At 39.5% G+C, this 144,179-nt stretch overlaps 2 protein-coding genes, 1 long non-coding RNA gene and 1 pseudogene across 6 annotated transcripts; 2 read left to right on the top strand and 2 right to left on the bottom strand.

The window, feature by feature from the left end:
- The first annotated feature begins 9,431 nt into the window (after positions 1-9,431).
- Positions 9,432-89,129, top strand: PPP2R2A (protein phosphatase 2 regulatory subunit Balpha). Of its 3 annotated transcripts, none has more exons than XM_009243640.3 (10): positions 9,432-9,787; positions 11,629-11,703; positions 57,575-57,672; positions 72,576-72,741; positions 78,289-78,401; positions 79,093-79,270; positions 80,648-80,812; positions 81,681-81,850; positions 84,256-84,347; positions 88,125-89,129. In XM_009243640.3, the coding sequence occupies exons 1-10, from the start codon at positions 9,781-9,783 to the stop codon at positions 88,402-88,404; spliced, it is 1,344 nt and encodes a 447-aa protein (XP_009241915.1). In that variant the 5' UTR covers positions 9,432-9,780; the 3' UTR covers positions 88,405-89,129. The 3 variants fall into 3 exon arrangements, with proteins under 3 accessions (XP_009241915.1, XP_024106686.1, XP_054417340.1); XM_024250918.3 differs by having other exon boundaries at positions 57,578-57,672; XM_054561365.1 differs by lacking the exons at positions 9,432-9,787; positions 11,629-11,703; positions 57,575-57,672 and adding an exon at positions 58,564-58,636.
- Positions 89,130-97,257: 8,128 nt separating this feature from the next.
- Positions 97,258-100,451, bottom strand: LOC100445716 (protein SDA1 homolog; annotated as a pseudogene).
- A 193-nt stretch (positions 100,452-100,644) lies between these two features.
- On the top strand, positions 100,645-125,056 carry BNIP3L (BCL2 interacting protein 3 like). Of its 2 annotated transcripts, none has more exons than XM_002818927.6 (6): positions 100,645-101,215; positions 109,183-109,366; positions 113,171-113,243; positions 119,944-120,047; positions 120,171-120,320; positions 122,292-125,056. In XM_002818927.6, the coding sequence occupies exons 1-6, from the start codon at positions 101,116-101,118 to the stop codon at positions 122,338-122,340; spliced, it is 660 nt and encodes a 219-aa protein (XP_002818973.1). In that variant the 5' UTR covers positions 100,645-101,115; the 3' UTR covers positions 122,341-125,056. The 2 variants fall into 2 exon arrangements, with proteins under 2 accessions (XP_002818973.1, XP_054417342.1); XM_054561367.2 differs by lacking the exon at positions 100,645-101,215 and adding an exon at positions 108,085-108,459.
- Positions 107,632-108,205, bottom strand: LOC129060932 (uncharacterized). The gene is made up of 2 exons (XR_008527833.2): positions 108,067-108,205; positions 107,632-107,953 (listed from the first exon to the last, which is right to left on the bottom strand). It is a non-coding gene; the product is annotated as an uncharacterized LOC129060932 (long non-coding RNA).
- Positions 125,057-144,179: the final 19,123 nt, after the last annotated feature.

Consider the following 144,179-nt stretch of genomic DNA (forward strand, 5'->3'; position numbering starts at 1 on the left):
GTCCCAGCTACTCGGGAGGCTGAGGTGGGAGGAGAGGTTGAGCCTGGGAGGCAGAGGTGGCAGTGAGCTGATATCGCAGCACTGCACTCCAGCCTGGGTGACAGAGTGAGATTCTGTCTCAAAAAGAAAAAAAAAGAGAGCGAGAAAGGAATAGCTGTGAACTATTTTGTTGCTTACGAGGAAAAAATAGAGAAAGGTGGGTTTAGATTATTCTTCATATAAGTTAATGCATAACTGTAGAATGATTTTACTTAAATAATGCTCATTAATGATCAATGTCTTTTGTCCCACAGGCATGGGAAATGCTTCATATTATAGCTTATCTGCTGCAGATTTACCATATACATTAAAAAATCATATAACGAAGAATCTTTTATGCATAGTGTTGCCCAACTTTTTTGACCTTTTATTCCCCACAGCATACTTAATATCTCATGGCAGATCAGTCAAGAAACTGCTCAGTAGGTTGGTTGTAAGTATCCTGTCCTTCAACCTTCGTGATTAATGACTTCAGACAAGTTATATTGTGTTGATCAAATCTTTCGTACCACAGGAGATAGGCTAAGTCAGTGATTCTCAAATGTGACCACATATCAGATTCCTCTGGAGGCTTCTTAAAAGACCTAATGAATCAGAATCTTCGGAGTTGGGGCCCAAGAAGATCTCTCTTTAAAAAGTTCTTCCCATTATTCAGCTGTGAATATAAAATAAAATATTTAAAAAAAAATTCTTCCCATCAGACAAGGGTACTACTACCCATAACATTTTTGGCAATACTTTTTTCTAGTAATTTGTCAGTGTGCTCTGAAATACTGCAAATTGATTGATTGATGGATTGAGAGAGTTTTTCTCTGTAATCCAGGCTGGAGTGCAGTAATGCAATCACAGCTTACTACAGCCTTTACCTCCCTGGCTCAAACTATCCTCCCATCCCAGCTTCCCAAGTAGCTGGGACTACAGGCACATGCCACCATACTCATTTTTAAAAATTTTTGTAGAGATAAGGTCTCCCTATATTGTCCTGGTCGGTCTTGAATTCCTGGGCTCAAGAGATCCTCCTGCATCTGTTTCCTAAATTGCTGAGATTACAGGCATGTGCCACTGCACCTGACTGAGTGTAGTTTTGAGCATGTAGTGTGACTGATATTAAATTGTGAATTCAGGAGACTTTAAATATAACAACTTATCAATATTTTAAGATTATATATTTGAAATCCTCTTTTTTTAAATAATAATATTTTTTTTTTTTTTTGAGACGGAGTCTTGCTCTGTCGCCCAGGCTGGAGTGCAGTGGGGTGATCTCAGCTCACTGCAAGCTCTGCCTCCCGAGTTCATGTCATTCTCCTGCCTCAGCCTCTCCAGTAGTTGGGACTACAGGCGCCCGCCACCACGCCTGGCTAATTTTTTGTATTTTTAGTAGAGATGGGGTTTCACCATGTTGGCCAGGACGGTCTCGATCTCCTAACCTTGTGATCCACCCGCCTCGGCCTCCCAAAGTGCTGGGATTACAGCTGTGAGCCACCGCACCCAGCCTTAAATAATAATTTTTAAAATTTTATCATAAAGACAGGGGTCTCACTATGTTGTCCAAACTGGTCTTGAACTCCTGGGCTCAAGTGATCCTCCTTCCTCGGCCTCCTAAAGTGCTACAATTACAGGCATGGGCCACCATGCCCGGCCAGAAATCCTCTCTCAAAAAACATTTTGGCACTAAATTTTAAACTGAAGTCGTTAATTCTCTAGAAAGAATTACAACTACATGGCTTTTTAGATATTCTGTACAAATTGTTTATATTGAATAATAATAAAATCTCAATGATGAAGGAAATAATACAGAATAACATAAAACTTTATATGTGTTTGTTCAAATATTTACCAAGTTCCTACTATGTTCTAGGGACTATGTATCAATAAAAAAAAAACGACCTATTGGGAAAAAGATCAGAGAGATGTGTGTTAACAGCTGTGCATGGGAAAAGGCTCGATCACAATATAAGGAGGTGCAGTCTGTGTGATTGTCAAATCCAAGGAAGTCTGGCTTGTAGAAAAGAACAGGTAACAGTTTCACTCAGGTGTATAATCGTCAGGCCTGAATTATTATATTTAGTTCTGGGCATCACTATTTGAGGCATTTGGAACAAGTACACTATATGTAGAGGGTACGCCCAAGATGAGATGCAGAGATTAAAGACAGGCAGATGAAGAAGCTTGGAAGAAGCGCGTTGATTATTGTAGAGAAGAGAAAACTTGGGAGATGTAGTTATATTCCAAGATCTAAATGACTTTCACGTTTACATTGAAGAGGGCTCAGATGGGACAGCCAGGGTCTGCTGTTTAAAGTTGCAATGCACATTCATACTATGATATTCAAGGTATTCATTTCTATACAACGTACAATGTAAGGCCGATTTACTTCGAGATCATAGCGCTCTAAAAGCAGAATGCGTCTTAGTTCTCAGCTACTTGCAAATTTTAAGCCAAGGCTGAATGAGCGCTGAAGGACATGTTATATAAGGAATTGAAGTATCCGTTATGAGAACTGGGTTAGTTAATGCCTGAACTTCCTCCCAACCTTAAGCCTGTGTGTTTCTGTTATACATGCATAAAACACACACTTGTGTCATGGCTAATAACCTCAAATGCCACCTAAAAAATCTGCAGCATGGGTCTGGTGTGGTGGCTCATGTCTGTAATTCCAGCACTTTGGGATCCTGGTGGATTGCATAAGCTCAGGAGTTTGAGTCCAGTCTGGGCAACATGGCAAAACCCAACATTTATGAAAAATACAAAAATTAGCTGGGTGTGGTAGTGCACACCTTTGGTCCCAGCTACTTGGGAGGCTCAGCAGAAGGATCTCCTGAGCCTGGAAGGTCAAGGCTGTAGTGAGCCATGATTGTGTCACTGCACTCCAGCCTGGGGAACACAGTGAGATCCTATCTCAACAACAACAAAAAATCTGCAGCATGGACATACATTCATTCTTCAAACAAATAGGCTATTTGGATAATAGTTTACATTGTAGGACATTTATGATCAATAAGCAACACTGAAAATACATTTTAGAGATAATGTTTAATTTCACAAAGTTTGCATTTTATATCAGATATTCAGGTTATGTGCTTACAGGATGTACCTGCCACAAAAGTATAATACAACATTTTTGGTTGCAGTTTACAAACAGAAGGTAATTGCATGAACTTACTAATGTTTCCTTCATTAAATGACACTGTTGCAATGTACATTACAATGTAATCATGAAGTAATTCTGCCTTACATTGTACGTTGCACAGAAATGAATACCTTGAATATCATAGTATGAATGTTCATTGCAACACCGAACACTGTCAAAAGACAAAGACAAAATGTTTCTCTGTTTTACACTAAAACCATGGATTAAGTCACATCTGTGCATACAGTTAAAATGGACTACAACTTTCACTTTAAGGTAGAAAATAGGTAGCATAGATGTTATCAAGCTCTAATACCAGCATTAGGGTGAATTTTCATAATTAAGTTTATTCTTTCCCTTTAATATATGTTAATTATAGAATATTTAGAGAAATGCAAGTGTCAAAGGAGAAAAAATTACCCATTGTTTCACTGTCCAGAGACATTACTGAGAACACCTTGGTGCATTTCCTTCCTGTCTCTTTCAGCTGTTCATATTTTGTGTTCGTTTGTTGTACATACTTGTGTTCATATTGTATCTCTATTTTGCATCCTGCTTCTAAGTCACAAGCAATGTCCTCTGTTTTTACAAACGTTTGACTACATAGTAATCCACCTGGTAGATTCACTATCATTTTTGGGTTTATCCTTCTAGTGTAAGATATCTTAGTTATTTTATAGTCAGTTCTATACCTTGAATATCATGGTATGAATTGTCTTTATTGTCTAGACTCTGCAGAGTTTTGGGAAACTGACTTCCAGGCCAAATGTGTAGCTATTTAAAAAGTAGGCCGAGAACGGTGGCTCGTGCCTGTAGTTCCAGCACTTTGGGAGGCTGAGGCTGGTGGATCACTTGAGGCCAGAAGTTCGAGACCAGCCTGGCCAACATGGCGAAATCCATCTCTACTAAAAATACAAAAATTAGCCAGGTGTGGTGGCACATGCCTGTAACCCCAGCTACTCAGGAGGCTGAGGCAGGAGAATCGCTTGAACCCCGGAGATAGAGGTTGCAGTGAGCCAAGATTGTGCCACTGCACTGGGCAACAAAGCGAAACTCCATCTCAAAAAAAAAAAAAAAGTATATAAAAAACTGACAAGTGCTTATAACTTTCCCTGTAAAGCCCTTGCAATTGCTTCAGGTCAGAAGGCATAGCTATGGTGGGTTTGTCAAAATTCTAAACTGTAACCATTTTTAATCAGGGACCTCTCCTCTTACTCTTGAATTCATGGACTTTCCTGGATACCCCTCAGTCTAACCACCTAGAGGAGAAAAGCAGCTGAAAAGTGCCACTTCTCATGTAGTGTGTCTGGGGGTGGGGTGGGGGTGTGGGTTGTGTTCCTCTCAACTCCAAACATGCTTCATCCAGGAAAAGAGTAACTTTCAAATGTTTCTTCTTTGGTCATTTAGTATACTTTAAAAAGCCGTCTTGCAGTAACCCATGGCTAAGTCCTGTTGGCTCCATCCTGCTGGTGAGATTGTGAGTGTCTTTAGTACCTTTCAGCTCAGACCCAAAGCAGAACACTTCCAAGACAAACAGGCTGTCTAGAACCTCACCAGGAAACTCCAGAGGGAGTTTTCCCCCTGTTTGTGCCTAAGCTGAACTCAGTTCTGCAGGAAACTATGAGTTTGTGCATCTTATATGTGGCCAGGTGTTGAAGTTCTAGCTAAAGGCTCACATTAAAGAAAACTTAGATGATAGCATGTGGATGAGGGAATAGTGTCCTATGGGATCCTCTTGGATAATACGTATTCAGGAGACAAAGGACCAGGTGGAAGTAGCTGGGATGAATCTATCTATAAGCAACTTACATATTTAAACAACTGTTGCCTGACAAATGTAGAGCAGAATGACTGAGATCATTGTAAAACATCTTTCTTCCAGAGTTAAGGGTGAGTGACAACATTTATGATATGGCAAGCATTGAGGAGTCAACATTTCAGTGGTTTTCTTTAAGCCAGAGAGATTTATTCATTCATGCATTAATCCCACAAATTATGTGGCTGATGATATGGCAATGAATGGCATACTTCCTACCCTCAAAGAACTCAGTGTAGTAACAGACAAATATTTAGATAATTTGAGTGTGGTCTAGAAAGACAGAAGTGCATTGGATTTTACGAGAATATTGAGTAAGGGTGCCCAGCCCAGCTTAAGGTGGGTAGGAAATGGGGAACAATGTCAGAGAAGCCTTCCTGGAGGAAGTTAACATGGGAATTGTTTTTTAAAGAACTGTAGTTTTACTGGCTGAGGAGGAAGAAGGACGGCTGCTGGGAGTGTTGGGGCGGGGGTGGTGGGGTGTGTGGGAGTGTTGGGGCAGGGGTGGCGGGGTGCGTGGGAGTGTTGGGGCGGGGGTGGCGGGGTGTGTGCGAGTGCTGGGGTGGGGGTGGCGGGGTGAGTGGATGGTGGTGCTCAGGAAAGGGACAGCATAAACCATAGTATGGAGGGGATGTGGAATCAAGACTTGTGCCTGGCAGCACTATGTTTGACACGCTAAATGGGCATCTAGAAATGTCACATAGGCATGCAGAGGTGTGTGTCTACGGTTCCAGGGTGAGGGCATAGCTGGAGATCTAAATTTAGCAGTCCCTGGTATATACATGGTATTACATGATATTTACCTAAGACTAAATGAGGTTGCTCGAAGAATGCGTAGTTACACAAGGCACCCCAGTATAGAGGCTGGGGAGACAGATCACCCTGATATTTATTTATTTATTTATTTAGAGACAGGATCTTGTTCTGCCACCCAGGCTGGAGTGCAGTGATGCGATGATGGCTCACTGCAGCCTCGACCTCCTGGGCTCAGGTAACCCAGGTAGCTGGGACTACAATCACGTGCTACCACACCTGACTAATTTTTTTGTATTTTTTTGTAGAGACAAGGTCTCCTTTTGTTGCCCTGGCTAGTCTCAAAATCCTGGGCTCAAGTGATCCTCCCAACTCAGATTCCCAAAATGTTGGGATTACAGGTGTGAGCTATTACTCCTGGCCACCACTCTAATATTTAGAGGGTAGTCTAGGAGTAGGAGCCAGCAAAAGAAACTACAAAGAATGGCTAGACAGGTGGATAGGTTGGGTGTGGGGGGTGACAAATAAAGTGTCAAGGGGAAAAAAAGAGTCTCAAGAAGGAGGGACTGATGGATGGTTTCAAATGCTGCTGGGAAATACAGAAAAATTAAAACAGAGAAGTGACTATTGTAGTAACAGAGATCATTAATGACCTCGACAGAGGCTATTTAAGTGCAGTGGTAAGGGCAGAGGACAGAGTGGAAGGTAGAGCCACGTGTGGAGGCACATGCCTATAGTCCCAGCTACTAGGGAGACAGAGGCAGGAGGATCACTTGAGCCCAGGAGTTTGAGGCTGCAGTGAGATATGATCATGCCACTGCACTCCAGCCTGGGTGACAGAGCTAGACTCTGTCTTTAAAAGCAAAAAAAAAGTTTTGTTTTTTTTTATTTTTGAGAGGGAGTTTTGTTTTTTGTTGCCCAGGCTGGAGTGCAATGGCTTGATATCGGCTCACCACAATCTCCACCTCCCTGGTTCAAGCGATTCTCCTGCCTCAGCCTCCCGAGTAGCTGGGATTACAGGCATGCACCACCACACAAGGCTAAATTTTTTGTATTTGTAGTAGAGATGGGGTTTCTCCATGTTGGTCAGGCTGGTCTTGAACTCCCAACCTCAGGTGATCCACCTGCCTTGGCCTCCCAAAGTATTGGGATTACAGGCGTGAGCCACCGCGCCCGGCAAAGATGTTTTTTTAAGTGGAAGATAGATAAGGAAGTGAGATGGACAAGAGCAACCCTTGACTCTGGGCTAGCGGGTGTTCTGGCCTCTCCTCCTAAGGGCCATTCTGATGAAAGGGAGGTGGCTTATGGTCCTCTGAAAGGGCTGACCAGGGCCCAAAAAGAGCCAGGTTGCTTACACCAGGGTGCCAGGGTGCCCTGGCCCTTGATTATCAGACCCATGTCAGCCCATTCCGCAGGCATGCAGTACCCCCGAGGCTCCAAATAATGTTCTTAAAACAGCACCTGGCACATAGTCGGTGCTATATAAATTTTTGTTATAATTATCCCAGTTTCTAGGCAAGCTTTATTGGCTTCTAAGAACAAATCATTTATGTAAACCAAATCATTTTCAGGGTATGTAAAGTCTATATTCTCTTTTTCTGTCTTCCTTTCTCTCTCTCTCCTTCCTTCTGGGTTCTGGTTAAGATGGAGAGCTCTCCCTGGAGAGTCTGGGATTGAACCACCAAAGAAGGGCAGAGCAAGTGAAAAGGAAAATAAATGAAGGCATATCCAGAGAAATACATTTATGAAACACACCAACATTGAAGAAAATACAGCATGCAATGCATTCAAGTTTTGTACCTGTTGTACAGGTAGCCAAAAGATGACAGATAGAAGGGGGATTTTTAGTTTTGATTAATTCATTGGTAACGTGGGAAATAGTCATTCAGAAATGTAGGAACGATCATGCAGTGGTGCAGTTGTTCCTTTGAAGGAATTTTGAACGTTGCATTACAGTTCAACTGTCCTAGAAATCAAAAATATGGTAGAAAGTGGAGATGGTGGGGAGGACGTGTAAATATCTTTAACTCCCCCTTCTTGGTCTCCAAACACCTTTATTTATCACTCCATTCAGCCTTAGGCCAAATTCTGGATGCTTTGACAGGTGTTTTTCATGTGTAAAACGTGCATATCTATCTCCTAGGAGTATCATGGAGATGGAATGAGATATGTAAAGTGTGCTGTATATAGCAACTGCATCATTAGAGCATCTTTCAACAGAAGTGCACATCCCCTCATAGCTGATGACTGGCATTTCCTGTTCATTTTTTTCCTTCTACCTCTTAACCTTACTGACCATGCTTTCAATACAAATCTAATAACAACGGCAGCTAACATTTATCATGTGCTCAAATTAAGTCATTTCATCTCCCCAACAATCCTATCAGGTAGGACTGTCATCTTCATCTCCTGAGCCTTGGAATCACACTAGGCAGCCTGGCTTCAGAGTCCAGCACTTTTTGTGTTTTTGTTTTTGTTTTGACAGGATGGCATTCTGTCTCCCAGGCTGGAGTGCAGTGATGCGATCACATAGCTCACTGCAGCCTTGACCTACTGGGCTCAAGCAGTCCTCCTACTGCAGCCTTCTAGCAGCTGGGACTATACGCACGCCATCATACCTGGCTAATTAAAAAAAAAAACATTTTTTTGGTAGAGATGGGTCTCCCTATGTTCTCCAGGCTGAACTTGGAACTCCTGGCCTCAAGCGATCCTCCCACCTCGGCTTCCCAAAGTGCTGGGACCACAGGCGTGAGCCACCGCACCCGGCCCTGAGCCCAGCTCTTAAGCACGCAGTCCAACACGTTTAGCTGGAGAGACGCCGGGCCACTTCTTGGGCCATACCCTTCTCATCACAAACTCAAGTTTCTCTTAGAAACCACTCTTAGTGTCCGCAGTGCCCAGGACTCCTGCCTTGGATCCTGGGGCCCACGAGAAGGTAATTTAATTCACCCAGATAGAACCAGCCCAATCGTGTCCCTCTGAGCCCCGTGAACTTTCAACCCGGCTGAGCAGTAAGTCTGCACCGCTGTCGCTTTCTTTGTGGTGTCAGGGCTAACCCAAAGTGACAATTTCCTAAGAAGCAGTACGGGTTTTTTTTTTTTTTTTTTTTTTGAGACGGAGTCTTGCTCTGTCACACAGGCTGGAGTGCAGTGGCGCGATCTCGGCTCACTGCAACCTCCGCCTCCCGGGTTCAAGCAATTCTCACACCTCAGCCTCCCAAGTAGCTGGGATTACAGGCGCACACCACCACGCCTGGCTAATTTTTGTATTTTTTTAAGTAGAGACGGGGTTTCACCATGTTGGCCAGGCTGGTCTCGAACTCCTGACCTTGTGATCCGCCCGCCTCAGCCTCCCAAAGTGCTGGGATTACAGGCCTGAGCCACCGTGCCCGGCCCGGGTATTCCTAAAAGACATAGGACCCCAAGAATCCCTGCAGGCGAGCACGTAAACTGGACTGCCGAGCCCGCCCCAGAGCCCCGGCGCTAGTGCACGAGGCTGGGACACTGCTAGGTGCACACAGCCGCGGCCTGGCGCAGGCGATGCGGACAGAGGGGATGCCATGGCCAGACGCTGGCGCGGCGCAGGCCCTGCCGGCCGGGACGCGGAGGGCGGGGCACAGGCGCAGCAGGAAGGGGGCGTGGCCAAGAGCCCGCCCGGCCGCTCCCCCGCCCCTCCCCCTCCGCTCTCCGCCCCAGCCCAGCGGCTCCGCCCCCTTGGTGACGTCACTGGCCAGGCCAGCCGGCGCCATTTTGAAAGTGGAGTCGCCTGCCCCTGCCGCTGCCGCCGCCGCCGTCGCTGTCGTAGCCGCCGCCGCTGCTGCCGGAGAAAGAGCACGAGCGGGGAAGCCCCAGAGTGAAATCTAGCATCCTGCCGGCTGGTCTGCCCGCCCCTCCTTCCTTTTCCCCCGGCCCCCGTCCCCTCCCCCCGCAGGTGCCATCCGCCGCCATCCGCCCTCTCTACCCCCCCATCCCCAGGTGAGGGGGGTGAGTTCAGGAAGCGGAGACCCCGAGGAACCCAGCAGGGTCACCATTTGCAGCGCAACATGGCAGGTAAAGGAGAAATCCCCCTCGCCCCCTGACAAGGCACCGCTTCCTTCTTCCTCCCTCCATCACCCCCTAGCGACCGCCCGCGCCTCGCGCGGAGCCACAGGGCGCCCCTCGGGTTTGAGGGAGTAGGGTCCAGAGGGGTGGGGTGGGGGCAGGGAGGGCTCCCGGGAGGCAAGTGGTCACGGTGAGAGTCACTGGGCTTAGAGAACGGGGCTGGCGCCGTGGCGGGGGTGGGGGTGGGGTGTGCCGGCGAGCTTGGGGTGAGGCGTGGGTGGGGCGGGGTGGGGGCGCGTGCAGATTTGTCTCTCCCGCTCGGGAGCCCGGTGGATCCTCTCCCACCTCCCCACCTCGCCCCCCGCCTTTATTTTTTTTTCCTGCAGGTCTTCATTTAATTTGTTTTTCCCCCTGCTGCAAGCCTTCTTGGGTGTATATACACATTTATTTTGCACCGAGAAGGAAGAGCGCTTTATAAGTTAAAATACAGTGGGGGCATATGTGTATTTTTTTCCCCACTGTGGATGCCAATATTTTTGAGACTGGAAGCCTAAATTTTTTGTTGGAAACCATTTCGTTTCCGTTTCTTGCCTCTTACCGCCGAAGAGTGCAAGGCCTTTCATGTACAGCAAGTTGCATGAAAATAATTTAAACTTTCCGTTTAGCATGTTAGCTTTTTTGCAGATGTCCTTTTCCCAAAAGGGTTTGGTAGAGTTAGTTAAAATAGTTGCGGAGTTCAGAGATATAAATAGCAAGGAGGAGAGAGATTTAGGTAGAAGCTTTGAAGGGGAGGGGAAAGGATGTAGAGAGAAAACCAGTTTGGAAATAAATTTAGCAAGGAATAGGGGTGATGGGGGAGAGAGAAGTAATGTAATTGCTTTGAGAATTCTTTTTGTACATGTTGGTATTGCTAAATCTTTTCCTTCATGTAGTAGAATCAGTTCCAGATTTAGATTCAGTTTCTTTCTCCCTAGAGCCCCAGGACATTTTCACCATTTCGACCTCAGTACTTGCACGTGAAATAGAAACATTCCGAGATGAGACCAGTTTTCCATGCTGTATTCATTATTTAGATAATTAAACCTTTTGAAAAAGTTAACATGTCGGATTGACTTACGGTTTGCTATAAACAAGTTGCTTGTTGGCCTTGTTGAAAAATGAAATGAGATTAAAATTGTTTTGCACGAGATGACATATTAGCAAAATGAATTCTTTGCCAGGTCCTTTGGAGTCGAGGGATGAGGTGAAGGGAGGCAGAACAAGCTTCCTTTGACAGTCTCTTTAGCAGCATTCATTTCGGTTTCTTTTCCTGTCTGGAGCCAGTGATTTGCTGGTAATGAATGCAAAGAAATGGGTGTAGTGTTTGCTGTGTGTGCACTTTGGTGATAGGGTTCATGTGAATCATTACTCCTTACCCAGGCAGTAATGTTCCCGAAGTTTTCTCTTCGTTCTATGTTTCATGGTAGTTTAACCTTATTAACTCTTCTGCAGGCTTTTTGTACACTTAAAAAGAAAACTCTTTAACTCTTGGTATTTACTTTTTTCTGGTAGGTCTTGCCTGAATATAAGGTTTTTACTGTATTTAAGAGGAAGTTTGTGAACAGATGTTTAATGACCACAGAACATGTGCCTTTAAATATTTCATACCTGGAATCTTTGTTTTTTTTCTTTTTAATACAGTACCAAGTATTGGGGACTAACCTCTTTCCAAACTGGTGCTCTTGGTGGTAGTTGTATGTGTGGGCAGAACTAGGCTGTTAGTATCATGCCAACCATGGATACCATCTCTGTGTTTACGAGAGTCAACATAAGCAGAACTCGGTTTTAATTGGTATGTTTTCTTTTTCCAGGAGCTGGAGGAGGGAATGATATTCAGTGGTGTTTTTCTCAGGTGAAAGGAGCAGTAGATGATGATGTAGCAGAAGGTAAGAAAGCGTTTAATAATGCAAAATTTGGATATGTAATTTTTTCAGAGATGTTTCCTACTGGGGGATTTCCTTGAAGCCGAGACTGCTATAAATTCAAGATGATTTTGTGTTTATTGTCCAAGAAATGTAAGAACAGTTTTAAAAGATACCTTTCTGAAAAACAGCCTTAAGTTTCATTTGTTATTTGCGCCTTGTTTTTATTATTTTTTCCTCTGAATTTACATGGGAGGAGCAGTAGATGATGAGACATATAAAATCCTCACATGAAAGCTCTGAGCTCCATATAAGGGTTTCTTTGTTATGTAAATTCCACATACAAATAAATGGTGATGCATTTTTATGTTTGTACATTGTTTTTAGATAAGTAAATTGAAATAGGTGCCATCAACATTTGGCTCAGAAACATTCTTAACAGCATCTTTGATTTTTATGGGAAGGTTTTTTAACTACTTTTGAATTTGTCCACTTTGGGAGCGTGATGCTGCTTGGCATATTCTGTGAAGACATGATAGCTTAGATTATTCATTTTGTTGTCTTTCTGGTATTTAGGTGGATAAGACAGTAACAATGCTATGCATATATCGCTTGTCTTTTAGGAATCGTATATTCTTGTGCAGATAGAAACTGTGTTTGATCAACTGAAGTACTTACGTCTAATTTTCTCCCCAAATTTGTTTTCTAACGTGTTTCAGAAGTTTAAGTTTTGAAACTTCAAGGTTTTGCATTCATTTGAGATGGTCTTAGGCAGCGGAGGCATTTCCCACAAAGTTGTTGCATTGTTTCATTCCTCAGAAATGTTAAAGTTTGAGTTTTAATGGTATTGTGTGTCTTGAATTACAGTAGGAATTTTCCAAACAAAACTCAGGTAAATTTAAACATGTAGTTGTGAGTTTTAAAAATTTGGTGACAATTCATAAACCTTTTTTCCCTAGATTGTGTTGTCCTCATATTTCTGACCTGTCTGTAGGGTACTGTTTGTTTTGGAGATTTTTTTTCAGGTGGTGGATGGTAGTCGAACCCTTTTATTTGCTTGTGTCAGTGTCATTCTTAATTGTCTGTTTTAGAGTGTGGTGAATTCTATGGGAAGCCAACTGGCGTAGGTTATACTTGTCATATTTTGCAGAGCTCTGTCACGCTCCTTTTCTGTTGGATCCTCATCTGTTTCTTAGATGAGAAACCAGAAACAAAAGAGACTGACTGATGGTCATGCACATAGTGTAAATCAAGATTTTCTGATGAAGTCAGTGGTGGTTGACTTGTTCAGAGAAGTAAGTCCTAACTTCAAGGGAGGAGTTGTGTATTACTCATGTTGTAACTACATTACCTGTTGAATAGTAGACACTCCATTATTGGATCATTAGTTCTGTGCAGTTGTGTAATACCAAGTTATGAAAGTGCTGTATACTTGGAAAATATTCTTTAGTTGAATTCCATTTATTCCCTTAGGAAAGTTCCCCTAAATGCTGAGCACTGAGGGTACTTGGTGTCTGGAACATAAACTCTGCCCAGAAGGAGCTCATATTTTGCTTGTTAAACATTACGCAGAAAGATCACATGGCTTTTATTTAATCAGAAGAAATTGATAGTTCAAACTGAATATCATTTACCTACCTGAACCAAATAACTTGTGATATACATTAAGTCCTCCCTTAATGTATAGGTTCTGTCAATAATGTAATGTCAATAGGTTCTGTGACTTTAAGCAAAGAAAGCAACTTATAACAAAACCATTTTTTTTTTATCAGTACCATAACAAAAGATGCTGAGCAGAAAACAAAGTCAAAGTTTTCAAGAACCTATTGACGTGAAGTTAGGAGATAAATCAGTTATAGTTCCCCTTTGCTGATACTTAGTAGCTGCACTTTTCTACTGATTCATTAAATAATTTTCTTTAGAGGTTGTTAAATATTTTAACGTAAGCATATTCTTAGCATCCTAAAATGCTGATGCTTGGTATATACATTTTAGTAAAATAACATATATCTTAGTAAAAATATGACTTGTTCTAATAGGTATTGCTGTACAAATGTATTAAGTATAAAAATAATCCAATTTTCAAATGACACTGCTTTAATTTGGGTATTTCTGTATACTAGAGTTTGCATATTATAGTCTTGTTTATTTGACTAAGGGGAGATTTGCTTTTCTGAAGTAAAATAAGATTATTAACACATTCCCCACCCCCCTACCTTTAGACTGATCTCTTAAACAGGTTACATGTAGCTCAACTTTTACTTGCCTGTTTTCTGTTAATGATACATTTTGACTGTCTGCATATTGCCTGCCTTTCTCCCGTCTACATGCAGTCAGCTGCCAGGGCATACCATTTTTACTCTGTAATGCCTTAATCTTCTTTGCATACCTGCTTTCACCTCTATTCAGGTTTGCACTCTCCCTCAGCCGGATTGCAGTAAGTTCCTAAATTATTCCCTGCTTCTTCATCCTATGTTTTGCTTCAAAGTTAATCTTAAATGCAGTCCCGGTTTTGTCGTTTTCCTCATAAGTCTGCAGTGGATCACTGTATCCACTGGATTAGGAATTAAGTTCAAACATCTCAGTCTAGAATGTATGACCTTTGCCCAATATGGCCTCTCCTTCTCTCAGTTTATTTGCTGCTATGGCTATTGACCCAGCTAAATAGATACTGTTCTTAAAAAGCGTTCTATGCTCTCTCACTTTAGGGTCTTTGTTTTTGCTGCTTCCACCTTGGAATGCCTGACAGTCGTCCCACAGTTCTCTTACCAGGATCCTGCTCATCCCTCAAGTCATGCCTTTAACCTTTTTGCTAATTTCCTCTTTTGGAAATACCTATTTTTAAAATCTTCCTTTATAGCATTTTGTTACGTAGATATCATATACTACCCCACATCTCTACTGTTACATACTACAGAGTTTAGTGCAGTACTGATTTATCTTCGTACCTTATGCAGGCATGAAGCTGCTCTGTCTAGAACAGTGCCTGGCACACAGTAGTTGAATATTTGTTTGAATGAAGGAACATAAATGTTATTGTTCTTAGGTTTTGAAAGGAGAAGAGAAATAGTAAAAGGCAGGATGATTGAGATGTACTTCTAGCAGTCATGGATTTATTTACTTGGTAGGCTTTTTAAATAAAAATTTAAAACACTTCCTGCAGAATCATTGGTAGGCTTTTTATAACCAGATTGATGATATACAACTGTATAATGCAAAGAAATCAGGAGACCTTGGGTTTTTACCCTAGCTCCAGCACAAACTAGTGTATGTCACTGGGGATAAGTACTCCCCTGGGTTCCTGTGTGTTTAGCAATGGAATAACAAGAGTGGATTAGGTGATTTCTGCTCTTCCTTGTACTTTAATCTTGTTAATTTCCAAAGGCATCTAAAAACAGCCCAAATTCTTTTTTTTTTTTTTTTTTTTTTTTTGAGACAGAGTCTCACTCTGTTAGGCAGGAGTGCAGTGGCGCGATCTCGACTCACTGCATCCTCAGCCTCCCGGGTTCAAGTGATTTTCCTGCCTCAGCCTCTTGAGAAGCTGGGACTACAGGCGCACACCGCCATGTCTGGCTCATTTTTCTATTTTTATTAGAGATGGTTTTGCCATGTTGGCGAGGCTTGTTTTGAACTCCTGACCTCAAGTGATCCACCTGCTTCGGCCTCCCAAAGTGCTGAGATTACAGGTGTGAGCCACTGGCCACAAAATTATTACTACCGGTAATTAATACTACTGGTAAGCTAAATTGTTTGAGATACCGTACTCGCTAGAGGCCTTAAATAAAAAATAAATTATTGCTAGTAATATATTTTACATTTTTAATTTTTCTTTTATTGAAAACTTTCTGTCATGAGACAGTAGGTAAGAGTACAGACTCAGGTGCTAGGCTACATGGTTTGAATCTTGCTAAGTCATTTATCAGTTGTGTGGTCATCTGTTTGTGCCTAGCTCCCCTCTATAAAATGAGGATAACAATAAAACCTGTCTTACGATGTTGTTTTGATGATTAAATGAGTTTATACACATAAAACAGAACAGTACCCAGCAGAAAAGAGCCTTATGAGGATTTAGATATTATTACTTGAAGCTTCATATTATTGTTACTTAGAAGGAAGAGTCTTTGGAGTATGAGTAAATTGAGGATTTGTCTTTAAAGCCTACTAAAAATTTCTCAAAGTGAAGGAAATAGCATGTATGTGTGTTTTATACATACTCTTTGATTCCACTAGTAAATTACAAAATACATTCAAAATTAAGCTATAGGTTTAGAGACACATATGAAGCTTGTAAAACTATGAAGAAAAGCTATGAAGTAAAAGGAAAAAAACATACTGTAAAAAGTACTATAAAAGTCAGTATAGTGGCTACCTTTAAGCTGTTGGAAGGGAGTTGTGATTGGGAAGGGCTGGGGAGGCCCTCGGGGGCTATCTTGACTGGGATGATGGTTGTACAGATGTTTGTAAAGACTAACCTGGACACTTTTGTTTCAATTTTTGGTTTTCTTTATCTGTTACATTTTACAATAAGAAGTTTTTAGAAATCTAATACTGTACTAAAGGGTTTAGGATGAAAAATGGCAGTCCCCTACCTCCCCACTCCTTAATCCCTAGTCCATCTCCTAAGAGCAGTTGTTCAACTCTTCTGCTGGATTCCTTGGTGCGTCATTTCCTTTTTGGGAATAAAATGGTATTTCTGTATCTTGTCAATTTTAGTATTTCCAGCTGACTTGCTCCTCTAGTAGATGATAGCTAAGCTATTCACATTATCACCCCCATTTCTGTCCCCATTGTGCCCCAGTGTTACATCACACACTATGATTAAATTGGACGTCAGTGCTTAAGTTGTTATGACCATGCACACGTTCTCTGCTGAACCAGTAGTGCTCTGCAGTGTTTATTTCATCCTGAAGGTAATACAGTAATTGCTTGTTTGTTAATTTGAGTATTTGGTTTTTTAAAAAATGTAATCAATCTGGAACATTACAGAAAGTATGTGAAATAGTATAATTAACTCCTGTCACCTGGCATTGTCAACGGCCAGTGTTGCCCCGTTTATGGTTCCATCACTTGACCATTTCCCATCTTTTTGTTATTTAATAATGTAATACTTGTTTTTAAAATCTGAATTTAACAAAATAGAAAGCCAGGTTCATTTCTTAAAGTCAAACAGTAAGAAATTTTTTCTAATGATTTTGATTATGTGTTTGAATTTTACTTGTGGAAATAAATTATTAAAAATTCAAATACATGTGGATAATCTGAAGTGTGTAATATTTGGTCAAAATAATGGAACAGGCCAGGTGTAGTGGCTCACGCTTGTAATCCCAGCACTTTGGGAGGCCAGGCAAGAGGATCTCTTGAATCCAGGAGTTTGAGACCAGCCTGGACAACATAGTGAGACCTTGTCTCTACAAAAATTAAAAATATTAGCAGGGCATGGCAGTGTGCAACTGTAGTCCCAGCTACTCAGGAGGCTGAGACTTGAGCCTGAGAGGTCTGCTACAGTTAGGCTGTGATTGTGCCACTGGTCTCCAGCCTGGACAATAGAGTAAGACTCTTTCAAAAAAAAAAAAAAAAAGGAACAACTTAACCATTCAAGATAGTTATTTTAATTATTTTAATGTAGGTTTTCATTGTTTAGTAATCTTATATTAGATGTTATTAAATATTTAATAATGAACTTCATCTCCATATTTGATAGTCTTAAACTTTCACAGGAAATTATTTTCGATATTATCTTATAAAGTCTGATTTTATGAAACTTGGATCCAAGTGCATTGTGTGTTTTCAACTCTTTGCTTTCTGTTTACTTTTGGTAGGATTTAGCCATTTGGACTGGGTCTTGAAAAATATTTTTTAAATGGTAGATGCTAAAATGCCCCAAATAAGGATGGAAGTAAAAATTTGAGAAACAGTCCATATTATGATATCTCACACAATTTAATGGTTTTAGTCCATTCCATATGTTTAATTCTATAATATAAACAATTTAAAATCGTTTCTCTTCTGCATCTGTCTTTTTTTTTTTTTTTTTTTTTTAAAGAGACATAGGTCTTGCTATGTTGCCCAGGCCGTCTTCTGTGTTTCTGAGTAGTATGCATGTTAGATTTAGGCAGTAAGGTAAGTTAGTAGAAAAAAATAGTAGAACCCTGTTGTTTTGTGGATTTAAAAATAGTAGCACATTAGCTGTATTCTGAAACCTAATGACCTATGGTAAAGGTCCTATTTAATATCCTTACCTTGTATGACATGTGACACTTCTTTTTCTTAACACTAGCATTACTACTGAAGTCTAGTAGACCTCTCAGTACAGTCACTTAAAGTAGTAGTGTAAATTTACCCATTAAATACCATGAATGATAGTATCTGTTTAGCATCAAATAGTTTTCTTGCTTTATTTTAAAATACTAAGTTTTTTCACATTCACTTGACAAAAAATTATGAGAGATAATGGCCATTGAAAACATATTGCTGACGTTTTGTCGTTATTAAAATAAAACAAAAATTAGCCTTAGGTGTTTCTTAGTACTCTATAATAGTGAACGAAATATTAAAATCAAGTTCTTGAAAATTGTGGAATAAGCAGAATGATGAGAGGTTGAAACAAAAATGTATTAAATCAGTAAAGAGGTTACAATGTGTTACGTATTTGCATATAAATGTTTGCCTAGTTTATCTTAAAGTTGATTGTAGGAAGAAAGGTAAGTTTCTTAATGCTGTTAAATAGGAAAACTGAAGGATTGGAAATAGCTAAAAAATTTTAGCTAATATCCTCAACTATCATCTCCTTGCCCTTTAAGGGGATGATGGAAATTATAATTAAGTAATCAAGTATCCATAAGGGGCTTCCTCAGCAGACGGAAAGAAAAAAGCTGGCGGGGCGCGGTGGCTCACACCTGTAATCCCAGCACTTTGGGAGACAGAGGCAGGTAGATCACGAGGTCAGGAGTTTGAGACCAGCCTGGCCAATATGGTGAAACCCTGTCTCTACTAAAAATACAAAAATTAGCCGGGTGTGGTGGGGTGCGCCTGTAGTCCCAGCTACTCAGGCTGAGGCAGAAGAATTGCTTGAACCTGGGAGGTGGAGGTTGCAGTGAGCCGAGATCGTGCCACTGCGCTCCAGCCTGGGCAACAGAGCAAGACTCCGTCTCCAAAAAGAAAAGAAAAAGCCTGGGTGCAAATTAGATTTTCTATAAATGAACTGCTATATAGTCATTGTAAGGAAGGCGTGGCATGGCCATCTTGAGTACCTACATTTTTTGAGTGCTTAACTATGTACCAGGCATTGTTTTAGGTGCTTTACATCTATTTATTTACTGTTTTTCACAAAAACCCTGTGAAATAAGTAGATACTGGTGGGAAAGTTAATTAACTATATAATCTTGAGCAGGTGGTGAAGCTGGGATTCTTACCTCAGACCTTTCACTTTTCCTAATATAATTTTATTTCAAAACTTAATTTTCTTTTAGTTCAGGTGAAGGTGTTTGATGTTGAACTGCAACTCTTGTTTATAACAAGGTTTATTTGTAATGCCTAGTAGATAATTTTTATTTTGAAGTAATATAATTTGGAGATTTGTTGAATTTTCTGCTAATGCCGTTCTTTTTTTTTTCTTTTTCTTTTTCTTTTCTTTTTTTTTTTTTTTTTTTTTTTTTGAGACAGGGTCTTACTCTGTCACCCTGGCTGGAGTGCAATGGCGTGATCACGGCTCACTGCAGCCTCAACCTCCCAGGCTCAAGCGATCCTCCTGCCCCAGCCTCCTGAGTAGCTGGGCTACAGGCACAGGCCACCACGCCCGGCTAGGTTTTTAAAATTTTTTTTGTAGAGGCAGGTCTCACCATGTTGCCCAGGCTGGTCTGCTGATGGCATTCATTAGCTGAGATGTGCTATATGTAGATGGGTTATGAGGGCTTTGTGAACCCTCTAATGGTGATGTGTGTGAAATTGTGTGTGATTGTACATATGTGCATTTCTCTGGTCGGAGTCCGTAGCTGCTATCAGAATTGATATCATTTAGTCCAGTGGTTCTCTAAATGTCATCTGGCAACCCCTGAACGCATTCAAAATGTCTGTGAAGTCAAAACTGTTTTCACAGTAGTACTCAGGTGATACTTGCCTTTTTCAATACACTGACTTTGCAGCAGTGCTGCAGAAGCTATCTTAGCATGAGATCAAGACAGTGGCACAAAAGGGTACCTGTAGAGATAATCTTCATCACCATGTACTAGCAGTTTAAAAAACCATCAGTTTTAAGAATGTCCTTGAAGCAGTGAAAACTTAATTTTATTAAATTTCTACTTGAACACATGTCTATTAAACGTTCTGCATGACAGAATGGAAGGTATACCTAGAGCATTTCTGCAAGGGTGCAAAGTACAGTGATTGTCTGGAGGAACAGCATTGGTGCAGCTGTTTTGAGTTTCAAGTGCAGTTTTCATGGAACATCACTTTTATTTGAAATAACTGATAAACTGTAGTTATTCAGACTTGGATATTTGGTGGACATTTTCTCAAAAGAACAGTGAAACTGTTACTTCAGTGGACAGTGTTTGTTGCCCATGATGAAATTTGAGCTTTCAAGCAAAAATTAGAATTTTGGAAAACATGTCTCTGCCATTGTGAGCTTGACAGCCTCCCAATACTTAAAATATGTTTTCAAATAAAATCAGTAGTCATATTAGTGAATGTGATTTTTTGATACTATGTAATATGTCAACATTTGGAAGATCTGTATAACTCAGTGAATCAGTCTTTTACGAGTGACCGATGCATGTGATGTTAAACAGTCATACATCAGTAAAAGTGCATGCTAGAACATTGAATTTTAATGTGACAGACTACCGATATATTTTGAGATTCCACAAACCTTTTAAGAATCTACCACTGCGGAATTTTGGTGTGGTATCAAAGGTATATCCATAACTACCTGAAAAACCTATTAAAATATTCCTCCCTTTCTAACTACATATCTGAGTGAGGCTGGATTTTCTTCATATATTTAACCGACAGAATATATTGTGGTACAGTACACAGAAGCAATTAAGAGAATCTTCATTCTGTTAGGCCAGATATTAAAGAGATTTGTAGCAGTGTAAAGCAATGTCATTAATTTTGTTGGTGGGGGGGAGGGTGTAGTCATTTTTCATAACATTTTTGTTAATGTGTGAGGTTTATTACTATTTTACAATGAAGAAATATTTTAAAGTTTAAAAGGTCTTTGGTGGTCTAAGATTTTAAGAGTTAAGGGGATCCTATCATTCAGAAAATTTGACAGTTGTTGGTTTAGTCTGTTCATAGATTTCATTTTGGTAATAATGGTTTACAAGTCTCATGAACCACAAGGTAAGTGATCAGAATAATGTACTGCTTTTGTGGATGAATGTCTTAAAAAATTGCCTATGAAAGTAGTTTCTGTGACTTGAAATTGTTTCAGTCTCCTCCCTCCCTGTTCTTTTAGATACCAAATTAGATCTGCCTTAAGCTCTTTCAGCTGGTGATCTTGGTGAAGGAAGAATACCTTCAGGACGTTAAAGTATCTATTTTTAAACTTACCTCTCCCTTACAGAGATTAAATACCAGTAACATATTTGCCAGAATAAAATAATTTTTTACGGTTTTCCCCACAGTGTCTGCTCAGTTCCAGCTATCAGGAACACTGAAATTCTCACAGCCTAATTTAGTGCCGTTCCTAGGTTGCCTGCCTCGTCGTTAGAAGTGAGTTGGTGACCTTGACATTGTGTTTTATTTTGAGCCCAACATGTAGCAGTTTGGTGATGTGTTGTCTGTTCTAGGAAAGAAGGCATAAAATTGGCTTGCTAACTCTCTTTATTTCCCAACTTAACTACTGAAGGGAAGAGAGAGAGGTAACAATGTTTTTCTGAAAATCCTGAAGTGAACAACGTAATTCTATTTTAAATAGTTAAATTTCCCATTCTAAGGATGTAGTATCAACTATTGCTTAATATTTTCCGTATTTTTGTGGCTGTTTTCTACTTTTGAATGCCAAGGTTTGTGGACTTTAACAGTTTTCTGTCCAGGTTTAAACACTGAATGTAATAAAAAAGAAACCCAGCTAATTTTTAAAAATGAATGTGAATGTTTTTAGTTAATTTTGGCAGTAGTTGATTACAATATCATCTAGATCTTTGCTCTTGGCGTATGTGGAATCCTTGGCAAGTCGTTGAGTACTTCTATATACCACATCGCCGGGAGTTACACTTTTGTAGCTTTTAGTTGCTATTGGTTAAATCCTCTCTGTATGTTCAAATACCAGATGGAGCTTTCTCTTCTAGGATCTTCGAATGATCTCTCTTTTTCCAGTTCACAGGGTCTGTGGACCGATGATCTGGTTTAAGAACTTCTGCTCTAATCTTGAGTTATGCCTGTGTTTACACACTTACTGACACTTCTCTACTGGACTCTAAATTTGGAAGAATCAAGGATATTTGTATGGTAATAATGGTGTTTAGACTATTTAGGAGGGTATTTTTTCTTACCAGTCCTCTTATTACTTTTTCCTGAGATAATATGGGAGGGATTAATCATCTCTGAAATACCGGACTTGACAGATTTAGTGTGTTCCCATCTTTTTTTTTTTTTCCTTTATTAAAAACTGTCTCTCATGGGTAAAAACATTAGAGGGATATATTGGATTTTGAACTAGTTGCTTATTTTATACTTTAATCAGAAGGAAATTTAAGTTCTTCAGTAGCTTGTATTAAGAGAGAAATCAGAGTAGGTAAAAGGGATTGGGGGCAAAATTTTAAAAATTTTCTGAAGATCCAGAAGAACATGGTTAGATCTGGAACAGTGTTACTTTTCAAACCTGCCATTGCAGGCTCATTGTAGGTCTGCTCTGCATGAAAGTAGAAATAGTACCTTTTTGGTGTTACCCTGCGTGTCTGTTTTTTCCTGCTTACCACAAGGTAAGATTCTTAAGGGTAGATGACTTTCTAAGGTAACATAAGAGGAATCTTTCCTTTTGGCTAATAGAGTGGGAAGGCTCTAATTCAAGAGAAACAGGCTATTGTAGGCAATAAATAGTTCTGACCAAATTTCTTATCAAGGCATGCAACATGCAAAAATGTTTGTTAAAGGAATTGGTAATAGCAAAGGCATTGCTTGTTCTGTCTTTTTTCTCCTTGACATAAAGTGAGCATTATTTTTTTTTCTAGCAACAGAACCAATTTTTAGTGAAAATTTTTTGCTACCTAATGTTTTTATGCATATTATAGAAAACATGTAACATTAAATTTACCATCTTAACTATTTTCAAATACACTGTTCAGTAGTGTTAACTCTATTCATATTGTGAAACAGATCCTCAGAACTTTTTCGTCTTGCAAAACTGAAACTCTATACCCATTAAACAACTCCCTTCTTCCCCTCCCCTCAGCTCTTGCAGCTACCATTCTACTTTCTGTTTCTGTAAATTTGACTGCTTTAGATTCCTCCTCCAAGTGGAATCATACAGTCTTTTTGTGACTGGCTTATTTCATAATGTTTTCAGGGTTCATCCCTGTTGTAGTATGTGACAGGATTTCCTTCCTTTTTAAGGCTGAATAATAGACCATTGTGTGTATATATCCCTTTTGTTTATTCATTGATCCTTTGATGGACATTTTGGTTGCTTTCACGTTTTAGTTCTTGCGAGCTCCTAGTCTTTATATATATGTCGGATTCTGTGGGAAGGAACCAGGTAGGTACTTTCTGTAATTAATTTGAGTAGTCTAGGTAGAACATGAAAGTGTCAGTTTAAAGGATTTAGACATTGGTGTAGTTTTATTTTTAAAACTCCTGTTTGATTGAGTCTACATCTTTGATTTTTATGGGGAGGGGGTAGAGCTAAGGTGAGACACAGCCACAAGTCAACAGGTATCTGTTGAGTTCCCAGCACTGTGGAGAATGTGAAGGAGATGGAAGACATTATTCCTTCATTTTAGGTACATGGAGGTCCATTTGATTGAAATAAACATTTCCCATAGCACTTGGCATTTGGTATTACACCTATTTATGGTACTGTGAAAACCTTCTCTAATGCCATGTAGAAATTTTACAGATAATACTAGAGTCTGAGTAGTAAATTACTTTCCCTTTTCTAAGTTGATTTTATGCTGCTCGATATTGAGATGGGGATGTAGTACAAATATTAACTTGTTTCTTGGAGTTAAATTTTAAAAAGTCCCATATTGCAGGTCTAAGACCATAAATTTGTCTTTTACTGCTTTCAAATGGTCGTGAGTTGGAATTTTCTAATTAATATTTTTAGAGACTTCTCTAGGTGAATGTTTATGGTAGCCTACAAGCTACCATACAAAATTACAAAAATTAGCTGGGCATGGTGGCACGTGCCTGTAATCCCAGCCACTCAGGAGGCTGAGACAGGAGAATCGCTTGAACCCAGGAGGCAGAGGTTGCAGTGAGCCGAGATTGTGTCACTGCCCTCCAGCCTGGGCAACAGAGCAAGACTCCATCTCAAAAAAAATTGAGTTTCTAGGCTGGGCATGGTGACTCACATCTGTAATCCCAGCACTTTGGGAGGCCAAGGTGGGTGGATCGCTTGAGGTCAGGTGTTCGAGACCAGCCTGGCCAACATGGTGAAACGCCATCTCTACTAAAAGTACAAAAATTAGCTGGGCTTGGTGGCGCTTGCCTGTAATCCCAGCTACTCAGAAGGCTGAGGCACGAGAATTGCTTGAACCCAGGAGGCAAAGGTTGCAATGAGCCAAGATCGTGTCGTTGTACTCCAGCCTGGGTGACAGAGCGAGACTCTGTCTCAAAAAAAAAGAGTTTTCTAGAGCCAATAAACTGCATTTACAAAAGAAAAACATTCATTTTGCAGCACTATACTTCTTAGTCACACACAGACTACATTTACATCTAACTTTCCCCACTGTATTAATCAAATCTAGTTTGTACATCTGTTTTCCAAACCAAATATAGGTAAAGATTTTTATGTTTTAATAACTAGGTTAAAAAAATCTAATAAAGGCTGGGCATGATGACGCATGCCTGTAGTCCCAGCTACTCAAGAGGCCAAGGCAGGAGGATTGCTTGAGCCCAGGAGTTTGAGGTTGCAGTAAGCCATGATCATGCTACTACACACCAGCCTGGGTGACAGAAAAAAAATTAATACATATATAGAATGGTAAATCAAGAGGAATACAGCAAATGTATGCTTCTCTCTTCTTTCTCCCAGTTTCTTCATCTTCTCACCAGAGATGCCATCACAGGTTTTTTATATATTGTTCCAGAAGCATTTTATTTTGTATTTGCAATGTTTTTAACAGCGCATCTTTATCATTTTGGACTTGAAAGTAGGAAAATGTATTCTAGGAATCCATGAATTATTACACAAGGTCTATAGGCCCTGCCTTAAAGGGGATCTGATGAGTTGCCTGAGAAATTAGCATTTTCTTTTAACCAGTAGATTAAAACCATCCAGATTTCTATATGGAGAGTTGCTGAGAAGGTTGTACACATTTGGAATTTACATCTAGATATGCGATTAGTGGACTCTAAACAAAGCTAAGTAGAATCTATAATATCTAAGATATCCAAGTCTTTAAAAATAACAGTTTGGGTTCATAGATACTGGAGTCTTTGGATTGTAGACCTTAAGTCTTCTTTCTCCACTTGAATCTGATTGTTCCTGGAAGTGTGTAAAGTGACCGGTTCATTTTGGTGATTTATTTAATTAAGACTATACTACACATTATAGAATAGGCTAGATCCTAAAGACATAATGTGTGTTCTTAACTGCTCAGTAAACACGTAGGCCTTTTTGGTCACTTGTCCACCATGTCTAATTCTCAACCTAATTTTTTGGGAGTTTTGTTAATATTCCTTAAAATGCCAAAATCATAATTTGTGTACTGCTTAGGTTGATTAGAATAAAGCTTTGTTAAATTCTTGCTTTGCAAAATTCTTTTAATCTTTAAGATTTTTTATTTGTTAAAGGAAAAACAACTCTGATTATAAATGTCTGAGAAATTTAAAAAATGAGTGCTCGAGACTGAGCTGTCTATAAGTGCTTTATATGCATTATCTCGTTTAATCCTCTCACTCTGAGGATAAATTATTACTTTCATTTTATAGATGAGGAAATCAAGGCTTAGATAAAGTAACTTGCCCAAAGTCACGTAGTTGGAAAATGGGGGAGTGAGGGGTTGAACCTTGTTGGTTCTTCTGACTTCACAGCCCGTGTACTATATGTAAATAAAAAAATAAAATCAAATACAGGCATACCTCAGAGATATTGCTGCTTTGGTTCCAGATCATTGTAATAAAGCAAATATTGCAATAAGGTGAGTCACAAATTTTTGGTTTCCCAGAGCATATAAAAGTTACGTTTACATTATGCAGTAGTCTGTTAAGTGTGCAATAGCGTTAATGTCTGAAACAACAGTGTACATGACAGTTAAAAAATACATTATTGCTAAAAAATGTTAATAGTCGTCTGAGCCTTCAGCAAGTTTACATTTTTTGCCAGTGGAGGATCTTACCTTGATGTTGATGGCTGTTGACTGATCAGTGTGGTGTTTGCTGAAGGTTGGAGTGACTGTGGCACTTCTTAAAAAGTGCCAAATGAAATTTGCTGCATCAATTGACACTTTCTTTCGTGAAAGATTTCTCTGTAGCATGCAATGCTCTTTAATAGCATTTTATCCACAGTAGAACTTCTTTCAAAATTGGAGACAATTCTTTAACCCTACTGTTGCTTTATCAACTAAGTTTATATAATATTCTAAATTTTGTTTAATTTCAACAATGTTCACAGTGTCATCACCAGCAGTAGATTCCATCTCAAGAAACTGTTTTCTTTAATTAAAAAGAAACTGCTCGTCTATTGATGGTATCATGAAATTGGACCAATACATCTTTCGGCTCCACTTCTAATTCTAGTTCTCTCACTATTTCCGCTACATCTGCAGTTACTTCCTGCATGGAAGTCTTGAGCCCCTCGGAGTTATCCATGAGGACTGGAATCAGCTCCTTTCAAACTCTTGTCAATGTTGATATTTTGACATCCTCCCATGAATCATGGATGTTCTTAATGGCATCTAGAATGTTGAATTCTTTCCAGGAGGTTTTCAGTTGACTTTGCCCAGATCTTTAAGAGGAATCACTGTCTCTGGCAGTTATAGCCTTACAAAATATATTTCTTTTTTTTTTTTTTTTTTTTTGAGATAGGGTCTCTGTTGCCCAGGCTGCAGTGCAGTGGTGTGATCATGGCTCACTGCAGCCTTGACCTCCTGGGCTCAGGTGATTCTCCCGCCTCAGCCTTCCGAGTGGTTGGGGCTTCAGTTGTGCGCCACTACACCTGGCTCATATTTCTACTTTTTGTGGAGTTGGGATTTCAACGTGTTGTCCAGGCTGGGCTTGAGCTCCTGGGCTCAAACGATCCACTCACCTTGGCCTCCCAAAGTGCTGGGATTACAGGAGTGAGCCACCACGCGCAGCCTATGTTTCTTTAATAATGCTAACAGTTGTCTTGTAAGTCAGAATCACGCCTTGATCCATGGGCTGCAGAATGAATATTGTGTTAGCAGGCATGTAAACAACATCTCCTTGTCCCTCTCTATCAGAGTCCTTGGGTGAGCAGCAATATTTGGAAATGAGTCTTTTTTCCGAGCAGTAGGTCTCAACAGTGGGCTTTTAAAACGTTGAGTAAACAGTGCTGTAAACAGATGTGCTCTCAACTAGGCTTTTTTCTAGAGTACAGGCAGAGTAGATTTGGGCCCTAGAATTCAGAATGGTCAATGAGCGTTGGCCTCAACTTAAAGTCACCCAGCTGCATTAGCCCCTAACGAAAGAGCCTGTTCTTTGAAGCTTTGAAGCCAGGCATCAGCTTCTCCTTTCCAGCTATGAGGGTCCTAGGTGGTATCGTCTTCGAATACAGGGCTGTTAATACAGAGCTGTTTAGTCGGCTTTGAAAATCCGTTGTTTAGTGTAGTCACCTTTATCAATTAAATTATCTTCCTTTAACTTGAACACTTAGAGGCCCGTAGGGTAATTGGCCTAATTTCAATATTGTGTCTCCAGGAGGACCGAGGAGGGAGAGAGGGGAACTGCCAGTAGGTGGAGCAGTCAGAACACACAGCATTTTTAAGAATTACATTTGCTGTCTTATGGAGGTGCTTCTTGGCATTCCAAAACAATTGCAATAGTAATGTCAAAGATCATTGATCACAGATGACCATAACAGGTATAATGACGGAAAAATTGAAGTTTTGCAAGAATTACCAAAGTGTGATACCAAAGTGTGACACAGAGACGAAAAATGAGCACATGTTGGAAAAACGGTGCCATTCGGCCAGGCGTGGTGATTCACCCCTGTAATCCTAGCACTTTGGGAGGCTGAGGCGGGCGGATCACGAGGTCAAGATATCTAGACCATCTTGGCCAACATGATGAAACCCCGCCTCTACTAAAAATACAAAAATTAGTTGGGTGTGGTGGCGTGCACCTGTAGTTCAGCTACTCAGGAGGCTGAGGCAGGAGAAGCATTTGAACCCGGGAGGTGGAGGTTGCAGTGAGCCGAGGTCGTGTCACTGCACTCCAAGCCTGGGCAACAGGGCAAGACTCCATCTCAAAAAAGAAAAAAAAAAGTGCCTTTCTAGCAAGGTTGCCACAAACTTACTATTTTTTTTTTTTTTTTTGAGATGTAGTCCAACTCTGTTGCCCAGGCTGTAGTGCCGTGGCATGATCCCGCCTCACTGCAACCTCCGCCTCAGCCTCCCGAGTAGCTGGGATTACAGGCGCTGACCACCACACCTGGCTAATTTTTTTTGTATGTTTAGTAGAGACGGGGCTTCATCGTGTTGGCCAGGTTGGTCTCGAACTCCTGACCTCAGGTGATCCGCCCGCCTCGGCCTCCCAAAGTGTTGGGATTACAGGCATGAGCCCCTGCGCCTGACAACAAACTTTCAATTTATAAAAAACACAGTGTTGGCCGGGCGCGGTGGCTCACGCCTGTAATCCCAGCACTTTGGGAGGCCGAGGCAGGTGGATCATGAGGTCAGGAGATCGAGATCATCCTGGCTAACATGGTGAAACCCCGTCTCTACTAAAAATACAAAAAAAATTAGCTGGGCATGGTGGCAGGTGCCTGTAGTCCCAGCTACTTGGGAGGCTGAGGCAGGAGAATGGCGTGAACCCGGGAGGTGGAGCTTGCAGTGAGCCGAGATCGCACCACCGTACTCCAGCCTGAGCGACTGAAAAAGACTCCCTCTCAAAAAAAAAAACAAAAAACAAAACAAAACACAGTGTCTATGAAGCACAATAAAAGTATGCCTGTATAATCTCACCATTTTTATATTACATCTGTTAATATTTGGGCATAGATCTTTCCAGCATATAGTTCTTTTTCCACAGCAAATATGTATTTTCAAAACTGTTATCAGATGTACAGTTTTGTGTTATGTTTTTTTCCAGTTAACATATATGAGAAGAAAAATGGCTGTATGATATTTAATTGGATCTCTAGTGTATTTCATTTAGACATTTAGGTTGTTTATAATGTTTGCTATTGTAAAGATCATGATGAACATCCTTGTGAGAATCTTATTGCTTTAGGATATATTTCTGGAAATGGGATTGCTGGGTCGAAAGGTGTGATTTTTTTTTCTTTTTTTTTTTTTAATGGCTTATGGTATTTATTGCCAAATCACCATAGAAAGTTGGTGTTGATTTTTCACTTCCTCCAATAGTGAATGGGAGTGGCCATTTCCTGACCTCTTGACAATACCTGGCACAATATTCACCATTCAGAAAAATCTTTTCCAGTTATTTGTTTGAGCACGTTCATGTTGGAGCCTTTTTGTGTTCTTTGTCTAGTTTTCTTTGGTGATGCTTTTTTAATTTATTTGTATCACAGCCCTTTTCCCCTTTTGAGTCATACATTGTAGTGGAGGAATGTTGGAGGGAAGCTCAAAGAAGAAATAATTTGGGTCTGTATTACATGGGAAAGACTTCCTAAATGAAGTGGATTTTTTTCCTTTTTCTTTTTTCTTTTTTGGACAAGCAAAGGAAACCAGAGAATAAGGAAACAAACATTTGAGAATTGCTGTGTTTTAGTTTTCTTATCTGTAAATGGGAATAATAGTACTTGTTTTTTTATTTAGAGGATTAAATGTACATGAATGCTTAGTTTTGGCACATAGTAAGTTACCTCAGAAAATTTAATTGATGTAGTTATTTTGCTATCTGATGCCCGATTAACAGAATTAACAGTTTGACAGCAGAAGAATAAAAGCCTTTTCCGGTCCACAAATTGAGATCAACTAGTTTTTGAGGTTTTGGGCACATTTTAGGCACTTCCAATAAATATACGTTACATTAATGACTAACACTTCAGCTTGGTTGGGTTAGGCATTTGGAAAAACTAGGGAGAGATTAGTTTCCCAGCTTCATCAGAATTGGGATTAGTTTAGGGTCTGGCACTTTGACTGTTAATTTGACTAATTTAAAATTATTGTGCTGAGCCGGGCACAGTGGTGCAAGCATGTAATCCCACTTAATTGGGAGGCTGAGGTGGGAGGAGCGCTTGAAGCCACGAGTTCAGAGCTATTGTGCCCAGTGATCATGCCTGTGAACATCCACTGCACTCCAGTCTGGGCAACATAGCATGACCCTGTCCTGAAACAATGAACGAAAAATAATGTGTGGCAACAGAAGTTCAAGCTTCTTTTTTTCTCTCTTGTTTTCCCTTTTTTCTCAAGTTCCTCCAGTGTTTTATTCTTCCTTATAATTATATATTCTGCATCTTCTCTCAAGAGTAATATAATTGGGTGGGGTGGGTGCACCTAGAACATGCAGGAGGGTCCAAAGCACCCTTCACTGTTGGTGTCAGTTTCTCATAGCAGGGAGGGAAGGAGTTTGGGAACATCTGAAGGGATGGTGTCAGGCACATGGAGGCTCTAAAACACCCTGTTATTGGCTCCCCTTGCTACCTAGGGCGACGTTGTAAATAGTATATTTTTTACATTATAAATATTTTCTCTTTCTCCTCGTTCTTCTACTCAGTTGTTTGTATGATGATCTGAATCTTTTATCAGAGTCTCATGTAGGCTGACAAATATATTTAGAGCCCTTGGAAAATTCTCCAGAAGTCTGAAGAGAATAGAAATAGAAAGCAAATGTTATTGTACCAGTGAACATGCTTAATTCCCCTCAATTCCTTATTCAGAAGTGTGCTGTTTTGTTAAAAGAGTTGTATTGGCCTGATATTCAACACTTCTCTAGCTTTATGTGCATGTGAATGTCCTGGGAATCTGGTTAAAATACAGATGATGATGGTGCATTTAGGTCTTGTGGGGGAGCCTGTGATTTTTGCATTTCTGATCAGCTCCCGGTGATGCTGGTGTTGCTGCTGGTGGTCCCCAGACTATACTTTGAGTGGCAAGGCAGCTTATAGCCTCTCTTTAAGGGTAAGGAAGACCTAGTAGCTTAATTTTTTTACTCAGCATTTTTGACAGAATAAATAGATCCATTGTGCTGTTCTCACATCAGTTAACATTTGTTCTGTAAATGAATAAAATACTCCTTGGGAGTTTTGCACTAGCTCTTAAAAGAGCAGTTTGCATCGTACTGCTACACGTTAGCCATCTCTAGTTGTTACTTTAAATTTGTGTTTGAATTTCAAGTTTGGCTCAGGCTAAGACTTTACTATACTTAGCAAAGGTGTGCTTTTTGCTGGTAATTTGCCTTTAAATTTTTATCTTTGCCATTTTTCTGTTTGCTTCCTTAGCCTTCAGGCACCTGTTCATCTCAGATCAGGGTTTCTCTCCCTTACCAGCTATCTAAGTTTAATGTTGTTTTAGATTGATTTTTATTTTATCCATGTAGCTCATGCATATAGTTTTTAAATAAAAGTCCATATTTCAAAATACTTATAAGGAAAATGAACAGTTTTCTGTTTCTCTCACCTGTCCTCATCTTGATCCACTTTCCCAAACTCTTTTAGCTATTTCTTCTGGTATTTATTTTCATACTTCTTTCTTTTTTTTTGAAATGAAATCTTGTTCTGTTGCCCAGGCTGGAGTGGCACCATCTTGGCTCACTGCACCCTCCACCTCCTGGATTCGAGTGATTCTCCTGCCTCAGCCTCCGAAGTAGCTAGGACTACAGATGTGTGCCACCATGCCTGGCTAATTTTTTGTATTTTTAGTAGAGACGTGGTTTCACTATGTTGGCCAGGCTGATCTCGAACTCCTGACCTCAGGTGGTTTGCCTGCCTTGGCCTCCCAAAGTGCTGGGATTACAGGGATGAGCCACCGTGCCCGGCCTGTTTTCGTATTTCTAAACTACATGCTCATACAGCTATTTTTAAAAGCAATCCACAGATGGAAATGGTAGCTAAGAACTAAGGTCCGCTAGGCTCTTCCTACTGCTCCTCCCAGCTTTCTTGGTATTGTTACACTGTGTTGATTGTTTAAGCCAGTGTTCACAGTTGTAGTAGACTGGATAATGGTCCCCGAAAGAAATCTGCATCCTAATCTCTGGAACCTGTGACTGTTACCTTATATGGCAAAAGGACTTGCAGATGTGAGTAAATCAAGGATTTTTGAGATAGGGAGATCATCCTAGGTTATTCTGGTAGGCTGTAAATATGTAAGCACAAGGATGCTATAAAAAAGAGGCAAGAAAATCAAAGGAGGAAGTAAGAGATAGGAGTGATTGCAAGCAAAGGGTCACAAGCCAAGAAATGCAGGTGGCCTCCAGAAGCGAGGAAAGGCAAGAAAATGGATTCTCCCCTTAAAGCTTCTAGAAGGAACCAGCCCAGCTGACAACTTCACCTTAGCCCAGTGAAACTGTTTTTTGACTTTAACTGTAAGAGAAAAAAATTAATGGTGTTTTAAGCCACCAAATTTGCAATAATTTGTTACGGCAGCCATAGGAAACTCATGCAGGAGTGGACATTGTACATATGGCTGCTGTATAATAAATTCTGATTTTTTTTCTATTATTGTTTCCTTTAGAGTTAAAAATCACCTTATTCATTTAGCTTTTAATCTCCCATCACTGTTTTCTTTCTGCACCTTCAAAAGCCTTCTGATGTAATTTTCCACATGATCAAGAAGAATCCGTTTATGTTCTTCCTGGAGTTCTCCATCATGTTTCAGTCTGGAGTACTTCGTTTCATTTTCTGTGAATCTGTCACTAAATCATCCTCAAATCCTCTGCAGAGACTAAATCCCCTCTTAGTATATTGAAGCACATCAGATGTTGTGTCAGTTTTACTTTTGCCTTAAGCTCTATCCCTCCAACACACTTGCTTCAATCTGGGCAGTTTCTAAGCCTGGTGCACAGCTGTTGTACTGGGATTTCCTTCATCATTATCATTGTGATCATCTTCATCGTGGGAATTCCTTTTGCCTCTCCTGTGTTGGAGCTCCTTGTTCTTGGATCCCACATCTTTTTCTTTCTTGTTTTATGCTGTTATTTTGGGATGGTGCACGGTATCCAGTGCTTTATGGGAAAGGTTTCATAGGAGGTAAAATTTTTGAGATCTTGCCTGCCTGGAAAATACATCTTTATTCTACTTCCACACTTTCAGGTTTGGCTGGTTAACGTTTTCCGTTAGAATTTGGGAGGTGTTTCTTTTATCTGTTAGCTTCCGGTGTTACATTTGAGAACACTAATGCCATTCTGTTTACTGATTTTTCCTTTCTGGATGATGTGCTTTGGTGTGGGTCTTTTTCATTAATTGGACTCGTACTCATTGGACCCTTGCAGCTGACAGATTCATTTCCTTCTGTTTTTTCCTTCTCTGTTTCATTTGTTCTTTCTGGAACTTATCTGGATCTTGGACTTTTTGTACTGGTCCTCTTTTTTTTTTTTTTTTTTTTCCCTCCCCCCCCCCCCCCCCCCCCCACTATTTTCCATTTCCTTTTTGTTTTATATTCTGGGGGAGTTCCTCAGTTTTGTTCTCAACTCTTTCATTTATTTTTACCGTTGTATTTTTAAGAGCTCTTTTGCCCTTTGGAAATAATGTTGGTGGTGGTAGTTTTAAGCAGCCCCGGTTTTAAAAATGGAGTATCTTGTCTTTGAGAAGATTAATAGTTTTTTGGGTTTGTTTTCATTTTCTAATCTGAGCATCTATTTCCTTTGAGTTTCTTTTTTCTTATTCATATTGGTAGACTTTGGTATCTGGTGATCCTTGGTTGTCTGTTAGTTCTTAAGAATGAGGTAGTAAGAGTAAATCAGAAGCTTTGTGTCCACTGGCAGACATATTCGGCTGGTGGGCTTCACTGCAGGGTGATGAGCCAGGGACCCGCAGGTCAATATCTCTAGATGAGAAGGAACTTCTAGTGTCTTATCTCAGTGGGAGGTGGGTAAGTGGGATGGGTCACATCTTAAGCCTGGCTGCTGACATTCTGGGAGCCAGGAAGATCACCGAGCAACTCATGGATTACTGTGCAGCCTTTCACTTAATCTTGTTTTTAATTTGACGCCTCACCACCAGCTTCCTCCAAATTGATGCCTTCTCTAGGTCAGGTTCAGTTTCTCCAGAAGGTAAATGTGTTCTCTATTTTAGAGTCTAGCTTCTCTGCATCTTGCATAGATATTTCAACCAATAGCTGTTTTGAGTCTCATGCCTCACTGCAGCCCTCCAAGGTACCTGGTGCTTCTGTGTCCTGACTTGGCAACCCCTTTTGCATGCTCGGAGGTTTCACTTTATTTTACTGAGTTTTCTATTTTTCAGCACATTGGTTGTTACCTTCCTTCTGCTGTTTCCTTGCGTTTTCTTTGTTCTTATTTTAGACTGTTTTTATTAGTTTACTGTCATTTTAGTGCGATTTAGAAGATAAATGCATGTTTTACATCTGCATGTTTAACAAGTGTATCAATAAAATGTTTATAGTTTCTTTTCATTCGTGTCTAGAACACTTGGTAATCACTTTCTATGCAATAGAAAAGGGGAATTCACAGAATTTATATAAAAGTAGATTTGTTTTCTTAAATCGAAATTCTGATATTGTGTACTTTTTTTTTGAGTTGGAGTCTCACTGTTGTTGCCCAGGCTGGAGTAGAACAGTGCGACCTCGGCTCACTGCAGCCTCCGACTCCTGGGTTAAAGCAGTTCTCCTGCTTCAGCCTCCTGAGTAGCTGGGATTACAGACGCCTGCCACCACGCCCAGCTAATTTCTTTTGTATTTCTAGTAGAGACGGAGTTTCACCATGTTGGCCAAGGTGGTCTCGAACTCGTGAGCTCAGGTGATCCACCTGCCTTAGCCTCCCAAAGCGCTGGGATTATAGGCCTGAACCACCATGCCCAGCTTGTGTACTGTTTTTAATGGGCTTTTCTTTCTTCAATTAATAGCAAAAAAATGATAAAAATTAAAATAGCTTTTGTCTAAGATACTAACCTGCATTTTTAGACCTAAATTTCAGGCATGAAGCAGTCAGCCAAAAGCAGTGAGGTTTTAAAGAACTTAATGTATCAGAGAAAACTTTAGCTTTCTTAGATAAAAATCAGTTTATATTTTTTTACTCCTGAAATAATTTAAATTAATACATATGTTTGTCTTAGAATGAAGACATTTGTCAAAGACCTTTTGGGCTGCTGTTAACAGAATACCACAGACTGGGTGGCTTACAAACAAACAACAGACATTTATTTCTCACAGTTCTGAAGGCTGGGAAGTCCTAGATCAAGGCACCTGCAGATCTGGTGAGGACCTGCTTTCTGGTTCAGAGACAACTGTGTCTTGACATGGCGGAAGGGACAAGGGCTTTCTCTTAGGTCTCTTTTATAGGGACACACTAATCACATTCAGGAGGGCTCCACCCTTATTACTGGATCACCTGCCAAAGACCTCCCCTCCAAATACATATTAGATATTAGGTTTCAACATGTGAATTTTGTGGGGGATGAACATTTAGTCCATAGCAACATAAAGTAGAACATAACATTATAGTCAGTTACTGATTGCAGGGCAACTAAAATACCAATTTTCCATTGGGAAGATCATTTGTCTTGAAACTAAGACATAGGATTAAGAGAGTAATGGCTTTCTTTGTTTTCCATCAGGAATACTCGCCTGTTACTAGTAATATAACATTTGTGTTGTAGGTTTAGTACTGTGCTCCCTCTGCCTACCCCCAGAGGTCCTTCCTGTCATTCTCCCCTTGCTCACTAGTAGGTCCAGCCACAGGAGCTTTCTTGAGGGCTTTGAACTTGCCCCTTTTATTCTGAAATAGACCTTCCTTCATAATCTTGATTACCCTGTGTAAATTAACTCATTTCCATTCCAACCCCAAAAGAGATGTACATTTAATGTTACCTGTTTTTGAAATATCTTTACTATTATTTGAAATGATGTTACTTATTGTTTGCTTGCTTATTGTATGTAGGCTTCTTTCTCTCCAGTTTGTGGGTTTCACATATGAGGAAATCCTGATTTTTTGTTCTGTGATTTTCATTCTTAGCATCTGTAACATTTTTAGGCACAGGACAGTATCTGGCATTTAGTGGGCATTTGTTGAATGGAGAGATAAATTCTGCAATATGTCATTTCATTTTAAAATATATGATAACTTCAGTTGTTTATTTTACTAAATGTACACTTTGTTGTTTAAAATAGGGAAATGAAATAAGCTAACAATTAGTAGCACTTCGCAGTTTTTTGAACCAGTAAAAGGAGACCCAGACAAATCCCCACAGTCACACAAGCTAGTGTATGTATTATAGACCAAACTACTTTAAAGACCCACATACACAGTGGTTCAGAAAATTAGCTTGTTTCTCTCTCACGTGACCATCAGTGGTAGAGAGGGTTCTGAAGTGGATAAGCTGGTTTTGCCAGAGATTACCCAGGATTGCAGGTTTGTTCTGCTCAGGGTCTAGGTGTATTGCTCTTGTGTGCATGGCCAGATCTGGCTCAAATCTGTGTTCTAGCCCATGGGGGAGAAAAGAGAGAGAAGGGCAAGTGGCTGCCTTTTAAGGATGTGACAGAAATTTTATTCATAACCCATTGTTTAGAACTTGGTATTAGAGAAACATGCAGCCTCTAATTTCCTGTTAAAACTCTGTGTGTATGTGGTTTTTTGGGTTCTGAGGGTGAAGGTGCCAGGATGTGCCATTACTAAAGGAGAAAGGGGGAAATGGCCACTCTTAGGGACGATTAGTCTCTGCTACAGCTAATAATTCTTAGAACTTTTACTCAGGACTTTGTTCAATCCTCTTTCCTTCCTCCTTCCAGTGTTATTGTAAAAGCCTTATAGGATCCTAATTCAAATAGTTTAGTATTTTTTATGACATGAAACAATTGGAAATTTGAACAGTTACTGGGTATTTCATATTAAGGAAGTACTTTTGATTTTTTCAAGGTACGGTAATGGTGTTTGATTATATTGAAAATGGTGGTCTTTTATAAATCTTTCCTGAAATATTTATGGGTGAAATAATTTGATGTCTGGGATGTACATGAAATAATATGGCATGGGTTTATAGATGAAACAAGATTGTCTGTGAATGTATAATTGTGGAAGCTGCATGATAGGTACACAGGAATTCATATGATGCTCTTCTGCCTACTTTTGTATATGATTGAAATACTCTGTAGTGAAACTTTTAAAATACCAGTTTATACTGATACCTCCAATTTAAATTGATACCACAGGGTTATTCCTTACTTCTCTCATTCAATATTTGTGTCTTTTGGCTCTCACAGTGAGAACCTTAGTTCCCAGCCCTGTAACTATTTTTTGTCAGAATATAAAGATAGACAGAACCTGGATATTTGATAACATTAAGCCAATGAATTAACTAGCCCTGGGTTTACTTGCCATGCCTTGGGACTTTTTATGTGGGATGACAATTTTTGTATTGTGGCAAAATACACATAAGGTTTACCATTTTAAAGTGTATAGTTCAGTGTCATTAAGTGCATACAAATATGTTGTGCAGCCATCACCACCATCCATATCCAGGACTCTTCATCTTCCCAAACTAAAACTTTATACCCATTAAAATATTAACTCCTCATTCCTGTCTCCCCAGCACCTAGCAACCCCCCATTCTACTTTGTGTGTCTATGAATTTGACTCCTAGATGTTTCATATCGGTGGAATCCCACAGTATTTGTCTTTTGTGACTGTTATAGCGTATGTCAGAATTTTCTTTCTTAAGGCTGCATAATCTTATGTGTGTACCACATTTTGTTTGTTCACTCATCTGTTGATGGACATTTGGATTGGTTTCACCTTTTGGCTATTTGAATAGTGTTGCTATGAACACTGACCTTCAAGTATCTGTTCAAGTCCCTGCTTTGAATTATTTTTGGTATATACCTAAGAAGTGCAGCTAGTGTATCATATAGTAATTCTGTGTTTAACTTTTTAGGAACAATCATACTGTTTTCCATAGTGGCAGCACCATTTTACATTTTCACCAGCAATACACAAGGGTTTTCATTTCTCATTAACACTTTCTACTTTTTTATAAGAATTTTATACTTCTAGGTCTTTAGCCCTTTGATCCACTTTGAGCTAATTTTTAGTATGATGTAAGGCAAGGGTTCATTTTTTTTTCTTTTGTGTGTGGATATCCAGTTTTCCTAACCCCCATGTTTTGAAAAGACTCTACATTTCCCCATTCGTTGGTCTTGGCAGCCTTGTCCAAAATCATTTGACCGTATGTGCAGGGGTTTACTTCTGAGCTCTCTATTCCATTGATAGAACCCATTAGGGTGGATTTTTTTTTATTTATACAAAAAGTGCTTTAGGGATTTTGTTAGGAATTAAGTCTTCCAATCCATGAACATGGAATGTCTTTTCATTTATTTATGTCTTTAATTTATTTTAGCAGTGTTTTGTAGTTTTCAGTGTAAAAGTCTTTTGTCTTCTTGGATGAATTTATTCCTTAGTATTTTATTCATTTTGATGCTACTGTGAATGGAATTGTTCTCTTAATTTCCTTTTTGGATTGTTCATTGGTAGTGTATAGAAACAACTGATTTTTATGTGATTTTGTATCCTGTATCTTTGCCAAGGTAAGTGATTTTATTCCCTAAGTGCAGTGCTAAAATGTTTGAAAATCGCCTTTCTTTCAACACCTCACCTGGAAATCTGGTGAGATCAGGTTTGACCCTTAGGCACTGTGCCTTACATGTGCTGTACAGGATAGCTGCCTGTGTTGGTTATATCCTGTACAGCCATATGTGGTAGACGTTATGTGGGTGTCAACTCTCTTGTTCTCTTGAGTATTCGTCAGCAGAAGACGAAAAATCAGAATCCTGATTATTTGGCAAACTCTACACTTTGTACTCCAGGGTGTCAGATCAGCAAATACGTTGCTGCCTGATTCAGTTTTGGTTGATTCTTCCCCTCCGATATCATTAATATTCTCAGGAGATAGAGTGAATAAGCTATTGGGAGAGGGTAAAAGAGATACATGATGTAGGGAAAGTTTTTCTAATTGTTAAACCAGAAGTGGGTATTTTGGTTTGTGAGTTAAAATACTGCTGGTATTCTAACTTATGATTAGTCTTTAAGTATTATGTATATTCCGCAGTGCCAAGTGCCCACTGCTGGGCATGCAGTTGTAGGTACTTCTTTATAACTCTGGCTAGTTCATCCTGTCTGTGCGATTAGTTCATACTGCTGAGCAGCTGTGTCTCCCTGCCTTTTACGATTGTAGGTATATTGTTAGTGTTGCTATGCTTACTAAGTTTTGTAATGTTTTAAACGGAACCAACTTTAGTGGCATTATTATTATTTTTTTTTTTTTTTAAAGAAAGCAGTTACTTAACATGGTAGAAAATGTCCTGGGGATTGATGGTGTAGATTAAAATATCTTTGTTTTATCCAACAATAGAATTGAATTATATGGCTAGGAACACCAGCAAGCACTTCCTGTCACATTTATCGAAACAGTCTTTTAAAGAATGTGTAGAGGGCCTTACTTAAACAAATAGCTTGTCTTGACTTTGGGAGGAGGATGGTTACCTAAGCCCATGTGTTAAAACAGACAGATAACACACTGAAATGACCAACAAGCATAATAAGGAGAATTCAGTATCCTTGGAAACCCTGGAAGGGTGCCATAACTAAACTAAAAAAATTTTAGCAGGAAACAGTACAAACAAGAAACATTGTGAGGGAAGGCCTTAGTGTTCATTTCTGTGGTTGTGAAGCGCTGGTAGGAGTAAGTGACAGGACCTACTTTGAATAGCCAGAGTTAGAATTGAAGGGGGAGCCACTGGACAGTTGGTTCATGTATTCTGTACTTTGAAACTGGGATTAAAAACTAAATGGCTCTTACCAAGAGAAATGTGACCAGCAGAGAAGGGCTGGCCACCCACGGTGGCAGGAGAGTCTGGACCATGAAGCACAAAGTTGAAACTCTGCCCCCAAGCTGCCTTCTTTGTCAGGCAGCCTCTTAAGGTGGCCCCAGTGATCCCTGGCTTCTGGTATTTATGTCTCTGTGTAACCTCATCACTTTGAGTGTTTCTGGACCTCTCCTGACTTGCTTCCACAAGTGGGGCAAGATGCTGGGATGCTGCTTCAGAGGTTAGGTTACAGAAAGGTTTTGGCATCCATGTTGGGCTGCCCTATTTCACTTGCTGAGGGAAGCCAGCTACCATGTTCGTGTGGTTCCCTGTGGAGCTCACATGTCAAGGATCTGTTGTCTCTGGCCAACAGCTGGTGACCTGACACCTGTCAGCAGCCAGGTGCACGAGCTTCGAAGTAGATCTCCTCCTCCAGTCAGGCTTTCGGATACCTGCAACTTTGTGAGAGATCTTAACGCAAGGCCCCCTGGCTAAGTCACACCCAGATTCCTGACCTGTTATGAGATAATAAGTGTTTGTTGTTTTAAGCTGCTACCTTTGGGACAATTTTTAAGGCAGCAGTAGAGAACTTATATAGGAAGTAACAATGTCAACATTTCCCCTCCTAGGTCTGAGATTTCAGCTTGGTTCTAATGTGTTTTCTGGTTGAACCCAACACAGTACCCAATATTACATAAACACAGGCCCTTTTCTTTAAAGATACATACAGAGAATGATAGACACATACAGATTCAGTAGGTACTGTAAAAGAAGTTGACCAGTGTGAGCAGTAACTTCCCATGAAATAGACTTCGTGCAGGAAACGAGAAACTGTTGGAAGTTTAAAGAGCAACTAATTAGTTGCTCTGGGAGACTGATGAGCATTTGAAAGAATCAGAGAGCAGGAAGGAGTTCTTAAGTGAAATTTGTGACTCTCTGGAGTCAAGTAGCAGCAGGGTTTTAGAAATATTCCCTCAATACAATGGGAAAAAGAAGTTGAAAATTGTAACAAATATAAAGAACACAGCATTTGTTTTCGTTCATTTTCTCAGTTGCATTGTGCACGTTTCAGGTGCTCAGTAGCTGTGTGTGACTAGTGGCTACTGTACTATAGACAGTGCAGAATAGAACATTTCTATCATAGGAAGTTTTGATGGACAGTGCTGTGGTAGAGTGTCTTCCAGAGAACTCTGAAGAAAAAACTATGATAAACTAAGAATCCTAAATTGATGAAGTTATCCTTTACATAGGCAGTGCAACAAGATGGCTTTTTATAGGTGTGCAGGAACTCAAAGTATATCACTCGACTACTTGGGGAAAAAAAAAGACTTAACTACACCCAGCTGAGTAGTTAGCATCTCAGAAGCATGGTAAGTCAACTTCAGCATTGTTTAACTCTGTATCCTGTTTCCCAGAGCAACCCAAAACTTACATATAAAAGTAGGGGAAAATCTTCATCTTTGACAGCTATTAAGAGGATGCCATTCATAAGCCAAACTTCAGGCCGTCAGAACGGTGGTTTCAACTTAGTTCAACTCCAGAGCTTCCCCTCTCCTTTTGACAACGATAAATAAAGCCACAGGAAGCAGCAGTTTTTAAAGACATTAATCCATTGAAACCACTTTTGCTGAAATCACTAAAAAATCTCCAAGTCACCAAAACCAAGTTTCGTTCTCAGCCCTCTCTTGATCTTTAAGTACCTTTGGATGCAATTCATCACTGCCTCCTTTTAAAAACACAGTCTTTGCCTAGCTTCCAGAAAACAACTTCCTACTTACCAGTAGTTCCTGTGCAGTCTCCTTTTTTACCTGGTCTCAAGGCTTAATCCTTAGCCCAGACCTCTGGCTTTCTTTATCTATATGTATTCACTAGGAAATCACATTTAAGTGTCATGTGACTTTTAATGTTTTCTCTGAGCTGATGATACCCTAATTATATCTCCTTTTCCCTAATCTCCTGTCAGATCAATCTAGCTGACTATGTAGAAAACACACACACATTTTCTTGCACAACACACTTCTGATAACATATATTCATATGTAAGTTGTTCTCTGTACATCAAGCAAGCAATCAGTTTTGCAGCAGACACCAGCTGGGTGTCCCCCCATTCAGTTCCAACACTGTCTACATGGAAATAGCATCATATTCCCCAGGTTGAGGGGGCTCAGTCCCACAAGACTGCCCCCACTTTTTCCAATGCCAGTTGGAAGCCCCAGATTGTTTACCTGTGCTTCTGACCAAGTGGCCATACATAGAGCTTACCAAGACCTCCTTCTTGGGTTCGATTAATTTGCTAGAGTGGCTCACAGAACTCAGGGCAAACATTTACCACTTTATTATGAAGGGCATTTTAATGGATACAAATGAACAGCTGCATGAAGAGATATATAGGACAAGGTCTGAAAGGGTCCTGAATGCAGGAGCTTCCATCCCCGTGGAGTTGGGGTGCACCACCTACCCAGCTCCTGGATGTGTTCTAGTTTACCTTCCTGGAAGCCCTCCAAACTCCGTGGGGGCTTCATTATGATTAAGTCATTGGCCATTTGTGATCTGCTCAGTCTTCAGCCCCACTCCCTTCCACTTCTCTGTGGCTGCCACCTGAGTTCTGACTCCTCTACTCTCTCTTAGGCTACTGCAGTAATATGGGAACCATTTCTTCCTTCCTCCAGTTTTCATTGTTTTGACACAACAGATTTAGAACCTCTCCAGTGACTTCTTATCACATGTTAGGGCAAGTCTACCGCCCTTTTACCATGGCCTACAAGGCCATTGCCACCAGTTTGTCTTACAGATTCTACATTAATCTTACTGGCTTTCTTGTTTGCATCAAGTTTGCCAGCCTCTTTTCTCATTAGGCCTGGCATTCTGGAATGCTTTCCTTCAACAAGTTTGGATGGCTCATTCCTATGTCTTCATTTTGGTTTCTGCCTAAGTCACCACCTCAGGGAAGCTTTCTTTGACCACCCTACCTGAAATAGTATTCCCCACTCCATGACTTTTTATTCTGTTTTAGGGCTTTATATTTTTAGAGCACTGAGCACTGCCTGATGCATTTTATATTATTCATTTGTTTATGGTATGTATTCATCACAAGAATGTAAGATCCATGAGAGCAGGGATTTTTGTTTGTCTTACTTTTGTACCTAGAAATAGTGTCTAATACAGCTTCCACGTGGTGTTGAGCCTATGGGTGCACAGAAGTCAAGAACTGAGGTTTGGGAACCTCTGCCTAGTTTTCAGATGTGTGGAAATGCCTGGACGCCCAGACAGAAGTTTGCTGCAGGGGCAGGGCCCTCATGGAGAACCTCTGCTAGGACAGTGCGGAAGGGAAATGTGGGGTCGGAGCCCCCACACAGAGTCCCTACTGGGGCATTGCCTCGCCGAGCTGTGAGAAGAGGGCTACCATTCTCCAGACTCCAGAATGGTAGATCCACCGACAGCATGCACCATGCGCCTGGAAAAGCTGCAGACAATCAACGCCAGCCTGTGAAAGCAGCCAGGAGGGAGGCTGTACCCTGCAAAGCCACAGGAGCAGAGCTGCCCAAGACCATGGGAACCCACCTCTTGCATCAGCATGAACTGGATGTGAGACCTGGAGCCAAAGGAGATCATTTCTTTTTCGGAGCTTTGAAATTTGACTGACCCGCTGGATTTTGGACTTGCATGGACCCTATACCCCCTTTGTTTTGGCCAATTTATCCTATTTGGAATGGCTATATTTACTCAATACCTGTACCCCCACTGTAACTAGGGTGCCTTGTCTCAGATGCAGCTTTATACTGCGGACTTTGGAGTTAATGCTGAAATGAGTTAAGACGTTGGGGGACTGTTGGGAAGGCATGATTGGTTTTAAAATGTGAGGACATGAGATTTGGAGGGATCGGGGCAGAATGATAAATGGTTTTGCTGTGTCCCCGTTCAAATCTCAACTTGAATTGTATCTCCCAGAATTCCCACATGTTGTTGTGGGGGGACCCATGGGGAGGTAATTGAATCTTGGGGGCTGGTCTTTGCTGTGCTATTCTCGTGATAGTAAGTCTTATGAGATTTGATGGGTTTGTCAGGTATTTCCACTTTTGCTTCATCCTCATTTTTCTCTTGCCGCCGCCATGTAAGAGGTAACTTTCACCTCCTGTCATAATTCTGAGGCCTCCCCAGCCATGTGGAACTGTAAGTTCAATTAAAGCTCTTTTTCTTCCCATATCAGTGTCGTGAAAACGGACTAATACAGTTGTATTCCCTGTTTAGATGCTGTTAAATAATATTTAATGTAAGATAAATATCTGCCTATTAATGATATTAGGTGCATTCAGCTGCATAAGTACCTGGACATTATTCTTGGCTTTCATCTGTAGCTGTCCACACTTTATCAATTATCAAGCCTTGTTTTATGTACTTTGGAAGTATATCTTAAAGTTTGTTCACTTATGACCCCTCTTTGGTCTTGGTACTTTAATTTCTTCATTTGTTAAATGGGTATATTGATACAGCCAACTTAATAGGTTTATTGTGATGATTAAATACCTAACATATAGTAGGTAAACCCTACTTATTTTTATTTATTTTTTATTATTTTTTGAGATAGGGCCTCACCCTGTCACCCAGGCTGGAGTGTGGTGGCGCGATCTTGGCTCACTGCAGTCTCAGCCTTCTGGGCTCAAGCCATCCTCTCATCTCAGCCCCGCAAGTAACTGAGACTACAGGTGTGCGCTACCACGCCTGGCTAATATTTTGTATTTTTTGTAGAGGCGGGTTTTCTCCATGTTGCCCAGGCTGGACTTGAACTTCTGAGCTCAAGTGATCCTCCCGCCTTGGCCTCCCAAAATGCTGGGATTACAGGTGTGAGCCACCATGTTGGCTTGTTACGTAAATGTTAAATGTTGCTGTCTAATGATAACCGTATTTTACTGTTACTGGCTCAGGTCACTATCATTGCTAAACTGGGATTTCTGTGGAGTAACTCCAGATTGGTCTCCAGTTTTCCCTTTGCTTAGGTTCCTCCCAGTTCTCAGTCTCCTTCACTTCAGTTTGAGCAATCTAAGGTGCATGTCTGACTGGATTGCTTTTACTTAAAATTCCCAAGCGGACTCGTTTTTGACATTGGAATAAAGTCTGTAAAATGTTTTGTAACATACCTTAAAGACTCCATCAATTTTCTCTAAATATTCTGCCTCTTTGTTTTCAGTTTGTGGGTGAACTAGAACAATTCTGGCAAGAAATAAACTGTATTGGATGTGACTCTACCAAGACAGATGGATAGTGAAGTGCTTTCTGATTCTTATAGCATGGCCATAGTAATCCTAATTTGTAAAGATTTTAGGGAGGATGTTAATAGCCAGATACCCATTCTAATTATAAAAATACCTTAATCAGGCATACATAGATGCAAGAGTTTCATGCTGTACTACTTGTTTGTATAATCTCCTTGAGAAACTATTTACATTATACTTAATAAGGCCACTGAATGAGGTGGTTTGCTTTTGTGAAGTTAATTAGCCAGTTAAAAGTTGAGGAACATCTAATGAAGATGATAACTAACTTTAAGTCTAGAATGCTCAATTTAGAGCTCTTCTTTCTACATATGTAACAGTTATATACCAAGGCTTATTATCTGTTTAAAAAACACACCTATAGACTAAATATATTAGCAGCTGTTTATCTTTCTGTTCTTGGTAGGATATGGTTCCATTCCATTTTATCCAAACAGGATATGAGATTATCCGGTAACAAGTTACAAAGAAGGGAAACTGGTTCCAGGACACATCTCTGGAAGTTACCTTGTGGACCCTGAGAATGTGTTACAGGTGTGCCAGGATCCTTCAGCCCTTGCAATCGGGTGCCTGAGTGGGGTCTTAGCTGACTAGGGTGCCTGGGCAGACAAGAGCAGCTCCATCTTCTGAGTGTATTATGTAAGCATTAAATCGAGGGTGTGCCGTGACGTAAGGAAAGTAGAAGCTCACCAGCCTGCTGCACTCACATAATCAGCGAGAGGGAGCATTTGCCCCTCCGTGTCTACTGCCCTTCCCACCCTTCAGCCTCAGGTTACAGGAATAAATAAGTTAATTAATCCCAAGTGGGGAGAGAGCTTTTGAAGAGTATTAAAAGGAGAAGAAGGAATGGTTGGAACCTGTTCCAACCAGGAACAGATGAGTAGGTCAAACTTTATTCACTTTTAAGGAGGAAGGGATTCCTAAAGGACAAACTCGAACCTGCTCTTCAGGGCGTTACAATAAAACGTTCTTAAATCCTGAATATCACACATTTCTGGGAGGAGTGTCCTGCCCTTTGGGAAAAATAGCAAGAACTTCGAGCTCCCTCTAGAGGCCAGCAGTGATAAAAGAGCGTCGTAGTGGTCTGTAGGGAAATCATTGTACCTAAAGCTAAGCTACCTTTCAGCAAGAAACTATCATTTTATAGATGTATTATCCAGTAAAATGTTTTCTTATATTGGGAAGAAATTGGTGCTTTTGAAAAAGAAGTTTGGGTTAATCATACTCTAATTAGCTATGAGGGGCCAATTGTAAAGTTCATTTACTGTGTAGAAATATAGCTGAGAAGATCATGAAAATGGGTCATGTGACCTAACAAAATAGTGTATTGTAACCATTGGAACAAACCAGATCAAGATGAGAACCTGATTTCTGTGCTGTTTTGTGCCGGAATGTTTCGACAGTAGACCTTTGAATTGAACAGAGTGTAAAGGTGATCTATAGTACCAGCTGTGTTCTCACCCACTCCTCCCCCTCATCTGAACAAAACCAGTGAGTACCAGAAGATTAATATTAGGAAATGCAAGATGCAGGCATATGTTAAAATTTCTGAGTAAGCTAACATATACAGTTTCTGAACTTTTTCAGAGCCTCAGTTTACCAAATGATTCATCTGTTATTCCAGGATAGACATTTTAGTCATAACCATATATGTCAAGGAGTTAGTTATGGGTTTAACCCTTTGCTGTATTTAGTCCTTTTGTTCTCAATATATTTATACTTCTTTATAGAACTCACTGAGAGAGTTCAATTCTAAAAACTTAGTATGAACTACAGAATGACAGAGAAGTAATTTTGTGGTAATACTAATATGTAAAAGTTGCATTCCCACCAGGAATATGTGAAAGTAATTGCCCAATACCTGCACTAAGTATTGCCTCTTTTTTTAAAAATCTTAATCATTGGAATGGTGTGTAGTGGCATATCATTTTTCCACTTTGTAGAAATCCATCTATTATCAAAGTTTCCATGGTTTTATGCAAATGGCTATCAAATATCTGTCACCTGGTTTCTCTTTCCAAGCTCTGGTAACTATTCCATAATTCCCTGATTGTTTTATTTATTTTATACAAACAGGATCAAACGTACTTTGTAACATTTTAAAAACTCGGTGATACATCGTGGACCATATTCTTAGAGATTTGTTATTTTTTTGTACTGGGCATGTGCAAGTGCACATGGCCGGACAGCAGAGGAATATTTACAAAAATAATAGTGGTTCCCTCAGAAGTGGGGCTAAGAGTGATGATTATCCTTTTTCTACAAAGTAGTTTATTTGTGAGATTAAGGAATGAAGTTAATTTTAATTAAAAACCTATGTTATGATAATCTCATTACTACAAGTGATTTTTAAAAATCCTATTGTATATAAACACATCTGATACATAATTTGCAATTTGCATGAATCTGCTAAATGACTGTTCCAGTGGTGGGATTTCAGGGTTTCTTAAACTTTATTTTTTGTGAATTGGTTAGTTTATAGTGATAATTGTATCATTTTTTATGAACATAATGCCATCTTAAATATTTAGATTCCTATAAAACTTTTTAAAGTACCTTTATTGCAGCACTGATTTTAAGGTTCCTAAGTGGTTGATTTAACCATTGGCTATTAATCTTCAGCTATTTTATTGTGGTTAGACAGTATGGTCTTTATAATTTGATTTTTTGGAGTTTCTCTGTGACTCTTAATTGCATACCTTTTTAGAAGAAATATATACTTTTAATTTGGTATAATTTTTCTGTGTGTATTTGTCAGTTGTATTTTTTAGGTGTCTATCCCTTCTCCCTCCCAGCTCCCATCACTGTTCCTGTCTTCTACTACATTTTTATCAACTCCTTATTGCTAATAACCCTGAAATTGTAAAGTTAAAATCTGCATTGGGCATAAAAATTTATGACTGTTACATTCTCACCATACCTTTTATCTACCTTCCTACATAGTATAAAACCCCTTTTTCCTATTGAATTCTTTTTTAAAAAATCAGACTTTGGGGACATCATCTGTATTTATTAGGTATGGGTCAAGTATGCTAGCTATTTGGCAGTTTGCAGGACAGTTTTGAACAAGAAAAATTGTTTGATGGTCTGCATAGCTTAGAATATACTGCCAAATGTTCGTGACGCTGGAAAAAAGCTTGGTTATTTTCTAAGCCTACAAACTAACTGTTTTACTTACCAAGGGTTTTTTCAGGGAATAGAGGCCACGACTTTTTGTACTAAAGTTTACTATGTAAATCAAGGGAATGTTATACTTTGAAATGTTGGGATTTTTTTTTACAAAGAATTCTTCACAATTTTGCAAAATCACATCACTACTGCAATGCTGCTAATGGATTTTGAGTTGTGGGTACTGTATACCCGTGTAAGTCTACATTTAACACTGAACCCTTTGTGTTGAGTACTCTGCATACAGTGTCATCATACGTTGAGTATTTACATTTAGTCATCATGTTTTCAAATAGTCCCGCCCTGCCCCTTCCCAGGACTGCAGTGATACTTATGTTGGAACACTTGATATTATCCCACACAGGTCAGGTCTTGGTTACTTTTTCTTCCTGTCTTTGCTTTATTTTGTTTTGATTATAGGGTAGTTCTTCAACTTCTTGATATTTTCCACTACAGTATTTAATCTGTTAGTCCTATCCAATGTATCTTTCACTTCAAATAGTATGTTTTTTTATTTTTAGTCACATTTTTGTCTTTTGTCTTTTATTTCTCGTCATGTTGATGATTTACTCTTTTTTCTTTTTTTTTTGAGACACAGTCTGGCTCTGTCGCCCAGGCTGGAGTGCAATGGTACAATCTTGGCTCACTGCAACTTCCACCTCCTGGGTTCAAGCGATCCTCCCACATTCAAGCAATCCTCCCACCTCGGCCTCCCGAGTAGCCGGGACCGCAGGAGCACACTACAGTGCCTGGCTAATTTTTTTGTTTTTTTAGCAGAGACAGGGTTTCACCACATTGGCCAGGCTGGTCTCAAACTCCTGACCTCAAGTGATCCACCCACCTCAGTGCTGGGATTGCAAGCGTGGAGCCACTGTGCCCGGACCATGATTTATTCTTGATCATACGGAGCATATTTACAAAAGCTGTTTCTGGTCCGTGTCTGCTAGGACCTTGATTCTTTCATTTTTGTTACTTCTGGCTATGCTTACATTGGTTTTTCTTCTGATTATGGGTTGTATTTTCCTGCTTGTTTATATTCCTGGTAATTTCGGATTGGAAACCAGACAGTGTGAATTTACATTGTGGAGTGTTGGATTTTGTTCTAGCACATAGTTAAGATACTTGGGATAGATTTGATCCTTTCCAAGGATCAAATGTTTGTTGTTAAACTTTGTTAGGACAAGTTTAGTCTTTAGTGCTGATTTAGCCTGATTACTAAGGTGTGACACTCTTCTGAGAACTCTACCTGCTGGTGGGGATTTCTCTTCTCTGGCTGGTGGGGACCCTAATTTTTCAGAGCCCTCATATGTCACTTCATAGATGCCCAGATCAGTATTCAGCCAAAGATTCTAAGTGAGCCGCCTGTAGATATCTTTTTTGGGGTACTCTGCCTTTACGTTGTAGCTGCTTTAACTTTCTGGCCTCTGGATTCTTCATAACTCTCACCATGCTGTCTTGGTCCTTCCAGTCAGTAAGCAGGAGCTACTACAGTAATCACTTTCTTTTCCTTTCTAAGAGTCTCCAACCCACATTCATTGTCTGTTGTCTGAAAAACAGTTGTTTCATATATTCTTTTCAGTTTTCTAATCTCTCACAGCAGGACAATAAATTCAGGTTATCTTAACTCCTTTGTGGCCAGAAACAAGACCAGTTATCAGATTTTTAATTTTGATTTTTATCTTTTACTTTAACCTCTTGAAAGTAGTAGTAGTAAAAATTACACATTTTTATTGGGTACTTTTTCTGAATACCTTTGTTTATGTAGTCTTAGTGTTCTTTGTTCATCTTTGTCTTTTTTACTGAAATACAACAAAAAGTAGAGGAGACTGATTACCTAGTAGAGCTTTATGGGAAGTCAAATGTTATTTGTAGAAAGAAAGATGCGAGTTATTATAGCCAACTTGATAAGAGCATTTTCTTCCAGGTATGAACATTTAATTTCGTGTTAGAATACTACGTTGGCAGCCCCGTTTGTTTGTAGATACTTGCTCTTTACACAAATGCAGCCCTTTGTGACAGTATTTGGAATACAGATTTTAAGAAATAGTGGTTACTCAGTAGAATTTTCACGAACCTCATGGTTATCTTAAGATTTATGCTATTTTGTGTTGCATGAAACAGATATTTCTGGATTTTCAGTGTTGTTTATTTGCTACAGCAATGTTTAGTGTTTTATGAGTTTTAACCTTCTAAATTGTTACTATTTCACTGTAAAGCCTAATTATATTGAGGGAAATAACAGAATAGGGTTTGTCAGCATCTTAAGGAATGGATCCTAGGTCAGCTGTTTCAAATGGCGCTTTCAGGAATCTATAAATCAGATGGTTAAAAATACTTAAACAGGTCAGACGCAGTGGCTCACGCCTGTAATCCCAATATTTTGGAAGGCTGAGGCGGGAGGATCACTTGGCCAGGAGTTCAAGAGCAAGCTGGCCAACATAGTGAAACCCTGTCTCTACCAAAAATACAAAAAAAATTAGCTGGGTATAGTGGTGCACACCTATAATCCCAACTGCTCAAGAGGCTGAGGCAGGGAGAATTGTTTCAACCCGGGAAGCAGAGGTTGCAGTGAGCTGAGACCGTGCCACTGCACTCCAGCCTGGGTGACAGAGCAAGACTCTTTTGTCTCAAAAAAAAAAGAAGAAGAAGATAAAAATTGATATCAAAATATCTTTTGAAAAAATATACTTAAGCAATTCCTCTCAGTTGTTTCCTCCCCTCCTTTACTTTTATTTTTTTAAAACGCGCATTTACGTATTAACTTGGTCTTTATGTCTCGTAATTCATGCTGTAATTGTTTATTTTGCCTTAGGATACTCCTTTGATTTTCTTAAGCATTAACTGAATCCTTTATTGGTTAATGCTTCATCTGTAGGGATTACAATGCTTTCTCTTAGCCACATTAGGGGGTAGATTTAGAATGTGTATCACCCAGTGCCTTGAATGTAGCAGGTGCTGAATAAATATTTAAAAGTTGTAGGGACAGGCAGTAACTGTAATGTGGTCATTAATAAGTAGTATAAAGTTGATGTTGCTTGGCTCTAAATATTTTACTAAACAGACATTTTGACAATGAAAAAGAGGCAATAAACTGAATACTTATACATTATCCCTTTATTCATCATCCAGAGATTTATAGAATTCTGTGCTGCCACCTTATCCCTGTGGTGCTAAATATGAATCCTGAGTCTGACAGTTGATCACTGTGTGATTTTTCTTAGGCAGGTTAATCACTCTAATTTGTTCTTCTATACATTGAAAATGGTATGCGTATTACAATGGTGTTATAAAGATTAAGAGACAATAAATGCCCACTTAGCACAATGTTTGGCACATTTTGGTTGTAACATCTGTATATGCTTTGGCATTAGTTTGATATGACTTTGTGTTATTTTAATGCCAGTATCCAGTTAATATAAAGCAGAGTTTGGCAAACATTTTCTGCAAAGGGCCAGGTAGTAAATGTTTTCAGTCTGTGCCATCTATTCAACTTATGGGCATGGCTGAGTTCCAGTAAAGAATTATTTACAAAAACAGGTTGTGGGCCGTAGTTTTCCAAACTGTGACTAGAGGTTACTTTTGTATTTCTTTGTCTTTTTTGTTTTTGTTGCTGTTTGCATTTGGCAGCTTTAGTACAATGTATTTCTTAATTATTGAGTATTTCAAATACCTTCAGCTGTATTAAAAATTATATAGGTAATACAGTTATAACCCTCTTTGCACTAACTTTGATTAATTTCTTTGAAATCACTTATTTGAGACATAGTCCTCAAGTGGAATTATGAAATCAAAGAGTGACTCCATAAAGTGCCTCACAACACAAGAGCTGAGGTATTTAGAGAATGCCAAGGCTACTAATAATTTAGTCATTTAATGGATAGTAATTATTAGTTACACCCATTTATATATACTATTTATGAATTTCCCCTTGCTGTTTTTTATACTGAGAGTTACATTTTTGAACCTTTGGCTGTATGTGTTCTATTCTGTTTATTATAATACATAAGAAACAGAAGATAGGTGGCAATAAGGAAATGGCCTTATGAAGTAAAAACCGACCAATGACACTGTTGTCATTCCCACTACCAATTGCTCTTCCACTCACAAAATAAAGCAATTATTTCACCTTCTAAGAGTGAAACCTGCCTGGGTACTGACAGTTTAGAAAGAGGGGGTGGAAAAACTAAGAATTTCATTCTGTATAATAAATTACCAATCCCTTGGTTTGCATTAATAGTGTATAGATAAAATTTAAGAACATTACATTGCTTTTTTTAACAAAAATATTCTTATGCCTTTTAAATACTGTCTTTATATCGCACAATTTGGAAACCAATGTGTATCTAAAATTGCTGGGTTGACTTAATGCATAGTAGGGCAGTGGACTGATGTTCTGAAAGGTCCTTCTTTATTAACCGTATTAGAATGTTCTTTTGTAAGGTTAATACAGGCATTTTTCATTGTAAAATAACATTGTAATTGGTCATAGGACAGATTTTTTCTTTTAAAGAAGTTGTTTGTTCTTTGGCATTTTGGTGGTGGTAGTTTGTGAGAATATAACTCAACTGATGTGCTATACTAAGCCATACACAAATTCGGTATGATAGCTCTGACAGTGATGTCAGTTTTTGCTTTTAAAAAACATGATACACAGTGCATTGTTTAAAGGTGCAGAATTCTCAAGTTCCAGCATTCTTGGGTTTGCAATAAAAGTCAGTATCCGGCCAGGCGCGGTGGCTCACGCCTGTAATCTCAGCATTTTGGGAGGCCGAGGTGGGCGGATCACGAGGTCAGGAGATTGAGACCATCCTGGCTAACGGTGAAACCCTGCCTCTACTAAAAATACAAAAAATTAGCCAGTCATGGTCGCGGGTGCCTCTGTAGTCCCAGCTACTCAGGAGGCTGAGGCAGGAGAATGGCGTGAACCCGGGAGGCGGAGGTTGCAGGAAGCCGAGATCGCGCCACTGCACTCCAGCCTGGGCGGCAGAGTGAGACTTCATCTCAAAAAAAAAAAAAAAAAAAAAAAAGTCAGTATCCACTCTGTAATGTTTTAGACCTATACTGTCCAGTCTGGTAGCCACTAGCTACATAGGGGTATCAGAACATGAGAAGAATATTTTCTAAGAGTAGATTATTTTCTAAAAACCTGGATACCAGTATTTAGCCAGCCCTGTTTGGATATAGCATGAAATGGTATCCCTGTTTGCAGGACTGTGCTTCCTCACTTTTTGCATGTCATGGCATTCCTAAAAAGCAGTGATGTTTGTATGGCACACTGGGATACACAGCCGAGGATGCTTACAACTAGGGCTTACCGATCTGAGTGCTCTGTAGCACCAGGCAAGACCGTACCCCATTCTTGGCATGCCGGTATGCAGTGGCACATACGGTACAAAGCTGCTTCAGCGTGCTCCCTATAACTCATTCCTGGATGTTTTTCTTGGTCTGTGAGCGGAATTTGAATTCATTCTCCCTTCTTATTTCATCATTTTTATATGTCATATTCCCAGTGAGACTGAGAGACATTGGCATTTCACAACTTAGAAAAACTTTCAAAGCATCATCCATAAACTTAGCGATTTAGTGAGTAACTGTGTATATGATCTTTCTTTTCTTCTCTTTCATTTAAGGGAGAAAGGAGGAAGGAACACCATGACGTAGTGATATATTTAAATTCTGTTTTACAAACCAGGAAAATAGTTTTCCTACCAGAAATATGATTACATTAAATATATGCGGTATAAATGTCACAGCAAGGAGACCATGAATCTGTCCATCTACCCCTCCCTGAAATAAAATTACTCTACACTATTCAGATAAACAGTGACTTGGTTGGCTGTTTCTGAAACTTTCTGTTTATTGGCTTTTGGCAAGATAAATAGTAACAAACGCCAGTGTCTTAAGAAAATCTAAAAATTGGTAATCCATGTACCCACTGTTTATTTCCCTCAAGGATTTTACAGTGAGTTGACTTTTGTGGTGTAAATCTTTGGTTCTTGTCCTTTCCTGATGTCCAGCCACTTGCTGTTTGGGCCAGTTGTTTCTAGGATTCCTCACCCTACACAAGGGCCCCTCTTAAAATTCTTTACCCTTTTACAAAACTAGTTCACTGCTAAACACATACCATATCACTGTACGCTAAAAATGTCATCATAAAATAATTGTTCCTGCCATAAGAAGTGATACATTATTGGAGCAAATGTCTTGTTTCTGTTGCATCTTGCAATCAAGTCTTTTTTTTCTCCCCACACATCCTTCACCTTCCTCTTCCATTCGCATGTTCAGTGACTACATTATAACTGGTTGTGTGAGTCCCCTGTCTTCAGTTTGGAATATTGTACCTACAATTATTACTTGATTCTTGTTCTGTCTTCTCATAATAAGATAGGTAAGGGCTGGGTGTTGTGTTTTGTGGTTCATGCCTGTAATCCCAGCACTTTGGGAGGTTAAGGCAGGAGGATTGCTTGATGCCAAGAGTTCGAAACCAGCCTGGGCAACATGGCAACACCCTGTCTATAAAAAAATAAAAATAAAAAAATTAGACTGACATGGTGGTCCGCACCTGTAGTCCCAGCTACTTGGGGAGCTGATATGGGAAGATTGCTTGAAGCCGGGAGGTCAAGGCTGCAGTGAGGTGTGATTGAACCACTGCATTCCAGCTGGGGCAACAAAGCGAAACCCCATCTCAAAAAATAATAAATTGGTGTGGAATGTGCCTTCCCACCCCACCCCTCAGTCTCAAATCTCAATTGTTTTACTGTAATGCTGTCCTTACTGACTTAATCATCTCTAGGTTTTATGTGTTCAGTTCACTTAAGGAATATTAAGGTTTCTTCCTTATTAGAAATTGAGCCCAGCTGGGTATGGTAGCTCTTGCAAACTTCCAGCAGTTTGGAAGGCTGAGGTGGGAGGATCACTGAAGGCCACAAGCTCGAGACTACCCTGAGCAACATAGCGATACTCTGTCTCTACAAAAAATTTTTTAAAAATTACCCAGGTATGGTGGTGCATGCCTGTAGTACCAACTATTCAAGAGACCGAGGTGGGAGGATTGCTTGAGCCCAGAAGTTCAACATGATTGCACCACTGCACTCCAGCCTGGTCAAAAGGCCTTTTTTTTTTTTTTAAAGACTCTTTTAAGAAAGAAAAAAAAAATGTCCATCCTGCACCAAACCTACCCGTCTAACTTTACTGCTTAGCAGAGAGCGTAGTCAGGCTAGTCACGCCATGGTCCTTGACATCTCCCTTACTAAGTGATAGTTGTAACAGCTCATCAACCTGACAAGGAGTTGTAATTAATTTAGGTGGATGCAACAACTTGGACCTGGGAAAGAGATAAAATAAGTAATGGGCAACTCGGCCCATTATTCCACTGAGTTGAACAGGAGAATGAGTCTGGTATTGGTTTCAGATGTGAGCATTTCTCCAAGCTGAGAGCATATTCTAGAGATCAAAGATAGGTATTTTGGTACAGCAAGATTTTATATTCAAATTAACTAGTTCATTTGATGTTTAGGCTAAAAAATACAGCAAATTATCAGTGCTGTAGGGAAAATTGAGCTGGACTTAACGAGAAGGAATTGGTGTCTTCAGAGTGTCTGTGTGAGGGATTTGAATTTAAAGATAATCTTGACTCTGTATGTTTGTATTATTTGATTTTAGAGCCTAACCCTCAAATTTGATTCAGTATTTTTTGTCTGCTACTCTTTGCTCCTGCTTATCTCACCAGTTGTACTCTAATGTGCTTTAAGTGTAGGGACTTTGTATATTTTTAATCCTTTATTCGCTGTAGAAGTCAGTAGTATAGTACAGAACTCCTAATCAAATCACTCCTAATGAAATCACTCCTAATCAAGTGACTTCTCGGTACTTACTGGTGTTTGGCTTTATGTACTAGCCCAGTATATTCAGTTTTACGCCTTTTGTGTTACTTAGGTAAGCAGTTACTTAGGTAAGCACTGTGGTGTAGCCAGGGGTTTTTTAACCTGGCATTGAGGTGTTGTCCAAACAGTCTGAGATAATATGCACATTTTTATGAGCACTTAAATATGTGCAATTTCGTGGGAGAGCATTTGTAACTTTTGGTAGATTCTGAAAGAGTTCAAAAAGATTAAATGCCTGGACCTAGACAATGGAGAAAGCAAAGAAACCTTTTCAAAATCTGGTCTTTAAAAAATTGCTGAAAGAAAATTATGAAATGCAGTGCTGGACAGGTTATTGGTAAAACACATGTCAGTAAATTTAAAATTTTAAAGTATATATATCGTCAAATTCTTAAATTCTTAACAGTGAGCTACTGTAGACCAGAGGATGGCTATTCTTTTATAAAGCTGACTTATTTTAAATGCATATGATAGGGGCTTTTCTAATTCAGCTTAGTGGTTTATAGTGAAGAACTTCTTAATGACACAGTGATGAACTGTACCATGTTATTGCTCTATCTTATGCCCATTTCTGTAATTTAGACTTTTTTCCTTAGGAAAAGGGCTCTGGTGTGAAAAAACAAGAAAAAAAACTTGACAGTTTTCTTTGATCGTGACTGTGAAGTCAGCACTGGGCTGGTAGAATCCATGTGACGTAGCTGATTCTAGTGGTCCTGCAGTGTAGGGGAGCTGGAGGAGCCGTGCACATTGAAGGCACATAGCACGAAGCATTTCTGCTATAAAAAAGCGGGATCTATTTGCAAACATTTGTTTGAAGCTATGATTTTGAATTTATGACTTAAAATTCCATCTAAAAGTATTTTTACATTTAAAATTCCCTCTCCTTGTTAGTAATATGTACCTTTATTATAGATGATTATTTGCATTTGCATAAACAAGCTTATCAAATGTATATAAGAAAATTAGCAAGATAATGTTTAAGGGTGCTATCAGAATGATTCACAAATTGTTGATTTCTTTGCATTCACAAATTTAGTGAAATGTTAAACTATTATTTGTTGTATTCTCTGTTAAAATAGTTTCATACTGGTTTATTCTGAGGAGAATTTTTATTAGTGGATCAAAATATTTATGAAAGAACTTTAGATTCATGTTATTTCTGATGGGTGGTTGATGTACTTCAAAGATATACTTACTTCATAGACTTGGAATGTTTGGGAAAACATGCTAAGTTCTGAAACTAGTGAGTCGGGAAAGAAAAACTAATATCTTTTTTTGTTTTGTCTCAATTATACAGCAGATATAATTTCTACAGTAGAATTTAATCATTCTGGAGAATTACTAGCAACAGGAGATAAAGGTGGTAGAGTCGTCATCTTTCAACAAGAGCAGGAGGTAAGTGTTTAAAGTTTATTGTCTAAATTTCAGTTTGATCTTAGGACTAGAGCTTGTGTTGCACTGGAGAATCTCATCAGAGGATGTTGGAATTTTAAAAGAAGTGTGTGTTTATTGAATACAATGTCCAATATATAGACAGCTCTGGTTCTCTTAGCTTTGTATGTGTGCATGTGTGTACATGAGCGTATGTTGTTTTGGTTTAAAAACATAACACTAATTGTAAAAATACTTGATTAGAGAAGGGGGTGGAAAGTGATGGAATAATCCAAGATTTTAACGGTTTTGAAGCCTTGGCCCTTCATTATAATTTTTCCTTTGAAACTTCGTAAAGCAAAGTTGCTTTGACTTCTTCTCAATGCTTGGTTTACTTTGTACAATTGAGGGGTGAGAGGCTAGTTTAAAGAAAAAGAAGCTCAATTATTTTGATGTCAGTTCATACTAATACAATGATTTAAATGACAGTTGCATGTACATGCATGTAAAGTAATTTAAAAGTGCAGTGCTAGCTTTTTGAAGAAAGAGAAAATTGCAGAATCGGTAATTAAAGTGGGCTTTTGTTTGTTTTTCTTACAACTTAGGCACACTTCTAAATTTAATTGACCAGATTTCTCACTAAAAATTTTTTGCTAAACAAAATTTGTCACACTTGGTTTTTTCTTTCATTCTCTCCTTCCATTTGTAGATCAGCGTTTAACCATTAAAATCAGTTGTTTTGAAACATTCTGCCCCTATTTGTAATATATTTAAAAAGTTTAAGTAATGTGGATAAATTGCAGGGTTTTACAAATACATGTCTAAATCATAACACAGAGTTAGGTTTTAAAGGATTGTGAAATTCCTTAAATAAGCAAAGAATCTAGTAATAATACTACTACTTTGCACTTCTATAGCGCCTTTGACCTGAGGATCTCAAAGTGCTTTACAAACACTAATGAATTAATCCTCACAACACCCCAGTGAGGTAGGTAATTTAATTTTAAAAGAAATGATTAATAGTGTCTGATTAGAAGATGCACAAACACTAAATATGTCTTTTATTATTATTATTATTTTTTTTTTGGTTGGAAGAAAATATGAAAATAAGACTCAAGCTTTGCTTGACAAAGAATGGTCTCGTGGGAAGTGGGGGGCTAAATCAGTTTTCTGTTTTTAAGTAGCCAAAATCTTGACCATAAGAATCTTGACATACTTAGAGTTGACATGGAACCTTACATTATAATTTCATTATAATTTCCCTTTATTTACTAACGGGAAAGTCAATATATAAATAGATTACTTTATTACTTAGTGGCAGAACTAACAAGCAGAACCTGAACTTTTGACATGTCGTTTTTCAGTGTTCTTTGCTGTTTTTCATGCTAGATTAACATGTGAAAAAATGTGAAAGTTTTTTTCTAGAGTTTAGAGCAGACCTTCCCATAGGTGTTCTCTGCCCTTGAATGTATTTTTTACTGAAAGTTATTGACTCTCTACACTTTACTTTTATTTTAAAGAAAAGTGTTTGAGAAAAACTCGTAAAAATTGATTTTCCCTAGGCTTAACATTCTGAGGGTTTCAGAAAGTCTTCATTTTTAATGAGGGCATTGTGTCATTGTCAATTCTAAAATACAAGTTTGTCAATTAAAAGCTAATTTGGAAGTATTTTGCCTGAGAATGAAGTCATTTTCATCTCCTGTGGTCGTTTGTTGTCCAAGTCAAAATCAAGTGTGGAAAAAATGGCTGAAAATTTTTTTAATTGGGGGAAATGTTTGCTTTAATATGGGTTTAGTAATGTAGTCAGAGTATTAGTATTTAGTATTTTCCTAAAGGGGCTGTTAGTAATGCATTAATTTGTAATTAAATTCCAAATTTAATAGTTACTGAAATTACTCATTCACTTGTATTAGAAAATAAGACAAAATTATTTTAAAGATAATCATTTCCCATGATTCTTTTCTGAAATCCCACTGAAGATTCTAAAGTGCTAGTATTTTAACTACATTTTCTTGTAAGAAGAAATGAGCAGAATAACTTTCTGAGAAGGGCCATTGATAGGAAAAATAGGACCTCCTTTTCATGTGTCTCATTCTTAACTGTATTTAAGAATTCAAGACGGAGAGTTTTGTAGAAACTCAGTAACATGTCTTTTGAGAATTACTTAGTGGTGTAAATATCAGCATGTTTTTAAGTGATAAAGTAAAGATGATGATGGTGATTGACTCTTCACTCCTGAAACTTGATCTTGACTATTAATTTGGTGTGTTTTGCCTATTTAATTTTCTACATTTTAAAGCCCTGTCTTATATTAGAGTTTCTAATACAGTGTTGTCTTCAGAATCTATGTCATTGGTCATAAATATGTATACTTGACAGTTAGAGGCACCGTTGTTTCAATACCTACTGTAATTGGATGAGATTTTATGAATTCACATCTAGAGGCACGTTTGTTTCAATACGTAATGTAATTGAATGAGATTTTATGAATTCACATGTATATATCTGTAAGATAGTGTTACAGTTTGAAAAGTGAAAGAAATAGTCCTTTCCTAATTTGTAGATAGAATCCAAATTATTTAAGAAGGTTATATTGCTTCATTTAGTAGCAAAAATCAGATTAGGATTTGGGTCTCCAATTTTCAATCCAACTGTATTATATGTTCATTCCAGAGTACACTGGTGCCTAATGTTTCTTAGACTCTGATAATGGTGCTAGCGCTAGCCTTGTTTGCAGAATACACTGGCATTTGATCTATTGTGGCTTTATTCTCTTACCTAGTGGCAGGGTTCCTTCTTAAACTTGACTTTACTGGAGACCAAAATATCTCCACCCACTCATTTTTATTGTCTTTGCTTGGAAGAAGAAAAGATCATATAACGCAACAGAGAACTTGGCACATCAGACTTTGACATCTGTAACCCCTCATGTCTGCCTCATTTATTTTACCTTTCAGAAGTAGCTAGTCTCCTTCCTGTGATCCAGGCGGGTATCTCTGTCCTCTTGCTGCCTGTCCATTTATTCCCCAAACATAACATAAAGAAACTGAGTGGTCATTCAGAGGCTCTTCATTTGGTTTGAGTATCTTTCAGGCTGATAATTGTTTAATATTTTTAGCTGTCATTTAATAGCATTGTTATAACTAATATATTTGTATAGGTATTCTCCTACACAGAATCTCTGCTGTAGAATCAGGGCATCTAAAGAAATTGAGGCACACAAGTAAAGTGATTTCCCTGATGGAACCACAGCCATCATGTGATCAGTAAGAGTCCAAAATTCTGATAACAAATCCGGCGTTCTTTATAGCATGACCTGATACAAGTGACCCATGTTATTTTTATAGCTTCTAATAGCTTTTGACAGCAAAGTAAATGATAGGGTATATTCTTTTTGTTAATGAAAATATTAATACAGGGTTTTGAGGGGAAGAGTCCAAACAGCTATTAAAGTGGATAATGATGTTCTCTAGGTTTTAGGGATTTTTGTTGTTTCCATGGGTGCTCAAATCAGGTGATTAGCAGTTGTCAAAGTAGCTAGTTTCCTACTGACTTGGGTTGCTCAGACCTTCAGTTTTTCTGAGACTTTGTGATGTACCCTGTAAGGTAGTGTGGGTGTGTGGGTGCTGGGTTAAAGGGACAGCCAAGGCAGAAGGTGAGGAGGGAGGTTGTACCTCTTTCCACTTCTTCTTATAATCTTTCTAGGTTGGTATGGGACCTTCGATTTTTGTTTTCTAGGGCTGCTGGTAACTTTCTTGGATTTCATACCCTCTGGCTTTTTTTATTCTTAATGTGGTATTCCCAAAATTCCTTAACAGGATACAGAAGAAACCTTAAAAAGCATGCTTTTCACAAAAGAGGGATAGTATTGTTAATATGATAGTATTCTCTTTCTAAATTATATATGCCTCAAAATGTTTGCATGTATTTAAAATGCAGATTTCTGGGTTGGGGGCCACAGCTGATGCCTGTAATCCCAACACTTTGGGAGGCTGAGGCAGGTGGATCACTTAAGGGCAGGCTGGCCAACATAGTGAAACCCTGTATCTAATAAAAATACAAAAATTAGCTGATCCTGGTGGCACATACCTGTAATCCCAGCTATGTGACTGAAGTATGAGGATCACTTGAACCTAGGAGGTGGAGGTTGCAGTGAGCTGAGATGGTGCCTTTGCACTTCAGCCTGGGCAACAGAGTGAGACTGTCTCAAAAACTAATAATAAAAAATAAATAAAATAAAATGCAGATTTCTATCCTGCTCCTCAAGATTACTAAATCAGAATATGTATGTATATGGTGCCTTCATAGAATGTAAGAGCTAAAATTTATAGAGCTTTCTAGGGATTCTTAACTTTTTTGTTGTCGTCCCATGGATTCCTTTGATAGCTGGTAGATCCTGTAGACTTCTCAGATTTTTTTTTTTTTTTTTTTTTGTGAGACGGAGTCTCGCTCTGTCGCCCAGGCTGGAGTGCAGTGGCACGATCTCAGCTCACTGCAGCCTCCGCCAGCAGGGTTAAAGCAGTTCTCCTGCCTCAGCCTCCTAAGTAGCTGGGACTACAGGTGCACACCACCACACCCGGCTAATTTTTGCATTTTTGGTAGAGATGGGTTTTCACCATATTGGCCAGGATGATCTCGATCTCCTGACCTCGTGATCCACCCGCCTCGTGATCCACCCACCTCGGCCTCCCAGAGTGCTGAGCATGAGCCGCTGAGCATGAGCCACCGCGCCTGGCCAGAATGTTTTAATTGCGTAAAATATTTAAGATTATAAAGGTTGAAATAATTTACCAAAATACTCATAATTGAGTAATGTATGTTTTAAGTGGATAACAGCTGGATTATGACATTAAAATGTCATTTCTGTGTGCAGAGTCACAAGAATTGCTAATACTATATGCAGTGTGTTACCTGTGCCCATAATCAAAAGAAATGCTGAAATTTAGCTGGAGGTTAGTGAAAATAAATGTGTACATTTTTCCCTCCATCCAGGCTTACAAAATCCCTGGGTTCTGTCATTGGACCCTTGTGTCCATGAGCCCTCAATTTTTAACCCCTGGTAGTGCAGTCTCCTTTTGCCAGCTGGGGGCCCAGGTACCAGATTACCCATCCAAAGTCATACAGTTAATAAGGAAGTGATCCCTTACTGCAGAAGCCACACATCCTGATTTCTGCTGCATGGCTTTGCCCACTCTGACCTGGATATAGTAGCAGCAGTTTATGTGCTAGGACCCCTGCCAAGATCCCTAAATCTTACTTAGTCGTCACAGCAAAATAACAAAGATGTATGTATGTTTACTATATCTTGATGTATTACAGATTATAAATAAAATGAGATTTAGAGAGGATAAGTAACATTTCCAAGATCACCCTGCTAGGTAAGTGGGTAAAAGCTAATTCTGTATAAATTTGGATGAGTATTCACAATGCTGGCTATTGATATTAAAATGAAAAAAAAAAAAAACTTTAATCGTGTTTGGTGTAATGAGCCTAATTGTTAGAAATCACACAGGAAAATCAGTCTCATTACTTTATACCTAATGAGGAAAGTACGTGATCCTTAGACTTTTTAATATGAGCTATTGAGTGATCTGTTTTCTGTCATAGGTGTTAGAGGGGAAAATGGACTGAGAGTTGAACAGCCTTGGTTCTAGTCCTGGTATTCATTCATGCATTTGCCCAGCCATCTCTTCTTGTTCAGCCTTTTAGTGTCCAGATTTCTGTCCAGACTGCCATCAGATTCTTGTCAGCTACCTGTTAATCTTTTGGGGCTCCTTAGGGTATTACATTTTCCAAAAGCAAAATATCATGTATTTTAAATATTTAAAATATTGGCTCAATTATTTACCCGTTGAGCAGAAATTTGAATTAACCATATTTCTTATACAGGTTGAGTATCCCTTATCTGAAATTGGAACCAGAAGTGTTTCAAATTTCAGATGTTTTCAGATTTTGGAATATGCGCATGTGTACATAATGAGCTCTATTGGGGATGGGACCCAAGTCCTAAACACAGAATTCATTTGTTTCATATACGCCTTATACACATGACCTGAAGGTAATTATACAACATTTTAAATAATTTGTGCATGAAACACAGTTTTGACTGTGACCCATCACATGAGGCCAGGTGTGAAATTTTCCACTTGTGTCATGTTGACAGTAAAAGTTTCTAATTGTGGAGCATTTTGGGTTTCAGATTTTCATATTAGGTATGCTCAACCTATCCCAAGAAATTCTCCACCAAAAACAACTCCAAATCTATGAAATTAATAATGCCCAGTAATTTTGGAATTAATTATTAAATTAATTAATAAACTTGGAATTTATTTACCTTCTTCCCGTGCTCTCCCTAGCCTCACACATATAAAACATTTCATTGTATTCTTATTATTAATAATTTTTCCCTCTTAATTATAAATTCATTATGCTCTATGTAGATAATTTAGTAAATATGGATAAGTGGCAAAGAATGCATGTATAACCCCACCAAACAAAAATAAGAACTTTTGGTATATACCAAAGGCCTGTCTTTCTAAATATCTGATTATAAATTTAGGGTTGTATGATTTTTTTTCTCACATACTGTATAGTGAATACCTTTTCATGTCATTCAGTTTTCTGTATCACCATCTCTGTAATGACATGACATGACATAATTATGTTTATTTGATCTAGTCTCTATTGTTAGATTCCTAGATTGTTTATTTCTGCCTCTTTTTTCAGGGTGGGGAGGTGAGAGACTGCCCCTTTGCAGTTACTGTGTTTTTCCTTCTTTCCAAAGAAATAAAAGTAGCAACTTGGTGATTAAAAATACATTTTCATTGGATTTTGGTTTTACTTTACCCCTTAATACTCCCAATAATTAAAGCATCTTTAATAACCACACCTAGCTGGTTATTACATTATTTATTGAAATTTTTTCACATGGATTTAAAATGCACATTAGATCAGTCATCTGCAGAGTTGTGTCTAGACTTCACTGTATTTTAGCTTTTGAAAGTCTTATTCAAGGATGATGAACTCTACTAGTCTTTCTACTTTATTCGTTCCTTCTTACAGTTGAGTTGTATAGATAGGTTTTGAAATGTATTGAAATTGGGTTCTTTCTCAAATATCCCTCTCTATACCCTTTCAAAGTAAATACTTGATCAGAATAGATGTTGTTGCAGATTTCTTAGTGTCTAGTTATTAAGAAGGATTTGACTTGTGCCTTTACAAAGGGGAATTTTCTAGCGAACTTCATCTGTAGTCAATTTATTGGGGGTATGGAGGACTTTCTTATTAGAATGTTACCAGTGGAAAGGACATTGAAGACTATCTGGTCCGATCTTATTTGTTATTTCTCCAATTTGAGGCACAGAGAAGAGTCTGAAATCAGGCGCCTCAAGTGCCAGGGCGTCATGCATTTACCTACATCATGTTGTTTCTAAATGATAGGATTTGCACTTGATCCTTATCTGGAAGAGAAACTAATATTTGAACTTTACTCGCTTTTACATTAAATTCCCAAAATTATCCTGTCCTGAGAGAATAAATTGTATTTAACACATGAAGAAAACGTGATCCAGGGGATTGTTATATTTTATGAACTTCAAAGGGAAAGAGACACAATAGTAAAATGAATCTTTTTTTTTTTTTTAATCTAACACCAGGTAGGGTTCATCTGAATCTTCTCTCAGAGAGAAACCAACTCCTTAAGGGTCCAAGTAGATTGAAATTCCATTTTGAGAGAAACAAGGTTGGAGAGCCTTGAGATCTGCCTCCATTCCTTGGTTGCTGATAGAACTGGGGAAGAGCGCTAGCATCTGAGCAAGGCACAGTTTTCGTGTGGGGTGTTTGTGTGTGTCCACGTGCGTGTGCATGTAGGGTTTTTTTTTTTTTTTCCGTTCCTTTCAGTAATGTGTAAAATGTAGAATAAATAAGCATTCCTCCTATGTAACTTTATCACTTAATCTGTAGCATAGTTTAGAACAGATATTCTAGCTAGTTTGATAATCTGAGTGAAAGCACTTTAACAACTTTAGATTTTAAAGCATTGTATTAATTGTATTTTATGCATTTCCTTTAAATTTTATTTGACTATCTTATAGACAAATAATAATGCTACTTGATTTGACTTTCTAATTGTTTCAACCAGGTATCCTTCATTCAGATATCTCGCCCACTATATTGTTGTTTTTTTGATAGGATATTGTGACTGATATGCTTCCAAATTGCACTTAGTATATTAGTACATAATAGGCACTCAGTGAATGAGTATTAACTTACTGAATATAATTTAATAAGGCCTTGCAAAATCTTGAAGTACTCCATGACTATCATTATCATTAGTTTAGAGAAAGTTTTGAGATTTCTCTTGTGTTTATTTCATCAAATGACTTGTATTTTGCTTTATTCTAGAAAGTTCCCCATATTTTCTCAATGTGTTGAGAGTAGTTATCAGATATCATTTAATTTTGTTTTGTACCATTTCTGCCACTGTCCCTGAATGGCCATTTCACAAGACACTGATTCTTTTAAAATACTTTTATACTGCTATAAAATATAAAACAAATGACTGCTTACACTACATAGAAGATGAACATTAATAAACAGTAAGTTTTAGTAGGGTTCTATTTGGAGGCTTAAAAATATTCATTTATTTTCTGTTATATGAGATCAAAGTAAAATACATTTAATATTTTCTTAAATTTTTAAATTTTTTTCATGGAACAAAGTAAATATTTCCTACATTTTTGCAGAGTTTCATTTAAGGAAGGAGAAAGTTAGTACAGGTTGAGCATTCCTAACTCAAAATCCAAAGTATTCCAAAATTGGAGACATATCGAGTGCTGATGTGATAGCACAAGTGGAAAATTCCCCTGGCCTCATGTGATGGGTCACAGTCAAAACTTTGTTGCATGCACAAAACTAATTAAAATGCTGTATGAAATTACTTTCAGGCTATATGTATAAGGTGTATACAAAACCACTGAATTTCGTATTTAGACTTGTGTCCCCTCCCTAAGATAATATCATGTATATATAAATATTCCAAAATAGGGGAAAAAATGTGAAATCTGAAACACTTCTGGTCCCAAGCATCTTGGATAAGGGATACTCAGCATGTAAAAGCACAATGGAGTTACTTATATTTAGAAGTAGCTGTTGCAAAATGTTAAGTGAAATTCTTTCATAAGTTTGCCCTTAACTCTTGACTATTCTTAGTATGTTTATTGTAGAAAATATGAAAAATGTTTGTCATTTCCACAAAGAATAAAATCAGAATCATCCCATAACAGGAATGAAGAATGAAGACGTGTGTGTGTGTGTGTGTGTGTGTGTGTGGGTGTGGTTTTCTCAGGGATTTTTGTTTTGTTTTACAGAATGAGACTCATGTTGTACATATCACTTTGTAATGTTTACTTGTATGTACTGTCAGTGTTTTCTCAGGTTGAAATACAGCCTCCCACTCAGGGAGATGAAGAGACTGTTGGAACCATTGAGTAGAAAGGGGCACTTGAATAGTCGGGAAGAACGTACTCCATCTTATAACTTAGGTGACAAGGTTCAATAAACTTGCGGCTTGTGGGAACAGCTTATACTTCTACCAGTAGTATGTGACTTTGCCTTTCTGTCACCAAAACAATGGTCATTACCACATTTTTAATTTTTTGTTCATTTAAGGGAAAATAATATTGCTTAGTTTTGGTGGGTGGGTAGATGTGTGTGTATGTGTGTTTTGTTGGGGATTTTTGTTTTGTTTTACAGAATGAGACTCATGTTGTACGTATCACTTTGTAATGTTTAGTTGTATGTACTGTCAGTGTTTTCTCAGGTTGAAATACTGCCTCCCAGTTAGGGAGATGAAGAGACTGTTGGAACCGTTGATTGGGTTACCTCCACCTTGTGGCTCTTGAATAAAGCTGTAATGGGCATGGCTGTCCAAACACCTCTCTGAGGTCCCATTTTCAGTTCTTTGGGATAAAATCCAGAAGTGGGATTGCTGGATTATATGGTAGTTCTATTTTTAGCTTTTTTGAGGAATCTCCACATTGTTTTCCATAGTGGCTGCAACATATGTGTGGTATATATTTTAAAATGTTTATTTAAATATACACTGAAAAGTACATAAAACACTAGCAGATTATTACATAGCAAACATTTAGGTCCAGAAATAGAACTTCCCACGCTTCCACAAACCCTTCTCTTTTCCCTTCCTCTCCTTTATGAGCCTGTCTTACTACGATTATTTTGGCCTGTAGTTTTAGAACTTTGGATAGATGGAATCCACAGTTTATCCATTGTGAGTAATGTTGCTATGAACATTCTTACTCATGTTTTTTGCTGTACAGTCATGAGTAGAAATATTATGCCCATAGGGTAGACATTCACTGTTAGCAGACATCACAGTAAAAAGTTCTGCTAATTTTATTCTTGTGAACAGTATATAAATTTTATGGCTGTTCTACATCTTTGCCAGTGCTTTGTGTTGTATTATCAGTCTTTTAAAATTTAACACTTTGTGGGTATGAATTAAGTTTGTATTTACTGTTTGTTTGTTTTTTGTTTTGAGACGAAGTCTTCTTGCTTTTTCACCCAGGCTGGAATGCAGGTGGTGCAATCTTCGCTCACTGCAACCTCCTCCTCCCATCAAGCGATTCTCCTGACTCAGCCTCCCAAGTAGCTGGGATTACAGGCATGCACCACCATGCCCAGTTAAATTTTTGTATTTTTAGTAGAGAGAGAGTTTCACTGTGTTAGCCAGGCAGGTCTCGAACTCGACCTCAGGTGATCTGCCCGCTTCGGCCTCCCAAAGTGCTGGGATTACAGGCGTGAGACATCACGTCCGGCCTTGTACTTACTTTTGTGATTCACATTGAGATTGAGTAGTTGTGTTGTTTTGAGACAGGGTGTTTCTGTGTTGCCCAGGTTGGAGTGTGCAGTGGTGCGCTTACAGCTCACTGCAGCCTCAAAGTACTGGACTCAAGTGATCCTTCCCACTTCACCCTCCCCAGTAGCTGAGACTATAGGCGTGCACTGCCACACTTGACTAATTTTTTTTTCTCTCTCTTTTTTTGGTAGGGATGGTCTCACTGTGTTGCTGATCTTGAACTCCTGACCTCAAGCAATCCTCTGTCTTGGCCTCCCAAAGTGTTGGATTACAGGCATGAGCTGCCACTCCTAGCCAGAGCTGCTTTTTATATGTTTATTGGCTATTTGGATGTTATCTTTTGGAAGTGACTATCGAAATCTCTTATAATTTTCTGTGTTGTGTGTCATTTTTCTTACTGATTTGTAGACTTCCTTTACACTTTTTGCAGATGAACTCTTTTTCAGTTACATTTGTTGGAGGAGCCAGGGGCAGTGGCTCACGCCTGTAATCCTAGCACTTTGGGAGGCTGAATTGGTTGGATCACTTGAGCCCAGGAAATCGAGACCAGGCTTGGCAGTATAGCAAGACCCCATCTTTTTTAAAAAACGAAACAAAAAGAAACCCCACACATTTGTTAGAAGTATTTTTCATTCTGCGACTTGCCTTTTCATTTTTTTGAATAGTATATTTTTATAAATAGAGATTATTAATATAATACAGTTGATCAGTATTTTTCTTAGGGTTACTGGTTTTTCTGTCCTGTATAAGAAATACTTTTCAACCCCAAAATCCAGGGAAGACATTTCCATTATCTTTTAGAACTGGATGACTCGTACTGTAGCCACTAGATCCATGTGGCTATTCAAATTAATGGGGAGTTCAGTCCGTTCTCTCTCCCCTACTGCAAGACCCTGTTGCAGTGGTCCCTGTCTCCATGGCCCTCTTTAAATAAAGTCAGCCTTACCACCTTATAGATAAGTAAATAAATAAATTTAAATCATTAAAAATAAATTGTAGAATTAACTTCCTTAGTTGCAGTAGCCACATTTTAGGTGTTCAGTGTGTGCCTAGTGCTCAACATGACTAGTGGCAGCCATACCAGACAACACAGATACAGACTATTTCCATCATTGCAGAAAAGTTCTCTTGGGTCATGTTATCCTAAAACTTAATTATTGTACCTTCACATTTATATCTCTTATTCATCTGTAATCACTTTACAAGTGGTTTAGGGAAGGGGTCGAGCTTCATTTTATTTCCTATGAATAGTCAACCTAACACCATTTAGTGAAAAGACCATCCTTTCCCCATTGCCCAGCAAGGCAACCTTTGTCATCATTTTAGGCCTGTTTCTGGGCCATCTGTTCTGTTTCATTGGCACATTGGTCTATCCTCATGCCAGTACACAGTCTTTATGACTTTGCTTTAAAACTTGGCTATGATGTCCTTTAGTGAATTCTGTTAGCATCTGTGTTGAAAATGTGTGATTTTGGTTTTGTGTCCTGTGTTTGTAATGTATGTAAAGTATGTGACATACCTCATTCTAAGTCCTGCTTTGAAAATCTTTATTGAATACCTGTTATATGTGCCAAGTACTGTTATAGGTGCTGGGGAATAAAGCACATCTAAACTTACTGTAGAAACTTCCATGCAAATAGACTGTATGGTTAGGAAGATGATTCTCATAGTGATCATAAAGGCAAGCAAGAAAAGAGAGGGAGGTGAAAATGCTGTGCAGGTAAAGCCAGTATGAATTGTTGAAGGATGTGTCACAATTCTGTATGACAGTAGGAGAGGTTTTTACAACAAAAACGTTGTGTTTGATTTTGATGCATTCTCATTTGAGTGGCTCAGTGTTGAGTATATGGTTATGTTTCTTTTTATTCAGACTTGCTCACTGTACTTTGTGCAGGGAACAATGCTATCATGATCATTGTAATCTAAACATCCCCTCCCAAAGTGTTAGGAAAAGTCTGCTGCAGCTCTCTGCGGTCTACTGTCAGTTACCACTTGTACCCATCTGTTTTATAGCCTCTTCTGTTTTGTTACTGCTGCTGTCATTTCTGCCATTACTCTTTGTCCTGTGGACTTGTTTTTAAAAGTTCTGTTATGATAATTATAATAAAGTTTCAGGAGAGAGGGGATGCTAGTGCATGTGCTCAGCCTGGCATCTTGAGCTTTTTAGACAGAATTTTCTCCTTTTGTGATACATATATTTATTTCCTGTTGCAAAGAGATGGAGCTTCTCGCAGTCCACTGAAACTGCCATATACCTCTATGATTTTGTTTTTGGATTCTGTAAGATATCATGTTTAGTAGACCCGTGTTGTTGTCCACGAGTCTACAGGAAGATGTTCATGTTCTGTTTCAGAAAATATTTCTGTAGTTTTGTGCTTTTCTTAACTCATCAAATACAATGTGTGGCTTGCCCTTGGCCCTTCATATTGCTTACCTTAATTGTGTAGACCATAACCAGTTTCTACTTTGACTAAAGTTTGACGTACACAAGTTACTTGAACATGGGGATTCTGTCTATCCCTCTATGCCCTAGTGTACATAGTACTATATACTATAGTCTCTTTAAGTGTTAAATGAAAAACCAGTCTAAAACGCAGGATTTATATTAAAAATTGAGTTGCCTGCTTAATGGTATTGTGGTTTCCTTGTAGACTATAATGATAAACTTTGTGAGACTGGGTGAGTCATTTTAGGTAAAAGATTTGTGGAGCTTTAAAGTGATACTGGAGTATTTATATATATTAATGGAATAGGCTGTCTAATTTGGTGTATGGGTATGGTGATGAGACCAAGGCTCTGAGTCTGATTTTTACCCCTTGTGTTTCCCCGATATGTGGATCGTTCTGTGGGATACTGCATTCTTAACACTGGCAGACTTGCCTTCTAATAACTGATACCGCTGTCCAAGGGTTCAAATACAACTATCTATGAATGAACAACCCAGATCATCAGGCTGCTGCAAAAAACAACCCAAAACATAGACTTTCAAGATGATTCAGTGAAGTTTCCTTTTGATATGGAGAATAGTAATAGGCTGTTTTTATTATCAAGAAGTTCTAAACATTTCACTGGGTAACTCACTTTTACTTAAAATAGTTGACTGTCAATAATATCTCATTCTATTTTTTACTTAAACTTTTTCCATAGGTGGTTCTTTGAACTAGACTTTTAAATTTTTTTATGAAAATGTTTTTAATCGTGTGATAATAGGTCAAAAGATGAAATTCTGAATATGATTATAATTCTCACTTTTGCTGAGATATTAATGCTAACCAAAGTAGTTCACAAGTAGTCCCTTTATGAGATAGCTTAAATTATATTTTTTCAAAGTGATACTAAATGAAATTAGTCATCAGTATGTGCCAGGTTCATAAGATGAGAAAGCGAATTTAAGGCGAGTAAGCAGTTGTTGATGGGGGTGCATGGGGCCATTGCTGGGTAGTGCTGAATATGGACTTGATTGGTAGCAAAGCTGTCTGGAACAGTGGTCTTGGGGTGGGAGGTAGGGGTCAAATGGTATCCCTTCTTTTATAAGAGCTCTTTTTTTAAGCTTTCAGCAGCGAAATAATCAAAAGGCAGGCATCAGAAAGGAAAAGGACAATACATCATATTAAATAACAGATTGGGGAGTTGACCCTAAAGTGGGCACAGAAAGAAGGTGTGCCTCATCTAGCTCTTTCTGGGCAAGCCTTTATCATTATTTTTAGATGAACTTCCTTATTATGGGTGCTCAGAGTTTTTTTTCATCAGTATGCCTCTATACCATGAAATACATAAGAGTAAATTAGCAATCAAATTGATCCATATTTAATGTCATTATTTCCCTAATGAATTGAGCTTATTTATTCAGCTTTATTTAGCCTTTTCCCCCCTTAAGTTTTCTCATTTAATCCTTGAAGGCCTTTATAAATATAAAAAACAGAATGTAATTGTATAAAGACACAGCTAATGGGGTATCCAGAATTTGCAGGGTCCTTTGGAATTGATTATATATTTGATTATTTTGAAATATTTTTCAACAGTGGTCCATATATTTTTGTTTTCATTTTAGAACAAAATCCAGTCTCATAGCAGAGGAGAATATAATGTTTACAGCACCTTCCAGAGCCATGAACCAGAGTTTGACTACTTGAAAAGTTTAGAAATAGAAGAAAAGATCAACAAAATTAGGTGGTTACCCCAGAAAAATGCTGCTCAGTTTTTATTGTCTACCAATGGTAAGTATACATATTTTCTTTCCATGTGCCCACTGTGTGTACCTGCTGCACATATCCTGTAGCCTAGGAGAGGAATCATTTAACAGAGATACTTGTAAAAAGGACTTTTCTTTTTCTATACAGAATATAAACTCTACTTTTTTACTGTTCACTTGCAGTTTTTAGATTCTCTGAAAGATTCTCTGATAGCAGTTTTTTGTTTACTACACCCCCAATTTTGTAGTGAAAAGAATAGGCTGCTATACCATTGGATTTAGGTCAGGTACTATTTCTGCCATTTCTCAGTCTTGTAATCTTGGGCAGGTTACTAACACTGAATTGAATTTTCCTCAGCAGCAAACTAGAGATAGCAATTTTTTATTATAGTATTATTATGAATATTAAATAACTTCACATACATCATGAGTGCAAGTGCTCAATAAATGTTAATTTATTCCTCCTTTTTAAGTGTTTCTAAACTCTACACAGAGTATCTCAAACTGCAGATACAAAATACTCAAAGGATGGTCTCCATTCCAGGATACGCTATAGGAGAGCACTTTCTTACTTGACCACCATTAGCATATTGCCTTCTTCCCAGCAATCAACATGGCTGGAAGGAGATTCCTCTCCTACTGTTTACTTGCCAAGGGAACATTTTTTATTGTTTTTTGAGACAATGTCTGTTGCCCAGGCTGGAGTGCATTGGTGTAATCACGGCTCACTGCAGACTCGACCTCCCCACCTCGGTCTCCTGAGTAGCTGGGACCACAGGTGCGTGCCACCACACCCGGCTAATTTTTTAAAAACATTTTTGTAGAGATTGGGTCTCCCTATGTTGCCCAGGCTGGTCTTGAATTCCTGGGCTCAAGTAGTCTGCCCCGCTCAGTCTCCCAAAGTGCTGGGATTACAGGTGTGAGCCACTGTGCCTGGCCCAGGAAAAGTTAAGTGAGGATTAAAAGTTAGTAATGACAGGCCGGGCACGGTGGCTCACGCCTGTAATCCCAGCACTTCAGGAGGCTGAGGCGGGTGGATCACGAGGTCAGGAGATTGAGACCATCCTGGCTAACATGGTGAAACCCCGTCTCTACTAAAAATACAAAAAAATTATCTGGGCGTGGTGGCAGGTGCCTGTAGTTCCAGCTACTGGGGCGGGGGTGCTGAGGCGGGAGAATGGGGTGAACCTGGTAGGCAGAGCTTGCAGTGAGCCAAGGTCACGCCATTGCACTCCAGCCTGAGCGACAGTGCAAGACTGGTCTCAAAAAAAAAAAAAGAAAAGAAAAAAAAAAGTTAGTAATGACTCTACCAGAATTTGAAATCCTTTATGATGAGTTGGGTGCTTTCTCTTTGTTCTTATGAAAAACTTTTTCCTGTGAATTGTTTGGACTTTGTTGGGGTCTTGAGTCTAAAGGGAATCATTAGAGTGACTGAGGAGATACTTTAGTTTCTGGGTAGCTGTAGTCTATAAAAATTTGTGATTAAAACTTTTTTGAGGTTGGTGCTAGGGTGAGGGGAAACCTCCTATTTTCTCATCTCCTCACTATTAATTTAAAAAGCAAATTCTAACACCTAGACCATAAACATTTGCAGAATATATACTTAAATGACTTCGGGGATGAAATGGGGGAAGAAATTCAGCACTTCCTCCATCTAATTAATGCCCCTGGTCCACAGTATGAGTTCTTAGAAATGCTGTTCACAAATGCCTGATGCCATCAGCATTGGCCGCCTCCTGGGTGCCCGTTTTTCTGATCATGAAAGCTTTCCCCAGCCAGTCCATTGAGATTCGTACCCTCTGCCTTCTCTGTTTTCACAATAGACTGCATTCCCCTCTCTTGTCCTTATTAGAAGAAAAATAAACAGAAGTAACTATTTAAAGCCTGTAACTCACAGCACCATGGGTGGAGGGAACAGTTTATTCCTGTCATATGCTAGCTTCTAGTCTTGGGTCAGTTTTAATTTATATGGTAAACTAAGTTATTTCAAATAGCTTCAAATATTTTAGACACTGTTCTTTGGCATCAGATGATACATAATTAAACCATTTATATAATTTCTACTTTTAGAAGTAAATGTTCCTAGGGAAATGTGTTGTTAACATTTTATATATTGGAATATTTTTATGGCAGTTTATTTCTTATAGGGCTACATCAGCTTTCTTATAAAGAGAACTTTTTAAATGTAGGCTGAGGTCAAGAGAATAGTATAATGAAGCCCTGCATGCTCATCATCCACTTCCGACACTCCTCAGTTCATGGCTAATTTGTGTCTCGGATCCTTCCCCTTCCCCTCCTCCTCAGTGTTATTTCGAAGCAAATCCCATTTCAACTTCTATGGATTAAATCTTATTTAAAGACATTAGAGTTTTTAAATAATGCATTTAAAATGCATTGTAGATTTTTGTCTTTTGTTTCTTAATACTAAGTAAAATACAGCTAACTGGGGGCTGCATTTTTTAATGCTAAAATAAGTGCTTAATAATAGAGTCCAATGTGGAAGGATAAAGCAGATTATGAGAATCATATGAACTTTTGTGTCTGGGTATGATGGGAAAAGAATGGGAGGACTAGGACTTGAAGTATATCTGAAAAACTATTTGGAAAGAAGGAAACTTAGAGAAAAATTCAACATCTGTTGATTCTGAGTGATATCTTTTATATTATTTTGTGTATTTTTCTCTTTTTTCTGTGAGTATAGTAACACCGCCCCCCCCACCGCCCCAATGTAATGGGTCTATATAAAAACTACATCTGTGGGAGAATGGTGGAAAATAGTACCAAACTTTCCAGGTTTGATTAACCAAAATCAATCTTATAAAAATATTTGCATTGGCTTTCCATGATCATTATATGAACTGGGTTTCCCAGATCATTTTTACTTAAAGGACATCATAGTCACCTTATAACTTGAGTTAATTTAATGTTCCTTCAAGCATTTTAATTCTCTTTCTCTTTAATCTTCTTTTGCTCCTCTGAATTCTCATTAATTCCTCTACATTGCAGAAACCATGAAACTGACTTGTCAACCATGAGTCTTACATATATGAATAATATAAAGTTCACTCATAAATAGGATGTGTCTTAACAACTTCTTGATAAGTTTTTAGGATCTTACATAAAGCTGCATTCCCACAAAGGAAACGGCAGCGTGGTTTTCCCTGCTCATACCCTCTGCTTGTGGTGAGAGGAACTCTGTTCTTCTGCAGCTTCTCCAATGCTTTAGTTATTTGTTGATAATTCAGGGGAACACCACAGAGTGGTCGTTTTGGAAGGAACAGATATTCTTGAGAATCTAATAACGCCTCCACTGAAAACTGTGTTTTTACATAATCTTACATACAGTTTTAAGGAGTTTGATTATTCTCACATACTTTGTCTTACGGGCCGAAAACTCCAGGTAATAAAATATCACTGCTGTAGAACATAAGGATTCTGATTTTTCAAAAATTTGTCATATTTATTAACATACTGATTTATTTCTTGCCTGCCTTGTCCCCACTGTACTGAAAAATGTATCCTAATTCATATGTGTCCTGTGTTTGTGTTAATGGAAGAACATTTTTTAAAGAGCTTTCTTCCTGTAAACACTATTAGGCACCATAAACTAATTTTATCTCATCTGAAAGTTTCATAAATACATTGTGGTTTCTTTATTTGGGTCTTTAATAAGGAGGATGGATTTAAACAGGCCACAAGACAACTGGACCAGGGGGCGGGGGTGTTGTCATCCTCATCACAAATACTTTGCAAGTATTTAGAACAAATACTTCTCAAAATACAGATTTAGGCTAGGCTCATATCTATCTATAAATTGTATACATATATAAACTAAATAACACATAGAAAATCTGTATGACTGAACTACAAGAAGATTATAAGCAAGGTCACATAGGGCTTAGAAGAAATAATAGATTACAGATTATTAAAGTTAGCAGCTTTTCTCTGTTTATACTTCATCATTGGGAAGGGCATCCTTAGGGGCAACTATCATTCTTCTATACGATACAGAGACTGCCAGGTTAGAGTCACTGGCATCTCTCTGAGTTGTTTTTAACTGTTTTTATAAAATGGCTTTATATACTGTTATAAACAATTTTGTTACACCATTTTGCTTATGAAAGATCGTTAGGAATTTATGCTTTTCTATAAGAAAAAGTGGTATACGATTATAACACTTTTAAATCAACATGCATGAGCCTATAGTGATACAGATAAACAATTGAATGGATAAATGGAGAGAAGGGATGCTTCCCGCAGGAGAATTCTAAATAAGACGTGGATACATACTCTTCCCTACAGGGAGTATAACTTATTTCTCCCTTTAAGTACAGGCTGGATTTAGTGACTCACTTCTAAAGAATAGAATATGGCAAGGGTGAAAGAGTCATTGTATAGTGGAGAAGCCTGGCAAACATTGTCTTAACCAAATGACCCAAGTTAACACCACCAGCTGTAAGGCATGTTGATACCATTCCCTTTGAACAATGCTGTGAGAAGTCACTTCATCTCTCTGTTCTGTTCCTAAAAATCCGTGGTCCCAGTCTGATCATGAGGAAAGAGCAGGCAAATCCAGTTGAGGGATATTCTACAAAGTACCTCACCACCACTACTCGAAACTGTCAAGATCAAGAAAAATGAGAGCCTGAGAAACTTAAAGGCAGAGAGACTGAGGAAACTTGATGACTAAATGCAGTGTTGTTTGAATTCTGAAATAGAAAATGAATGTTAGTGGAAAACCTGGTTAAATCTCCAAATGAAGTCTGTAGTTGAGTTAATAGTAATATACGAAGTCGATGTCTTAGTTTTGACACACGTACCATGGTTGCGTAAGATGTTGACAGAAGAAACTGGGTAAAGGATATATGGAACACTACAATTCTTGTAACTTTTCTGTAAATCTAAACTTATTGTAAAACAAAAGTTTGTTTTTAAACAGATGCCATTTTATATATCCTTGATACCTAGGAATTTAGTTTCTTCTTGAAGGACTTGGGGATGTATGCTTTTAATCAGTTTTCTTCAGGCCCTGTTTCCTACTTTTGAACCCTGATACAAGAGGGGGAAAGGTTTAAAAAGGAGGCATCCAGTCCTATGGAGGCCTCTGTGGAATCTTTGATAGGCTCTGCTAAGAAGTGGGAGCAAGGGAGAGCAGCTTTACTATTTTGATTCTACATAATAGGCAGTCCTAATCAACTTCATTGTTGCCTTTAAATTTTTTAAAATTCAGTATTGAACATGTATGTGTTTACATGTATGTACAGACATGTGTTTGCACACACCACACATGCATATCAAGTTTTTCCCTCTAGCTTTAATTACTTTTAAGGGACAGGGCTGTGACTTGATTTGACTATCACATGGAATTTATATGAGTGCCACCAATCTTTGCACTTTATTTCCATGTGTGTATGTTATTCAGCTGATAATAGGACATTTTTTAGTAAGTTCAGATTAGGGTTTTTTTTTTCATGGAATCCTTTTACGTGAAATATGAAATAGCATATTTTAAATGCCTTAAAATATTTTTCTTCTTCAGTATTTTAAGGACTTTTCTTTATTTTCTTCCCAGATAAAACAATAAAATTATGGAAAATCAGTGAAAGGGACAAAAGACCAGAAGGGTATAACTTGAAAGAGGAAGATGGAAGGTATAGAGATCCTACTACAGTTACTACACTACGAGTAAGTACATAAGAAAAAAATGTCACAGATAGTGCTTGTATTCATATTATATAGCCCAAATCCTGAGCAGAGCTTGAATAGGAATAATTACAGTCTATCTCCCCTTTCCCAATAATTCTGTAATCAGGTAGAACATTGAGTAACTCATTTAAACATAGAAACTGACCTACATAGAGGTCTCACTTTGGCCAGGGACAGAAGCAGGACTCAAGCACAAGACAGTATTTCACGCCATCAGACTTCATCTCTGGTTTGTCATGTTAGCTATTACAAGGTCAAGTTTCAAGATAAATTTTCTTTGGAAATCAAAAAGTAGATATAGATCAGATCTTCTAGTTGTAGCTAAAAAATACCAAGAATTAGATGTTATGGGTTAATTTTCTTTTTAGCCTCTTTAATCTGAACCATAAACATTTATTAGCTTGGCATGTCTTTCAAGCAAAATATTGAAACTAAGAACTGCAAATTCTAATAGTATTGCAACCAGTAAAAGAAGATATATTATCCACATTGTTCATTTTTTCTTCAACACTTGAAAGGATCAACATCAGTTGCTTTTTAAAACTAAATCTGTGTAATATTGTTCTATTTTATGTTCTCAAAAACTAAAATAATGAAGTTTTCTGAATCTTAATTGCTATTTGAAACTGAGCCTTTTGTAATTTCTGTTTTTCATGTGTCTTATTGACAGGTGCCAGTCTTTAGGCCTATGGATCTAATGGTTGAGGCCAGTCCACGAAGAATATTTGCCAATGCTCATACATATCACATCAACTCAATTTCTATTAATAGTGATTATGAAACATATTTATCTGCAGATGATTTGCGGATTAATCTTTGGCATCTGGAAATTACAGACAGGAGTTTTAGTATCCATTTGGTTTTCTTTGGTGTTTGGTGAAGAAGGCATGTTGTGCCCATACTGGATTTATTTCATCTCTCCTTAATGAATTCGATTGCTGCTTTTTATAGTCTGTATACATATATGTATGGCACCTTATTTTTTTCTTTGTAGATGAGTAATGAAATACTGGAAAAAGTTATTTGCTAAACATAAAGGGCATAATGTATTGATTTAAAATTGGATTCATGGAATTTTAAGGAATTTGTCTATTGTATCTATGTAAATAGGATTTTTTATAATTTAGTTTTTTGTTTTAAAAATCAAATTTGTGAGGTCTGTGTATGGTAGCTCATGCCTGTAATCCCAGCGGTTTGGGAGGCGAGGTGGGAAGATCACTTGAGGCCAGGAGTTTCAAGGTTTACAGTGAGCTTCATTGTGCTTCTGCACTCCAGCTTGGATGACAGAGCAACACCCTGTCTCTAAAAAAAATTTTTTTTCTTCTAATCAAATGTATGGACTATTGTATTTGAATTTTTTGTTGTAAAAATAGTCTCAACCTGGCTGCGGTGACTCAGCCTGTAATCCCAACACTTTGGGAGGTCAAGGCGGGTGGATCACCTAAGGTCAGTAGTTCAAAACCAGCCTGGCCAACATAGTGAAACCCCGTCTCTCCTAAAAATACAAAACATTAGCCGGGCGTGGTGGCGCATGCCTGTAATCTCAGCTACACGGGAGGCTGAGTTAGGAGAATTGCTTGAACCTGGGAGACGGAGTTTGCAGTGAGCTGAGATTGTGCCATTGCACTCCAGCCTGGGCAACAAGAGTGAAACTCTGTCTCAAAAAATATATATATATAGTCTCATTAAGATTAGAAAAAGAAATTCACGCAAGTCATGATGCATGATTGGATAAATAAAAATATTCTATTGAGGCCGGGCACAGTGACTCATGCCTGTAATCCCAGCACTTTGGGAGGCTGAGGCGAGGCGGATGGATCATGAGGTCAGGAGTTCGAGACCAGCCTGGCCAACATAGTGAAACCTCGTCTCTACTAAAAATACAAAAAAAAAAATTAGCCAGTTGTGGTGGTGTGCGCCTGTTATCCCAGCTTCTCGGGAGACTGATGCAGTAGAATCACTTGAACCTGGGAGTCGGAGGCTGCAGTGAGCCGAGATTGCGCCACTGTACTCCAGCCTGGGCGACAGAGTGAAACTCCGTCTAAAAAAAAAAAAAAAAAAAAAAAGTTTTAATCCCTTTGGAATTTATACTCATAAAAACAGTGGAGTGCAATTCAGAATTAATATTTTTGCTTAGGTCCATGAATGGGTTTTAGGTTTGAGAAATGTAGAATTATATTTGCCCTTTTTTCTAAGTGGAAATTCCTTAATAAAATGTTATCTAGACATTGTGGATATCAAGCCTGCCAATATGGAAGAGCTAACAGAAGTGATTACAGCGGCAGAATTTCATCCAAACAGCTGTAACACATTTGTATACAGCAGCAGTAAAGGAACTATTCGGCTATGTGACATGAGGGCATCTGCCCTCTGTGATAGACATTCTAAATGTAAGTTTATTGTATCTTTCCTTAAAATGATTACATATTCTGTTTGTCTGAAATAAGCCTCAGACATGATAAGTACAATTACAGAGGTTTACAAGTCTTAAACCCGTGTGTCCAGAGCCACTTGTACCCTTGGTAATCTGCCTGCCTCCTCATGAGGCATTCCAGGTTATTCCTGGAAGCTCTCTTGGGGGGCACGTCTATTGATTGCCAAGGAATATATTTCTCATGGAATGCTGCTGTTCTTTGGTAATTTGTGGTTGGGCTCTGTAACCTTGTATTGAAGTAGAGCTGTTCCTTTCTTTCCCATCCTCCCTTCCTACTTTGAGCTTCCTAGGAAGATTTCTTCTGAGGTTTTCTTGGCTTAAAAAAAAAAAACAACTTTGGTTTAAAAACTTCAGGATACAATATTCTTGTCTTGTTGAATATTAACTCATGAAAATTGATACATGCCTGTTACCAAAATAATTTTACCTGGCTACTAGAAAATAAAATCCTGGTATGAATTTGGGATGGGCGAGGATGGCGTGTTTCTCATGGTGATGATATAGGCAGTCAGTGAGGCGTATTGCAGGAATAATACCAATAAACCTGGTGCACTGAAGTCAGAAGTCCCAGGTGAGTCTGGTTCTAAATTAGTCATATGACTGGAAGTATACTGCATACTTACGCATCTTCAACTTCAATATTCAATTATCCTAAGAAGCTTTCAGGAGAATTCTAGCCAGAGAGATGTTTTTCAGTTCTTTATATTAGCCTGGCATTTTACCTCACTTGTAGGGAGTTCGTGAATGGTTGTTTAGGAAATGCTTTGTCCAAGCCAGAATATTGTACACCTTGCCCTTTTTGTGTTGTTTTGTTTTGTTTTTAGTGTTTGAAGAACCTGAAGATCCCAGTAACAGGTCATTTTTTTCCGAAATCATCTCCTCTATTTCGGATGTAAAATTCAGCCATAGTGGTCGATATATGATGACTAGAGACTATTTGTCAGTCAAAATTTGGGACTTAAATATGGAAAACAGGCCTGTGGAAACATACCAGGTATTTGAGTTTTTTCTTTCAATGAGCATATACCCTGTTTACTTTGAAGTGTTTATAGAAAAGGATTTTGTTACTAGGTTTTAATCCCTGTATGGTATTTGTTCACCATTAGGCCTTTTCCCTCAGAGATCTATGAGTATGTTGCTCTTCCTTATGTTAAATGTATATATACTTACATAGGTTGTGTCGTCTCTTGAGTTTTGCAGTTAAAGTGTGATTTTGCTACCCATTTGGTTCAGTATTGACATTGTTTTTTTTTCCTGCCACTATGTACATTTAAAGTGAGGAAGGAAGAGCACCCTTCATTGAGGTCTGGGCAGGAAGAGGATTGGGGAAAGTGGCCAGTCCTAGTAGAGGTACACCTGCTCAGGTTGTGGGAGTAGTTGAACTAGAGATTAAACTTGGTGTGCCAAGTCGAATGGACTGGTGTTCTGCCTTTTGGCAGATAACTGTTGTCTTCAGCTAAAGGAAAAGGGCTTGAAAGCCTTAGCAGATGGCTTTAGGAGTTGCCTATCCGTTGTTGGATGTCAGTTCTTGATTCTCTTATCAGCCAGCCACTACTCTTTATCCGTGTCCACTACATCAAACAGAAGAGAATGAAGTACACAGCCTGGAACAGGGTGAGGGACAGCACAAACCTGTGCTAGGCCCTAGACTGCAGTGTTGAAATCACTTAACTCTAATTTATACATATACTTTATGTTATATATTCTCAATAGACTGGGAAGTATGTTTCTCAAACTTTAAATCCTCTGACAAACATAAACCAAGATTGTTTTTGATACGTGAAATTTCAAAATAAATACTGCACTGAAACAAAAGACAAAATACTGCTTTGCTTTTCAAAGTATAGTTCACTATTGAGTAACATGGATTTGAACTGCATAGGTTCACTCATAACACAGATTTTTTGTTGTTGTTCAACCAATGCACATTTGAAAAACAGTATTTGAGGGATGCAAACCCCTCAAATATATGGAGGGCCAAAACTTCATGTGTGGGTTCCGCAGGGCTAACTGCAGATTTGGGTATACCTGGGGTTCTTGGAACTCATCCCTCATGTATACTGAAAAAAGACTTCTATTTGTGTAACTGCCAAGATTGATATATCTCCTAGTTACCCTCACCATCATTTCATTCCCATTGAGAAGAATTGATTTGAACCTTAGCTTCATACTGATGTGAGAAACCCTATAACGTGCATTCTAAAATGTTGGTAAATTATGACAATCTACCTAATTTTACCTGATTTGCTACTTTTCTACCTATAAACAGTTGGAGTAGTGATTAAAAGTAGTCACATTATAGGCAAATGTATCATATATAGATAAAACTATTTTTATTGAATTTGTACCAGCATCTTGCCAAATTCTGTGTGATTGAAGGGTATTTTTTCTTACTGATATTTTTGTGTTACGTGCTCACTTTTGATCCTAACCCCACATGAGTTGCAATTCCTCTGTATTACAGATTTTCACTTAATGTCACAGAGACATGGCCTGAATCATTCCACTATATTTAAAGTTAAAATGGACACTGAAAATAAGTTTAGATAGTTTCATATAGAATAGAGAATTCTAAGCATTTAGAAGGTACTACTCATTTCTGTCATTTCTCCTTAAGCAGCTCCTTAAAAAGAGGTGGTAAAATATAGACACTTCTTTTTTCCTTTGAGTTACAACAGATACTTGGGAACTTTTGTTTGTAATTAATATTAATGTTGAAATATGTCATATTTCTCAGACTACTTTTTAAATACGAGATTTCTAGTTTATCCTTTTTCGACATATTAGTAAATACAGAATTATATAATTCAAAAAACAGGCACAGCTTTGTTAGCTTTTGACATTGTATAATATACTATCAAATTTTTAATAATATATGCCCAGAATAACCATATAATTTATCACCAAACCAAGGCATGGTTACGCTATGCATACATGTGCATTTATAATGGAAAATATAGGCTTCAGTTAAATTTATGCCCAGAAAATGGTATTTAAGAAAGAAATAGGCACAGTTTCAGTGTCGTTATCAGTAGTTAATGGACTGAAAGCCAAGAATAGTGATATTCAGATATTGCTGTAATGTTCTTTTATTAGTCTCTTAACTGTGCCATTTTCAAGTGTTTTTGGCCTGAATCTTTTATTCAGGCTTATAAAGGCTATGTGTGCCATGCCCAGCATGGAGTTTTCTTTTGTCATACCAGTAGGAAAATGTGCCTCCCTGAAGGGCTTGTGTGTTTTGTAAAAGGACAAAATGCCTTTATTGTTACTGAGAAGATTGAGATTAATAGGTTTAAAAGGTATATGTGTCTGTATATGCCCTTTTTTTCTTTTTAAAGATATGGACTTGTTAAATCATTTTCCTAATTTCAGTGCAGTATATTTGTATTTTTTCCCCAGGTGCATGAATACCTCAGAAGTAAACTCTGTTCACTGTATGAAAATGACTGCATATTTGACAAATTTGAATGTTGTTGGAATGGATCTGACAGGTAATTGATTTTAAGTCAAACCTCTCAAATATGAATTTTATTAAAGAAAAGAAACTTAACCGTTTCATTCCAGGTCCCAACTTCATTTGTCTCTAGGGATTCCTTGAAATAAATTTAGTAATCTTAGATATAGCACAGCAGTACTGGCAGATAAAAAGTTAAGCATTGTATTTCACTAGTAAATATAAAAGTACACAAATTCTAGGTAATCTAAATTATTTAAATGTCTAGAATTTTTTTTCTTTTATGAACCAGATCACATTTCTGACATGCTAACCATTAGAACGGTGAAGCTTCAGCTTGGTTGTTATTCTACCATTAAACTGTTGTAGAAACATTCAGGCGGCAGATAATTCATTTGGATTGTTAGAGACACCAGGTTTTCCAGATGCTACATTAACACCTCATAGAAGTGGTCTTTTATATGTATGTTATGTATGATGTTAACCATAATATATATGGTTAAAATAGTAGTAGTAGTTATCCTTTGCTTTTTATAATTTCCAGTTTTGCCGTAGTGTAATTCCTTTTTCGTATTCATTTTTAGTAAAATGTTACCATTATTTAAAGATAAAATAAGTCTTAGAGTCTTTTAGTTGTCTGTTTATTTGCCACTATGTTCCAGTAGAACAGAAAGTAGTAAAACATAATTTTGGAATTACACTGACATTTAAAGTAATTAGAGATACTTTAACAACAGTTTTATCACAGAGCTTAATATGATTCCGGTTTCATGGTGTTGTGTGTTACAGAGGATAACAGAACTTACAGAATGTTTTATTTCATCTGGCTTTTAAAATTATCTGATTTTTGACATAAGGACTAGTAAACCTAGAGTTCTGTTAATAGCAAACATTGCCTTTGAGTGCCACTACTAAACCTGAGGCATCAAGAAGAAAGAAGGAAAGGGAAGAAGAAAAAAAAGATTCACAAATTTGAAGAGTAAAGAGATACTGAAATAGGGTGTGGCGCACAGCTACAACCAGTTTTTCATTGTATTGTTTAAGCAGATAATTAGCAGTTTTACGTTCTATTATCAGAAAGAAATTATTTGTTTTCCTTAATATTAAAATTTTTTTTTTAATTATTTCAAACTTAGAGAAAATTTGTTAGAATAACACAAAGAACTCTTGGCCGGCCTTGACCCAGGTTCCCCTGTTGCTGTTTGCTGTATCACGTGTTCTATTCTCTATTTATAGCTGTATTTGTCCACATAGGTACATGTGCGCGTGCTCACATGCAGCTTGTGTGCCACATGGGAATCTACTCCATTTACTCCAGATGTGATGCTCATAACCCTAAATTCTTGAATGAGTATTTCCTGACAAAAATGCTTTCCAACATAGTGACAGTGCAGCATCCAAAGCAACATTCACAGCGATGAAGTACTGCCATCTAATCCGGAGACCCACTGAAACTCATCAGTTAGTGTAACTGTGTCCTTTATGGCACAAAACAAAGTCAGTCTGGTTCAGTATCCAACGTTTAGTTGTCATCTCTTGTTAGTCTCCTTTATTCTGAAACAGTTCCTCAGTCTCTCCTTGGCTTTCGTGACCTTGGCATTTTGAAGAACACAGGCCAGTTATTTTATAGAATGTTTCCTCATGATTAGATTCAGGCTATACATTTTTGGCAGAAATACCACAGAAATGCTGGCCTAATGATACCTTTTTAAAGTTTCAAGTAGCCACAGCCTAGGTGGCCTAATCCATTAAAACCACACAAACTCAGATGATATGGGGATGTCAATCTAAATTACACAAGCCATTTTTAAAGAAATACAGTTTTATCATCTTCAGGGGCATGCATTACCTTGAGTTTGATTAAAGTTGTTGTCAAGTGTCCTTTGGGAATTGACATTACTAAATAGATAATAATTTGTACTCAGTAGGTGACCTTTGTATGTAAGTATTACTTTGAAAATGAACAATTCCCCAGTATCCTGTAATCCTTATTTACAATAATAATTTGAACCATTGGTAAGCAGCGGTAGCAGACCCTTTGCAAATTACTAAGAGCTTCAAACTTACGAAGTTCTGTTTGTGAGGATACTTAATAAATGTCAAGCAGTAATGGGTGGCAAATAGAACTGACAAGGAAGTGTCTTGGGCAGTTTAAAAATTTTGCCACTCCTTTAAACTGATACTTTTATAAATATTTGCTTAAAATGTTTTCAGTGGTAAAAGTAAAATGATGTTCTGTTAAGAAAATATTACAGCCTGGGCAACATAGCAAGACCCTGTCTCTACAAAATATTTAAAAATTATCTGGACATGGCAGCATATATCTATAGTCACAGCTACTCAGGAGACTGAAGTGCAAGTACTGCTTGAGCCCAGGAGGTTGAGGTTGTGGTTGCGGTAAGCTGTGATTGTGCCACCACATTTCAACCTGGGTGACAGAGTGAAACCCTGTCTTAAAAAATACATATATATAGGCCGGGCACGGTGGCTCACGCCTGTAATCCCAGCACTTTGGGAAGCCAGGGCGGGCAGATTATGAGTTCAGGTGATCGAGACCATCCTGGCTAACATAGTGAAACCCCGTCTCTACTGAAAATACAAAAAAAATTAGCCGGGCATGGTGGTGGGTGCCTGTAGTCCCAGCTACTCAGGAGGCTGAGGCAGAAGAATGGGGTGAACCCAGGAGGCAGAGCTTGCAGTGAGCCGAGATCGCACCACTGCACTCCAGCCTGGGCGACAGAGCGAGACTCCGTCTCAAAAAAAAAAAAATTATTTATATATATATATATATATACACACACACACACACACACACACACATATATACATATATTATGTACCACTTAATATTCTCAGGAGCAGATTATAACATAAGCATTTATTAAATGTGATTATCTGAACCAGACAATACCCTGAGAAGATAGTTTATTTATGAGACAGAGGTGCAGTGCCACGATCTTGGCTCACTGCAACCTCTGCCTCCCGGGTTCAAGTGATTCTCCTGCCTCAGCCTCCTGAGTAGCTGGGACTACAGGCATGTGCCACTACGCCCAGCTAATTTTTTTGTTTTTTGTTTTTTGTTTTTTTTGAGACGGAGTCTTGCTCGGTCACCCAGGCTGGAGTGCAGTGGCGCGATCTTGGCTCACTGCAAGCTCCGCCTCCTGGGTTCACACCATTCTCCTGCCTCCGCCTCCCGAGTAGCTGGGACTACAGGCGCCTGCCACCATGCCAGGCTAATTTTTTTTGTATTTTTAGTAGAGACGGGGTTTCACCGTGTTAGTCAGAATGGTCTCGATCTCCTGACCTCGTGATCTGCCCACCTTGGCCTCCCAAAGTGCTGGGATTACAGGCGTGAGCCGCCGCACCCGGCCTAAAAAATGTAAATCATAAGATAAAGCATTGGTTTCTTGTGAATAGCTACAGCTACTTCATGCGGGGTTCTTTCGTTTTAGAACCTGTGAGTTCCACAGATAGTTGCTCCTTTGAGAAGCTGGCTGGCCTGGTTGATCACATAGCCTGTAGTTGCAAAAATACTCAACAACGATAATTCTGCACTACTAAGAAGTTTTACTTGAGGATGCTGTCAACTTTGGTGATAGTTTTGGTAGCCATGAAAAGAATAAGCAGAAAACCCAGTTAATTAGTACCGTATTTCTGGTTTATTCCAGTGATTTGAGTTGATGTCAACAGCCCCTGTCCCTTAGTTTACATCTGCTTTTGAAGTAGCTTCCTATGGTTTAATTGCTGAATCATTTTACTTGAAAACAATTTCTTGTTCTGCTTGTTTGACTGAGTGTACTGTCTATTTTCACAGTGTTGTCATGACTGGATCTTACAATAATTTCTTCAGAATGTTTGACAGAAACACAAAGCGAGACATAACCCTAGAAGCATCGCGGGAAAACAATAAGCCTCGCACAGTTCTGAAGCCTCGCAAAGTCTGTGCAAGTGGCAAGCGAAAGAAAGATGAAATAAGTGTTGACAGCCTAGACTTCAATAAGAAAATCCTTCACACAGCCTGGCACCCCAAGGAAAATATCATTGCCGTAGCTACTACAAACAATCTGTATATATTTCAAGACAAAGTGAATTAGGGTTGGCATTCCTAGCAGAAGAACCCACTTCCTGCTTAGTTGAGATAGTTGAATCTAGCATTCGTTCCTATAAAAGAGAGAGGTCCATTGTGGCGCCCCTTTCCAGTGTTTGACAGTGTGCCATTCGACAACACATTGTTATAGCTACATGGAGAAAGCTCTGTGGATTCATCACTGTGGTGTTCTCCATGTCTGCTAGCCATTTAGGTAAGGGTAGGGCACTTTTAATTTAAATGACTTCTTGCACCATCTTGCCTAATGGACTAGATTGGACTGTATCAACATTGATTTACTCCACTTTTTATGCCTTCCATTGTGATGACGTCAAACACAGTGAAAGCCTTCAGTCATGCTATGGGATTTAATTGTGTATCCTCATTACTGTATCATTTGTGGGGTACACCCCTTCCCCCTTTTTTTAAATTAAATACAGCTCATTCTTACTGTGGCTTGTAGCATTCCTCCTCTTCTGGCCTCCTGGACTCCTCCCCTTCATCTCTCTTACCCTTGCCCCCTCCACCCGGTCTTGGTGGTGGTATATTAAAAAAAGAAAGAATGAAAGCACACGAAATGAGTCAGTTTGGGGTCAGTGGTATAAAGGGGGTATATGTTGCGAACAAATGTTTTAATAACAGTTGGCTGTAATCACTCCTCGCCGTGTCTGGCACTGAAAATAAGGAAAAAAAAAAACCTACTACTGAATAAAAGTGACAAAGAATGGAGAATCTGGTTTTCTTTTTCTTTTTAACCTACCTCTTGTAGCCAATATTTTGTGTCATACCTTTGGGCACAGTGAAACAAAATGGGTTTTCATTGTTTTATTGGTATTTTTGTTAATTATTTTTAACAAGTGTTCTTTTACATGCAGGAGGAGAGGTATTGGTTCTCTGTGAACATATTTTGAATATATATTGGTTTTATTAAGGATTTCACAATCTATAAATGCTACTAGTTTTTTTTTCTTTTTACCGTCATGAGGGTATTGGATACGTTGTATCTCTAACTCATTATCTGTTAATGAAATTGTTGTAAATGGGAACCAAATTTGTAGAACTTAATTTCTACTTTTTAGAGTGCTTAATTTCATTTTTGCCTTACTAGTCAAAGACTTATAAAACATTTTTAACAAGTTAGAACTTTTTTTGTCATTCAGTCATATAAAATAGCAGAAAACTAACATCAAGTGACACTGCACTAAATACTTGTTTTTGTATTTTACTGCTATCAAATCAGAATGAAATATACTTTACCATAGATATTTTTCTTCTATTTTTGGTTTTCCAAAGCTATATTAAAGACAAATTTTTAAAGGTACAGCGTTCAAAAAGTGCTTAATGAACTCCAACAGCTGCCTCATATAAAAATCTGTATATGAATACATTTTCCCTAAGCGGTGATACATTATCCAAAGATGAAGAGTGCTCCTATTTTTAATAGGCAGAATGTACCTTTGTCAGTCTTGCAGAAGCTTTAATGGAGAAGAAATGGACTTTATTTTTGAAAGGTGAAATGAACAGGCATTTATATTATTAGAGAATGGTAGTCTTATTTTGGTCGAACCTAATGTAACAACCTTGAATTTCAGAGGACTCTGAGTGCTTCTATGTCCACTACCTATTGTTCTATTCTTCAATAATGAAAAAGAATTCAACGAGCCAACCGTGATTCCCTCTACTACAAATATTATGTCTTGTAAGTTAGCATTTTTAGCACACAGGAGAAATTTTATGTAATAAAATTACTGTATCTTTTGGATTGAACACATTTGTATTTGAAACACATTCTATGTCTGATAATTCTTAATGGCACTTTTACTAATTTATTTGGGGATCTCGGGTACATTCTTAATTTGTGTTTATTCTTCACACTTGACTTGCAAGTGGGATATTCCCCTGCCACAAGTGTCAAACAGTGATATTCTTCCTGTGTTGTGACTGGACAGTTTTCCAGATCTTTTTTGGGAGATTTTCCTACAGCTTGGTTGTATGTCTTGAGATAACACCACCAAACAGCTCTCAGAAATTCTTTTTTGATTGATCAGTAGCTATGATGATTCTCCTCCATGACACTAAGGATTAGTTTATATATTTAAGAGAAATAATTGCTAAAATTAAAATGCCTCTATCAAGGAATGCTATTATAAATTATTGTTAACATTCTCAAGTATTTTTTAATTTCATTGGTGTAGCAAACTCTAAGCCCAGCCACTCATTTTACATGGCCATGGTTAATCTTTTTATTAATAAAAATTATACTTAGAATAAACTTAGTCTTGTCAAGTTGCTTGTATTTCCTATTCTCTTGCCACTAATATACATGCACATACTCCATCCCTTCTCTTAACCTTTTAGAAGAGATTGTGGTAGGAAAAGGACTTTCATTCTATTAACCTCTTTTGATCTTTACTTAGTGGCTGGGCAGTAAGAAGAATTGTTTTATAAACCTGTCTAAATACATGTTTATGTAACCATTAACTGCTGGATGGTAAGCTTCTGTGCAGCCCTCCGTCTCTTGGGATTAAAAAAAATGTGTCCAGTCAGGCGCAGTGGCTTACTCCTGTAATTCCAGCACTTTGGGAGGCCAAGGTGGGTGAATCACCTGAGGTCAGGAGTTCGAGACCAGCCTGGCCAAGATGGTGAAACCCCGTCTCTACTAAAAATACAAAAATCAGCCGGGTGTGGTGGCACGTGTCTAATCGCAGCTACTCGGAAAGATGAGGCAGGAGAATCAGCTTGAATCCAGGAGGCAGAGGTTGCAGTGAGCCGAGATCGCGCCACTGCACTCCAGCCTGGGTGACAGAGCGAGACGCCGTTTCAAACAAAAATGCGTCCATGCACTTTTCCTTTCAAAATGAAGAGAATTTTTTAAACCTTAAATGTGAGTTATTCTGGTTAGAGATACTTCTACGGAAAGCTAGAGATAGGAAAGCAGGTTCTTTCAGTGTGTGACTATTTTTTGAGTAAGGTGTTAATTAGGAAATTGTGCACATGTGAAAGTTATGCAGTACTGATAAAGAATTTTTAGTGATATTTAAACCCTTCTAAGGGAATATTGCTTGAGCATCTTTACCACACATAATTCAAATGTAGATAGTATTGTGCACTTCCAGAAAAAACCAATCCCCCCCCAAAAGATGGAAAAGATAGGCATATGCTGGGTAGTCAAGAATCAAGTCAGTTTACTTGTGTATTTGAGAGCACCTGTACTTTAGTATCTTACCTGTTCAGATGGTGATAGTTTAAGCTCTGCGTGTATGTCTTACTGTGGTTAAAAAGGGAGTTTTATGCACCACCTCTTCCCCCTCAAAAAGCCTTGAAAAATGACCCTGCTTCATTTTGTAATTATGCATGAGGTCAAAACATTACAACTCTTTTAGTATTAATCAAATGCTTAGCGATTCTACAGAGTCTTGAGGTGTTCTCCGATGCCAAATATATTTTGTAACTGAGTTTGTCTCAACATTTTATTCCATAGTGGTATTAGACTGGAACCTCTTACCTCTATTAGAATGAAGAAACACCCACTTTACAGGCTTAACGTTAGTAAGTCTCTTGCTAGCTCAGTGTATCAAAGAGAAGGCACTAGAAAGCTTAGTTTCCTCTAAAAGGAATTTGGCAAACAATAAACTGGCATAAGGGGAAAAACTAATATTTGTGTTTTTTCAAATGTTGTACTCATGCTCCTTTGTAATCTGAATAGCAACAAGTTCTTCGAGGACTTTCCCACTAGAGGGCAGTGGTGGGGAGCGGTGGCTCATGCCTGTAATCCCAGCACTTTGGGAGGCTGAGGTGGGAGGATCACTTGAGATCAGCCTGGGCAACAAATCAAGATCCCATCTCTACAAATAAAAGATGTATTTTAAGAAATATATTTTAAGAAACCACTAGGGGGCGATCGTTAAGTTTTGAACAGCAATGATGGGGTATTTTTGAGAAAGTATAAACGGGAGTCTTTAAGTACTGGAAGAGCTTCATTATTAAAATCAGGGACCAAATACAGGATATTGTGTGCCCAAAACCACTGTTCCCTATGACCCTCGAGTAAATATTTGAGAACCCACTGATGGAGGGGAACACAAATGCCAACTGTGATGTCATTACTTATATTGTACTACAATAAAGTCATGCAATATAAGTACAACAAAGTAGTACAATTACTCAACAAAATACTTGCAAAATACAAAACTTAAGCTGGGCGTACCCAAATGCCAACTGTGATGTCATTACTTACATTGTACTACTTTATTGTACTTACACTGTATGACTTTATTGTAGTACAATATAAGTAATGACATCACATTTGGCATTTGGGTATGTCCAGCTAAGTTTTGTATTTTGCAAGTATTTTGTTGAGTAGTTTGCCGATGTTCATGAAGGATATTGATTTATAGTTTTTTTATATTTTAATGTCACTGTCTAGTGTAATGCTGATCTCATAAAATGAATTTTCCTCTCCTGTATTATTGAAGAATATGGACAAAATTGGTACAATTTCTTCCTTCAGTGTTTGGTAGAATTCGCTAGTGACAAATTGTTAAATACCATTCTATCAAAGGTCACATCACTGAGTCACTGTAAGGAGAACAACGTTTGTCTCTTTTCAGAATTGAAATGTATTTCTGCTCTACTCACTAAATCACTCAGCAGGGTTAACAGAATGAAGCATCATAATTTGAGTTTGTCAAACACCATTTTGCTCTCTTACAGTATCTTTGAAAATGTTAATTTGTTAGCCCAAATCTATATCAAACTTTTGTTGCCCAACACTTAACTTACCAATGCCTAAAAAGATTCACTGATCAGGTAATGTAGTTGTTAAGTAACACAGAGCAAAGTGGTTAGGATGTGCTGGACTACCACACTAGGAATCCTGTGAGTTTAAGAAAATATAATAATGATAATTGCTTTTTGAGACACGGTCTCACTCTGTCACCCAGGCTGTAATGCAGTGGCCTGATCATGGCTCACTGCAGCCTCAACCTCTTGGGCCCAATCCTCTCATCTCAGCCTCCCAAGTAGCTGGGACTACAGGCACCTGCTACCAAGCCCAGCTAACTTTTTTTTAAAGTTTTTGTAGAGATATTGCCCAAGCTAAGCTTCAATTCCTGGGCTCAAGTGATCCTCCCGCGTCTGCCTCCCAAAATGTTGGGATTAGAGGCATGAGCCACCACTGTGCCCAGCCTAGAAAATAGAAACTTCTCCCTCCACCTCTCCCCTTCTTCCCTCTTCTCATCCTTACTTCTTTCTGTCCACTGGCAGCCAAGTGCTGACCTATTTGCAGACAAGTTTATTTGGTCTTTGGATGACAATGCCTCTCAACAGTCACTCCTCAGCTCAACCACACTTACTAACTCCCCTTCCTTCTGTAACCATTTGAGTTTGTACCTCCTCTTTTGCTTTAAAATTACAACCAAACCAGGCAAAACTACTTGTAATTGGATATGGTATTATGGAATCAATGCTCAAAAATTAATTAATAGTAAAACATCTTGCAGAGCACAGCATCGTTTCTGTTTTTCTTCTTTTCTTTTTATTTATTTATTTTATTTTTGAGACAGTCTTACTCCATCACCCAGACTGGAGGGCAGTAGGGCAGTGGTGCAATCACAGTTCACTGCTACCTTAAACCCTGAGCTCAGGTGATCCTCCCACCTCAACCTCCCGGGTAGCTGGGACTACAGATGTGCACCACCACACCCTTTTGTATTTTTTGTAGAGATGGGGTTTCACCATGTTGCCCAGGCTGGTCTCGAACGCCACTGCACTCCAGCCTGGGCGACAGAACGAGACTCTGTCTCTAAATAAATAAATAAAGTAATTGGTAGGGCAAGTATATTACCTTATTTCTTATGAAAATTAATCATCTTAATAAATCAAGTAATAGTATTTGTATCCAGTAGCTATTGCCACAATCAAGTAACAGAAGTACAACTATAGCTAAAATGAGAAAGGTAAATATTAGGTGGGGATATCAGCTGGGCGTGGTGGCTCATGTCTGTAAGCCGAACACTGGGGGAGGCCAAGGTAGGTGGATCACGTGAGGTCAGGAGTTAAGACCAGCCTGGCCAACATGGTGAGACCCCATCTTTATTACTAAAAATACAAAAAAGCTGGGCATGGTGGTACATACCTGTAATCCCAGCTACTCAGGAGGCTGAGGCACAAGAATCGCTTGAACCCGGGAGGTGGAGGTTGCAGTGAGCTGAGATCCTGCCACTGCACTCCAGCCTGGGTGACAGAGTGAGAACCTATCCGAAAAAAAAAAAAGGATATGATCAACTAAAAAATGGGTAGTAGAGGTAAAGGTGGAAGAAGAGGAATTATACTAATTTCATTACTGTTCCTTGCTGGGCATTAAAAGAAACTAAGGAAAAGAAAGATTAGGAGGATTATATAAATATATAGTTATAAAGGTAACTAACTGAACAAAAATTAAAATTTCATCAGGCGAATACAACTAAGCAACAATAATAATAGTAAAAACCCAAACCATGATCTTAATATTGAGGTTGAACTGAAGACAAAATTATGACCACTTTATAGTGATAAACAGGGATAGTTAAGAATATCTGTGCATCAACTAAGGAATGAAGATACAAGAAGAAAGAAACAGGAGTAGGAGATATTAATTTACCTCTTGAAATCCATGACATGTAAAGGGGGAAAATAATCAACTATGAAAACTTATATGACATTAAGGTGGTTCCAACAGATACATCAAACCTGATTTGTGAACACAAACTACACCTTCTTTTCAAATACGGGATAGTCCCCAAAAGGAATCATAAGTTAGGCTCCAGAGAACACCTAAAAAAAAAAAAAAAAAAAAAAATTCCCGAACTAGAAATGATACAAAAACAAAATCTGACCAGGGAAAAATTCTTAAATACCCAAATTAATAATGATATAAGTATCAAATATATAAGAAGCTAGGAAAGGATGAGGGTGACTGCCAATGAGTACAAGGTTTCATTGGGGGAATGGGGGGTGGTGTGACAAAAGTGTTCCAAAGTTAGACTGTGATGGTTACGTAACTCTGAATATATAAAAAACATTGAACTGAACTTTAAGTGGATGAACTGTATAGTATGTGAATTATATTTCAGTGGGGCTGTTAAAAAACAAGAATTAGGAGGCTAGGCGCGGTGGCTCACGCCTGTAATCCCAGCACTTTGGGAGGCCAAGGCAGGTGGATCACGAGGTCAGGAGTTTGAGACCAGCCTGGGCAACACGGTGAAACCCCGTCTCTACTAAAAAAAATAGAAAAAAATAGCCGGGCGTGGTGGCGGGTGCCTGTAATCCCAGCTACTCAGGAGGCTGAGGCAGAAGAATCACTTGAATCCAGGAGGCGGAGGTTGCAGTGAGCCGAGATTGTGCCACTGCACTGCAGCCTGGGCAACAAAGCTAGACTTCGTCTCAAAAAAAAAACCAAGAATTAGGAATAATACAATTACGAAGCAGGAATTCAATTCAAGAGTCAATAAAATAAATAATTAGGTAATATAATCCAGAAAAAAACAGAGGACAAACAACATAAAATAAGAAATCAAAGTAACATCCTATAGAAACAGAGATGACCTTCCTAAAAGCACCAGGCCCCAATGTTTCCATAGGGAATTATAACATCTCCTTAAAGAAAGTAATTTCAATGTCATCTACATAAGACCAGAGAAAAGGAAACTTTCTAATTATTTTCAATAAAATGAGTATAGTAAACTGGGTGAAGCGGCTCATGCCTGTAATCCCAGCAGTTTGGGAAGCTGAAGCAGGGGGATCCCATAAGACCAGGAGTTCAGGACCTGCCTGAGCAACACAGGAAAACTCTGTCTCTACAAAAAACACAAAAAAATAGCTGGACATGATTCCAGGCACCTGTAGTTCCACCTACTGGGAAAGCTGAGGTGGGATGATCACTTGAGCCCGTGAGGCTGAGGCTACAGTGAGCTGTGATTGTACCACTGCACTCCAGCCTGGGTGATAGCATGAGACCTTATATCAAAAAAATAAAAATAAAATAAAATAAAACAGCATATGATTAATAAAAAACTTTTTTTTGAAAGTTTAAAACCTTTTAAAAGGAGCACCTAAAAGGAAAATAGAACAAAGTGGGATCTCGTAGTCCTGACTGGGAAAACAATTCTATAAATATGTCAATAATCCCCTCAATTTTTTTTTTATTATTTGGCATTAGAAACCTTTTATTGAGACAAACGGTGGGCTGAAAATAATACAGAGTGAAGGAAGGTTGAGGAAACCAGTATGAAGGCATCTCAAATGATGAACTAAATACATTCCAAAGGTACTATTTATACTTAAGGCAATTTTAAAAGTGAGGTCTTAACCAAAAAGCCTTTACATGGCATTCAAAAAAAAAAGAGGGGGTCATTTAAATCTTTTGGATTGACTAAAAGAGCTAAATTATGTACCCAAAATCTGTACAGCAGGGGCCTGTTTTCAGCAGGTAAGCCTATTATATACAAGTAAGAACCCCTTACTCTTGTTACAATTGTCCTGTTTTGCTTTGTTTTACAGGAATATATATAACCCCCATCGCCAGAGTTAGTCCACAAGGCCTCAGTGTCCGCATAGAAATATGGACCTACCTCTACTAGAGAACTATTTCCACTGCACTGTAAATACACATGTATGTGTCCACCCCCACAATTAAGCTGTCAATGCCTTGAGTGAAGGGGTAGTTACAACTCATTCATTTTGTATCTACAGTGACAATTAATAGGCACTCAATACTTTTTTTTGCATGAATGATAAATGATATTACACTACCACCACTATTTACATTAACATTTCCCATCATTAGCTGTCTCCAAAATAAAAACACCAAATTGCTGCCACATTTTCAGCAGTTTTCATAATATAGTGCTTCTGGACTTTTTAATGTAAACAAACATGCTTGATTTACCAATTTTCAGAGTAATGACACAAACTTAGCATTCTTCTTGGAATGGAAAACTTTCTGGGAAGTTACTTCATTCTTTTTCTCTTTTTCAAAAGGCATCTCGCAGCGCCAACTGTTTTTCTCGGAAGGAACGCTTATTTTTTGACCAGACATTCTGGCTATACCACATCATCATAAAGTTCTTCTGTTTTTTCCACTCTTTATTTTTTGAACTGGAAAATGGATTCACTTTGGTTTCCTTCCTCGCAAATTCTTTTCGATCTGTCTTTCCAGCCATTGCAGTTGCTAATCTTGTCTCTTTGTCAGACTTTGTCTTTTTATGAAGGCGTTCAATGTCCTGAAGAGAAAGTAATTCACCCCTGGGCTCTTCATCACTGTCGATTTCAATATATTTCCTCTTCTGGGATTTTCCGGGGGACAGCGTCAAGTTCTTTTCTCATTTGCGCCATGCGGATTTTCTGGAAGTCTTCCTAACTTAAAACTCGACTGGTGCTGACGGCTGCAGTTTTGGCTTTCTGCTCCTCCATGGGTATGCTGTTCAGCTTCTTGGAAATTTCTTGCTGTTCTTCATCGGAAGAGTGTTGCACATCAACCCATTCGCCATCGGCATCCTGCTCCTCGCTGAGACTGGTACTTTCCCATCCATCTTCATCATTTTCAGCATTCTCCTCTTTCTCAACTTCCAGAACTTCTGCTCCTGGAATGTAATCTTTAGCATCTAATTCTCCATATTCTTGTACTCTTGCTTCTACGGAGGCTTCTGTAGGCTTACCCCGGAATTCCTTCTGCAGCATCTGAGGATTCAGTGTTCGGAAGAGCAGAATCAAAGTTCTAGCAGACATCATTACATTATTATCCTTGTGTGTTTTATACTGAGCCAGGTCTTGGAGAAGCTCTTCAGTCATGGCCAGAGGACATTGAGCTGCTATCTCTTTTACAGCATTGATTCCTACTGTCATGGCTTCTCCAGAGTTCTTGTCGGTAACAAAATTGTTGGCCACAGTCATAAGCAATGATTGAATAATCGCTGGGTGTACTAGGTGATGAGATGCTTGTGCAGCAAACAGAAGGATCTTTGTTACTTCTCTTTGGTGGGGCTGCAGAAACCTTTGCAAAACGTGATAGAAATTGAAGAGGAAGAGCTTATGAATTCCCACCAATCTGAGATGAGGTTCAAGACCATCTTCACTTCCAACCTCTCCTTACAGCACTCAAGCTGCTTTAGTAGTTTTTCTGCAAAATCTTGGGGATCATGGATCAAGTGAACGGCTAAAAAGTTAAACACCTCTGGTTTTTTCTTCTTCTGTTTCTTGAGTACTTTCATTGCCTTTTCCAACTTTTTCTTGTTTTGGGAACTTTCTTCCCTGTAGCATATTGTGCTAGCAGGTCTCTTGCTGTTGGTCTGTCATCCTCAGATTCGGAGTCACTGTCCTGTTTTTCATCTTCATCTTTTCAAGAAAGAATGTCAAAGCAGCAACTAATATCTTGGTGACCTTAGAGAAACATGCAGTTGTGATAACACTGACAGTTTTGGTATCATTCCAGATGTTCCTTCTGTAGAGTTCAATCATAAAATCTAAAGACATCTTGGCTGCGGTCTTTGCTATCTCTTAACATGGTGTACATGAAATTTTACAATACTACATCCACTTTATTCTTGTGTTTTGCGTTTATATTCTTGATATCAGTCACGATATGTGTGTATAAAGTCTTTTGCAGAAGCTTATCATGGCAACAGAGAAGTTCAAAGAAGAGTTCTAGCAGGCTTGATGGATTGATAAGATTCTTATTTCTTAGCAAGATCAAAGCTTTGCAAAATGTCTTTCGAAGATCTGGACCCAATACGGTATGATTACAGGACAGAAGATCTTTCACCACTTGAGGAAAATTACTTAGATACCCTGGGTAGCAGTGACTAATCTATAACAAAGCAAAGGCTCTTCTGAAGTTTCTCTCTTTCTCTCCTATTATTCAGATGCACATATGTAGGACGTTCTGTGCCATAAACACCACCAGCTCTGCTAGTTCTTTACTGGGTTTATATGGTTGCAATTTGAAAATCTCCACATTGGATGTGTAGTGATTATACTGCTGTAGAAACTCCTAGATGGAGGGTGGCGGGTCTCGCTTCATCAGATTCTGTAACTGCAGTCAGGTTGCTGGGCAGCTTGTTGTTGTTTCTGCTGGACATTCTGGCTGCAGACTGGCTTCGCGGCGAGCAGTTTTAACAAAACTCAGATGGCCAGCAGCCGCCAATCCCTACCAGCTGCGGCTTGAACTCCTGCTTCTGGGTATGACCGGAAACAGCACTCAACCTATTAATAGAGTTCATTTCTGACCAAAATCTTAAAAGAATTTGCAAAGGGATTTGACAAATCAATCCTTAAAAAAAACCTTTTAGCATGGAATTTTTCAAATATATTAAAAAATTAGAGGAATACTTTAATGTATTACATAGCTTCAATAATTACCAACACATGGTCAATCTTGGACAAGTCCATTTTTAAGTTCATCTGAAGAGTAACTAGCCATTAACATCTGAAAAAGACGAAGAGAAACTTTAATAGTTAGATAACAGGTATTGAAGATAGCCCTGAAACAGACTCACATTTTTGTGGGCATTCAGAAAGTGATAAAGGTGCAATTTCAAATCAAGGTAGAAAGGATGGCTTAAAATTAATATTATTGGGTCAATGGGCTACAAAATTGGGAAGAATTGAAGTTAAATAATGTACAGCATATGGAAAATAAATTTCAGATGGATTAGAGCTCTAAATGTAAAGTTAAGCCTATAAGAAAATTAGAAAAAGTTATAAGGGAATTATAGATTAATAATCTTGGTATGAAGGTCTCCCCAAGCCATGTAAGAATTATAAATCTGATTACATGAAAACCTTAAGCTTCTACAGAGCGAAAAAAAAAATTAAAAGACAAGTTACAGACTGAGAGAAACATGTCACTCATAAATCAGACCAAGGACACTGGACGAAGACATGGAGATGTGAAGTAGGAGGTGTGCTCAGGAACATAGTTTAATGTCATCCACGTACAGGATAAACGGCTTCTCACGTCATGTCCCAGAAATCGATTCGTCGATGGGATTTGGGTGAGTACTTTCTTCTCTCTGTTTTCCTGAATTTTTCTTTTTTCTTTCTTTCCCTTTCTTCTTTCTCTCTTTTTTTTACAATGATGGTGTGTTTGTAATCGACATTTTAAAAATTCTGTAACAATTAAATTTGGGGGCGGCCTTCCCTCGTTTCCCGTATGGAGTGTTGATGCTTCAGCAGCTTTATTTGGAGTTTACACGTGGAGGCACTTGGGTTTGGGGCTTCCTTTGTGTCCCCAAGATAGCTATTGCAGAAGTGAGTCCTAAGAGGTAGAAAACAGATGCATGCGCAGGGCTGGGTGAAGCACTGTGGAGCCTGCGTGAGAGGAGGCACGGGCGCTAACGCAGGAGCGCACTTCCTCATTCCGCTTCTCCTCATCCTCTCTCCCAGTGCCATTGGCATCACTCATCCCATCCGGTCATCCCAAGTCACACGCAAGAGTTCGTTCCCGGCGCGCGCGTCAGCCTGACTCCAGCGTCTACACGTCCGGAGCCCGCAGGGGAACGCCCCTGCCCCGTCCGGTCGCTTGTTGTGTTGTCATCACGTGGCCTGGGCAGGCCCTGACGTCAGGGGCAGGGGAGGGACGGCGCAGGCGCAGAAAAGGGGGCGGGGGACTCGGCTTGTTGTGTTGCTGCCTGAGAGCCGGAGACTGTCCTGCTGCTGCCGCAGCCCTGCCAGCTGTCCGACAATGTCGTCCCACCTAGTCGAGCCGCCGCCGCCCCTGCACAACAACAACAACAACTGCGAGGAAAGTGACCAGTCTCTGCCCCCGCCGGCCGGCCTTAACAGTGAGTGCGGGGCCGAGGGCTCAGTGAAGGGGATGGGGGAGGAGGAGCAGCCCCGGTCGCCGCCACCGGCGCGGCGCGGGAGGCGGGAGGAGAAGGCAGCTCATTGGCCCAGGCCAGGGATGTCCAGGTGACTGACAGCTCCCGTTCCCTGTCAGGAGGAGGGGCGCCTGCCTTGCTCCGGGCCTCTCTGTTGCCTCCTGGGGTCTTGGGCCGGGGGCCGTTTGGGTTCGCGGTCCCGGAGCGGCGCGGATAGCGCGGATCCCCCTGGTGCGGGGGGTGGTCCCCAGCAGCAGAGCCGGGCGGGGCGGGGCGGGGCGGGGCGGGGGCGGGCCTGGGGGGCGGGGAGGCCGGGTGGGCGGAGCGGGCCGCGGAGGGGACGTGGGCCGGGATGGGGACGTGCGGCGGGGACGCCGGGGGATGGACGCGCGGGAGCGGGGCGGGGCGGGCGGCTGCCGCGGGACGTGTCGGGGATCAGGTGTGCGGGGCCCGCGGGCGGGCAGCGTCTGGCGGGCGCGGGAGCCCCCAGCGAGCATTCCTTTGTTGCCACATGTTTGTCAGGAAAATTCATTTGCTGGTCTAGGGGTGGCTTCAGTCACGTGTGGGGTGAGAGGCCGTGTCTTGCTTCTCCTTTTTCCTTTTTTATTTTTTTATTAGATTTCTCGAAGTTGGCCAAGTGATTTTTTTTTTTTTTTTTAAGCGATGGGTTGTGCGCGCAGTAAAGCTGAGAGCAGCCTCCTGAACCACCCAGGATTGCACACGTCAGGGAGTCTGGGGCCATGCATTTAAAGAAACGGAATTAAAAACGCACTCGGGGAGTTGAAAGTTAACGGACAAGGCTGATAGACAACCCAGGCCAGGGTCTTTTCATAACATTCCGCTGCCCAGACATCTTGTCCTCAGATTGTTCCTAGTCGTGAGAACCGGGAGCCTTCTTGGAAGGGTTCTTGCCTAACCTTTCTTTAATTCAACTCTTGGGAAAGAGGTAATGGGAGCAGTGAGCATATGGCCAGATGAAGTCTTTTCAAAACCACTTGGATGCTTAAAGGTCATGCAGTATCTTTCATAAGAGGGGGGTGCTTCCAGTGTGGCCTGAAGATTATTATTCTACAGAAGAGAGTTTCAGCCCTCACCAGGTAGCGATGGAGTTTGGAGATTTTAAGACGGATGCTGCTGCTCCAGGTTTTGATGGGTTAATTCCCAAAACCTCTAAGTGTCATATATTCCAGAATGTAAGATGGTTATATTATTTCCCACAGTAAATTAGGATGAATGTATGAGTCTTTAAACGTTACTTGTATCACATATTCATATGCAATTTTAAGTTATTTGCCCATGTTTAGCATACTGTCTTAGATTTTAGAATGGGAAGAAACTTCAGAGCTAGCTAACTGCCTTCTGTTGTTTACCTGTAGAGAAACAGGTCTAGAGTAAAGGGCCTTGTCCTAGTTCACAAGCGGCTGGGAGCAAAGCGGAGGTTCTCATGTTCAGCCTGTCTACTGCTCTTTTCAGGACTTTTTTTTTTTTCTTTTGAGGTAGAGTCTCGCTCTGTCTACAACCTCCGCCTCCCAGGTTCAAGCGATTCTTCTGCCTCAGCCTCCGAGTAGCTGGGACTACAGGTGCCTGCCACCCGCCCAGCTAATTTTTGTATTTTTAGTAGAGACGAAGTTTCGCCATGTAGCTGGGATTACAGGCGCCCGACACCAAGCCAGGCTAATTTTTGTATTTTCAGTAGAGAGAGAGAGGGTTAGTCTCTCACCATGTTGGCCAGGCTGGTCTCAAACTCCTGACCTCACGTGATCCGCCCGCCTGGGCCTCTCAAAAGTGCTGGGATTACAGGCTTGAGCCATCGCACCGGCTTCTTTTCAGTGGTGCAGAAGCTCCTGCTGGTGTGTGTGTCTTATTTTGTCAGTGTGTTAGTCTACCTAATTCACAAAGGTGGCCCACCTTTCTGTTTCTTTTTAGTATTCTGTTTCTTAATTGTACAGTTTTCTTATGAGTGAAGATACTTGGTAGGCGTACATGATTTCACTGAAAGCAAAAGGATTTTCATCTTCCTTTGACCCTTTAACAACAACAACAAAAAGGGCTGACCAAGGCAGGGCGCGATGGCTCCCACCTGTCATCCCAGCACTTTGGGAGGCCAAAGCGAGTGGATCACTTGAGGTCAGGAGTTCGAGACCAGCCTGGCCAACATGGTGAGAGACCAACCCCCTCTCTACTGAAAATACAAAAATTAGCCTGTCTTGGTGTCGGGCGCCTGTAATCCCAGCTACTCGGAGGCTGAGGCTGGAGAATCGCTTGAATCCGGGAGGCAGAGGTTGCAGTGAGCTGAGATCACACCACTGCACTCCAGCCTGGGTGACAGAGCAAGTCTCTGTCTCAAAAAAAAAAAAAAAAAAAAAAAGGGGGTGGGTGCTGAGCCATATGTCATTGTTTGTCTTGGTGTCTGACAGACCTATGAGGAGTTTGATGTCTTTGGCCAGTCGGTTCCTGCTTGGCTGACATCAGCTCTTACAGAGGTGGAAGTACACTCAGCCTGCATGGGATATCAAAATGTTGCTTTGGGAAATCTGCTAGATAGAAAGTATTTTATGTGGGATAGGGTGAGCTTTCTGAAAAGCTTTTAGATATTGCCATATTTAATTACTCCCGTCTTGCCTCTTACTCTGTTCGTTTTTTTAGCTCATTACACAACACTGCAGTGAACAAAACAAGAAGCCTCATTGAATTCCTTGAAGTGATTTTTGGGCAATGGGCAAAACAACTTATTCAGGCATCTAGTACTATCCAAATTGCTGATAAGTCGAAGGACTTTGTTGGGTAAAGTTGCACAACTGAAAAACAGGAGAAGAGATGTACAGATTATCTTGCGTTTGGGATTTTATCTTTGGTTGAGGGGTCAAAGCAGAGTTTCAATAGGAAATTACTGAAGTATTTGAATAGTGAAGTATTTCTGTGATTTTTTTTTTTTAACTTTACCGCTGTGGAGAGACTGTTCACTTTCATTAAAAATTACAGGGCAAATACCCAAACTCCTTCCAAGTCAAAAGGATGTTGTCCAGTTTGTTTTATTGTTAAGAAAACTATCAACTTCCTTAAGAATGTTTGAATAAGATTCAATAGGTCGAATAAGGAAAATCAAAGTAGTAGTGTAAGTCGTAGTATAATTCTTGTTGTTGAGAAGTACAGCCTTTTTTTTCTTTTCAAATTTTCTTGTGTTTGTTTTTTGTTTTTTGTTTTTTTGAGACAGGGGCTTGCTTTGTCACCCAAACTGGAGTGCAGTGGTGCAGTCATAGCTCATGGCAGCTTCGACCTCCTGGGCTCAGCCTCCCAAGTAGCTAGGACTGCAGATGTATGCCCCCACATCCAGCTAATTATTTTATTTCTTGTAGAGTTGGAGTTTCACTTTGTCACCCAGGCTGGTCACCGGCTAACTTATTTTTTGTAGAGATGGAGTTTCGCTTTGTTGCCCAAGCTGGGTACAAACTCTTTTTTTTTTAAATAGAAACATCTGCGAGCATGATGTCCTTGCTTTCCTGTTATGAAGAGTGCTCTTAAGGCCTTCATGGATTGTCACTGCCTCATAATAATGTTTTGAATACCTACGTAACTTGTATGTAAATACATACTTCTGCAAAAAGACCAACTTTTCAAAAGTTTATTTATTTATTTATTTTATTTAAGAAGAATGCCAGTAACTCTTGTTGGCCTGGTCTGGATTCCTTTCAATAATGAATGAAAAGCTTTGAGGAAAGAATGTAAATATAATGAAATTTCAAAAGAGTTACATGTGGGCCTTGAAAAGTTAGGGGGAAAAATGAGGAGAAATACTCTTCATTCTCTCCTCCCGTTGTCCCAAAGCTCCTCTCCTCTTCTTGCAAGAGGATTGAACTAGTGATTATAAAACTGTAAAGATTATGCAACATACAGCAATGAGCATAATCACAATTATTGGACCACCCTTCACGATCTATTATATTAGAGAATGGAGAAGCATTCACAGAAGTTTCTCTGAATCTCTTAGTCATTCCCAAAAACCCAAACCAGAAAATATCTCATGTCATTGCATATTATGTACAAATTGGCATAAGGAACAGCTCTTAGTTTGTAAAGTCTTTTAAATAATGGAGAAAGCTTCCAGCTTTTAGTTTTCAAGCTTGATTATTAGGAGGAGAATTCACTCTGTGGTTGTTTCCTACTTTGTGTTGCTTGGACAGCACAAACCTCTTATCTAGCCTTGTTTCCTTTCGAAGTAAAAAGAGACTTTGTGAGGATTGGTAGAGTTAGAACACTAAGAAATTCTGAGGCTGTAAATCAGGAACAAATCGGGTGATGGGAAACAGACGTGTTGTTCATCTATTGAGGAAGACAAATTTGCTTTTTTAAGTGTTACTCAAAAGATTAATATGTAGCCTCTTAATGCCTATGTACATAACTTTCTCTGCACCACTATGTATTTCCATAGATGATCTTTTTGAAAGAGAATTACCCTTAATTAATTAAAGAAAATCTACCCTTTTAAGGCTGTTAATACCTATTGTCAAATTATTCTCCAGAATGTTCACTGAAGCCCTGATTATAATAACAAAGTATTAGAAACAACCATCTGAGTAGTAGTTAACCATTGCCATTTAGATAATGGTTAAAGTATGGTATATCTTTATAAAAGATGAGATGCAATGCAGTTGTTCAAAAGAATGAATGTCAGTATATATTGATAGGGAAGACATCTGAAAAACGACTTACAGAATATGTCAGTATGTGTGTATGGTACAGTTCCATTTCTTTATAAAAACAAAAGCAAAAACAGACCTATGTTTCATTGAAAAAAACTCTGCAAGTCTCCATGTGAAACTGTCAAAAGTGGCTCCTCTGGGAGTAGGAACGGGAGGTTGGGAGAGATGTTAATTTTTAATTTGATGTACTGATGTTTATGTTTTCTAGGAACACATTTTTCCAGTAAGGACTGGTTTTTCTCTGATACAGAATATAATTGTAGTAGCTAAAACTTTCTTAGGGACCTTTCTTATTGTTCTGCGTGCTTTATTCATTTAATCTTCCTAACAAAGTCTTCGAGGTAGATACAGTTATTATCTCTGTTTTATAGATGAGAAAACTGAGGCACAACAAGGTTAAGTACCCTGTGAGAGGGTAACAGCTATAACCGAGAGTGGGAGCCTGGCTTCAGTCTCAGCCCCTGACCACACTATACCAGTGTATCCCAAGTACAAATTGTCCACCTTAAGTAGAGATGCTTTCAGTTATGCTACAGGGTGTGGAGGCTACAGCAGAGATCACTTTTACTAAGCTTTTCTAGGTATGTCTCTTTCAAGTTCCTAAAGTGTATATTAGATTATGATTGCTTATGTGTTTTTAATGAAGAAAATAGGATCCAGGCATTGATTTGAAAGTCCTTCAAAAAAGTAAAAACAGGCTGGGAGCAGTGGCTCATACCTGTAAGCCCAGCACTTTGGGAGGCTGAGGTGGGAGGATTGCTGAAGCCCAGGAGTTTGAGACCAACCTGGGCAATGTAGGGAGACCCCGTCTCTACTAAATAAATAAATAAATAAATAAATAAAGTCGGGCATGGTGGCATGTGCCCTGTAGTCCCAGCTTCTTGGGAGGCTGAGGTGGGAGGATTGCTTGGGCCCAGGAATCAAGGCTGCAGTGAGCTGTGATTGTGCCACTGTACTACAGCCTGGGTGACAGTGCAAGACTGTCTCAAAAGAAAAACAAAAGTAAGGACCAGAAAACCTGATATTGTTTGTTACACCCTTTTTTCTCTTTGATTGCCTACTTCAAGTGACTATTAATTGTATTTTAGGGAAGACTGGCTTCCACAGAGACCCATCTGGAACTCCTGGTTCCTTAGCTCTGCTTCTGTCAGAGCAGCTCTGGGTTTTGGTTTGTTACTATTGTACGCATTAGGCTTCTATACAAGAACAACTGGTCCCATTGGTTTAAAAATAAGTTTGAAAATCCTAGAAACAGTGAGAGTCAGAAAAAAAACTGTTTTTGTATACATATTCTCTTCCCCACCCCCTTTCTCTCCAGTTGAAATATGTTGCAGACTCTAAATTTAGGGATGCTTTTGGCATATTTCTTATACACTCCAGAGGCACGCGAGATAAATCATCTTCAATGTTAGATCTCTCTTAGCTTTGTTAGTTGTATTAATCCATTTTGAGTTCTCTAGCCTGTGTCCATTTTATGTGTGTATAGAATGAGGCCATGGAGATGTTGTACAACTGTGTCGTTTGGCAGCAGAGTCCTAAGGAATTGGTGGTGATTATGGGATGGTGGTAGCCACTGGGGCTGCCTCAAGTGGAAAGGAAAGGGTTCTAAGTATTTATAAATGTAAATTCTAGTGTATAACTGAGCATCTTCTGTTTACCAGCACTTGATACTACTAAATCATCACAGCATCCCGGTGTTATTATTATCTCTGTTTACAAATGAGGAAGCTGAAACTCGGCTCACACAGGTAGACAGGAAGTGATGGGGTCAGATTCCCAGCTAGGTCTGCCTTGGAGCTTTCCTTCTTGTGAGGGTGATGTTGAGTTCACTCTGGAACTGGTGTAGCCATCGCCACATTTAGAGTACATTTTAGAGTTTGAGCCAGTTTTGATGATTTTACTTCAACTTACTGATGGAACTCCTTGTTCATCCCTGGAACTCTCTAACACGTCTGCTGGGAGTTTAGAGGGATGGCCACACCAAGCTGCTTGGTTACATTTTCTGAAACAAAATTTATTGTAAGAGATGGAAATTATGAACAAAATATACCACTATCTCTTTTTGCTGTGAAGTTAGTTTATTGGCTACTGTTAACAATTTATTTATTTACTTACTATTCTTTTGTAGAGACAGGGTCTTGCCATGTTGCCCAGGCTGATGTCAAACTCCTGGACTCAAGCAATCCTGGTGCCTCAGCCTTCCAAAGTGCTGGGATTACATGTGTGAGCCACTGTACCTGGCCTCAACTCTTGTTAAAATTAAAGCACCTTAATACGTTTAGCAGACTCATTGGACCAATAAATATTTTCAAGACCTATGCAGAATTACCAGTGGCACATCCCCTTTTTCTGTGGCCCCACCCCTTCAACTTTTTGTCCAAGAAAACTTTTCATGTTTGCCTGTAGCTGATGTGCAGTTGTTTCTGCCCCCAAATCAACAGGGTTTAATGAAAACCCTAGAAAGTAGAAACCCGTGGGAGAGAAGACAAAAAAAGACAAGTTCACAAGGTATGTTTAGTGTATAAAAAAGGAGAAAGACTAGAAAGCATAAGATATAAAGGAAATGAAGAAACTAATCAGTGAGACAGAGATAAAGCTTTTTTTCTGAATTTTTAGCATTATCACCTGATTTAGTTAACCAGCTGCATTAATTTTATGCTCCTGATTTGTGCACACATTGAAATTTTTGCTATTGGATTTAGGTTTCCTCTCTAGGAGTTTCTCAGTTGTTTGCACTAAGTAGGATATAGTTGCTAACTTACTTAGATGACCTTTTATGAAATTTATAGGTGATATATTTATTTCATTTCTGGAGCAGATACAGCTGAGTAGCTTAGGTAGACTATGAAGAAAGTGTGTGTGTATATATACACCAACTAAAATGTTAAAGGTAAATAGCCTAAAAGTAGCAATTTTTTTTTGAAAAGCAACCTCAGAGTTTTCAGTAGAGTGTTACTATAAACTAAGCTTTACCCAGAGAGAAAATTGACTGAAAAACGCATTTTCTGAGATGTTTTAGAGTTCGAGCTGCTTCTCAGTTGATGGCATGAGCTATTTCAGGAACAGAACTATATAGATCTTTAGACTTTTATTACTTTATTTTCTTCAGAATACTTTTGCATTTGGTTTGAGGAGAGTCAGAATTCTTATCTGGATTCACCATATTCACATCTGTGTGCACATGACAGATTTCAGTTCTGCTGTGGTTAACTTATCTGACTTGTCCAACAGGTTCCTGGGTGGAGCTACCCATGAATAGCAGCAATGGCAATGATAATGGCAATGGGAAAAATGGGGGGCTGGAACACGTACCGTCCTCATCCTCCATCCACAATGGAGACATGGAGAAGATTCTTTTGGATGCACAACATGAATCAGGACAGAGTAGTTCAAGAGGCAGTTCTCACTGTGACAGGTAAGTGAGACCCATGTTTTGGTGGAATTCAGGAAACAGGTAGGTTACAGGGTTCATTCTCTCTAGGAAAAATTTATTTGCTTAAATCTTCACTTAGCAAAATATGCCTTCTGATATATTGCAGTATATTATATATTGCACAGATATATATTGTGTTTATATGAGACAGCTAAATCGACAGGTGCTTCAGTGCCCACTGTATTTCCCCAGATTGTCATTTTTCTTACTCAGATTATATTGTTTTTAGCAGTTTATCAGTTTAAAATTCAGTGGCATAAATGCTAATTTATAGAATTAATCTGACTTTCCCCCATTTTCCTTTGTGTCCCTGTTTTACAGATCACAGACTGCCTTGAATTAGTTACCTCTGTATACATCTGTCTTCCCTTCTAGATCTTGACATTGCAAAGGGCAGGGGCCATGTTTAATTTTTATTAGCTTCACAGTAATGGTGCTGGCATGTAGTAGACACTCAGTAAATGTTTGACTCATAGGAACTGCAGGTTGCTTCACGTTATAGCAATATTTGCACAGTTGGAAGCACCAACCAAGGTCTGTAAAGATAGTTTTGAAGTCCCCTCCGCTTTCTTAGAGGTTGTTTTGTTTCAGACCTCATTTTTCTATATTTGAGCTGAAGAAACTAATTCCATGGATTAAGGACTACTTATGGTGAAAGAGTAAGAATACAACGAGATATGTGTGTGGAATGAAACCAGGTCATTATTTTTTAGTATAAACCTTTCTGTTTTTTTTTTCAGAAGGGCTAGATTTTAAATGACATTTAAAAAATTCTTGTTTCAGTGACAGCTACACTGTTAGCACTATGGAGCACTGGATGACCTTCTGGGTAGTTGTTAACTGACGTTAACCATTTAGAAAATGCAAATGCACAGGAAGCAGATTAAGGAAACGTAAACAGTGACTATCTTTAGGAATGCAGTTTGGATATGTTTCTTCTTAACATTTTTGTATTTTGTAAAAATTGTGTATATTGCACGTATTATTACTTATCAGAAGAAGTAAAAAAAAGGACAAATGAGTTAAATCATGTCCAACTTCCTGAGTGGCTTATGATCCACTAATGTTGCCAAGGCAGCGGGGGACGGGTTTGTTGGCTCTGTGGCACACTGTGCACCCCCGCCACCCCCGTGTCATCCCTGACTTGTCCCTGTGCTTCTTAGAGCCTGGGATGGCTCTTGTCATAAGCGGAACCAGAGCAGATGGCTCTCTTCTGAACAGCTTGCCCTTGATTCCAGTAGCTACATTAGTCTGTCTTTCCAAATGAAGATTTATATTTATATTATGGAATTCGCGATGGGCTTCTCAAGTTTCTGCTTGTTACGGCCTGTCAGCAAGGCTTTCACTCTACGTTCAGGTGTGTAGGCCTTGATCATTGATCCCACGGTGTCTATGAGCCTGTTGTTCACAAGGTGCTGTCAATGAGCATAGAAGAGTCACCTGCTTACCTGTCTGTTCATCTTACTTCATTTATGGTGCAGTTTTACATGTGACTGAATATGCCTTCACCCTCCTATGATCATGTTTAAGTTTAGGTTGCTAAAGCATGTGAGAAGGAGGCATGGCAGGTGCTTTTGAACACTTTCTTACCCCTCATCTTATGTCTCTCCAGGCCCTAGATTAGTGGTCATCTTTCAGAGAATGCGTAGAACTCGAGTCTTCTGGGATAGCCTACTAACACGCTTTACCATTGAGGAGTGTCTTCAAAACTCACATCATTTGAATTGCCATGTGTCTCTGTATGTGAAAAGTCATTGGGAAGTGTTTCCTTAGGGGGAAAAGTTTTAGGGTTGTGGGTATCAGTCCTAGAGCTGATTTATGTATGTTTTCAACTTAAAAATTATTCCATAGAAATATTTGTGTTGCCACAGGGGTTGTTAGCTGGGAACCCCAGTGTGTTCTGCTTTGCCTTTCACCCTGTCACAGGGGTTTTCACCTTGACGGCACACTAGATTCACCCAGGAGCTTTTAAAAATGCCGGCACACGGACTGCATCTCAAGAACTTCTCATTTTGGTTGACATGGGCAGGGTAGAGACGTCACAGTATTTTAAAAGCTCCCCAGCCGATTCTAATATGTGCCATGGGTGAAGCTCTGATGCATTCCAAATTGTTAGGAGGAGTAAACGGTTTAGAGGAGAGGTTGGTGCCAGTGTGAAGAAGCATATAGAAGCAGAGCAATGCTTCCATAGGATTCTTGACTTTGTCACCCTGACTGCCTTGACCTGGTCACAGCTGTGTAAGGCTGACCCTTAACTTGATGTGTAGCTGTGAACCCAACAGTGTTATGAGCACAAAGATAGTAAACTGAGGCCAGTAGGAGTGCCCAGTTCTGGTTGACTCCTGTGCTAATTCAAGACAAAAATTTCCTAAATATATATGACATTGGTTTGATACAGAACCAGCTTTTTTGTTTTCCTGTCCCCATTTAAGAATCTCCTATGTCAATTATACCAGTCTAAAAGACTCCTAGGCCTAATGTGATAAATTTCTGACAGTCTTATTTCTGAGTCAGTCTCACCAACGTCTCTATACATTAATTAACGTTATATACATACTCTTGATAACTTTAATATTTAATATCTATTCCTTTCAGCAAGTTAAGCCCCAAATATTTTTTATTTCTATTTTAGATTTTGGGGGAGGGTTTGTGTATGTAGTGAAGGATCCCCAGTGACTTTCAGTTTTTACACAAGAAATCATTAATAAAGCTAAGAAATTAACTTAGCACATTCTGTTCATCTCTTGTATGAAGTACAGTTTGTGATCATGTTGTTTTTGTCTAAAAACTTATTTGTAAATTTTTACAGTTCTACGAATGTATTTTGTGTAGTCATAAAGGTTTTATATTAATATATTAATATATAAGCTTATATGGTTCACCCTGAAATATCTCAAAGCAAATATTTCTGAAATAAGTAAAATAGTGGTTCTCAAAGTTTTTGGTCATTATATACTTTTACATTCTTAAAAATCATTAGGGACCCCAAAGGACTTGTTTGTGGGTTTATATATTTTGATATTTACTATATTAGAAATTAAAACTGAGAAAATACATATTCATTCAAAAATAATACATTTTAACATAAGTAGCATTTTTTAGTGAAAATACCTATTTTCTATAAACTCTCCAAGTTAATAAGAATAGTGGCATTGTTTTACACGTTTACAAATCTCTAATACCAAGCTTAATAGAAGACAGCTGGTTCTCATCTGTGTTTGCATTCTAACTTGTGCTATCACACATCATGTAGCCTTCGGAAAATTCCACTATACACATGGGAGAATGAGAATGAAAAAGGCAAATAAATCCTACTAGTATTAAGAAAGGAACTTTAACCTCAAAGACCGTCTGAAAGCGTCTTTGAGAACTACCTTATGCACTTTGAGAACTACTGGTGAATTATTTAATGATGAGGGAACTTTGAGAAAAAGAACTCTGAAGTTCCTGAATTTGAAGATTATTTTACTTTTAATGGACAAAAGAATAAATATAAGAGAATGTGACAGTTTGTGTCTGTAGGTAGTATTTCCTTTGCAAATTTATTATTTTGAAGGAATTCATTACTACTGAAAAAGTGCAGAACATTTTGGGAGTAAGAATGCTCAATTTCGTTTAGCCTTTTAACATCACATAAATTTTTCTTGTATGGGGTTATGATATATTTTCTGATTTGCTTTTTCAAAGCCATACTGCTGTAACTTTTAATTTTCTAATTTCTAGTAGAGACTAAGTCATTTGACAAAGTGAGAATTAAAACTAATAGCTAAATTCCTTCTCTTCTAGCCCTTCGCCACAAGAAGATGGGCAGATCACGTTTGATGTGGAAATGCACACCAGCAGGGACCATAGCTCTCAGGTGTGTCGGGGGGATCTGATTTACAGTAAACAATTAAGAAAGATGTAAATTCTCTAAGTATATTTTGCTAAAATAAATGTGAACTTTTAGGACTAGTTTGAAGCTATTATTGAATTTCTGATTTTGGAATTTATTTAAGATGACATAGTTCTTGTCGCAGTCCTTTACAACTAAGGATTTTGGGCCCTGTCACTCTAAACGAATTGGAAAATTCTTGTCCATAATAAATCATGCCAGTACTCCAGGCTAGTTCCTTGAGTTTATAAGTAGAAAAAAACTGAGATAGATGCTTTAAGACCACAGAATAAATGAAGATGAAGGTTGTGTTAGAACTAGACATGAAGACTTTTTTTTTGCATCTGAAATCAAAGCAGTGGCTTTTGAGATAAATTTTAAATTTATCTAAATTATGCAGGATTCCTTCAAGATAAATATTGTTTACTAGGAGTTGACAATGTTGGAAACATAGATGGATATAGTATTAAAATCTTACAAATGTTTGTGTTAATAAGACTTAAAATATGGTAAGTATTTAATTGTGGCTAATGATTTAGAATACTCATAGCCAGCCTTTAACTTTATTGATATGTAAGATCACCTGAAAGTGTCATTAGAGTACAAATTCTTGAGGACGGGAACCATTGTCTTTTTCTCCTGTATTTAGGGTGCTTGAAAAATATTGAATGAACCTTTGAATGAGTCGCAACAAAAACCTTGTTTTGTCGGGTTCTCACTATTCTGTGTCCTGGGCACTAGAAATATTTTGTGTGTCTTAGATCCACCCAGTATTCTTTCTGTTTCCAAAGGCCGCAGAATTCCTCCATACTTTACTATGCTCTATTTTTGCTTTTCTCTGAAATGTCGAAAATCTATGGATTCAACACAAATTTATTTTATGATGATGAGCTTTATACTATAGAGAAGCTCACAATAGCAGGCTGTCGTGTAGTAAGATGATCTGACTGGAGCATTTGAATTGCTGGCTTATGTATGTCAGTTTGACCACATGCAGTAAGCTATAGCTGATGTAGAAGAAAGCGTACAAAGTCTCCATAGCAGAAAGTGTACCACGGAATCCAAGAGAGAAATCAGATTCTTTGCTGTGGTCTTTCCTGAGGAGAATTTCTTCAATCCATATCACCTTTTATACAGAAAGCTTTAAGTTTAGATTAGCATCTTCCAAAATGTGTTTTCAAGAATGTTTGTTCAAAGGTCAAATAAATGGAAAGTAATGCAGCCCCAGGTTCCCCCACACTCTCACCCTAGTAGTCGCATGAGTAATTCTGACCAGTTCCTGCAGTAAAGAAATTATAGTTTAAGCTGGACATGGTGGCACTTGCCTGTAGTCTCAGCTACTTGGGAGGTGGAGGTGGGAGGGTCCCTTGAGCCCCAGGAGTTTTGATTCCAGCCTGGGCAACATAGCAAGACTCTCTGTCTCTAAAAAAAAGAAAAAAAGAAATGGGTTTAATTAAACCAAATGTTTCCCAAGCTTATTTGACCTTAGACTTTCTTCCTCTTCTCTGCATACGTTTTTCCCTTAAGAACTTAATAACTCCGTGGAGCACTGTGGTAAGTGCTTTCCTGGCTCATGGAGTTGCAGATGTGCCATTAGGCTTAACTGAATATTGAATTTACACGGAATTCTAGAGTTGAATGCATCTACCCTGGAATTCCAAAGGAATTTTTGAAATTCAGGAAAGAAAATGTCAGGTTTTTGGCCTTTGGTAGGTTTGCCAGTGTTGATCCCTTCTCAGGACCAAATCCCTAAAAGAGCATAGGCTGTCATCAAGAGGAAGTACTTTATGTTGACAGTCAGATCGGTCAGTTTCAACAAAGGGAAGAGTTTGGAAAGACAGTCTAACTCCTGTGAGAGATAACAGTTGAGTAAGACTTAATAAGGGAGCTGTCAGTAGGTATAGTTTAAACTTTCAAAAACCTTTTACATTGCCTTTTTTTAATGGAAGAAACAATAATTTAAAAATTAATTTCTTTAGGATTTGGGAAAATTGATTTTCTTCCTGAATAAGAAGAAAGTTTAGGGTTAAGAAACTTGAAAAAACAGTTAAAGGACTGTTATTGTACTTGATCTTATAGAATGTTTTTATATGTGTTTATAAGGACTATATATCATTTTCAAGCTTTTCTAAGATGAGGAAGTAAAGTCACTAACATTAACTAGATATGTTCTAGGTGCTCAATTTCTTTTTTTTATTTGGAGACAGTGTCTCAGGGTCTTGCTTTGTCACCCAGGCTGGAGTGCAGTGGTGCAGTTATAGCTCACCACAGACTTCAATTCCTGGCTCAAGCAATCTTTCTGCCTCAGCCTCCCTAGTAGCTGGGACTACAGGCTCACACTGCCACGCCTGGCTACTTTTTTATTTTTTTTTGTATAGACAGAGTCTCGCTATATTGCCCAGGCTGGTTTCAAACTCCTGGCCTCAAATGATCCTCCCATGTCGGCCTCCCAAAGTGCTGGAATTACAGACCTGAGTTACCACTCCCACCTCTCTTTTAATGTTCTCAATCCAGTGAAAGCAGTGATATTATCCCCATGGACCAGTGGAAAAAGTGAGGCTTTGTACTAATTACTTATCTAAGATCACAAAGCAAGTCAGTGTTAGAGCCAGGATTCAAAGCAGGTCTGAGTCTGTGGCCCTTGTTCTTTCTACTGAACTAAGTAAATGAATTCGATTGATAACAGGAGAGCTCACAAAGCCATGAGAATGAACTGAAAAATGTCTGCTGAGTTATGGTATGGCGAATCCGCCTAAGGCAGTGTGCACTTAGGAAAAAGACCATGAAACTGCTTTTGGGATGATCATCCTCAAGAGTCTCAGTTTTGTATCAGAAAACAGACTGTAGATTGTTTCTTCACTTGATCTTAGCCAAAAGTCCGAGAAGCAATATAGATTATTTATTGAAGACATTTTTGCATTGTGTTTCTGGGACCAAAAATGCCAGCACAATGTTGAGTGTTACTGAAAAATGATCCAAACAGAAAATGTCCTCCTTTTCCTGTCTTGTAAAACTGTGATTTTTATCTGTACATGAATCATGGTATACAGCTTAATATCCATATTTAGAGGACAAAGTGACCTTGAGGTAAACCAGAGAAGGAAAACTTAAGTGATTAGAAAATAAAGAACTCCATGTGAGAGAACAGGCTAGAATGATCAGAATCTTCTTTGTTTTTGTTTTTTGTTTTTGAGATGGACCTCACTCTGTCACCAGGCTGGAGTGCAGTTGCATCGGCTCACTGCAACCTCTGTTTCCAGGTGGTTCTCCTGCTTCAGCCGCCCAAGAAGCTGGGATTACAGGCGTGCGCCACAACGCCTGGCTAATTTTTGTATTTTTAGTAGAGACAGGGTTTTGCCATGTTGGCCAGGCTGGTCTCAAACTCCTGACCTCAAGTGATCCATCCACCTCGGCCTCCCTAAGTGCTGGGATTACAGGCGTGAGCCATGGTGCCCAGCCAGAATCTTCTTTGGACAGATGTAGGTATAGAGAGAGGATTATTGATTTTAAAAGCACAAATCTTACATAATTAGATTAAGTACATTTTTACCATATTCTGGAATTCTAAGAATTGGAAGGCAGTTTAAAACCTGAAAGTGGCAAATTTAAGATTAGTAAAAGGAAGCACAGAGCGGTAGTAAATGAGGAAAGCTTACCACTCTTATTCTTAAAGTATTATAAGTTCAGAAACTTATCTGGAGTTCTTTTTTGTTTTGTTTTCTTTTTAAAACACTTGTCCAGAGATAACTTTGCTTCATTCAACTGAGAAAATTCCATCCTCTTGAAAAAAAAAATTAGAGCGTGAAATCTTACTGCGTTTTCATTCTGTCAGAAATTATGAAATATTAACTCGTTAAATCTTTGAGCAGGTTTAAAGAAAGACCTGTGAGGCCAAAGCAGGAAACTAAACAGAAGCGACCTGCAGTATGTTGAGTATAGTCAGATATTGTGTGTACAGCAACTGATGTGCAAGTAAATTGTAACAGTTTATTGTTTTTGATTTGGGATGATTTCAGTGTTACTCCAAAGAGCCAACTCATGATTCTGAGTAATCTCAATAGCCAATGGAAAGAGCTTAATCCTAAATGCTACATTGTGTCATTCAGTGGAATTTGCCAAGTTCAGCAGAACTAAATAAGAATGGTACTAACAAGAGCAGCAGACATGCACAGGGGTTTTACTTTGCCCTGTCTGAAGCTCCTTCCTGGGGTAGCTGTTTCACAGAGAACTAGACCTGTCAAAAAAGAGTCATGTGAATATGTCAGACTCTGCATTTCTTAGCTACCTACTGAAAAGAATGACAGCTTTGGTCATTCTTTTGAGTGAATCCTAGTCAAACAAAATAAAATGTCAAAATGCTTCTTAGTTTTGAGACCCCTGGGTTTGGGGTCATAGCATGACATTCCTTAAAACTGACTATGACCAGGCACGGTGGCTCACGCCTGTAATCCCAACACTTTGGGAGGCTGAGGCGTGTGGATCACTTGAGGTCAGGAGTTCGAGTCCAGCCTGGCCAACATGGTGAAATCCCATCTCTACGAAAAATACAAAAATTTGCCAGGTGTGGTGCCAGGTGCCTGTAATCCCAGCTACTCTGGAAGCTGAGGCAGGAGAATTGCTAGAACCCAGGAGGCGGAGGTTGCAGTGAGCCAAGATCGCGCCACTGCACTCCAGCCTGGGCGACAGAGCGAGACTCCGTCTCAAAAAGAAAACTGAATAAATAATACTGAATAAATAAAACTGAATAAATAAATATCATTTTTAGGACTTTTTCATTCCTTTTGGTTCTATTAAAAGGGGAGCTATTGGAAATGTTAATTGTTCTTGGCCTGAAACTTTAGGTTATAATTAGCAATTTTTAAAAGTCACATTTTTTATTTTATTTGATATGACAGATGTTAAATTCTGACTCAACTTATTATAGATTATTCCCAAAAACTTTTGGCTAACATAGTTTCGAAACCTTGGAAAATGTTTGTATAGCAATTTGTCCTAAAAATATAATCTCCTTCCAGAGAGTAAACCCTGGTGCTTAACAGTAGGGCCTCTCTATACAGTATTCCTGGGTTTGAATACTGGCCCTGCTATGTACTGGTTGTGGAACCTTAGGCAAATTATTTAATCTATGTCTCAGTCTCCTCATCTGTTACAATTATTAAATGTATTATTAAATTATTAAAATGGGATTTTAATAATTATTTTTATAGGGTTATTTGTTACAAGGTGAAAGTTAATGCGTGTGGCTGGGTGCAGTGTCTCACACCTGTAATCCCAGCACTTTGGGAGGCTGAAGCAGGGAAGATCCCTTGGGCCCGGGAGTTCAAGACCAGGCTGGGCAACATAGTGAAACACTGTCTCTTTAAAAAAATACAAAAATTAGCTGGGCATGGTGGCACACACCTGTAGTCCCAGCTACTTGGGAGGCTGAGGTGGGAGGATTAATTGAGCCGAGGAGTTTGAGGCTGCAGTAAGCTGTGATTGCACTCTGGCCTGGGTGACACAGGAGACCCTGTCTCCAGGAAAAAAAAAAATCCATGTAACATGCTTAGAATAATATTTGCCCCTTTAAGTGCTCAGTAAATACTATTATTTATTTCCTCATCACATCTCTCACTTATTTTTGTTTTACTTCTCATTTTATTTTTAGCATATCCTTTTATTTCCTTTTATTTTTTTAATTATGAAATTTTGTTTTTTTTTTGAGACGGAATCTCACTCTATCGCCCAGGCTAGAGTATAGTGGCTGGATCTTGGCTCACTGCAACCTCCACCTCCCAGGCTCAAGCGATTCTTCTGCCTCAGCCTCTCAAGTACCTGGGATTACAGGTGTCTGCCACCATGCCCAGCTAAGTTTTTTTTGTTTTGTTTTGTTTTGTTTTGTTTTTTGAGACGGAGTCTCGCTCTTTCCCCCAGGCTGGAGTGTAGTGGTGCGATCTCTGCTCACTGCAAGCTCCGCCTCCTGGGTTCACGCCATTCTCCTGCCGCAGCCTCCCGAGTAGCTGGGACTACAGGTGCCCGCCATCACGCCCGGCTAATTTTTTTGTATTTTTAGTAGAGACGGGGTTTCACTGTGTTTGCCAGGATGGTCTCGATCTCCTGACCTTGTGATCCGCTCACCTTGGCCTCCCAAAGTGCTGGGATTACAGGCGTGAGCTACCGCACCCTGCGTATAGGTTTTGTATTTTTTTTTTAGTAAAGACGGGGTTTTACCATGTTGGGGCCAGGCTGGTCTCCACCTTCTGACCTCAAGTGATCCGCCTGCCTCAGCCTCCCAGAGTGCTGGGATTATAGGCATGAGCCACCGCACCCGGCCTAATTACGAAAATTTTAAGTGCATACAAGAGAGAATAATACAACGGACCTTCGTGTAAGTATTGCCCAGATTTAACTCTTATCGAGGTTTTTCATACTTCCCTTAGCATTACATCCCAAAATACAGTCTCATGCAGTTCCTGTGCTGTGCTTAGATATCCCAACAGTGAAGCTCACTCAGGTTGTTCTGAAGATATTACATACTCTGATCTTAGATTATTTTTCAGCATTTTTTAGAAAAACAACATGTCTGTTATCTAAAATTTCTGAGACACAAGCTTATGAGTTTGGTATGTTTTCTGTCTAGATTTGTCTTTGTATTAGGAGGAATTGGTCTTCCTTTTTTTCTTAAAGTTTGAATTCTTCTTTACAGTCAGAAGAAGAAGTTGTAGAAGGAGAGAAGGAAGTCGAGGCTTTGAAGAAAAGTGCGGACTGGGTATCAGACTGGTCCAGTAGACCCGAAAACATTCCACCCAAGTGAGTTCTCACATGTTTCTTGTCAGTGGACACAGTTGATCTGCACACGCTTACAGGCAATGGGCCTGGTAATCCCCACGATATTTTCAGCAAATGACATCTGCCTCTGAATTTCTTTCTCAGGGAGTTCCACTTCAGACACCCTAAACGTTCTGTGTCTTTAAGCATGAGGAAAAGTGGAGCCATGAAGAAAGGGGGTATTTTCTCTGCAGAATTTCTGAAGGTGTTCATTCCATCTCTCTTCCTTTCTCATGTTTTGGCTTTGGGGCTAGGGTAAGTACTGGTCAACTCCTGAAGTTTTTTCCATTCATTTTATCCTCTTATTTTCAGATTGAAGAAATGTATGTGGAAGCAGTTTTTATTGCCTTACTTTCAATGTTTTAGTGCAAATAAGGTGAACTTAAAAAAGTGGGTGCACAATTGTTCTACAAATAAGCATTTTTAATAATAGTAGAGTGTTTTTTCTTATTTGAAAATAAGATGTTTGGCCTGGTGCGGTGGCTCACTCCAGTAATCCCAGCACTTTGGGAGGCCACGGTGGGTGGATGACCTAAGGCCAGGAGTTTGAGACCAGCCTGGCCAACATGGTGAAACCCGGTCTCTACTAAAAATACAAAAATTAGCTGGCCATTGGTGGCACACGCCTGTGGTCCCAGCTACTTGGGAGGCTGAGGCAGGAGAATCGCTTAAACATGGAAGGCGGAAATTGCAGTGAGCCGAGATCATGCCACTGCACTCCAGCCTGAGGGATAGAGCGAGACTCCATCTTGAAAAAAAAAAAAAGAACATAAGATGTTCATAATAATCCCCTAAATGATCGATTTTAAGCGGACTCTTCTGTGATTGATTTTCTTTTTGGGTTTTGTTGTGTAATATTTAATCTTGAGTAATTTATGAACTAAACTAATCTTTAGCATGTACATTTTGTGGTCAGTGCAAATACCTTTTTTTCATGTGGGAAAATACATGATTACATTGAATAGTTTTTTTAAATGAAACTGGTAGGTTGATTGGTGCTAATTTTTTCCTTTTTTAACTTTGTAGTATTTTCGTTTATTTTGCTAAAATCGACCTCATATTTACATGTAATTCGTTAGTTTCTCAGCCATATCTTTTAAATAAATTGCTTTTTTTCCTTGATTTAAACAATTCAGGAATTACACTTCTGAAAGATTTTAGGAGTTAAACAGTAGCTGTTAATTTTTTTCAAGACATATGTTGTGCTCTAAGCATGCCCAGTGGGTCATTTTCAGTATAAGATATGCAGAAGATGGGTCATCCTTTTTCTTCCCTTTAAGGAGCTCAGCATATTGGAGAGAGATTCTCAGTCACGACCTCAGAAACTTGCGTACAGCTTTCCACACACCCCTCTTGTCTCTCTTGGATGCTTGATCTGCTTTTGTGAGGGCAAGGACAGTAATCACAAACAGCAACCTAGAAGGGGTTTGTGCAGAAGGGGACTGTGTGACCGTTGCGTGGGGGTTGATGTGGGGCAGGTATAGGAGTTTAATACATTGCTGCCTATACAGAAGTTCATTGCCCTTAAGCGATTGGTTTCTATACCTTGCCGTCTCTCTTTCAGTCATCTTCAGATTGTTTGTCTTGGCTGTAAGTATAACTATTGCTATAGATGAATGTAAAAAGAGTGTTTAAAAAGTTGGTTGCTTTAATTGCACTGGAGGTGAAGCTAGTTACATACTTTCCTTCTGGTTTTGCTGTTGAAGAGGCCAAATACTTGCTTGGCATGAAAAAGTGTTATAAGGCCCCTAATCCTTAGGAGTTATTAGTAAGAGCTGTCTTTAAAGCACTGGCAGCTTTTAAGATTTTTTTTCTTTGTCCTACATAGAGCACCAGAATAATTTCACATATTACTATATTTTTGTGTCTGAAATGTCAGTAGAACCTTCTGTCCACCAAAGAGGAACATCTTGAAGGAGTTGGGCTGCTTTATTTACTCTGTGGAGGGATCTGTTCTCTCTGGCTTTACTTTGTCTAATCACTACCCCTTTGCTGTCGAGCCCCGATATTTAGTGAGTAAACAGAATCATATAAAACCAGTTTGGCCAGGCTGGTGACTGGTTTTAAGAAAGTCAGTGATGATTTCACGGTGTTTGGGGAGCCGTACCCACAAACCTTTAGAGCCTTTTACAAAGACTGAAGAGTTTTAAGTAGAGTTCAACCTGTGGACAAGCTGGTATAGAACTGTTGAAACAGGTGAAACATGATGCCTCTGCTTCCTTTCAGCATCTATATTGGAAAGCGACTGAGCACACCCTCTGCCAGCACCTACTGAGGGAAAGGAAAAGCCCCTGGAAATGCGTGTGACCTGTGAAGTGGTGTATTGTCACAGTAGCTTATTTGAACTTGAGACCATTGTAAGCATGACCCAACCTACCACCCTGTTTTTACATATCCAATTCCAGTAACTCTCAAATTCAGTATTTTATTCAAACTCTGTTGAGGCATTTTACTAACCTTATACCCTTTTTGGCCTGAAGACATTTTAGAATTTCCTAACAGAGTTTGCTGTTGTTTAGAAATTTGCAAGGGCTTCTTTTCCGCAAATGCCACCAGCAGATTATAATTTTGTCAACAATGCTATTATCTCTAATTAGTAACACCAGACTAGACCTGTATCATTCATGGTATAAATTTTACTCTTGCAACATAACTACCATCTCTCTTTTAAAACGAGACCAGGTTAGCAAATGATGTAAAAGAAGCTTTATTGTCTAGTTGTTTTTTCTCCCCCAAGACAAAGGCAAGTTTCCCTAAATTTGAGTTGATAGTTATTAAAAAGAAAACAAAACAAAACAAAAAAAGCAAGGCACAAGAAAAAAATATCCTGGGCAATAAAAAATTTATTTTAAACCAGCTTTGGAGCCACTTTTTTGTCTAAGCCTCCTAATAGCGCCTTTTAATTATAGGAGGCAAGCTGTATAAATGATAGGTATGAAATAGAATAAGAACTAAAATACATCAGCAGATTTTCATACTAGTGTGTTGTAGTGCTGTCTTTTCTATGGTGTAGAATCTTTCTTTCTGATAAGGAACGTCTCAGGCCTAGAAATATATGAAATTGCTTTTTGAGATTTTTGTGTGTGTGTTTGATATTTTTTACGTTAATTAGCTGCATGTGAATTTTTCATGACCTTCTTTAAGTTTTTTATTTTTTATTTCTTTATTTTTTTTCTCTAAGAAGAGGCTTTGGAATGAGTTCCAATTTGTGATGTTAATACAGGCTTCTTGTTTTAGGAAGCATCACCTATACTCTGAAGCCTTTAAACTCTGAAGAGAATTGTTTCAGAGTTATTCCAAGCACTTGTGCAACTTGGAAAAACAGACTTGGGTTGTGGGAACAGTTGACAACGTTCTGAAAAGATGCCATTTGTTTCCTTCTGATCTCTCACTGATTAATGTTTACTGTACAGTCTTCCCAAGGTGATTCCTGCGACTGCAGGCACTGGTCATTTTCTCATGTAGCTGTCTTTTCAGTTATGGTAAACTCTTAAAGTTCAGAACACTCAACAGATTCCTTCAATGATATACTTGTTCGTTCATTTCTAAAATGTGAAGCTTCAGGACCAAATTGTTAGAAAGCATCAGGATGACCAGTTATCTCGAGTAGATTTTCCTGGATTTCAGAACATCTAGCATGACTCTGAAGGATACCACATGTTTTATATATAAATAATTACTGTTTATGATATAGACATTGATATTAATTATTTAGAGAACCATTGTTAATTTTAAAACTAGCAATCTATAAAGTGCATCAGGTCAACTTGAATAAAAACACTATGACAGCCAGGTTTGCCAGTTTGCAGAAACTATCTAACTCTTCTCTCTCACATCAACATTTGTAAAATTGATGTGTTATAGTGGAAAATAACATACAGATTAAACAAAATTTTTATCTTTTTTCAAGAATATAGCTGGCTATCTTTAAGAAAGATGATATATCCTAGTTTTGCAAGTAATTTTCTTTTTTCTTTCTAGCATTTGATGTCTAAATAATTTTGGACATCTTTTTCCTAGACCATGTTTCTGTCTTACTCTTAAACCTGGTAACACTTGATTTGCCTTCTATAACCTATTTATTTCAAGTGTTCATATTTGAATTTCTTTGGGAAGAAGTAAATCTGATGGCTCACTGATTTTTGAAAAGCCTGAATAAAATTGGAAAGGCCGGAAAGTTAAGAGAACGGACTAGCTAAACTGCTACAGTATGCAATTCCTATTACAATTGGTATTACAGGGGGGAAAAGTAAAATTACACTTTACCTGAAAGTGACTTCTTACAGCTAGTGCATTGTGCTCTTTCCGAGTTCAGCAGCAGTTCTATCAGTAGTGCCATTGAACCTGGGTATATTTATGATTTCTTTCAGCGTTAAAAAGAAACATAGTGTTGCCCTTTTTCTTAAAGCGTCAGTGAAATTGTGGAAAATTACTTAAAACATGAATACATCATCACAGTAGAATTTATTATGAGAGCATGCAGTATGTGTCTGTAGCCCTGATACACGGGATGAACGTTTTACTGCTACACCCAGATTTGTGTTGAACGAAAACATTGTGGTTTGGAAAGGAGAATTCAGCAATTAACAGTTGAAATTGTGAGGTTAATGTTTAAAAAGCTTTACACCTGTTTACAATTTGGGGACAAAAAGGCAGGCTTCATTTTTCATATGTTTGATGAAAACTGGCTCAAGATGTTTGTAAATAGAATCAAGAGCAAAACTGCACAAACTTACACATTGGAAAGTGCAACAAGTTCCTGTGATTGCAGTAAAAATATTTACTATTCTAAAAAAATGAGAATTGAAGACTTAGCCAGTCAGATAAGTTTTTTCATGAACCTGTTGTGGAAATTATTGGAATTAACTGAGCCAAAGTGATTATGCATTCTTCATCTATTTTAGTTAGCACTTTGTATCGTTATATACAGTTTACAATACATGTATAACTTGTAGCTATAAACATTTTGTGCCATTAAAGCTCTCACAAAACTTTTCCTGTCAGTATATCATTTTTCTGTCGCACGTGTTGCCTGGGAGTTTCAGGCGATGAGGCCTCCTCGCCTGCACACAGCCTTCCAGTCATCTGGCTCCCCAGCAGTGGAGTTCTAACAGTGTTCAGGGTGTGAACAGTGTTCTGTGGGGATGGTCACCGCAGCGTGAGCATTCGTGAGTGCCTCGGGACTGTGGCATTCAGAGCGTTTGCCTCCAGGTGGTGGCAGGAGGGCGCTCACGGGGGTAGTGCTCAGAAAGTACAGGAGGGACGCGGAGTATGCCCTGATAGGAATGGCGGTGGGGACACCTGTGAAAGTAGATGCAGAAGGAACTGGAAGTTCCACGTGCCTGGAAAACAGGATGGATACAGAGGAAACTGAAAAACGTAGGTTAGTATTGAACCTAATTGAAATGTGTGTGCCCTCCCAGGGGTCACACTTCATCATATAGTCAGCGGGATACCTTTGGGGGTTTACTTCTTTTAAACAGGGAGGTGATTTAAGATGTATATTTTAGACAGTCAAGCCATCTGGTGAGAGAGTACCAGAGGAGATCAATCAGTTCTCTAGGCGAGGAGCTAGGTCCTGCCCTGGGCTGTCACCCTGAGGTTGGCAGTGGTGGGCCAGGATACGTATGAGAAACAAAGCGGAAGTAAACTGGTCAGAAAGTGACTTAGAGACGAGGAAGGCATGTGTATTCCTTTGTGTGTGTGGCCTGAAAACATGAGTTGATCCCATTAGTTAAAGGAGGACAGGAGAAGAAATGGGGTGGTAGGAGCAAAGAGGGAGGATTTAGGTATGAGTGTGTTGAACATGAAATGTCTGAGGGAGTTCTGATTGGACACTTACTAGATAGAACTATAACCCAGGATAAGGGTCTGGAGTGGAAGTAAGACACAATCAGATCCGTGCATTATATATTTATATGATGTTTAAAGATTGGACAATGGGCAAGGAAGAAAGTTATTCAAGTAACAGGGAAGCCCAACATTTGAAGGCTAAGCAGAAGAGAAGTTTGAGGTGAAATTGTTGGTATCACAGAAACCCCAAAAGTAGGAGGTGACCAAGCCTGACATGTTTCGTGGTTGAGTAAGATGAATCGAGAAGCTTTGGAATATGGCAGTCAGATCTGTGCTGATCTTTGCAAGAGCATTTTCTGTAGGAGTGAAAGAGGGATCCTGGATAAGATTGTGTTGGGTTAATGAATGAATAGCAAGAAGTGTTGGCTTTTCTGAATAAACTTCATGAGTAAGAAAACAAGGGGGGAATTTCTGAAGAGGAGACAGGATCGTAGGATTGTTGGCTTGGTTGGGAATAGAGAGGGGTCAATGTGTAGGCTAAGGAAACAGAGCAAAGAGAGATTAATTAGCGTTACGGAGGGAGCAGATCAGTAATGGAAGAGTGGGACGTACTCCTTCCCAGAGAGGAAGGAAATGTAATTAAGCACTCAGGGAGGGTGAGCCTTAGAAAGGTGGAGTTTACAAAACCCAGACATTAATGACAGGAAATGAAGACGTGAGAAGGGGTGAGGAGAGATCAGTTAGAAATGGAAAGTGAGGAAACCCCTGTCTGGTGGCTCCACTTTCTCCATGTTTGAGGAAGAGGCGGTGGTCGATGCTGAAGGAAGACAGAGCTGTTTCCCATCAGTATCTCCTCTGGAAGGAGACAGGAACTAATGCTGAAATCCTCAAAGCCTTACAGATGTCTCCTGCCTTCATTCCCCAGTGCAGCCAGAAGCACCAGGCAGGTGGACTGGGCTCTGCTCCTTCACAGCCTGGGCGACATGATGCTATGAGCTTCAGCTGTCTCGTGTATCAAGCCAAGGGGCTGCCCGAGGTGCTCTCTGTGGACCTTTTAATTCTACAGTTGCTGTTAGTAAATTATCGTTCAGGGTAAAAAGCAGGATTAGGAATGAGTGAATGATTGCTTGAGCCCAGGAATTCGAGACCAACCTGGGCAATATAGCAAGACTCCCATCTCTACTAAAAAATATTAACCAGGCATGGTAGCACACACCTGTAGTTCCAGCTATTCAGAAGCTGATGGAGGGAGGATTGCTTGAGCCCAGGAGGTCAAGTCTGCAGTGAGCTAGGATTGCGCCACTGCATTCCAGCCTGGGTGACAGAGCGACACCGTGTCTAAAAAAGGCAGGAACCAGGTGCAGTGGCTCATGCTTGTAATCCCAGCACTTTGGGAGGCCAAGGCGGGAGGATTGCTTGAGCTCAGGAGTTCAAGACCAGCCTGGGCAACATGGCAAAACCCCCATCTTTACAAAAAATACAAAAAATTGGTTGGGCATGGTGGCACACAACTGTGGTCCTAGCTACTTGGGAGGCTGAGGTGGGAGGACTGCTCGAGCCCAGGAGGTTGAGGCTGCAGTGAGCCATGATGGTGCCACTGCACTCTAGCCCGGGCAACAGCGAGATCCTGTCTCAAAAAAAAAAAAAAAAAAAAAATGGGTGAATGAGGAATAGACACTATGGACATTTTATAAATATTACTTTAGGTTTGGTAATGGATCAAAAATGTAAATGGACCAAGATAATGGAACAGAATGCAGAGAAAAAAATCTAAATTCTGGGTTTAGGTGAGCTGAGATTCCACATCTCAAAAGCTTGATCTTCAGGAAGCCAGTGGGCCCCATTCTTGATGTTTTTGCTTTTATGTATTTTAGCCCTTGAATTATTTCTTATACCACTGCTCATGAGAGGTGTGAAGTTCAGAGTATTACCACATTTATAAACTAATTATAAAATGTAATGAAATCTTTAGAGGGGGAGGAAAGAGTTTGTAAAGATTACCACCTCCTTTACTTCATCTATTACTATTTCTGACCTAGTGGTAAAAATACAAACTTTAAGGTCATGAAATTAGCCAATTTATAAATTCAAATCAAGAGAAAATTAGTCTTACCAAAGAGCTTATTTCTCCAATGGGGACAACAGAGTCCTCAGAAGTGAATGGACAGTAGCAAGTCCTATAAATAACTGAAATAGCAGTCAGAGGGTTTTGAATAAGCAGTAATTGATGGTTAAGCTGCTGGTCAGTTCTTAGACTTTGAAATGCCAGTTTGAAGTTTGTCCCAGCGAAATGGACTTGGAAACTTGGTGTGAGAGAAGAGGGACTACAAATCCTACCAGAAATTATTTGGTTGCCACTCAGGAAAAGATACACCTTCTCTGGGTCTTATGTCATTCTTCAAAATGCTCTGCAAAAACAAACAAAAGGTCAATCTCAGTGAATTTTACCTCTACTCCACTTACACAATGTCCTGTCTGCTACTCCCACTCCTAGTAGAGGTAAGGAAAAATCATGGACATACTTGGTAAGGAAAGAAACACAGTTTTTAATAAAAGCTCCAAAAGTGATTGATGCGCAGCCAAGATGCAGTTCACTGGTCCTCGGGTGTATGAGAATGATGCCCACGACTGTAGTCAACTCTGATCTCTCCTGAACTCCAGACCCATGTGTCCAGCTACCTGTTAGACATGGCCATTTGAATGTCCGTGGCCATTTCAAACTCTACGTGTCCAGAACTCCCCGCCTCTTGCTTCCTCTTTTCTTCCAGGTGCCCATTGTTTTATGGTGTCTGTGAATGGCGCAAGGGTGCCTTCAATTGCCCAAACCAGAAACTTGCCAATTACTCTTTTCCTTTCCTTCCACATCTGGTCAGTCACCATGACCTGTTAATTCCACCTTCAAAACACCACTCAGTGTCACTGACCTTTCCTACCTTGCACTACCTAATTCAGGCCCCAGAGCCCTTGATTGCCTCCTTCCCAGGGCTTCCTAGCTGAGTTCTGTGGGTCTGTACTTTTCTGTCAGCAGCCACAGTCATTGTCCTAAATTACAAATCTGATCATGGTGTCCCTTGAAATCCTTAAATGGTTCCCCATTGTCTTGGGGACCAAATTCAAGTTCCCAAAGTGGCTGCCAGGCCTGTTGATCTCTGGCTTCATTGGACCGTGGCTGTCCCCAACTCCCACCCCACTGAAGTCAGCCTAACTTCATGCTCCTGTAACCCTGTTTCCTCTAAGTGCTGTTTTCCCTGCCAGGGATAGCCCTCCCTCCGGCTTCATTTTTCAGGGCTCAGTTTGGCAGTCACTTCCTCTGAGAAAACTTCCTTGACATCTGCCACACGTCCCTCCCCTACCTGGGCTAGGAGCCTCTCCTGTGATCTCCCGGAACACCCGGCACCTCCCCCATTGCAGCACCAGTCACCCTGAATGAGAATTGTCTTTGGCTCTTTTGTAGCTCGAGCTCCTCTAGGTAAGTGCTATGTCTTGCCAACTGTATCCCAGAATTGGCCCCAGGCTTGTCGCATAATGCATGCTAAAAATACCTACTGAAAATTAATGGCTGTGCACAGTGGCTCACAACTGTAATCGCAGCACTTTGGGAGGCCGAGGTGGGAGGATTGCTTGAGGCCAGGAGTTTGAGCCCAGACTGGGCAACATGGTGAGACCCCCATCTCTACAAAAGGTAAAAAAGCTAGTCTTGGTGGCGCATGCCTGTAGTCCCAGGTACAGGAGGCTGAGGCAGGAGGATCACAGCCTGCCTGGGAAGTCAAGGGTGCAGTGGGCTATGGATTTCAGAGCATTTTGGATTTCAGATTTTCAGATTTGGGATGCTAAAATGGTAAGTATAATGCAAATATTTAAAAATCCAAAACATTGTTGAAATCCAAAGCACTTCGGGTCCCAAGGGATATACCCAGTCTGTACTACAGGGCTGGCTGGCATGACATCAGGCATGGAATGGTGATTAATTTTAGCCATATAGCATTGTCTACAGGCTGGGATTGCCTTCAATGACCTGAAATGAGATGGCTGGACATCGGAGGGGTTAGACTAAAATTCAGCCTTCAGAGAAAGGTGTGGAGAGCCTGAAGCTTTTTATCAGTGTTCCTGAAAAGTTACCTCTACTGCCTGTTGAGAAAAGCTGCATCTGTTGAGAACTTTGCTAAGCATCGAAAGTGGCTATTAGTTACTAGCAGTCCTAATAGATAGTTCCTGATGAAGGAACCTGGGCTCAGTGTTGTTAAACAACTCACCTCTATCACAGCATTAATAAATTAGAGTCAGGATGCCAATTCAAAGCAAAAGCACTTTTCAGGAACCAGCCTTTCTTTTTAAATCAAGCATCTGAGGTTTCTTAATATTTCCAAAACAGTACCTTAGTAAGGATCAGTTTATATCATGAAAATCACAGCTTCTAACCAAATCATTAACTACTGCAATAATTAGTAGTCTTAAAAATAGTGGGCCAGGTGTGGCTCACACCTGTAATCCCAGCACTTTGGGAGGCCGAAGTGGGTGGATCACTTGAGGTCAAAAGTTCGAGACTAGCCTGGCCAACATGGCAAAACCCCGTCTCTACTAAAAATATAAAAATAAGCCGGGCATGGTGGTGCATGCCTGTAATCCAAGCTACTCGGGAATCTGAGGTAGGAGAATTGCTTGAACCCAGGAGGCAGACGTTGCAGTGAGCTGAGATCACGCATTGGACTCCAGCCTGGGCAACAGAGTAAGACTCCATCTCAAAAAAAAAAAAAAAAAATAGTTCTAGTGGCAGATTTGAGAAATAACAGAACTGAATCAAACACTAGACAGTGTTGTCAGTGTGGCATATTTTGTTCTATGTGTATTTGGTAATTCTAATAATCCTTGTGTGAAGATAGATTTTGAGCTTTAAACTATCCATTTGGGCATCCCTAGGTTCAGCATTATGAATAAATCTGTAAAAGAAAAATCCATATGCATTTCAGCCATTTCCGAAAGTTAATTTTAATATCATCTGTGCTTTTTGTAAGTGCTGTAAATGTTCCTGCCAAAGAATCCATATTTGGGGGGCTGTAAGTCAGGGTGAGAATATATTGCATGAAAAAACTGTCAGTATCACTGGTTTCTTAAACATTGCTGTGTTTGACATGTGAGTTAATAAACAAATCACTGTTTTGAGTGAGAAGGAAAAAAGGGAGGAAGGAAATATGGAAATGTTCAGGGAGCCCTTACCATGGGGCAGACCTTGAATTTTGAGCTCTTACATTCTTTAATCCTCACCACGCCCATTTGCAGTAGCAGTTGTTTCAGTGTTACAGATGAGAAAATTAGTGTTCAGTAAAGGAACCAGGTCTCTGCTCTGCATTCTTACAGAGCAGCTTTTGAATTCCTTTGGGTTTGTGTCTGTAGTGAGGTAGCCCTCCCCTCCAAGTGAACCAGCCTTCACGTAACGCATGGTCCCTGGTTGCCAGGCCACCTTTTTGTTCTTTGATGGATGTGGTTTTCTTTTTTATTAGGAAAACAAATCACGTATTAATGCAGTGAACGCAATCTTAAAGGCATTTCCAACATCAACTAATAGTGTTTTCTTTGGTTTCATATTTGTGATTTTTGCCATTTAAATGGAAGATGGTTGTGAGTTTTAAAAATTCATGTAAGAATAAGGGATCTTCAGTCCATAAAAGCACCTAGGACCCCGTTGTTCCATGCATTATTTTAACCAGCAGATATTCATTGTGTACCTACTACATGCCAGGACTCCACTGTGGTTTATAGCCTGCTATTCTGTTATAGCCTGACCCTGATGCACATAAAGGTCTATTAAAACTGTATTACAAGCCGATGGAATAATTGAGGGCTGGAGAGCCACTCTACTGAAGGATAGAGACCCCCAGACACCAGGCGCTACATTTTCCACTTTCTCTCCCAGGACCTCACTCTGCGGCCACTGCTGCTGCCAGCACCAAAGTGCTTCTCCCCAGGAGTTCACCCTTGGAGCACCCCCCTCCTCCTTCTGCCCGAAGGAAGGAAGTGAGTTTCCCAACCCTTTCCTCCTGTGTTACTGGTTCTTGAGCCCACATCTCTCTGGATGTGCCCGATTGGGGGCTTGCTGGTGTCCTGCCTGCAAGAGAGTCTGGAAAAGTGAGTGGAGCTAGGGATGGTCCTTTGCCCTTTTGCCCTCCACGCCCACCAGGACTCGTAAAGTGGTTGATTCTTCCAGCCTAGAAAGAAGTTCAGATGCTGGGTTGCCAAAAGGAAAGATAAATGTCATCTGTGACTGGATCAAACATGGACATGGAACTTTCTGTCTAGCAGAAAAAGTAAACAGATAAATAATTGCATACATTATTAGGGTAAGTGTTAAGGAAAGACAGAATTATGAGAACCTATAAAATGGGGACTTAGCTGAAGCGGCCTTTAAACCAAGCCCTGAAAGCTGAGAACCTGTGAGCTGCCAGGGGAAAGGGTGGAGAAGAACTTCCCGAGAATAGGGAACAGCAAATGCTCTCAAAGTCAAAAAGAACAGGAACGTCGCTGAAAGACAGCGAGTGATGACACTGAGAGCTGGGAGAGCTTGGAGAGACAGCATATGGATTAGGAAGGGCCTTGGAGGCCACATTAACAATTATAGACTTTATTCAAAGGGTTTTGGGAAGTCATTAGAGAGTTTTAAATAGGGGAACAACAGGCTTAGGTTTTTAGGTTTGCATTATTAAAAAACCACTCTTTTTTTCTTTTTTCTTTTTTTCTTTGAGACACGGTCTTGCTCTGTCACCCAGGCTGGAGTGCAGTGGCGTGATCTCGGTTCACTGCAACCTGCCCCTCCAGGGTTCAAGCGATTCTCCTGCCTCAGCCTCCCGAGTAGCTGGGATTACAGGCACCCGCCACCACGCAGGCTAATTTTTGGTAGAGACAGGGTTTCTCCATGTTGGCCAGGCTGATCTCAAACTCCTGACCTCAGGTGATCCGCATGCCTCGCTCCGCCTCCCAAAGTGCTGGGATTACAGGGGTGAGCCGCTACACCTGGCTACTCTTTTAAATTTAGAGAATGAACTTGAGACAGACAAGCATAGGTATGAGATGGCCAGTTAGGAGGAAGTTATTACAGTGGCTTAAAACTAAATTTGTGGTGGAGATGGGGGAAAAAAAGATGGATTTGAGAAATATCCAGGAAGTACAATCAGTAAGATGGGATGAATGACGGGATATGTCACCCCAGAGTGTCAAAGGACACACCTAGCTTGCTTCGGAATTACGGTTGCATTTCTCGAGGGACAGCGTCTGGTGGTCCAGAAGGAGGGTGGGAGCGGTGTGTCAGGCAGCCATGAAGAAGGATTGACTGCGCCGTTGGATACAAGAGTCGGGAACTCAGAAGAGAGACCTGGCTGAGACAGAGACTTTGGACTTAACCAGCAACCAGTGGAAGGTGAATTCACAGAATGGATAACATGACCTGGGGCTGGGGGAGGGGGTGGAGAGAAAAAGGAAGGTCTAGGAAGAGCCCAGAGAACTCCAACATTGAAAGATTTGCAGAGGAGAAGCTAAAAGGAGGTTGAAAAGGCCAGACAGCAAGAGGGAAACCAGGCCCTGAGAAGAACATTTTTCAAGAGCTGTGAAGCCACGTGTTTCAAGATCAATGGAAAGGAGGGGCTGTCTGGCATTTATTGGTTTCATCAACATGGAAATCATTCATCTTAACAGCTGCCCTTTTGGAAGCTTGCTGGAGATGGGAGTTAGACTAGGGTGCTCTGAGAGTGTGAAGAGGTAAAACAACGGGAAAACAGCAGCCCTTTCTGCAAAATGTGGCCCTGAAGGGGAGTGAAGAGAGATGATGAAAAGCAGAGGGAATAGGGGCTTGAGGAAGGATTTTTTTTTTAAGGTGGGACAGATTTGAGCATATTTAAATACTAGAGGGAAGGCTCTGTATTGGGGTTCTCTCGAGAAACAGAGCCAATAGGATGTGTGTAAATAAAGAAATTTATTACAAGGGCTTGGCTCACTGGTTATGAAGGTTGGCAAGCCCAAAATCTGCAGGGTAGGACAGCAGGCCGGAGACCCAGGGAAGAGTCCATGGTGCAGTTCCAACCTGAAAGCCAACTGCTGCAGATTCCATCTTGCTCCAGGGACCTAGGGCTTTTATTCCAGTGAGGCCTTCAACTCAATGGATGAGGCCCACTCCACCCGTACTATGGAGGGCAAGGGGCTTTACCCAAAGTCCACCAATTTAAATGTTAATCACAATCGCATCCAAAAACACCCTCGCCAAAGTGACCAAATATTGGCACCATGGCCCAGCCAAATTGACCCATTAATTCATCATCACCGAGAGATGTGGAGGATACAGGAGAGGGCGGAGGGGGCAAGGTTTTGTTTTGTTTTTGACACAGAGAAGCACCAATCCTCCAGAAGCTCCCTCCGTACCCTTCGGCTCCAAGGCCCTGATGGCTCCATAAGGAACAACGAACATGACCTGTTTCAATGCCATTCAAACCAACAAAGATGGCTTGTAACATGATTTTTAAAGCCATATTTGAGACCACATTTAACACCTGCAAGTACGACCACGCCTGGTATGTGAGTTTGAGAACACATTGCCAAGGGGGGCTAAACTGTTCTTTATAGTCAAGGGAGAGGAATTTGAGGTTGAGTGTCAGATCAGGTTCCTGGGGGACTGGGAAGGAGACAGGGAGAGGAAGGAGGCAACAGATACTCTCTTTCTGAAAAGGCTCTGGAATGTAAATGTCTCCTCCTCTTTCTTCCAAACAAAAAATCCCGTCGCAGAGACAGGGTGGATTATTTGGGGGGGCCCTCAGAGAAACTTGAATTTCACAACCGGGTCAGAATTGTAACTTGGAGATAGCACATGGGAAAACTATTATTTTTCTCTATTTTTTGTGTATTTATTGTGTGTGTAGAGGGGGGTGGCGGGTAGAGACAGGGTGTCACCATGTTTGCCAGGCTGATCTCAAACTTCTGAGCATAGGCAATCCTCCTGCCTTGGCCTCCTGAAGTGCTAGGATTACAGGCACTCACTTTTTAAAATTTAATGTACCTAAGGAAAAACTTACTGTTTTTAGTGGACCGTTCTGCAGATTTTGACAGGTAGGTACAATTGCATAATCACCACCACAATCAAGATACAGAACAGTTCTATGCCCTGAAAATTCTCACATCTTGATTTTATTTTTATTTTTAATTGACAGATAATAGTGATACATATTCATGGGGTACATGGTGATATTTTGAAACATTTAATGTATGGTGATCCTATCGGTAATTAGCATATGCACCATCTCAAACATCTGTCTCATTTGTTTGTGTTGGGAACATTTGATATCCTCTTTCTAGCTACTTGAAACTATATATTATTGTTAAGTATAGTCATCCCACAGTGCTATAGAACACTAGAACTTATTCTTTCATCTAGCTGTAATTCTGCATCTTATCCCCCTTCCTCTATCCTTCCCATTCTCTAATTATCCTCTGTTCTGCTTTCCTCACATCCTCATTTTAAAAAACAAAATACTGCTTGGAGAACTGAAAACAACCTCGATGGTTGTTTTGGATGCTTAATGGTAGTTTTGGATGCTCACAGCAGCAGTCATCTGACAAACTTGTTTAAAAAGGGGGTGGAGCAGACAAAGAAACAACATATATTTACTAATTATACCTGCAATATGGCATCATAATTGCACAAATTGCATAAATGCTAGATGTATGCGTTGTAAATATGCCTTCAAAATTCATTTTACTGGCTGGGCATGGTGACTCATGTCTGTAATCCCAACACTTTAGGAGGCCAAGGCAGGAGGACTGCTTGAGGCCAGGAGTTAAAGACCAGCCTGGGCAACATAGCAAGACTCTGTCTCTACAAGAAAAAAAAAAAAGCCAGGTGTGGTGAGGCGCACCTGTAGTCCCACCCTTAGCTACATAGTCCCCTTAGCTACTCCGGAGGCTAAGATGGGAGGATCACTTGAGCCCAGGTGTTGCAAGCTGCAGTGAGCTGTGATCGCACCACTGCACTCCAGCCTGAGTGAAAGAGCAAGACCCTGTCTCTTAAAAAAAAAAAAGCAGACTTTACAGGCAATATTTATTGGTTGAAACAGTGGTGTAAGAAAGTCTCTCCAGCCATAGTCACACTTGGAACAGGATAAACATCTTCATAGAACAGAAGTAACAGGAACATAGAACCATGCTTAGAGGCGAACGCAATGGCAACAACCTTCTGTGCTCCTATCAGAAAACCAGTGGTGCAGCTGGAAAATCAGGGCCCTTGGTGCCCACGTGAGGTGGGCGTGGAGTCAGAGAGTGTTGATTCAGCCCTGCCACCTGCCTGGAGCCTCCAGGCCTGGGCGAACACGTGGACCACACACGTTGTGTCTGGCTTCTTCCACTGACATCGTGTTTGTGAGGTTCACCCACACTGCAACACGCTGTCAGTTCCAACATGCTATCAGTTCTGCATTCCTTTTTATGGCAGTAGAATGTTCCAGCGTATGGATATACACTCCCCAGACTTTTTACAATGAAATATTTTAGACATAAAAAGATCCACAAAATAATAGAATGAATAGCATGTGAGGGGTCCACAGCTTAGGGAGTGAAGCCTACTTGTGAATTACTCTATGCTTGTGGGAAACACAGCCTTGCTGTCGTGTAATAGAATTTCAGGAGGCAGCAGAAGTAGATGGGTGCGTTTGAGCTGCCCTCTTCACTCAGAAGTCCTTGTTTGACCTTGTCGTACTGTAGGGATGTAGAACTTTGACAAAAACAACACTAAGTAAAAATAAAATAAGGTCAAATTTAGAAGCAATCAGGAAGGTTCCAATTGAAGTGAGCATGAGTTATTACTTGGTATAAATCAGAATGGCAAAGTTAATTAATTTATTTATTTATTTAGAGATGGTTTTGCTCTGTCACTCAGGCTGAAGTGCAGTGACACGATCTTGGCTCACTGCAACCTCTGCCTCCTAGGGCTCAAGCAGTCCTTCCTCCTCAGCCTCCTGAATAGTTGGGACTACAAGCATGTGCCACCATGCCCAGCTAAGTTTTGTACACATGGGGAGACTGCAGGTGCACACTGCCACGCCCAGCTAATTTCTGTATTTTTTGTAGAGATGAAGTTTCACCATGCACCCAGACTGGTCTCAAATTCTGGGGCTCAAGTGATCCATCTACTTTGGCCTCCCAAAGTGCTGGGATTTACAAGCATGAATCACTGCACCCAACCAAAAATGTTTTAAAAACCCTATCTCTACAGATGTGGGTGAGAAGAAAGGAGGACTCCTATAAGTGCTGGTGGAAATGGGGAGCAGAAGGGTCTTTTTGGAGACAGTTGGCAGCATTTATGAACAGTCGACATATACCCTTTGGTCTTCGAATCTGACTCTTAGGAATCTATCCCATGGGAAAAAAACATACCACACATACCAAGTTTGTAATGATATGAGTGAAAGAATGTTTATCAGTGCTGCCTGTAAAGGCCTCAAATAGAAATGAGCGAAGCCTATCAGTGGGGGACGGCTGGATGAGCTCTGGTTCCTCCACATCGATGAATAGTGAATAGCCATTTAGAAGAACATGTGAGTCACATTAGATATCTTGCAGTGAATTTCATTTTAAAAAAGCGTGATGCAAGAAAGTCTGTAAAATATTATTCAATTTATATTAAATAGGGTCTACCCTCATTTGTACTTTAATATATGTATATTCACATAGTTGTGTATGGCATTGTATGACTGTGGAGATAAATGACTGATGGGAAGTGTGGGGATGGGGCCCTCATGTGCTGGTGGTGGTGAGGAGGGTAGTTGAGGTGCCCAAAACAGCATGTATGACGTGGTCCTATTTAGGTCAACTGATGTACATGGGTGTGTTTATTTAAAAAGAAAATAATTTTGTCAGGGTTGGGTGTTCTGGCTCACGCCTGTAGTCCCAGTGCTATGGGAGGTGGAGGCAGGCAGATCACTTGAGCCAAGAGTTGGAGACCAGCCTGGGCAACATGATGAAACCCCATCTCTACAAAAAATACAGAAATTAGCTGGGTGTGGCAGTCAGTGTGCACCTGTAGTCTCCCCAGGTCCCATCACTCCTCCCTTCCCACTGAAGGACCAGCATCTGCCACCTCATGGACAATCCGCTCTAATTGCAACATTGGGTTTTCACCTTTAAAACGCAGAGTTTCTCAGCGGTTTCCGGGACAACTCACTTGCCTATCAAATGAGGCTCTTATCCTGAAATACACTCCGCACACACACACATATACACACGTGCACGCACAGACACAGAGCATCAAAGAGAACCAGAACTTTAGAAAAAGCAGAGTTCTGAACACTCATCTCCTCTCCCTCTTGAGACCCTGCCAAAATTACGGTAAAGGAACTGAAAAAGAGAATAAACTGATCCTTATAAAGACAATGGGAGAGGAGCAGCAGCAGATTTCAGCACATCATGGAAAAAGAATGCCAAGAGGAGTAGGATCTCACCATCTCCTCACATTGCAGTGAGGGCTGGAGCCCAGCAGCTGCTGGGCTCTCTTTCTCCTGATGGGCTCTGCTTAAAATGAGGCTGCTTTGGGCCAGGCTTGGTGGCTCATGCCTGTAATCCTAGCACTTTGGGAGGCCAAGGCAGGCAGATTGTCTGAGTTGAGGAGTTCGAGACCAGCCTGGGCAACACAGTGAAACCCCGTCCCTACTAAAATAAAAAAAATTAGCTGAGCGTGGTGGCGTGCACCTGTAGTCCCAGCTATGCAGGAGGCTGAGGCAGGAGAATTGCTGGAACCCGGGAGGCAGAGGTTGCAGTGAGCCGAGATCGTGCCACTGCACTCCACCCTGGGCGACAGAGCAAGACTCCATCTCCAAAAAAAAAAAAAAAAAACAAAATGAGGCTGCTCTGAAGTCAACTCTTGCTGCGATCCTCAAGTCTCCCAGAAGAAGCCTCCCTGTATCTTCCTGTGCCTGGCAGGAGTTCTGTTTGACTGTAGCTCAGCATGATGGCCAAAGGCAGGCAGAGGCAAAGGGAGGGGTGAAGGCAGGGTGAGGCCCTTCACAGAGAGAGAGACACACAGATGGGACAGATGATCACTTCAAAGTTTAATGTCTCAGGCAAACTGACCTAGCTACTGCATAAAGTCAGTTTTTTGAATTAGGATCGAACTCATCAGGATTTAAATTTATTTTACTCTAATATGTGGTTTTATTGAAATTAATTATATTTGCAAACACAAATTTATAAATCTTTTCTCATGAAAGTCAAATTCTGAGTGTCTCAAATTAATGCACTGATTAGTCTCTCTGTGACTGTAGAAGTGTTTTGTTTTGTTTGTGTTTTTAAAATTGTGGTAAAACAAGCATAACATGCAATTTACCATCTTAACCATTTTTCGTTTACAGATCAGTAGTGTTAACTATAAGCACACTGTTGTAAAATAGGTCTCCAGCACTTTTTCATCTTGCAAAACTGCACTTATTGAATGGCAAATCCCTGTTCCCCTTCCCCAGCCTCTATTCTATGACCACTCTTGTACTTTGTTTGACTATTTTAACATCTAAGTGGAGTCATACAGTGTTTTTGTCTTTTTGTGACTGACTTCTTTTACTTTGCATCATGTCTTCGAAGTTTATCCATGTTCTAGCATAGGACAAGATTTCCGTCTTCTTTTGAAGACTGAAAAACATTCCATTGTATGGATAGACCACATTTTATTCATTTGAACACCAGTGGGCATTTGGGTTGCTTCCACCTCTTGGCTGTTGTGAATAATGCTGCTATGAACGTGGTGTGCAAATATCTCTGAGATCCTGCTTTAAAATTTTTTTGGATATATACTCAGAAGCAGGATGATTACAGAATCATTACAATAATTCTGTTTAATTTTTTGAAGAACCTCCAAACTGTTTTCCATAGCAGCTGCACTATTTTACATTCCCACCAATAGGGCACAAGGGTTCAGTTTCTCCACGTCTTTACCAACAACTGTCATTTTGTTTTTGTTTATAGGGCGCATCCTAATGGGTGTGAGATGATCAAGATTTAAATTTGTAATCTTGACCTTGACATGATTTATACCTAGTAAGATAAACATCATAGTTAAAAGCCACGTGTGTGTGTGTGTGTGCACGTGCACGCATAAGAGGGAGAAGGAGGGAGAGAGGAGAAACGAGGGAGACTGTGCAGGTATAAAGTGCATATTTTTGCTAATTAGTCCTGAGAATATAGCTGGAATTCTTTGGGAATGAAGGATTCAGTGCGACATAGTGGCAGACACCCAGGGAGTGGAGACAGAAATTTTTTACTTTGCCATTGACTTGGGTTACTCTGGGGAAACATGTAAATTCTCTGAGTCTCAGTCTCTTCCTAGTGAGGATTAAAAGAAATATACACGTAAAAGAAGTGGGCCTGGCATGTATCAAACACTTAATTTTAAAATGTCAGCTGGAATAAATAAAGAAAGACAACAAGAGGAGCGGGGCTAGATCATTGCCAAGTTCAGCAGGTAGCTGAGTTCTTCGCTTTGCAGATGTTGCTGAATGGTTTTCTTTATTCTAACATACAGATAAAGTTCACTTTACACAGTAGATGAGTTGAAGAGATACTGTGGGGAATGATTTGTAATAAAGCAAATAAAACCCTAATGTTTTCTGGGAACTCTACATAAAGGAACCCATGTTGAAGTTAAATGTGATTTTGTAATATAAATAATTTATCTGATTGCTAACTACATGTTTCAATAGTTAGCTCCTTTCTTTCTCTCTCTTTCTCTTCCACCCTTTCTCCATCTTTTTCTTTCCCATCCCCTTTCAAAAAGGACTTCATATTGCCATATCAAAGATAAGATTAAAAGAACAGCAACCCCATTACTGGGTCTATACGCAAAGGAAAATAAATCATTCTACTAAAAAGACACATGCACTTGTATGTTCATCACTGAGCTATTCACAATAGCAAAGACATGGAATCAACCCAGGTACCCATCAATGGTAGATTGGATAAAGGGAATGTGGCACATATGCACCATGGAATACGATGCAGCCGTAAAAAAGAATGAAATCATGTCCTTTGCAGCAACATGGATGGCACTCAAGGTCATAATCCTAAGCAAATCAGTGTAGGAACAGAAAACCACATGCTGCATGGTCCCACTTATAAGTGAGAGCTAAACATTGAGCACACATGTACATAAATATGGGAACAACAGACATTGTGAACTACTAAAGGATGAGGGTAGTTGGGTTAAAAAAAACTATCAGGGGCCGGGCGTGGTGGCTCACACCTGTAATCCCAGCACTTTGGGAGGGTGAGGTGGGCAGATCACGAGGTCAGCAGATCGAGACTATCCTGGTTAACACGGTAAAACCCCGTCTCTACTAAAAATACAAAAAAAAAAATTAGCCAGGCACGGTGGCGGGCACCTGTAGTCCCACCTACTCGGGAGGCTGAGGCAGGAGAATGGCGTGAACCCAGGAGGCAGAGCTTGCAGTGAGCTGAGATCACGCCACTGCACTCCAGCCTGGGCGACAGAGCGAGACTCCATCTCAAAAAACAAACAAACAAACACAAACTACCCATCAGGTACTATGCTCACTCCCTGGGTGATGAGATTCATACCCCAAACCTCAGCATTAAGCAATATTCCCATGTAACAAATCTGCACATGTACCTTCTGGATCTAAAATAAAAGTTGATTTTTTTAAATTAAAAGATAGATTGGAAGGAAAGGCAAAAAAAGTATAGAAGAAAAATGTAAAGTTTGAGCAAATATTAATTCCCCAAACACAAATGTTATGACAAGAGCTTTTGTTAAAGGAAGGGTTAAAAAAAATTTTGATCTGAGCATCCTGGTGTCCAGTGCAAAGAGGCAAACATTATTCAATCCATCAAAGTCCAAAAAACTGAAAGAAAACACACATACACACACAGACACAGCCCAAAAAACTAAAAGCAAACTGACTGCATAGTTTTGATCAGTGATGCCTGAAAATTTTTTTTTTTCCTTGGAGGTGTTAAAAAAAAAAGGGCACATCCTCAACAATATCCCTAAAATAAATATAACACTGAATTTAAAAAAAATCAGTGAAGGCGGCAAACCATAGCCTGGCTACTGCAGAAAATAGAATCTTTTGCCTAAGTTATTGTTGATCCCATCTTGTCCTTGTGAGTTCAAGATCTTGTGTGATTCTCAGAATTGACTCATTAAAAAAAAACAAAACAAAAAAGGGACCTTATTGAACATTAGGAGCCTCATGCTTAACCTCAGAAATCCTACGGAAAATACTTGATTATTTAAATTTGATTACCACCTGTAATTCCAGCACTTTGGGAGGCAGAGGCAGGAGGATGGCCTGAGGCCAGGAGTTCAAGACCAGCCTGGACAACATAGCTAGACTCCAACTCTATTTAAAAAAAATAAGTAAATAAAAAAAAATAAATTTGATTACCAAAAAAATTAAACTTATGTATGAGAAATACCATAAACAAAGTCAAAAGATAAATGATAAATTGGGAAAAGGTTTGCCGACACCTACGGTAAAGAGAAAAATTGTGTCTTCTGAGAAGGCACCCTCCCCCTGCTCTAATTTGTAGGAAAGTGTTGACAGTGTGGGGAAGACCCTCTACAGAAGATACTCTGCTATAATTTTTGGATCTTATAAAATGTCTGTGAAAGCCTTTCTCCCAGAATCAGGCTTATCTAGAGACAGGGCTCAACTTCAAAGCTGCCGGGACACCCTGGAGCTTGTAACATGTCCATGTTCGGGCAGGCCTATGGCCTCTACCTTAGTTCCTGATGCTTTAGTAGCAAACTGATGCAATAGTAGTTGGTCATGGCTATGAGGTTGGGGCTGGGTGGACCGGTCCTGGGCACCCCACTTGGGCAATCTCTCCCTAAAGTAGGTTTTGGCTTCCCGTTTTGACTTGTAGATAATACCATTATATGCTTATTGCCTGCTGGGTCTTCCCAAGGATCTCTCATAGGACTTCAGTCTACCAAGTCTAGGATAAGACATGCCAGTCTCTTCTCCTGAAGCCCCTCCTCCTGTTCCTTATCTCCCCTGGAAAGTCGCCACCACTCACCTGCTCAAGCCCCAAGCTGGGTGGGACCTATACTTCCTTCTCTTTCGCTTTCCTGCAGGTCTGTTGTGTCACTGGTCTGTTGACTCTGACTCCATTATTTTTCTAGTGTCTTTCTACTTTCCTCTCTTCCTGCTGCTTCTGCCTTGGTTTGGTCACTATACTCTTTCTGAAATGCAAATCTGATCAGACCACTTATATTTATTTATTTATTTATTTATTTATTTATTTTGAGGCCAAGTTTCGCTCTTGTCGCCCAGTCTGGAGTGCAGTGGCATGATCTCAGCTCACTGCAGCCTCCGCCCTGTGGGTTCAAGCAATTCTCCTGTCTCAACCTCCCAAGTAGGTGGGATTACAGGCGCCTGCTACCACGCCCAGCTAATTTTTGCATTTTTAGTAAGAGGCGGGGTTTCACCATGTTGGCCAGGCTGGTCTCGAACTCCTGACCTCAGGTGATTCACCCCCTCGGCCTCCCAAAGTGCTGGGATTACAGGTGTGAGCCACTGTGCCCAGCCGATCATACCGCTTTTTGCTTAAATCCTTTCAGTGGCTTACTGATACTATTAGTGTAAAGGCCAAACTCCTGCTCTTGTCTAGTGGGGCAGAAAACAAACATATAAGCAGATATTTTGATACATTCTATAATAAAGGTCATTTTAGATAAGTACAATCAAGAAAATAAAAGTGTGATGCACTAGATGTGAGTGTAGATGTTAGTATAGCTGGAGTTTGGGGAGGAAGATGACATTCATGCTGACCCTGGTCTATGAGAGAAAGCACAGTCGGGCAGCTCCCCTCCTTCCTCTCCCACCTTTATTTTTGGTATAAATTGATGGTGTTTATGTGCAGTTTTGTTACATGCATAGATTGCATAGTAGTCAAATCAGAACTTTTAGGGTATCCATCATTTGAATAACATACGTTGTACCCGCCAACTAATTTCTCATCATCTACCCTTCCCCTTGCACCCTCTCAGTCTCTGTGGTCTGTCATTCCACTCTTAACTTGCATTGTGTGGACATTTTTCAGAACCTACTTAAGAGTGAGAACATGTGATACTTGACTTTCTGTGCCTGGCTTGTTTCACTTAAGATAATGACCTGTGGTTCCATCCATGTTGCTGCAAAAGACGTGATGTCCTTATTCTTTTATGGCTGAATAATATTCCATGGTGTATATGTATCACATTTTCCTTATCTAATCATCATTGATGGACACTTAGGTTGATTCCATATCTTTGCTATTGTGAATAGTGCTGTGATAAACATACAA

The sequence above is a fragment of the Pongo abelii genome, chromosome 7, assembly GCF_028885655.2.
Source record: "Pongo abelii isolate AG06213 chromosome 7, NHGRI_mPonAbe1-v2.0_pri, whole genome shotgun sequence".
Lineage (NCBI taxonomy): Eukaryota > Metazoa > Chordata > Mammalia > Primates > Hominidae > Pongo > Pongo abelii.

Excerpts from the sequence above, each read along its gene's own strand:
- PPP2R2A (XM_009243640.3), top strand. Across the intron at positions 79,271-80,647 it reads AATTACAGACAGGAGTTTTA|ACATTGTGGATATCAAGCCT; the intron begins GTATCCATTTGG and ends AATGTTATCTAG. Across the intron at positions 84,348-88,124 it reads TGTTGGAATGGATCTGACAG|TGTTGTCATGACTGGATCTT; the intron begins GTAATTGATTTT and ends CTATTTTCACAG.
- BNIP3L (XM_002818927.6), top strand. The coding sequence starts at position 101,116 with ATGTCGTCCCACCTAGTCGAGCCGCCGCCGCCCCTGCACAACAACAAC. Across the intron at positions 101,216-109,182 it reads CCCGCCGGCCGGCCTTAACA|GTTCCTGGGTGGAGCTACCC; the intron begins GTGAGTGCGGGG and ends CTTGTCCAACAG. Across the intron at positions 120,321-122,291 it reads GTTTTGGCTTTGGGGCTAGG|CATCTATATTGGAAAGCGAC; the intron begins GTAAGTACTGGT and ends GCTTCCTTTCAG.